At 39.9% G+C, this 144,179-nt stretch overlaps 3 protein-coding genes across 23 annotated transcripts; 2 read left to right on the top strand and 1 right to left on the bottom strand.

Moving 5' to 3' along the window:
* The first annotated feature begins 40,552 nt into the window (after positions 1 to 40,552).
* On the top strand, positions 40,553 to 45,384 carry eomesa (eomesodermin homolog a). Of its 3 annotated transcripts, none has more exons than XM_039819965.1 (7): positions 40,553 to 40,631; positions 41,733 to 42,054; positions 42,495 to 42,649; positions 43,327 to 43,448; positions 43,683 to 43,841; positions 44,034 to 44,095; positions 44,213 to 45,384. In XM_039819965.1, exons 2-7 carry the CDS (start codon positions 41,939 to 41,941, stop codon positions 44,964 to 44,966), a joined length of 1,368 nt encoding a protein of 455 aa, XP_039675899.1. In that variant the 5' UTR covers positions 40,553 to 40,631; positions 41,733 to 41,938; the 3' UTR covers positions 44,967 to 45,384. The 3 variants fall into 3 exon arrangements, with proteins under 3 accessions (XP_039675899.1, XP_039675897.1, XP_039675898.1); XM_039819963.1 differs by having other exon boundaries at positions 40,592 to 40,631; positions 41,200 to 42,054; XM_039819964.1 differs by lacking the exon at positions 40,553 to 40,631 and having other exon boundaries at positions 40,811 to 42,054; positions 44,213 to 44,931; positions 45,061 to 45,384.
* Positions 45,385 to 51,789: 6,405 nt separating this feature from the next.
* Positions 51,790 to 99,036, top strand: LOC120571188 (sodium bicarbonate cotransporter 3-like). 14 transcript variants are annotated; one of them, XM_039819953.1, is made up of 26 exons: positions 51,790 to 51,953; positions 68,632 to 68,713; positions 70,480 to 70,629; positions 72,229 to 72,367; positions 73,554 to 73,714; positions 73,932 to 74,081; positions 75,156 to 75,527; positions 79,941 to 80,056; positions 80,806 to 80,963; positions 82,607 to 82,694; positions 82,873 to 83,019; positions 83,420 to 83,526; positions 85,199 to 85,373; positions 86,362 to 86,495; positions 86,658 to 86,903; positions 88,296 to 88,401; positions 88,674 to 88,835; positions 90,165 to 90,278; positions 90,516 to 90,677; positions 91,388 to 91,639; positions 91,831 to 91,899; positions 92,159 to 92,332; positions 93,605 to 93,742; positions 94,592 to 94,716; positions 95,852 to 95,968; positions 96,611 to 99,036. In XM_039819953.1, exons 1-26 carry the CDS (start codon positions 51,912 to 51,914, stop codon positions 96,690 to 96,692), a joined length of 3,768 nt encoding a protein of 1,255 aa, XP_039675887.1. In that variant the 5' UTR covers positions 51,790 to 51,911; the 3' UTR covers positions 96,693 to 99,036. The 14 variants fall into 14 exon arrangements, with proteins under 14 accessions (XP_039675887.1, XP_039675888.1, XP_039675886.1 ...); XM_039819954.1 differs by having other exon boundaries at positions 73,932 to 74,120; positions 79,941 to 80,014; XM_039819952.1 differs by having other exon boundaries at positions 73,932 to 74,120; positions 79,941 to 80,020.
* A 2,309-nt stretch (positions 99,037 to 101,345) lies between these two features.
* LOC120571773 (homocysteine-responsive endoplasmic reticulum-resident ubiquitin-like domain member 2 protein) lies at positions 101,346 to 109,189 on the bottom strand. Of its 6 annotated transcripts, XM_039820867.1 has the most exons (10): positions 109,023 to 109,155; positions 108,185 to 108,542; positions 107,234 to 107,330; positions 106,895 to 106,972; positions 105,173 to 105,286; positions 104,867 to 105,000; positions 104,287 to 104,400; positions 103,912 to 104,202; positions 103,545 to 103,653; positions 101,346 to 102,508 (listed from the first exon to the last, which is right to left on the bottom strand). In XM_039820867.1, exons 2-10 carry the CDS (start codon positions 108,202 to 108,204, stop codon positions 102,341 to 102,343), a joined length of 1,125 nt encoding a protein of 374 aa, XP_039676801.1. In that variant the 5' UTR covers positions 108,205 to 108,542; positions 109,023 to 109,155; the 3' UTR covers positions 101,346 to 102,340. The 6 variants fall into 6 exon arrangements, with proteins under 6 accessions (XP_039676801.1, XP_039676797.1, XP_039676796.1 ...); XM_039820863.1 differs by lacking the exon at positions 107,234 to 107,330 and having other exon boundaries at positions 109,095 to 109,189; XM_039820862.1 differs by lacking the exon at positions 107,234 to 107,330.
* Between the last annotated feature and the right edge of the window lie 34,990 nt (positions 109,190 to 144,179).

The following is a 144,179-nucleotide window of genomic DNA, read 5'->3' as shown; positions in this document are numbered from 1 at the left end:
CTTACCATTCCACATCTTAAAGCTGGGACTTATTGTCTCAGCAGGTGTTAAGGGATTTGGTTTGTCTTATGTTTTGAGGAGACCTTACTCCCTGTTAGCCCTTTGCTCTGCAGGGCTGCAGGGTTCACTGAAGCAAAGAGATGACATCTTCCCTTTCCACAGAGAGCACCATGTCTCTCTCCAGAACCTCGTAGAGGAGACACAGTGCAGACACACACACACACACACACACACACACACACACACACACACACACACACACACACACACACACACACACACACACACACACACACACACACACAACACACACACACATACATAAGTCCCTAGCCACACACTTTCTGACCCCTCCACCTCGAGTCCTTCTCCTTGTACACCCTGCTTCCCCCGCCTTCTCCTCCTTGTGCCCTCTGAGGAGAGGAGCTGTATTGAGCGGGAGCTTGAAACCATACTTGTATTGTCAAAGGACTTGCCGGCACTTACCTCCTCTTGAACATTTAGTGCTGTCTTGCTGGGCCAGGACAGAGAATAGCACTATAGGGTCACTGATGAATTGCTATTTCTGGATAAGGGATAAACACACTGCTTTGTAGGGATTATCTCTCCAATCTGTGGTGGCAGAGCTGAGATTTTTATCCTCTGTTTGTAGAGTCCAAGGCGTGTTTATGTGTTTGAAATTGTAATGTTGTACTCTATGTATATAGGGGTCCAGTGTGTAAAGGCATGCCCATTGTATCAATCAATTATTTGAATCAATTATTTTCACTGAAAGTGCTTTTTTCAGTCATAATTGTGTATAATTACACCATCAATAAAAAGTGTCATGTTTCCTATGGATCTGATGATGTTGCTCTTAAAACTGAAATCTGTACCTTTCTACATTTTGTTTAGCTGTTGTTGAGTGAACGCCATCAACTAACCAGACAACTTCTACTCAAATATATTAATTTACCATACAAACAGAGTATACTGTTAGCCCAGATCACCGCTGCTTTTAAAGTCCCTTTTTAATACACTTGTGTTTTACTATTTACTAGTTAAAAAACTTTCATATTTGCTCTATTTGTCTTGGTTCTATCTACTTAACTTTCATTCTATGTATTACATTTTTTTTACACACTGCTGAAGCTGAAGCTGCTAAACAGATTTTTATTGTACTCTGAGCACAATGACAATAAAGATCTATCTATATAATAATTACTGACTCAAAAAGTACTAAAGTTAACAAGATTAAATGATACACCTAAATTAGATTTATAGATTAAATAGATTTATTTTGTCAGTTCTAATCATGCAGCTATCATATGCTTATTATTTAACTCTTAATCCCTTTGGTGGGTCACTTTAATACATTTTTATTCAAAATGCTGAATCGTCATGATGAAATTTAAATGCCATTTTTGTAGAAACTTTTAAAAAATCACAAAAAATATGTTTTCATTTTGTAATTTGCCTTTGATTCAATGTTTCACTATCTTACTAAACAAAATGTCTTGGCTGTCCACATTTAATCATGATGACAAAATATATAGTAATATGTAAAAATAAAAGAAAAAAGGAAAAAAAAGTAATATCTAGATTTACAGTACATATCTACTTAAGTAGAAAATAGTACAATATTTAAAACAAAAACAGAATAGAAAGAAAAAAAATATTATTTTATTTTGGTTTTCAGTGTTTGCAAAAGTTTAGTTTTTTCTTCTGCTAAAATCTCAAAATGAAATTCATATGTGGACTAAGATAAGACTAGTAACCTATGAGAGCTTGGACGTGTGTGAGACGCCCTAAACAGCTGTCACTGTGCATGTGTGTATGTCATGCATGTGTGTGAGCACATGTGGTTGTCTGTGCATTTTAATAATAAGGTGTTGACTCTGCCCTCTAAGGCTCACCTGTGGGGATTCCCAATAGTGTGTGTTCGGACCTGCGTTCATGTATGTGTGTATATTTGTGCACATACGTGTCTATGTGTGTGTGTCACTTTGGGAAGCGCAACACCTGCCAGAGGCTGTGGCTGTTTATGACAGAGGCTGTGTGAGCTGGAAAGGACATGATGGAGAATAGCCAGCTCCATACACACATACACACAAACGCACACAAAAACAAAGCACACAAAAATTGCCTGTGATCTTTATTGCAATAATTCATATTGTGCAAACACAAAATTCACACAAGCAAACACTTCTAAATGGCCAGACATCACACCTACACTGTAAAAACTATGAGAAAAACACTCCCCTTTACACACACACACACACACACACACACACACACACACACACACACACACACACACAACACACACACACACACACACACACACACGGGTAAATGTAATAACCACAGGGCCGGTGTGATCTGTGTCTCTCTCCCTAGGTCTTGCTGGCTGTGCAGGTCCCCAGCAGCTCCTATATTACAGCAGTAGGCAGGGGAGCCTGGCAGAGCATTGGCCTACAAAGTTCAATATAAACGAACAGTGGGATCTCCCAGGGACCTGGCAGGCAAAAGCTTAGCAAAGTTAAAGCCTCACCAGCCCCTCCCAGCTGCCCATGCCAATATCACAACACACATGTACAGTGCATATGGGCATACAAGCCTGCACACACTCACACAGTTGTACACACACTGACAGCCCACCTATTTCCCGTGAAAGGAGTTGAGGACCTCTGTACTTTACCAATTATAGGCCATATTTTTCATGTACTTTGAGTTCATTTGTAAATGTGTGCCATTTGGTAATCAAACGAGAAGACAAGCCATCTGAAATACACAAGTAAGAGACAATGACATATGATTTATTATTAAACCCTTGTGTGATCCTCACATTGAAACCAAAGCAGAATAAGATACAGAGCACAACACATTCATTCTAATTAACTTTTTTGGATTCTTTTTTAACTCCATCTTCTGATAAGGATCATGTGTAATGATTGAAAGAACAGCTATAGAATAATCCTTGTGGCAACATTTTAGGCTTCCCTACATAACCAGTGTGCAATTATCAATAATTGGTCAAGCATACAGCAGAAAAAGGGAAATAAGTTAGGTGGAGAATTATTTATTTCAATATTTTGACAGCAGTGTCCATTGTAACCTAAATCATACTTCTCTTTTGACAATATAACTTAATGACAAAGCAATTTTCATTGTAGGATTCATGAGAAGAAATCACTTCCTTTGCCGGTTGACTCTGTAAAAAGAAAGTGAAAGAAAAATCCCTCCCTGCCTCTATTTTACCCTCCTCCTCTCCTGCTCCCCATGCTCTCAGCCTTCTCTCTGTCTGCTTCACAGGGTTGCTACCCTCTTCAGATGGCTGTGGACGCAATAATGACCCAACAGATGGGTTTATTAGAGGGCGGTTAAGGCAGCCAGCGGGTGGTTTGCTCAGGGGGAACCAAGAGCCGAAGCACCAGGAGCTCTGGGTGAAAAGGAGACTGACAGAAAGCAAGTGACTCTGCCTCTCTCTTCAGTTGTTGATCCAATAGGCAGAATCTCTTCCTCATAATGATCTCGGCCTTTAGGACTGGTGGCTAGTTGTCCTTGTGTGTGTTTTTGTGTCACACCCACGCATATGTGCACTCTTCCTTATGTAATGCATCCACGCTTTGCATTTGTACATTTCCGTACATATGCCTCCCCCTGAAGCATGTGCATGCCTTTTGACATGCAAATGAGATTGAGCTGGCTTTGTTAGCTACCTGTGTGTTAATGCTTGTTTAAGATGTCATCTGTCTCTTTTTGCCTCCCCATTCAGTGGGGCGGGTGGCATGCTTTGTGCCTCCAGCCCCACGTGTCAAAGGAGGTTCTTCAAACCCTCGTTAGTGTCCTAGTGTGTGTGTGTGTGTGTGTACTCTCCTGGAGCATGTCTCTAGATCACGAGACAATATGGGCCACATCAGATCATACGGAGACCTTATTATTCCCTTTGCACTTCTAGGTCTCTCCAACACTTGTTAGCTTTATATTGATCAATAGGCACTCAGTAGAGCTGATTTAGCAAATAAAGGCAAAGAGTGGGACATTAACTCAGGCATATGGATGGAATTCAGCCATCAATGTAACGGAAATTAATAAATTAGTCTCTAATTACTTGATTTAAAGATCAGAGGTTTTCCTTCCATCGTTTTGCGTTAATTTTAATAATGTTAAAAAGTTGTATTTCTTAATTCACGATTCAAATACTGTTAACAAAATTCTTAAATTGCTGCCCTCTCTGATTGCCATGCATAGAAAGAAATGAAAGGTAGAATAGGAGAATTCAAACAAAGGTATAGCATATAATTAAAAAGAACAAGAAAGTAATTAGTATAATTGCACCAAAACTGTTAATTACCCTAAGCCTGATGGGCACCAGAAATGCAAATTTGTGTACTCCAAATTATAACAGTGGTGCAAATATGTACTTTAACCCAGCTGTGCAGTACAAATATGTACATCCAACCATCCATTAGCTATACCCTGCTTATCCTTGAGGGTCGCGGGGGGGTTGGAGCCAATCCCAGCGGACATTGGGCGTGTGGCGGGGTACGCCCAGTACAGGTCACCAGTCAATCACAGGGCTGACACATAGACGGCTATAGACCTTTTTCACGGCAGACATGTTGACGTGTCATAGTAGGAAAAGCACAGGTGTATTCAAAACCATTACTGATGGCTGCATTCCACTTAGGAGAGGCCCTGGTATTGTGCATGCTGACTCACTGAAATAGCTTACTGGGACACTTGATGGAACTGAGCCATCGTTAAGATTATCAATTTCAGCTGTGCTTTTCCTACTATGACAAGTCAAAAAATCTGCTGTGAAAAAGGTCCATTATGTTTGTTTGCCACGACTAATTAACCTAACCTGCGTATCTTTGGACTGTGCGAGGAAACCGGAGAAAACCTGCGCTGACACAGGGAGAATGTTCAAACTCCACACAGAAAGGACCCGGACCCCAGGCCCTTCGGCAGTGCTACGGTAACCCTCATCAGAAATAAAATTCACACTTACTCAGTTCAATGCACTCAGGGGTTTTATTGCTACAGCATTACTTGGTCTGGCTAATATTAGCTGATGCAAACTTTAGAGAGATTTTGCTGTGTTACTGAGTCAGTTTGCTGACTATTCTCTACTTGTGCTACAGTTACACTACGTTTTAGCGTTTACAATTTTGCTGTATTTACTGCTTTTGGCCACAGTGGCTGCTGTTCAGCAAAAGTGACATCAGTTCACTTTGAGTTTTTTTTATCTTTACATTCAAAGCACTCTAAGTTCTGCTTTCAGCATACATTTGGGTTCTTTGTGCTAATACATACCTGCACTAAACTTCAGATCTTATATTAATTAATTATTATTATAAACATTTTTATTTGTATAGCTATTTTGAACTTTGGAAAAGTGTCGTAAAAATAGGGGTGTTGACATTATACAGCATTTAGAGCATTTCAATTTTTGTCCTTGTTTATCAAAAAAAATCATAATCACACCATCAACAGTCAAAGGGATTATGCGATTGCTACTGCATGCTCAGGCGACATACAGAGGAATCTCCTCAGAGGATATTACGCTGCTTAGAGACCACTCATCTGAGGAGTGTAAGGCACAGTCACCTGGAGGGAGAAATCAAATGCTTGTTAGGGCGCGGTGGAGGGCCCTTCACGGTCTCTCACCTCTGAAAGCTCAGCCCAGGATCCCCATAACCCCACCCGGATGCTGGTGAACCCCCTCTCCTGTATCCTCCTCCCCTCTCCCCCTCTTCAAAGGTCATCCAATCCTGGTCACCGCCCCACTCCACCCCCAAAACCATGGAGAGAAACCTGATGAAGGGTAGGAACATTGGGCTTTTAGAACCTTTTCCTCTCTAGGGGTATCTATCTCCTTTGTTGTCTCACTACAGCAATATACAGTATACTACACCTTCACTCTCCATCTATCGTTTGTGGAGACTATGCCCCTATAGTCACTCTTTATATAAGGACTGAAGAGTCTATTTGACAACTATATAGTTACTAATTACTTACAGATTCAGATTTTTATTTTATGTATAAAATACACATCAGTTTATAAAATATGAGGCCTTTTTGTATTCAAGCATCCAAACAGTAAGTAAATCCGTTTTGCACCTTAACTCTAGGATGTCGCAGCTACAATATTAAAATGCTACTTACACATTAATGCATGGTTATGAATAATCAAGTAATTACTACTGAACCGTGTTAACATGGTGTACTGTTACCTTTATAAATGATATTTTGTTTTTCGTATTCGTGGGACATAATGACATATTTATACTTTTCTTTTTCGTTTGTGCGACTTTGAATATTGAGTGAGACTGTGTGAAAGTGTGGTAAAAAAATGACGCACTCCCTGGACATTCAGTCACAAAAAACTTGTTTTAGTTCCCGACTGACATAGTGATCCTTGGCTACTAGTTGATTTCTAAATGAGGTATATAAAGCCCCAAAATGTCTAATGTATTTAGCACAAAAAATAAACACTATTACAAGTAAACAAATTAAAATGTTTACTTTTATTTGTGAAATAAATGTAGTGGAGTAAAAAATACAATATTTCCCTCTGAAATGTAATAGCATAAATGAAGGGAAATTCTCAATTAAAGTACCTCAAAATTGTACTTAAGTACATTACCAGGCTAACTACAGCAACAGAAATGTCGTCCTCTGCATATGGCAAAACACACCTTCATGACCTACACAAAAGGCAGCTTTTTGATGTCTGTGGTTTTTGTGATTTGTCTGAATCTTTTTTTTACAATCTCACAAGGAAGGAATCAAAAAATGAAAATGAGAAAAAGACACTTCCCTGTTATTATTATTTGTTTTAGATTCTTTTTTAGGCTTTTTATTCTTATAGGACAGAGGGAGACATGAAAGGGGAGAGAGTGGGGGAATGACATGGAGCAAAGGGCCGTAGGTCAGAGTTGAACACACGGCCTCTGCGTCAAGGAGTAAACCTCTATATATGGGCACACGCTTTAACAGGTGAGCTACCCAGGCGCCACACTCGCTTGTTCTGCCCAAAATGGTTAGACTACCCCCCCTTGAGCAAAGAGACAAAACACAAAAAGTCCACCCCCATTTTGCTGACCCCACCCCCAATACTTCTTATTTGGTCCCAAAGTAAATTCTGAATTTTGATCTTGTAATGGATTCGTTTTTTGTACTATTCTTACTTAAAAAATAACTTCTCCCATTAATGCACACATGAACACACACACACACACACATACAGGCACACACATGCACACACACACACACACACACACACACACACACACACACACACACACACACACACACACACACACACACACACACACACACACATTCATGCATCAAAAACAATACACCTTATGGGCACCCCTGCACAGACACAATTCACCCATGTCTGTAATCCTCCTAATCTGTCACCATGACCCAGGGTAATGCCATGTCACCACAAGTGTTTGGCTTCGCTTTCAACTCAGCCATGTTGACACCCCACGTCTCCTCAGAAACTCTCCCTGAATCTGGCTGCAGCCCTCTGGCCTCCTCCTACCCCCCCCCCCCATGACACTGCAGCTCCTTCTGCCCTGTCTCAAGCAGCTACCATCGTCTCAGCCCCAGCTTGGCCTGGAGCCGACACCGCGGTACACAGCAACCCTGATTCAGGTGGCATAAATATAGCCCGGCCTGACACTGAGTAGACACTACATGCACCTGAGATGTAAACAAACTTAAACATAAAAAAGCCAAGGCCCCCAGCCTACAGCATTGCTCACAAAGCTTACGATATCCACCCGTGACAAAAGACGATGCCAGAATCTCTTGCATCTCACTTTCTTTGCATGACATGGGCGTTTGCACCGAGCTCAAATTGGCATGACAGTGTGACCCCCGACCCTTTTTTCTGCTTGTCCCCACATCCCATCCCCTCACATCCCTGCTCTCCTTCCTTTCCTTGTCCCCTCATAATCCATGTCATCTTCCCCCCCTCCCCCCCTACACCCCTTACTCTCACCCACACCCCTGCTCTTCCCTTCTCTCAATGACAATATCCTGATAATGGTGGCCTTTGTTTTTTTTGGCCCGGGCGCCTGGATTTGTCAGGACGCATTTCCTGCCCGCAGACTGAGGGGGCTGCTGCTGCGTGGCAATCTGGGCTCACTTCTCAGGCAGCTAAACCCTTTGACACTGTGCTTTTTAATTAAAATTACATTATGATTAATCAGGCAGAAGGAGGGGCCCTCCCCCTCACTTGCACTCCCTCCACCTCCTCCTCTCTCCTCCTGCCCAGTTTCCAGGCAGGTTTGATTACAACCTGTGACGGACGTTCCTCACTGCCAAGCCGCTAAAGATGTGCTGGCAGATGCAGCGGCCTGGCCAGCTTGTCAAGCCCCGGGGTTGCAAGCAGCCAGGGAGAGAGGGACAGAGAGACAGAGGAAGGGAGAGAGGAGGGGGAAAAAAGAACAGAAGGAGCAGCGATAGAAAGAATATGGCAAGGAGGACGAGTGTAAAGAAAGACCAGGTATGTGACAAGAGAGGGAAATCAGGAGAAAAGAGAAGTCAGGAGCGACAAGCAGAGACTTAAAATCTTCCAGACACTCCAGAGACTGTGACAAGCCTTCAGTGAGACTAACAGGCAGGCAGGCAGGCAGGCAGAGCTCCTGTATGGCCGTATTGATCTGGAGAGCTCCTTTGGCACATACACTCACTCCCAGAACAGTGGAGGAGACAGGAAGACATGAATCGTGGAATCATTTCTCCCTACAGCTGTACAAGGTGCCTGGATACAAGAGCCAATACTTAACTCCAGTGTCTAGGCTGGTACTCTGGGTCCTGTATATCACAGGTGGAGTGGTAGCATGTAACCTGGAGCTGTGTGTATGTGTGTGTGCTCACGTGTTTGCTTACTCAGGCTGAAATAGTCATGTTAGAAATATGTAGAGACATAAAAAACAAAAGGCACAGCCAATGAAAAGCATGTCAATGAGAGAGCACAGCAGGCACGAAGACAGAAACACTCTGGGCATCTGAGTACTGTCGTGTTACATGAGAAATGCTACAGTATCTTATTTATTCTCATCATTTTTCTTTTATTGTTTGACAGTGGGACACCCTTACAATCTAATAAAAAAACATTTTTAAATGAAAAATCCAATGTTTTCTTTCTGTTCTCTCCTGTTCTTAATTCATAAGATGAGCTGTTTTACACTCACTGCAAATCAGGTCAAATGCCTGTTTGCACATCACATACACTGCCATGACCCTGCATGATCTACAGTAGCCGTGAAAGAAATGTCATTTTGCGGCCATGTCTCAAGAAATAGATGTGTATTTAGATGTGTATTTAGAATGAAAAAGTATTACAAAATTCATTGCATTTTCTAGATAATTATCTTTTTTTTAATTTCTATTTTATATTCAAATTCACTTTCCTTTTCTTGGGCATGTCTCTCTGCATAGCTCTCACCCATTCAGCCCCCCGAGCTGAAACAGGCCTGTATTGAGTGTCCTGTGGCCACATTGACAGGCAGTATTAAAAGCCAGTAGGTGGTCTTTCACTGTCACTGGGCAGAAGCCCCTCGTCACAGCACATTAATTACACACTCTCACTAGCTCAAACAAGCCTCGCCTGTTCATGCATGGAGATGGATTAAGAATTGAGTGTTGTTTATAATCCAGAATTTACTCCTTGCTCTTGTCCTCGTGTTGCTATGACTGAGATTTTGTTAAGAACATGCAGTGATAATGATAACAAAGGGAAGTGAGCAGCCACTATTTTAAAATGTGGGTTGCATCAACTTCAGTGGACATGATGATGGTTCTTGACGAGTGGGCTGGAAAGAGTGTACAATCTGGTTGCATTTGCCAATTTTCTATTAACTCTATAAATACCCGTGTTGTGGCTGCTGCGAGTGAAATAAAATGTCAGTGAGTTTTTTTCTGTCAATCCATCCGTGATGTCGCTCCCTACTCCATGTGCACACATGTATGCACAAATATTGGTGTGTGTACCTACCTGTACATGTACATAGATGTATAGTTTGTGCTTGCATGTCTATATATTGAGTGCAGGTAGTTGCATGTAGGAGTGAACATTCATGTGTGCATGTATGGATTGTCACAGGGTCCAGGACCATTGCCTTTTTCCCTCTGACCTGACCCAGCCATGAACCCTGTTGCCCTTACGATCTATACGTATCATTTACCCAATGCCCTCCCTGTCGTCTCGCCTAATGCACGGAGGCGTGAAACACCTCGTAATGCTCAATCACAGCGGGGCACAGCATGCTAGGAGCCATCCAGAGTGACAGCACAGGGCCAGGGAGGCGGCTGGCTGAGGGACGAAATACCACATCGCCCTCAGGGAAAGGAAGAGAGGGAGGGGTGAAAAGGCTGAGGGGCTAGAGGGGTTTGGAGGCAGGCGGATGGGGTGGGGGGTGGGGGGGTGTCAGGGGTTAAGTTGGTCCGGGACCACATCCACAACATGCTTGACATTTGAAAATGCTGTTCTGGTTCTGGTTCTCTTCGCTCACTTTATGTTGGCAAACATCAAAATTGCACATGGCTGCTTTAGTATCATCTCTTATAGACTCAAGTTGAGGGGATAGACATTTTTGACAAACATAGCAAGAACTTTGCTTGGTCCCAGCAGGCTTTTTTCTGTCACCTCTCACACTTTTGTTTCAACATAACTGAAAACAGAATTCAGCTGCCCTGAATGACATCTTTCTTTTTTGTTGTCTGACATGTGCTCAAGCATAAAATATTGATTGATCACTGGTGCTACATGCCAACCAAGATAATTCCTGCTTTGGGGCCCTGACAGCATAAACGTAAAAATGCAGTGGCCATGCCTGTAATGCCTGATCAGCTATATTGATACACAGAACGAATGATCACAGGCAGACAAACAACAACCCTAAGATGCTGTGTGTTGCATCTTAAGGTTGTTAACGTTGTTGCAGATATCTTGACCATCCCCCCATTCATACTACAGCATGGGATAAGCACTTTTACATTTATCCTGTCTGGATGTCAGTTTAGAAATTCTCTGTTTTTGGGGATTGTAAAAAGAGGCCCAGTATTTACCTGCATTCATGTGAACATGACCTGGTTGCTGAAGAAGTCTTGGACGGGCATAGTGAAATTTTGCTGTAAAGCAAGTGTAGTGCTGGGATTTGCAAGTGAAAAACATTAAAGGAAAGAGAAGATGAGAAGGAGGAGGGAGGGAGAAAAAAAGATGGAGAGAGAGAGAGATGCAACAGACGGAAGTCACACTTGTGAAGTTGGAGGTGTGAAGGAAAAAGATGATCATGTTTAAAGGCAGCTTTTTGGACTGCTGTTTTAAAACCCATCAATGTGTTGCTTAACTCTTTCTGTTCTTAAGCAGCAGACCTGTTTTTTTACACTTTACCAACAAACTTTGGTGCAATTATTGAAAAATACGACAAATTGTTGTTGTTGAATAGGTGCTGTTGATGTTAGAGTAGAACTGTATTAATAGTTTGGTGTGAGAATTATTATTAAAAGTCATCATTAATATTAAATGCAAAAACATCAAACATTGAATTTCTATGGCCCAATTTTTTAAATATTATTTTAGCAAATGCTAATAATGTGTATACACTAAACACGAGACACCTCAACAATCATTCGAGACACATTTTTCTGACTCACTGGCACCTCCTCTACTTGTAAAAACCTAACTAGCCAGCATCTGAAGGATTTTACACATACATACATAAGCCTCAGAAAGTGTGAGACACTGATGTTGGCAAAGGGATCTGATGCACTGACAATAAAACTGCTTTTGCTCAAAGTCAGCACAATTTTTTTGATAAAATAAACAAGAGGAGAGATCTGCTTCCACCCTGGCAAAGCCTCCCTTGTCCTTGCCCGTGCCCTGTGGACTCATGCCCAGGACCTGGGCCTCTCCCAGGCCAAGCTGCCCAATGGTCCAGTTAATCATATGCAGCGCCACGAGGAAGCTTATGCTGCCCTATGCCAGTTTATGCCTCCATAACTGCAGGGTGTCGAGGCCAGAACCGCAGCGAGAGGGGGGCCTGACAGACTGGCTTGGCATCGGAGGCCTTGGCTTGGATTTGAAGATGAGTGGACCCCTCAGAACCTGACCTGGTACCCCTCTGCCCCCTCCCTGTGTTCCTCCCAATGTCCAGGTCCTGCTGTGGGACCACTGACCCTGCTGACTGTGTGGACAGGGACCCTGCTGACCGACACAAACAATGACATTACTGCCTCTCAGCAGGGAGACAAAAACTCTGAAGGGCAGTGTGTGGGTTTATGTGAGTCAAGCATGTGTACGTGTGTCACTTCAGAAAGGAAAGAATGCATCAGGATGTCTATAAATCCACTGCCAGACCCTGCTATCCCCTATACTTTGACTCTTTTGAGAAAATATACCAATTCCTATTTTGGATACAATGCATGACCAGCCATTTTTAAGGCAATAGCCATTCAATATATTTGCATTCTGTAGTTTTAGTCCAGCCCAGTCTCACGACAGTTTGTGAAATAGTCACGTAATTTAATCTATAGATTTGTGTACATGGACATGTTTATCTCCTTTTTTTCGTAATGGTCAGCACGTTTTTTTAAACTAATGTATTTCAATGGGAAGCATCTCTTGTGATCACAGCAGGATTCATTAAGAGCGACCACGGTAGCGAGTAGTATGAAAGCCCAAAAATCTACATAGGGAGGTTGGTTGAGGTGGTGGATAGGTCAAACAACACAGGACCTTCACCCAGGAGACCGGGGATCGTGTCCCGCGTGTCACGTTTCCTAAACCCAACCGTCACTTTCTTCTTTTACTAAACCCAACTGTCCTGTTCTTCTTTTCCTAAACCCAACCGTCTTGTTGTTGTTCCGCTTGTCATGGAAACGTAAGCCCACCCAAGACCTATTCCTTAACTTAAGGGGCTGTGTTCATTTCACGGAATTCTGTGAGATCAGGTTGTAAAAAACATGCCAACCATCACAAAAAAAAAAAAAACGTGCTGACCATCACAAAAAAAATTAGATAAACGTGTCCGTGTACACGAATCAATAGATTAAATTACGTGAACATTCCACGAACTGCCATGAGATTGGGTTGTTTAGTCATACCCACACATAAGAAATTCATAGTAAAAAAAGCATGGATAAATGAACTTACAGAGGATAAAAGCTGGTTTCAAGTAATAAGTTCAGTATTATTGTCGCTGACAACATTGCTCACTGTAATCTTTTTATTTATTTAAACAATGTGATGATTATCCCTCTCAGCCCTCTGCTTATTTGACTGCGCTGTAAACATGATACACAAGATGCTCATTTTCTGTTTCCTCTTCCAACAGAAAAGGCCTATAGACTGTATGATACGCTGACCCTAGTGGCAGAAACGTCTGTTCAAACTGATCTCTGGGATCGATTGTAGTAAAACGCCATCAGTAACCTCAGGTGTCACCAAATCAACCAGGACTGTGTTCATTTAAATATGTTTAAATGTTATGTGAATATCTGTGGTGTGATTCAGTGTTAACACAATTAACAACAGCGTGCCGACTTTGCTAGCGGCTACTTAGGCACAACAGTGCTTTGAGCTAATTTCAGCATGCTAAAATGGTCACAAAGACAATGCTAACATGCCGATTGTAAGCAGGTATAATCTTTACAATGTTCAACATTTTAATATAGTGTGTTCGCATACTAGCTAACTGTTAATTGATTAGCACTAAACTCAAAGTGTAACCAAGGCCGATGGGAATTTCGACAGTTTTGCAGGTGTTTGGTCATAAAATAAAAAGTTTTGGACGAATTTCAATTTTGTTCTGATAATCACCAAAGTTATTACAATTCATCAACAGAGGAGCATGAATGTGTGTCAAAACCACAAATACCAACCTGACAGTGGCGCTAGAGGAAAAGTCCGGAGATCTCCAAAGTCAGACGGAAATGTCTGAGGATAATTAATGTTTGCATAAACTTTCATGACAATGGATGAACCAGTTGTTCAGTCCGTACCAAAGGGCAGGAGCGAAGGACTGACATATATGTATATGTTATCATCCCAGGAGCCACACTGGTAGCATGGCTAAAAATGAACACAAATCACAGTTTACATTAATCTATGCAACAAGCAGCCATTAAATGGGACCCTGATGTCTGCGAAGAATTTTTTTGGGAGTATGCCAAATCAAACTAACTATCCCTGCCCACTCACACATACAAACTACTTGTACACATGCTTTTAATCTATGTGCAGTTATTTGATTTAATCGTATAATTTTATCAGTGTGAGAGGAGAAACAAAGAAGTCTCAAGGTTGCGCTTGTAATTTGTGTATATGTCCATGATTTGTTTTACAACCAATGTGTAAAAGTACATAATAGAACTTACATTAATGCATGCATGATGTAGTGGAAATAAAAGGTGTATATAAATAAAAGCATGAGTACATTTTATCTGTGTGTTCATGTGTTTTGCATCAATGAGCACCGCCACAAAAGAGCAGCGTGGATTGACAGCGTAGTGGAGCTGGCCTCTGGCCGACTGCGACCTTTGACAAGCCTCTGTCACTTCTCACCTCTGCAAGACGAGCTCTGTCATACCAACGCACACGACATCACATGCTCCTCTCCCGCATCCTACCGTCTCTTCGATTAAAAGCTTAATGGATGTTTTAGTACTCTGCCACTTTGATGACAGCATGCTAATCTGCCACTGTTGCATCGCTGAGAAGCTGAAGGAAGGGAGGAGGAGGAGGAGGAGGAGGAGGAGATATCTTACAGGTTAGGAGGGGGCACTGACAGTATAATCATGGTGAGACACTGCAGCGTGAGGATTTTTTTTTTCAGTTTTCACACGCGCCAGACCCAAAGGGGTGGTCCTGGTCAGGGCATCTAGCCGGAGAGCCTAGTCTCACCTCCCTGACATGGAAGCCACCCTGGCTGTCACTTTGCATCTCTGACGCCTAGAGAGGGAGACCATGAGCAGCCTGACAGGGGCAGCGGAAGGTGAGGACCCAAAATGCTTGAGACACACTTGGCTCTGAGCCAAACTCAGCTCCTTCTTTACATTGTACAACCCTCTCCCCTTACTGACACTTCAGAGTGTCTAACTTTTATACTTTATGATCTTTCTAACCTTTACAGTTTGGGAATCAAATCTGAAAGGATCTTAATGACCTATTTGTTTCTCTCCTGAGATCTAATCAGGCTTTGTGACTCTATGACAAGTGAGAGAGGGTTCACTGCATTTGGAATATATCAGACAAATGCCACCAGAGCTAAATATGATCAAAATGGATTCTACGCAAAATGTTATTGAAATAAATTCATATTCACAGTGCACACTTTTAACTGCACTGGATTACTGTGTTGCCGGGCATGTTGCCAGGGGACACCCCTCAACCTCGCAAAAATAAATGTTCAAGTAAAAGGAAAAAATTAGACTGGTTAACAAATGCTGCATCCACGGCAATGTGTGAACATTCATTGTGAGTATTATGGAAAGTTTTCACTGACCACTGTTGATTGATTACTATCGTCCCCCTCAGACACAACCTCCGGTAGGAAAGGTGCTGAGGGTGCTGCAACAACCCCCCCACCCCCAGGTGGGTGAGATATATTATGTGTATTGTTTTATTTTTGGTCCAACAGTCTGGGGACGGGACTGTGTATGGTTCTAGTGTCAAACCCACAACAAAACCCTGTTATTGGCACCCAAAAGTACTTGATTGGCAACATGTATAGACAGACTAAGATAGACTTATCAGAAATCATATGGAAAAAAAAACAGAAGTGTAGGTATGTCACACTACACTAAGAAGAAAAAAACACAAAGAAAACCCTTGTGACTTTGGAGTAACCCCTCAGGACTGACAGATGTGACACAATGACTAATGTTTTGATACTGTGTGGGCATTGCAAAGCGAACAAGGGATTCCACATCTCTTGCAAAACAATCCGAATGCCGTAATTGCGTCAGAAAACAGTTTCGGTGGTCTTTGAGGTTTCGATTTAATTGTTCTCTTCTGAACTGATCACATTTTGGGGATTGTTAAGGGATAGAATAGTATGTACAGAAAACACAAAACATTGCAACAACTCTTGCAATTAACATAAAACAGGAGAAAATAACATATGTATAATACAACATGTAATTAGAAACCATCAGGTAGAAGAAAGCTAAAACAAATATTAGCTTGCGATGTATGATTTTTTTTCCCCAAATGATTTCTCAGTATTTTCTTTAGAATTCCCCCCTTTTCTGTACGAAAAGCAACTTGTTTCGCACATGTTACATCATGATGATTGATTGATTGATTTATTAGACAGTAACAGAAATAAATGCATAACAAGATGCCAACACAGTGACATTGTACATTTATCAGAACTGTCGAGGATAACACAAGAAAGTTACAAACTTATTTCCATTGTGGTCCTTGATGATCATCATCATCTGTGAACAAAATTATTGGTTTGAGAAAAAAAAAAGTGACTGTTGGTCAGTCAGGTGCTCACAGTAAGAGAAATCAAAACATAAAGTAAAAATCAACACTCTGATACCCTGATACTGCAGATATCATCACTTGGTGCATTTTAGGTGAACAATATAAGGCCATTTAATGTGATGTGTTAATGCTTTCTGTGTTATTTTGTTTTAAGAAAAATAAATTCTGTTCTACAGAACAATTTTTGATAACTCTTAGAGAACCAGCTCAAACTTGTTTATTCCAGTTGTGGTTTTACGAGTGAAGGCGGACCAACGGTAACAGTGGCAGCGTAGTAAAAACAAGAAAACCTGACTTTTTCCAGACACTTCACAAAGCAAACCATCGTGGTATTCGTAGTCCATTTTTTGTTTTTTTATTTAAACTTTATTTAACCAGGTTAGTCTCATTGAGATATAAAATCTCTTTTTCAAGAGAGACCTATCTTTCTCTCCTCTGTCATGGAGTTTTTTCACATATGTGATACTTAAAACATCCTGTAAATTACTTTGGTATTAAAAACACCATTAACATTGTGCTGGGGCTTGACATTGTGATGGTATTCAGGGCCCAAATCAGGATTGAGAACATTGTATCATGGGTAGGAAGAGGCAGTTAACGTTGGTAAAGCATGTGTTGAGTTTCCAAGCCTCAGTGAAGTTTGCCGTGATTTTCCTTTGATACATGTTATGACTGGGCGTCCTTGAAGTGACTAGATATGTCCTTTATAAGTACCATCAATCTATATCTGTACATTTGCAGGTTACGCATACCCATATGTGACTCATACTTGTATTGTGACTTCTTGTGTTGTATTGCATTTTATTGTGAAGCACTTTGTGATTTTTATCTGTGAAAGGTGCTATACAAATAAACTTTACTTACTTACTTACTTACTTACTTACTCATATAGTATGTGACTCTATTGATTATGTTCTAGTTAAATTACATATCGTTAAGCTTTGTTTTTATTTTGAACAAAAAATAACAATAAAATCAAATATAAAAACACAATGAGTGCGTAGCAACACACCAAAAGGAAAAACAATATATATAAAGTGTTACAAATAATATGTTCAATCTGTCGGAAAAGGAGCGGGATGAAGCCGAAGCTTGTTATTTTTACCACCCCTCATTTAACTGTAAATAATTCCTGTATATATTACATATTTTGTATAGCAAGATAACAAATATACACAAAAACATCATTTTAAACACATAGCAAACATAAAGTGGCATCTAAAAACACATGCAAGGGAAGGTTAAGAATCATGGTTAAAGGAATCCAAAGTTGTGTGTTGCTGGAAGACAGGGAATGAACTGTGATCTCACACTTTACATTCGACCAACCACCCCAAACTCCAACCTAACAAGTTTTGCAGTTCACGCCTTTTCTATCTAGAGTGGTCGGTGAGTATTCAAACAACTGCAAGAGGTTGCTTATCAGGCAGCAACAAGTCCTCCAAATGAAACAAAATATGTTGCTTGTCCATGCTCCCCGGAACAACACACATGAGCGTACAACTGTTTTCTGATCTGCTGTGGTTTGGTTAGGTTTAATCAAAAACTACTTGATTATGGTTTTGGTTAAAATTGCTACTTCATTAAGGTTAGGGGACCTTTGTCACGGTTACAATGATAAACACTTGGTTACGATTAGAACAATGGCAGTCATGATTAAACAAAACCATTGGCTGCTGGTTGTACTAATGCTGTTGTTTTTCTGGAGAGGAAAAAAAAGCTTTGATCCATCCATCCCCCCATCCATCCATTTATCCATCCAGTCAAAAACACTTTATCACATTCATTCATACATCTGCACCCTTCTATTCCTGATCCCATCATTCTGCGTTGCACAGTTGAACTTGTGCCCCCTGCCTTCTTGTTGACCTCCTCGGTAGAGTGCTGTGAACCCACCACTGCCCCCCTCCATCCATCCACTCCTCCTCCTCCTCCTTCTCCACCTCCTTCCCTTGTTCCAGCTCTTTCAGCGCGGCAGACTGCCGATCCCGCCTGGCCGCCCCTTGCCGTCTCACAGAAGTGCGAAAATAAGATGGCATTGGATCTATTAACACATTGGGCTGAGTGTTAGTGAGGGGGCCCCAGCCGAGACCACTCTCCCAAGGTTTACCGACCGCCATTCTGCCCCTGCTCTGGCCGGGGGCAAGCTGGAAGGTTGTGGAGAAGGGGGTGGGGGGAGGGGGAGCAATTAGACATATCTGAGAGCCATAGCAGAGGTAACGAAGAGGTAGCAGTAGAGCTTGAGTGTTCTGTACGTGGGCATGCTGACACTTGTCCTCTTGAAATATCACCTTTTCGTCAACAGCACTCATGTCAGTTGATGGATTGATTGGAGCAATGATTGATAGCTACATGTCAGGACTTGCGTGGTCTGACAAAAGAGAAGCTCCGCACTCAATGACAATCCTGAAAAAGTGAATCTGATGTTGTTATAATTTAAAAAATAAATAAATAAATAAAAGGAACTGGTTATTGGATATTTGTATTCACTGCAAGGTGATCTGGAGTGTGTTTTGCATGGGTGTGTGTCAGGGTGCATTTGCATGCCTGTGTTCATACGAGAGTGCGTGTCATTCACTTCCATCCGTGTGTGTTCGCATTCACGCATGTGCAAAATCTTCCCAACCAGTCAGCATATTTTCTATTCATGAAGGTAAAACATAAACTGCCACATAAACTGCCATTTCTCAAATAACCTTGTTCCAATGTTATGATGACTTTACATGTGCTCGCATCCACAGGATTTCACTCCTGAACTTGTTGGCACGTCGAGATGTAATGTGTGTCTGTCTCCGAGTGTCTCTACCTCGGTGCGATTACACGCCCACAGATCTACCAGCTCCATCACAACAGCAACAAAAAATAAATAAATAAACCTCACAACTTTTTGTCACACTTCAATCACATAACATTAACCGACCGCATGTCAGGAATTAATAGACGGTGTTTGCTGCTATTTTTTGGACTTTTTTAGCAAATGATGAATGAATATGGTCACAGACACAATTGTAAGACAAAAAGATCTAGCAACGTGGTTTATATGTTCATTTTTCATCATTTACAGGATTACCATGTAACATTATTGTCTTTTCTGTTCCTCGTCTTGGCAGTGGAAGCAAATTCCACCATCGCCCCTCTGCTGTACAGCATGTGGCCCTCCCTCAGAGGGGCTGGTTACCAAGCAGATTAGACAAGATATTTACAGGTGTGAAAAGATGCATTCTTCTAATACAGTGTGAAATTCTTCTGTTAAGTGCGCTCTTTCCAATAAGCCTGTTCACAATGGGATGAGAGAGAGGAAAAGAGAGAGAGAGAGAATTCAAGAAGCGAGTTGTCTTGTTTTTTGGCTCTGTATTTTAAAAGGAGCTGAGGCGTAGCTGAGCGCAAGTCTTAAGAAAAAGTGATAAAATATACAGTGAGAAAAGCTTTCAAAGTGTCAGGAAATTAAAGCGGAGTGCAGCAGCAGGGCGGGGGACGCGGGTGGGGGGTTGGTTGTCGGGTGGTGGTGGTAGAGCAGTGTTCAAGATGACTGCAATCTGCTTATGTGACTCCAAAGAGGAGTTGTCCTCAGCGGCCTCAGACTTTTTTCTGCGTTGTGACATCATATCAGCTGGACGATGTTTTGTAGGTTAATAATTGTTGCTGGTGTTTCTGATACAATCTGCAACTTGTTTTGGAATGATGCTGGGAGGCTACAGCAAGTCGCCTAGTGTGATCCTGCAAGCTCTTACCTTTTGAAGTAAAGACAGTAAAGAGGAGCAGTAGGAGGAGGAGCAGGAATTCAGTCTGTCCAAAAGTTAGCGGAAGGGAAGAGGATGGGAGGTTGAAAGAGATGGATTTGGATTTGGGTGAAAGCAAGGGAGTGGGGGGAAGGGGGTAGGATGGGGCGTAGGAGTGTTGTGACCACACGCCCTCACCCGTAGAGCATGGCTTGGAGCCCAGACAAGTCTACACTGGGCCTGCCCGCCTCGCTATGGAAAGAGGGTCATTCTGTACAGGAGTCAGGAACAGCAGCGCGGGGATCAAAACGCTGCAGTGCCAACTCTCCACCCTGTGAAAAACAAACAAACGATCCTAGCTGGTAAATTCCTTTGACCAGCATTTGAATTAATGAGTCTCAAGGTAGAGAATGTAACACAAAGTGTACAGGTGATTTTTAGGGCAAAATATATTATTCATTACAAACACTGAAAAAGAAGTGTGGGAAAGAATTATTAGAATTGTTGGGGCTTTGTAAATTATAGAGTGTGGTCTAGACCTACTCTATCTGTAAAGTGTCTCGAGATAACTCTTGTTATGAAATACTATAAATAAAATTGAATTGAATTGAATTGAAAAGATCAAATCATGTCATTAAATCATGTCATTAAATCTTGCAATAATTATACATCAATGATATTAACCGAAATATTGACAAAATAAGTATGATATAAAATGGTTGCCTTTAAAAAAAAAACATTCAGCACCTACTTAGTTTTTTTTAATTTTCTTAAATGAAAAAAAACACTCTGTCCTCTGTCCTCTTCTCCATTCCTACCAACAACTGTGAGATTTTACCATAAAACGTTGTGCACTAAAGCTTCTTTTGATGGCTCGCTAAATAAAACACTGGGTCCTCTTTTATCCATTTCTGTCAGTTGTATTTGCACTATGTACGGCCGGCAGTCTCTCTTTCTGCAGCCCTCTCCCAAAATTTGAAGCGGTGACACACGGCTTGGCCGAGCAATGGGGCAGAGAAACCCCCTAATTAATGGATGTAATCTTGCAGCTTTCAACCAGCTTTACATTTCTTTTAATGAAAGGATTAACGCAGTGCATTAAGATGTATTTAACCTCCAGCACTAGCTCTGTTTCAATAAGTATTAAACAGGCCATTAAATGAAGTGGGGGGCTCAATTAAAGCAGACAAAGGCCAATGTGCTGAATGTGGAGTGAGGGGTGGATCCAGGGTTTGCTGTTCGCATTTAGCATCTGCCAAAACAGCTCATGGTGAGCTGGAAGAGAAAGAGAACTGACGTGATGCAGCCTGCAGATGTACAGACACAGAGTGCTGAAGGCCCAGCCTGGGCGACAAAGAATATAGAGGTTTCCGAAAATATACATTAAACAAGAAAAAAAAGCTATAGCCTTTATGCAAATAATTGACCTTTTAACCAATCAATTATTTGCATAATAATGCGTTCAGCTTGCACGCTAGGGTGACATTGTTTTAAAAAGATGTATGTAGTCTACCCACATTAGAATCTGAAGCCAAATCTCAGAAATCTATTTTCTAAGTTGTTGATTTTACAAAACAATCAACCGCCACCATGTTAGCCATGCCAGAGCCCCTGCTGAACAATGATGGTATTGTTCACTTGGAAAAGAAAACTGGCGTGGGCTGCTGCATTTATCAATTTTCCCTTTCTGTTTTTCGCCCACTTCTTGTTTGTCATGGCATGGCGAAGGCCCATTTTGGGCCCAGCAGGTTGTCCTGTGCGCATGGCATCACCTAAAATTAGTTCAAGTCAGCGGTGGCGTTTTTTACAGCTTTGCCACTGCGGATGTTTGCAGATCCAAAAAAAAAAAAAAAACAGCTTTGTCTCACTCGCTTTTCATGTTTGTGACAAGCCTTGTTTTCTCTGCTGTTGTTTTTTCTTCAGTGGAAAAACATTAAATTGAAATATTAAAGTATGACAACTTATACAAATGCCTCGGTTGTAAATAAATCAAACATCAAAAGTCAATCGCCATATTCAGTCTATACATCGAAGAAAATACAAATTAGGAAATCGAGTCGAAGGTACTGAATTGTTAAACTCCTCAACATAACAGACATGACAGCCTTGTCATGCACTTAAGTGTTAATTAGTTTTCAGATTCTCTGCTCCCTCCCCATCTATCTTTCTATCATGAGTGTATTGAGAGTGACGTGTCTCAGGAGTTAAATACATTCCCCATCGTATATCATTAGCCCCCTCCTGCTGCAGGACGTGGCGGAACAGCTTTTCTCGGGTTGTCTTCCATTGAGATGATTAGCCTCAAACTATATTTCAAAAGTGTTTGTCAGGGCGCGGGATCCGGTAAACAGATGGATTTGCTCACGGAGGAACAGACTGAACATGGTGCGCCTTAAACGAGCACTAGGAAACCGTGGCACAAACCTTCAGTCCATATTAACCCAGCATTTATGGTAGCCTGCAGGCGCATATTATGGTGCCCTTCCTGTCGCTAGAGAAAATGAGACTGACAACTAGCAGTGAGAGTGAATTACAAGCTTGGTAGCACAGAAGAAAATGAACATGCCCTTTGAGAATAATTTCCATACTTCTAAGCTAGTGGTAAACATGTGAAAGGAAACGGAGGAAAAGGAAAAGGAGCTCTAACAGCCCAGTAAGTGTACACATAAAAAAAAAAAGAATTACCTTCAATGATCGTCACACAGTCTCACCGTCATTTGCACTTTGTGGCAAAAGAGGTTCTTATATATATATATATATCACCAAGGTAAACAAGCACAATTATGTGAACTACAACTGTTGTGCATAATTATATCAACGAGAGGTGTTATTTACCTGCATGTGATGCACTGATTGCTTTCTTTTAATTTGCAAACTCAAGGTAGCAGCGACCCGGGGTAAGATTGTTGCCATGGAGAGGAGGTTACTTTTTTATTTTACTGTTAAAAAATCCATTAATTGGTATCACTGAGCTCTTTTCATTCTTGATCATTCTCATGTCTACTAAAACTGAAACAGTGTGATGTTTTAGTAATGTTTTTCCTCTCTTATTATTTCTTTTCATTTGGAAGTTGTTTTCAGATTTAGAATTTTTGACGTCAATGTTTTTTATTGAATCTAATCAGTATGTGACAGACGCAGACATTTTTATGTACATTGAGGCTTTGAATGCGATTGAAATGTAATGATGACTAGAGAACTCTATTCGAGTTTGGATTGAGTAAAAAACTTTCCTAAAGTTTATTTCATGCAGTTCATGTCAAACACATTCAGGATTGTACCCTTAATGCCTGACCGAGGCTTGCCTCAGATAAGCTCTAAAGTCTCTATGAAAGGTCACTCTTTGGATCTGCATTGCAAAGGGTGCTGCCCACCGCTGCAGTGAAAGGCCGGATGGAATGATATACGAGGGGGTTTGGAAATGAAGGGCATCAAAAATGTATCCTCCATGTGTCTTCCCATTTGAACTAGCAGCAAGCTCCTGGGTAGACATCACAGAATTGTTGTTTAATGTATATTGTTGAACCTTTGCGGTTGGATTTCCACCACTTTCTTCGATTATTACACAGCTTAGGTGTTGCCTGACACACAGTGATAATTACAATGACAATTTTTATTTCTGAAAGAGCACAACAACTCCATGTGACAGAAAAGAGAAATTGTGTTGTAAAGTTGGCCGACATACCAGTAACTACAATACTCTGTATCTCACTCTGTTAACATGTCAACAAAGTGCATGGCTTCACAAAACAGACAGCGTTGTAACGTGAACACGTGTGTGATGCGGCTACCAGCGCCAGTTGTTTAGCCCTTAAAGTGATGGTTCGGAGTAATTCACCCTAGGGTCCTTTGCACCATGACCTCGAGCCAAACACCCCCCCAGAAGCTTTTTTCACCTGGGTCTAACATTGGGAGAGTTAGCGTAGAGTAGCGTTAGCCGCTGAATAGCTTAGCGCAGAGGCTAATGGATCCGAAGTGTCTCTTAACATTACCCCACTAATAATGCCCGAAATGATACCAAAGGTCTACACTAGTATATATAGGTTATGCACTCATAAAACGATGGATTGTAAAGTTTGTAAGTACACCAGAAGTTTATGTAAATAACACTTGCCTGCTGGCTTCTGCTCTCTGCTGTTGTTGTTGCTGCTGTAAGACGAGTGCTTAGGGACATCTACAAATTACAACACCGAAAAGAGATGCAACAAAAACATTTTTTAATTTAACTTATTTTTTAAAGTAAGTGCTGTAGTATAACTAGCAGGAGACAAGTAATAATGGAGGTAAGTTTGGAGACATTACCTTATTTAATCATTAAATTAATAAATATTTTGTTGCATCTCTTTTGGGTGTTGTAATTTGTAGATGTCCCTAAGCACTCTTACTGCCCGGTAGTAACAGCAGCAGCAGCAGCAGAGCAGAAGCCAGCAGGCAAGTGTTATTTACATAAACTCTGGTGTACTTACAAACTTTACAATCCATCGTTTTATGAGTGCATAACCTATATATACTAGTGTAGACCTTTGGTATCATTTCGGGCATTATTAGTGGGGTAATGTTAAGAGACCACTTCGGATCCATTAGCCTCTGCGCTAAGCTATTCAGCGGCTAACGCTACTCTACGCTAACTCTCCCAATGTTAGACCCAGGTGAAAAAAGCTTCTGGGGGGGTGTTTGGCTCGAGGTCATGGTGCAAAGGACCCTAGGGTGAAATTACTCCGAACCATCACTTTAATCAATACGTGCTTTTAGGGGCCATGGTAGTAACGTTAGAGTTTAGCCAGAAAAAGTTAACGTCATGCGCTGATGCATACAGATTCATTCTATGACAACAACCGAATAGGTACACACTCGTCACCATCTAACGTTATATCAATCGATCCAACACAACATGATCAACATACGGACCAGCACCACAAAGGCAGGATGATAAAATGTGTTTTCACTCACCAAGGCTGAGGGCTCTCTAAGAGAAAGGCGACGCGGCGGTTCTTCCTCTGGGCAAACTTGACTTATTTTGTAAGCTAACCACTCTGCGTTAAACCGCGGTTACTTTTACCAGCAGTTTGAGTGATGACAAAATCCCGAGGTTGGTGGACACCAAGGCGTTTTAATTCCAGTTTCTCCTCCAAAGGGTTCAAACCTGTGCTTGAGTATAAAATCCACTTCGATCATTTTTCAAGTTAGCTTAAGACGATAACACAATCTCCCCTCTTCGCTCTTCTGTTGGTGCCGCGTCAGACAGCCAATCATATCTGAGATTTGAAATTACGCTGTGGTGGGGCTACGGGCAGTCAGCCCCACTGGCAATCAAATTTGTGTGATCTACATCAAACACACTAACTCTCTGAGCATGTGTATTAATAATTTCCCGCGGACAATGCACATTGCATTGTGTGAGAGGAGCTAACCCCACTCTGACACATTCAGGCTGCCGTAGTCTACTGCGAACATGGGAGAACGCAGTCTGAAGCTGCATGGCAGAATGTGAAATAAAATCCTATCACAGATCATATGCATTATAGATTATGAAGATGTTATATTCATAGAAGACAATAAATTATAGATGATAATTATCTTGAATTAATTAAAAATAACATAACATTTGTTTGCATTTCTTTCTGTTGACAAAAGGTGGGGCTGTGCCCCGCCTGCCCCTAATGACCAGTCGCCACTGCGTATTCGTGTAAATGTAGCCTTAGAAGTTTGGTTTGAAGGGGTTCGGAGAATCACTCGAGATGGAGTGTATTCAGGCTTTAACAGAGTTAGCTGGGGAAGTGCCAAGACTGGCAAATACCACTCCTGCTGTGTTCTTTGCACCCTGGTCGCAGCTCTCAGAGGTATTCCCAGCCTGTTGAGCCTGTGAGGGAAAGAGTGAGGATCAAATGAGAAGAGAAGGATGAGAGAGAGAACATATGAAAGTTGGAGAGAGTGGGTAAGTGGGAGAGAGAGGGGAGTTCTGGAAGTGTAAAACAAAGAGATGAGTAATGAGGTGAGACACACTTTGTGTAATGTTGCCTGCCGTAAGATCACAGCTTAGCACAGGTCTGAAATTAGCTCCTTCTCTCCTTCCTTGAAAATTGTCATTAAGTCATATGATTGTGTAAACTCCTTCGGCAGAGTGTGTGTGTCAGAAAGCTCTTCTTCTGGCCACACACACTTAAATATATTTTGAATGTGGGGACATGTTTGAGATTGTTGTTATTTCCTTCAGTTTCCTAATACTCTTGGTTACACATTCCAACATGAAATGAAACAGTTCGTCATTGTAGTTGAGCTGCAAGTACAGTGACAAGGACACGATCCCTCACCGGCTTCCCTCCAGCAACCACTGCCAATTGTGTTCTTTGGCAAGCACGGCGGAGCCAGTGGTACCGCTAGCTGGAACTGAACCCCGGCCTTTTTTTTGCCACCCTTGCACCTTGTTTAGAGCACATTTATGTTAATATCTACATCCATATAGCATATCCATAGCCATATTATTAGCTAACAGACACACTAGATGTTAATCAATTACAATTTGGGATGAGTACTTATTTAACCATGTGTGAAATAGGCCAGAGCCACCCAGTGATTTTAATTATTACATACACAGAGGTTTGGTCATCAAGGGGGAATGTAGAGCTCTAATAAGTTACAAGACACAATAAGTTGTTCCTGTAATAATTTTTCATGAAGGAAACAGGAAACAAAACAAGCAATATCAGACATGCGTAATGTACATAGTAGATTTGTACGTACAGTGAAATAGAAAATCTAGTAACTCAGTGCAAAAGAGTAAAAGAGGAATTCACAACGCTACAGTCTTCCTTTATAAAGTTCTATGAACTCCATCAAAGCTGCCTGGCTTCCCATTGTGTCACTGTGCTGAACTGTAACAAAGTTGAAATTGCCCAAGCCAAGACTGGAGGCCTCAGCTGTGGCTGAGTGGAGCCAACGCATGGTGAAGGCCTTTACTGGGGTGACGAGAGCAGAGAGCAGGGAGCCAGTGCATGTTAGCTTGCTTGAGCGTTTGGTAAAAGTGCAGACAGCTTGGGAGGTGCTAATGAATGCCGGGCATTGCTAACCGTACTGTACCCAGGCTTCGGGCGCAGCCTGGCAGCCTCCTGTCCCTCCTGCCCGTGCGAAATGTGAAAGATCAACCGGTTGGAGGGAGCAGACGGGAGCAAACACACACACACTTACTTGAGTGCACACACACTTGTTCAAATGCACACACACACACAGCGTGCATGAGTACATAAGTACACACATCACTATGCATACACGTACAGACATACACAGACCCCCACAGACAAAAATCCATGCACACACAGAATCACGGAAACACAGCCACACAGACAAACGCACCCACACTCCGGCACAAACACACTCAGGCCTGGCTCAGTACGGTATCACATCATGAGGGCTCCAGCCAGGCCAAGCCATGAGGCCTCAGCTGAGATGATTCAAGACTCCCCGCTGTGTCCTCACTCAACCAGCCAGGTGGAGCCCCACACCAGAATGACAGCAGAACTCCAACACTCCACGCTACAGCCTCTAAATGTGGAAATTAATTTGTGTTTGTGAATTTGTGCTAATCAAAGTAAGTGGTTGTATGGGGAATGTATATTTTTAAGACAAATATTTGTAGTTTGTAATCTTAAGACACAAATGAAGTTACTTTATTTTGTATCTAAATACTAGTAAAAATCTTCACATAAAATGTGTTGCAAACAATTGGCGCACTTTCAATCTACCCATCAACCAAATAGAAAAATAATTAACAAAAGCATAATGAAGTATATCAGTACTTGAATAAATTAATTTATAAAGGTTTTATAAATAAGAGGCAGCTGAAGTTGCTATTAGGTTCTGAAGATGTTTCATGGCTTCTGAAACAAATATGTTAACTTATTAATTTAATAAGTTCCACCTCTCCCACAACCTGGATGATCCCGGATCTCCATATTTCGATCAGCAACTCATACATTCTGCATTTGGAAAAAGAAATCTCAACTAATTATTATTATTATTACTAATTATAAATATATGATGTACGTCTGCTGTGTCTCTGCCAGTAAGGTTTTCTGTAGATCATTTTTGTTCAGGTCTTAATAATATAAAAGATAATAATAAAAGAAATAAGTAAAATGAAAGTGCCAGAATACTTTCAGAAAGTAACCAAAAACTTTAAAAAGTGAACTGCTGAGTTACTTCTTACCCCAACAGGACTCGTATTACAAATATGTTACCAAGTGTCACCAGCGACAAAGGAGAAGCTTCTCTATTGATGCTTCAATCATGAAACCACTTCACAATAACATTAACTTTACTTTAGGACCAGATTCTCACAAATTTGTTTCTGAAGCTGATAATTATTTTAATTCTGTATCACATGTTTTTTTTTTTTTATATTTGATAGACATACTTAAATCAGACTAAAAAAAAATACTTTATTTTTCAAAAACATGATAAGCAATCAAATTTAAAAAGCAAAATGATTTTCATTTCTGAAATAAATAGAACTGGATAGAACTGGATACAGGATAAGTATCATTTTTTTGGTTAATGAGAATTAACCAAAAAAACATAATTTAGAATGCATTTCACAAATTTGAGCACCAATTTATGCCAACATTTCTACTGTAGTGTAGACAAGACATGTGGGGTTGTACTGCAGCCTTTCCGTTTTCTGTTGTGGTTAAAGAGAGCTGTCCTTACATGAGAGTACTGTTAAAAGGAAAAGCTACATTTGAGAAAAAGGTGAGGAGGTGGACCAAATTTGATCCTAGCGGAGAAGTTAAAAATAAAGAGCCTAAAGAGCTATGTGTTAAGTAGTAGAAACGCACCTCCTGTGGTGACCCCCGCTCTAAAGGGGATCACAGTGAAAGCTGTGAACTCACATCACTAATACATCCTGATAATGGAGAGATCAGCAGATATGTAAGTACATGGGGAGTTTTGTTCCTGTTTTGACAACCTGGCAGGAAGGCTCTGCTCTATTCTACACATTGTCTCTGTGAATTATACCCAGCTGTATAAGATGAATCATACCTGCCATTTTTTACTAATGAATATTCATAATTCACTGTTTTGCACATAGCTCATCTAAATAGAAATGGATGGTTGTGGATTTCAGTATCACAGTTAATAATAATCTATGTCCCACCATCTGTAGTGTCCTCTCATATTGATACAAATGGATGGATTGATGGGTTTTTTTAAACTTTTTATTCAGTGTGAAAAAAAACCACATAATGTAAGTGCACAGGCAGTATTGAATATGTATGTAACACCCTTTACAGCAGGTCATTGAATTTATTATGTTGCAAATATTACTGCATCAAATATTACTGCTTAATATTAAAATCTTGCTCCCACCTGACTTTGAGGTACAAAATGTAATGCCTCTGATTTTCCTCCTCAACTTTCTTCTTCACAGTAACAGGCATTCATGAGTAAGTTGAGTCTCATTAAATTCTCTTTGCGAGTTGTCTGGAGATGTATCTATTCATTAGCTTCAAAAGGGTGTCATGTGTATGAATTATGCTAACAGGATCTAATTAGCAGATGCAAATGAGGTTAGTCAAAATTGTACTGAAAAGACAGAAGAAAGGCTCCATGGGATAGTTGGAGCTCGACAGCTCACCAACCGCCCCCACGCTGGGCACCAAATGTGATGGTTCGCCCCTGCTGCTGCTCTATACAGGAGGCAGGACTGAACCATAAACACCAACGTGGGGAGGACAGCTGTTCAGAGGTGTTCTTATCAAAATCAGTACTTTGATTTTGATAAAAACATGTACAGTACAGTCATGTGTTTTATTTCAAAACACTAAAATCGAGCTCAGACTGCTAAATTACTGATTCATAGGCTATTATGTTAATATCACGTCATCACTGTGGATGAATTTCTACTCACACTGCTCTGTTTGGAGCCAAAAGTTAGCCCACCAACTCCTCACACCTCCCCTCCTCCTGAACACACACACACACACACACACACACACACACACACACACACACACACACACACACACACACACACACACACACACACACACACACACACACACACACAGACATGCATCCCCCTCCCTGTCCCACAAGAAACAAGTTACACAACCAGCTGATGGAACTCCAGAATCCGGCGTGAAGAGGACTCACTTATAGCAGCCGCCTACAAGCTCCTGCCATTCTGACATCAGTGGCCCCAGACTGTGGAAAAGCTGGCAGGACTCAGGGAGCATGCCTTCTGGCCTCGGCAGAGAGGAAGGCCAGCAGGCTACAGCATTACACACATACAGTGTACACACACACACAAACACACACACACACACACACACACACACACACACACACACACACACACACTTTATCCTGCAGTAGGAGTCATTGCTAAGCTAGCTCACATGCATGCAGGGTTAGAGGAGGGGGGGGGGGGGAACCAACGAGTGACCCTGTTTATGACAGGAATCAGAAAGCTACAAAGAGCAGAGAGTGGATCGCTGTTAATTGGCATGAGTCGGTTTATGCCTGCCTACCCTTGTGTTGAACCCCAAGTCATGTCGACCCTGCCAAGACTAGCAGAATGTCACGAGTGAGCAATGCAAACTAGGATGGGTTTCAGCTCAGGTTAAACTACCATATGCCAGGTTGACTGGAAGTGTGTATCTTATCTCATCTTAGATAAAACTGGGATGGCAAGTCACAAGATGGTAAAACAAAACAAATGAGGGGTGCCCTTGTGGCTAAGCTGTTTCGGTGCCGACTGTGAACCGCAACGTCCCCAGTTCGTGTCCCGCTGGGGGGCCTTTGTTGCAGCTCTCTTCCCTAATTTACTGTCATCTACTGTCCACTTGGCAATTAAGGCATACAGTGCCTTACAAAAAAGCTGACAGATACTGTAGATTATTTGAGAAAACTTGTATATGAAAATATTGGTCAATTTTATATATTTATTTTGTGCTTCACACTGTTTTAAAAAATGTATCCTGATGAGAAACACCTTGCCAATTTGTACGTATACAAGCAGGTTAAATTGTTGTTATGAATTGAGGTAATAAGAGTGTGGCGTGTGTAGTGTGTGCTCCACTGTTGCCTCTCCTACAGGGAGTTTGGAGCCAGTAAAAGGATCTGTCAGCGGGATGGACACAAATTCAAAGTCTGACCACCTGCCACAAATTCCTGAGTGACTGATGAAGTTTCAGTGTGCCAGCACATTGTCTGAATTGGAGGGAACATATTAAATAACATCAAAAGGTAGTTCAGTTACACCAAAATGCAAATCAGTTCAGTTAGCGCAACGATCAATATTTCAGATGCAAACAGTAACTCTACTGCTGGACTCTGCCTATAACTCTCTATCACAAAAGGAGAAAAAGCACAGATGTAAATAATAAAATTCCATTTAGCTGCTTCGGTTTCAGGGTCCTGGTATTGTGCATGGTGGCTCACTGTCACGCTGTAACAGCTTACTGGGACACTTAAATAGAAGGAGCCATAATTAACGTTATAGCTAACACCAGTGCTTTTATGACAAGTCACAATGTCCGCTGTGAAAAGGGCCTATTGAGCTGTACAGGAAAATGATGAAATGTTAAATTATCATTTTATGGAAAGTATCATTGCCTTTTTCTTCACAGCATGAATAATAATCTAATACTGTAATAAAGGGGTGGATATTAATGTAGGTTTCAATACAAAACAAATGTATTCATACTGCAAGAGATCAAGGCTCACTAAAGTCACAGAAGGTCAAAGTCTATATATCTATTTATATGCAAACAATATCAAAGTGAAAGCTTGTGGACAGAAAACATTTGAATGTGTAACTGTTGAATATGGCAAAGAGTTTGCTTTTCCATAGATGGCCATCAGCACTGACACTTGACCAGGGGCTCTAGTAGCAGGGCAGCGGCCATGCTCATAATGAGTAACATTTACACTTATTATCTGACACGTGTCGGAAATACACTACACTACTGTCACTACATTTGGGACCTTAAAAATACAACTCCTTCTAAGTGATTTTGAATTAGATTAAGTAAAATCCAGTTGAGAAAGTGAAAGAGAAAATAGCTTTACGGTGGTGTGAGACCACCCACTCACATCCTCTGTAGCTCTGGGTGACTCACTAACTACTGCTAACCACACAGGTGAGAAAAACCCTGGTTTTGGCCCTAACACTTACATAGATCGCTTCTAAAGACAAAATCAAAAATGGCGAAGTTCTCATGTGTTCTACACTGATTTTCCCCCCTTTCCCCATGTTCTCTGTAGCCCAGAAATATCTGTTTTTACATTGAGATTCTTGTATTTAGGCTTATTGGTGTAAGGTTAAAAAGGCTACACCAGGCCTTTAATGTATGTTCATGCAACTGTTATTGTTCTTTACATGGACATCCCCTTGATATTTCTGACATCTAACAATCAACAACTACATAGGCAACAAGCAAAACTAAAAAGCCTAACAATCAACATAATTAATTGCAATTTCACAAGACGTGAAAACAAAGCAAAAGCAGTTTTCTTCCTTGTTCATTTTGACTGCAGCAGATCCCCTGTCTTCACACCTCCCACATTGGTTTAACGTGTTGCATTGTCCCCCACACAGCTATTCACTTACACACACACACACACACACACACACACACACACACACACACACACACACACACACACACACACACACACACACACACACACACACACACACACACACACACACACAGGCACACGGCACACGGCAGAAACACATAGAGACCCACACACACACTCACACAGCTATACGAAGACCACATCAGCCTGGGGCTCCCCTTTTGTCTGCCTCTGCACAAAAGGTGTGATCGCTCATTGTGCTGGTGAGGAGGTGGGGAACATTCTTTAACCAGGGGTGGAAGGTATTAGCCTGGCGTGTCCTCCTCTGCCAAATCATATTTTGAATTGAAGGTTGGCAGTCATTGGGGATCCCCCGATGCATCCATCATAGCTGTGAAGGACAGTTAGGTTTTCACCAAGCAAACGTGGCACCGTCTTGGGTTTATGTTTTCCTCCTCCCTTCTTTCCAAAAATGAAGACTCTAAAACTAAGCAAAAATTCAGTGAAACTAATTCTGAGTTCACTTACTTTGTTAAAGGAATAGTTTGACATTTTGGGAAATACACTAATTCGCTTTCTTGCCAAGAGTTAGATGAGAAGATCGATACCACTCCTCAGTGCCTGTGTCACAAATATGTTGCCTGAGCCAGCAGCTGGTGAGCACAATTGGAACCAGGGGGAAACAGCTAGCCATGCCGTAGAGATTTAACAAAATGGATATATTGTACCTTTGGATAGAGCCAGGCAGGCTGTTATCCCCTGTTTCCAGTCTTTCTGCCAAGCTAAGCTAAGTGGCTGCTGACTCAAGCTACAGCCTACTTAAAGTACAGCCATGAGAGTCTCATCAAAGTATATACATGTATTTCCCAAAATGTCAAATCATACCTTTAATATGGAGCTAAATAACACTTTGTCAAACAATACTGTGAGACATGGGACTGGCATTATTAATTTCCATAAATCACTGTGAGCATCTGTTTTCCGTTTGAAAATCAACTTGTGTCCCCTCTCTCTCATTGGGTCAAAGAGTTGAATCATGAAATATTTGCAAACCAAGTAAATAACACCTCACTTTTGAATTGTTTGAAGTAGACTACAGTGTATTCAACTCCGTCAGACACCACAACATTATTCATTTCATACTGTGTGCGTAAACACATGACAGAAAAGTCTGAATTTCGGAACCATTCTGTCTGGACCATTAATACTGGCTATGGGTCCAGCCTCTCTCGGCTGGTCTGTTCTATCAAGGTCCACAACCATCAGATGAACCTCGAAACAAGTGCTCCCCTGTCAGACAGAATGTTTGGTCCACATGCCTAGACCTCCACCATATCTGACCCGCCAGCACAGAAGGACCCACAAACACTCGACAGACGATCATGAGGAACAAATACAGGCAGGCTCCTTCCCTCCACCATGTGACTTGGATTTGCATGCGTTTGTAATTTCTTATCACTGACACCCACTCCTCCACATCCACATATACACTTGTCAAATATGACACCTCTACCCACAAGGAAGAGACAAGGTTATCAACCCTCCTCTAGACAGCCTAAACTGTAAACTTTTTTTTTTTTTTTGCAAGCCACACACGAGTGGGCCTTCCCTGAAACGTAAGCATCTGCTTTGGTCTCATTCTTCAGGCAGGATGGCCTTCATGCTTAGTCCTTTGCATCTATCCCCTGCTCTCCAGTCAGAGAAGGAGACCAAACCATGGACCAATTCCATAATATGTGGGAGTCCCTGCTGTTTCAGTAGCTGCCAGGCAGGCAGCCTCTTCCCTCTCCCTTTGGAGCGTTTGGCTCCATAACCATGGGAGTCCATCTGATACGGTCCCCCCATCTGACTAGCAGCTCTCTTCCCCAGGCCCAGACGGCTGGAGGGACAGAGCCGACGAAGGGGCCGCAGATTGTTGTAGACCATTTACATGTAAATACAGAGACCAGGCCTGGGTCTGCGTTCAATATTGAAGGTGTCCCCTGCACTGAGGTCCCTCTGTGTGTGCATATATGAGCGTGTGTGCATACACGCAAGTGTATATGTTTGTGTGTGAGCATGCGTGTGCATGTGTGTGTGTTTTCATGTATGTGCATGGCATGATCCAGTACATCTAAATTATACAGCTGCCAAATTGCTGCAAGTGTTTTAATACAAAGCATTCTGTGGTCTCTAATTATATCTAATGGCTGCTGGATGCATTTCTCCAGAGCAAAAATAGGAGCCGTTTCAGTGAATAATTCGGCATTTTATCCAATTAGTTTAATATCTAATTGCACAAGGCAATGCAAAATAATAATAATATTGACTTAAATGTGTCCAGTATTCAGATAAATGAGGCCTTAAAGGGGGCTATGAAGATGTTTTTTTTGTTTGACAGAGTGGGGCATCTGAGGGTCTTCTAGCACTATGAATGTAGTCCCTTCTCCCCAGAGGAGACTGAAGATGCCGCGGCAACATCACTGTTTCACCAGGGGGGTCAACCTTAAACCATTAATCATGTCTACATAACCCCCCTCCCACTAGCATATGCCTCTGGCTGGTAGACAGTAAGTCAGTTAGGGCTTTCCTCTGTGTCGCTCTAGAAGCTTTCATACCGGGAGAGAGAAGTGTTAAAACTCTACATTCTCACTTCTGACTCACTGATTTAACCACATTGAGGCAGGAGCAGCAGCAGAATACTCCTGTGGTGTAAATCTGTTCGTGATCCCTGTCCGGAAAAAAAAAAGAAGAAAAAAAAAAAAAATAAGATAGGTAAGAGGAGAAAACAAATAAAGAGTCCTTCTGAAATGCAGTTTCTGAGTCAGGGTTAGCAATGTGATAAAAGCCCAGCTTGTTTGGCAGTAATAGTGCTATGGGAAAGGATGGAGAACCAGGGGTGAGCAGGGTTGGGTCGCTGTGTCTTGGTTGGTTGACGACCTCAAGTGTGGGATCGTGTCTCCCCCTCCCCACCGCAGCTCCCTCCAACTCTCCTCGGCCAAGAGAGTGCGCCTGTTAGAGAGGGCATGTTATCTTGGAGGCTTTATGCCGAGTCGATACAACTCTGCCACCCTCCCTTACACCTCACGTTCCAGGGAACACATATATCCAGTCTACGCTGTCAAACTTTTAGCACCTGCTATTTTGCTTTGGTCCCTTATGTCACTTCGGGCCGGGAGAAGTGGGTCAACAAAGGTTGATGCTAAAATGGGGATGAGGGTGAGACTCGGGCCATCGGATTACCATCCACTTTTGGCGTCGTCAGCTTCGTGTTCTGCTCATGACGACACAGTGAGGGAAAGTAAAAGGGTGGATGTGTCAAAAATCAGTTCAGTGATCTGCTTACCCAATTCAAAGAAAATAAATCTTAAGTAACACCCTGCTACAGCAGGTAATTACTTTTTTTAGTGTATTATTTTTTTAATTCCAAAAATTAAAGATTAAACAGAGATTATGTGCATTTACTTTTTCCATTTTCTAAAACATCTGGAAAACATTACTAGACTTGGAGACTTTAAAACTGCTGTAAGCATGGCAGTACCTGGAGATAATGTATTTATGAGAGAGGATAAAAAGTCAAATAAGAAGAGTGCAGATACATGAAACTCCTGCTTCCATACTGTGTAGCTGCTGCTTTCCCCACAGGCTCTAGGTGACACTTTCTATAATGCAGTAATCCAAAAATCATGTTATCATGCCTTGGGGAATCAAATACAGTGAGTGCAGCTTCAATCCTATTTCCTGAATGCAGTCTGTACACCTTATTTGTCTAAGATTTGTCTTAACACAGTGGATTATCATTGCCACCCTGAAAACCTGTGCATCACAAAAGCATTGGGCTTACATATCCCTAGATACATTTCTGCAATAATCCACCCCTCCTTCCACGGGCCAGACACACAAAACAGGCAAACAAACACATGCACACATGCATGCATGCAGCAACATGCTGACATTGAGACTTATCTGTTGATATGACGCAAAGCAGCATCCGATGGTTTTATGCAATCTGGCGTACTTTAATGTATTTTGAGGAATTCAAACGTGCTCCATATATAGAGAGAATTCCCGCGGGTCTCACTCACTGACTGGTTGCAGATGGGGAAGATTCCCATTTCATGATAATTTGCTCTGCTAGAATGACATCTGAAATAGCCTACATCAAATCAAACATGAATATACTTTACATATTCTAATGTTCTTCGAGTATAGGTTAAAAAAAACACATTATGACAAAAATGTGAAGCTCATATTTTATACAAATACATTTTGTCCAGGCAAGAGGGAAAACCGTGAGCTGTTTAAATCATGACGGAAATGCAGGAGACAAGGAAATAAGAAAGAGTTATTGATGAAAGCAATATGTACCCAAATGGAAATTCATGAAAGCTGTCACCTTCGTATCTTTGAAGACAGCAGCATGTCTGTAACATAAGCTTTCCTTGTGTAAAGGCTACTGCTTTGATTAAATGTTAGCAATCCCCACACACTGGAAAATATACTGAGGGACATCTTTTATAAACTTGTGAAATAAATTCTTTCCAATAAAAATGCTCTTGAGGATGATGATTTGCGGAGGAGCGCAGCGCTGGCATGGTGCACATTGCACTCGGTTCTTTTCCCAGCACCCCTCCCTCCAGGGGTCTCGGTGGCGAGGATCTCTAATGAGACTTGCGTTATTAATCCTTGCAATGGGGTACATGAATTCACTCCCGAGCAAAGGCTTCAGCAGCCACCTTGGCCCATAAAACCTGGAATGTATTCCTTTCATGTGCTCTGTTGATGATCTATTCTGACAACAATATGGTAAGACTTCCCTTCCCCTGTCGCGCGGGCCCTGGCCCGGGGCCAAGGAGGGTCATCTCAGACACACTTGGACTTTTATAGGTGGTCAAGAAACATGCTGACAGGTCACAAGTGGGAGCTCCTTTATGAGTGGAACCTAAACATCCACCTCATTTGGAATTAGTTTATTTATAGGTGGCCTGTAAATCACATTTATCTTGTTTTCTAGCTTTCAAATGGCAACTGAGTCTTTGGGGTCATTTTGAAAAACCAACCTACTTTAGACCAAGGCCATTAAAACAACAGCATTGACTTTGTTTTTACCAAGATTTTCTCTCAATGGGCTTGTAATCATCTGTGAAACGTAGCCGTAAAGTTGCGAAATAAGTCATGCAAAGAAAATTTCACTTGACTTGTATCTTAATGAGATTGTAAAGGCTCACAGAGGCTAGGCCTGTGCAGGTGGAGTGAAAGCCAAATGTTCCTCAAAAACAATACTTTCCGTTAACATCATTAATCAGTAATTTGCTGATCATACAAGGGCCCATTAAATAAGAAAAGCTATATGGTAGGATTGCACTAATGAGGTGTTGACAGCTCGGGTGTGAAATGCTCGACTTTGGTTCTAATACAGATGCAGCTTCCTTTGAACTATAGATTTACCCTCTAACTAATTAATGACAGCCTGTAGCAACACTGAGTCAAGAGAGCAGCACCTCTGATGTGTGTTTGTGTGTATGAGAGAGAGAGAGAGAGAGAGAGAGAGAGAGAGAGAGGGGAGAGAGAGAGGGAGAGAGAGAGAGGACATAAGCAGATAGACAGATTGACAAAAAGTATATTATGTTTAATCCTGGATCAAGTTCACAGGCCCATGCTGATCCTCATAATGCATATTTCCTGTGCTTGTTAATTTTGCCTTTTGCATCCAAGCATATTCACTCAGAGCCTTTGGGATTCATAGAAAATGGGCATTCACGACAGTAGTTGCATAATTTTGCTAAAATGGAATTAGAGTAACCCTATTTCACAAAACCACAGAAGAGGCTCTGGTGGAATCATCTTACTATCTTCCCTGAGGAATTCTGCGTCTGCTACAGAGAGCAGAAAGGAGACGATTTGGTGAAAATCAAGATTTGGTTATGCTGCAGATAAGTGAGAATCTCTGTTGAGAGACAGGTCAAAATAAATAATAGAATTGCTTTTGAGTCATTTGAAAAATGCTTGATCTCTATTGTCAAATGTTTGGCGTTCCCGTCTCTGTGCAGCAGTCTGGGAAGGGTCTTGGTTTTGATTGACAGATTGTGTGCTGTATGCATGTAGCTCTGGTCCCCTGATGGCCCAATAGCCAGCTCTACTGTCCCATTTATGACACGAGCCAATCTGCCTCCAGCCGAGATTCTCCCTCAGCTTTTCACAGATCTGTATCCCCATTTTCCCCAAATTCATCTCACTCCCTCCAGCTTACTTTAAGACTCACACATTGCACAAACTGCCCAAACACACACACACACACACACAGACACTCACACACAGACACTCACACACACACACACACACGCACACACACACACACACACATGCAAACACAGGCACAAGCTGAGTTCACGGCAGATGAAGATGATGTAAAGTGAGATACAAGCGGAAAAAGTGAGAGCAGTTGACGGCCTGCATGCATCTCTCTTACAGTGTTGACTTACTTTAATATTTAACCAACATGGGAAAGTTACCCAGTTATCCTGATCGGTCACTAGAGAGCGCTGTCCCCGTGTCACTGCTGACAAAACCCTTTATTATTGGTTCTGGGGGCCGTATGAGCGACGTTTGTTGTGCGACATGTTTCTTTGATTAGTTCTGGTTTCGGGAGCTTTCGATTTTTCTCACTCGCTCCTTCAGTTTGTGTATGTGTGTGTGTGTGTGTGTGTGTGTGTGTGTGTGTGTGTGTGTGTGTGTGTGTGTGTGTGTGTGTGTGTGTGTATGTGTGTGTGTGTGTGTGTGTGTGTGTGTGTGTGTGTGTGTGTGTGTGTGCAGTCGGACAGACACATGGACAATTCTAAATGGCTTTATATTCAGTAAATAGCCTATGTTTTATTTCTATTCATTTCTTTTTTAAATTAAGCTATTACCCCACCACTATAAGTATGTTCCTTTAATTGTTATTTTCATCGCTTCTTCGGTATGCATGCAGACTTGTGCAGCCTTAGTGCATCCTTTCCATTGGAATTTCAGTGGCTTGAGTTATAACAGAGATTTGCCACCATTTAAACACGGTAGTTCACCTTTTTAACCACTCCGTCAGCCTACTTTAAATGCAAAAAAAAGAAAAACAGAAAATAACATTTTTCGTCTGCTTTCAGAAAGCTATATAGCCTATTATTATGAAATTGCATTCAAATATTCCAAATCTACTGAACCTAATTTGAACGGTGTAGCCTAATATTTTTTTATTATAAGGTAAATTAAATTAGTGTTATCGATCAATCAATCAATCAATTTTTTTCCGAATATCTAATTACTTAATTTTAATATTATCACTTATATGGTCATTGATAAAAGATGCTTTTTGTTCCGTGTCAATTAGTGACCAATTTAACAATAATTCAAAGGTTGGTTTAAAAAACACAAACTCCGAAAATAATAAGAAAAAAGAAAATCAAGGCGTTCTATTTCTTTTTGATATTTTTACAGTTTTTGAGTGGAAATGAAGCCCCAGGAACAAAAATGTAGCCTATTTATGACCTGAGAAAAGGAGAAGGAAAGCAAGTCTGCAGTACTCGACTTTTTTTTTCTTAAGCAGAGACAAATAAAATATAGCCTACAACCTAGTCTATATATTTTCAAAGGCATATTTTTTTTCATATCAGATATTCCTTTTCAGTCAGTTTTGACGGTGGATAGCTTCATTGGAGCCAATACTGAAAACCTGGAAGTGGAAGAGGCGACGGAGGCCAATTATAGGAAATAAGATGCACATGTGATTTTTTTTTTTTTTTTAAGTGTTAGAGGGTTTGCAGGGGGAAATGTCTCGGTGTTTGCTGCAGTTCATCGAGGATAAGTCTTCTTAGGTGAGGGAGTGGAAGTAATCTGACAAGCCATATCTGAATGTGTATTTTGATAAATGTGATGACTTGCAGCCGAAGCTGAAAGTTTAGAGGTGATTGTGCGTGCGCGTTGGGGAATGCAGGACTGGTGAAGTGCGATTCATTTTGTTCATTTCAGGCTCTGGGTTAAATGTGAAGAAGTACTACTTGTCGTTTTAGCCTCTTAGAAATTATGTTTCACTCATATTTGACAATAAACTGAAATGGTTTGCACTTAAATATATGAAATAGCGGATGTGTGCTGCGTGGAGGGATTGGCACTTTGGTAAAGTCTATACCCGGGATATAAGAGCAAAAATAAACTTAACAACACTCATGAAAGATTTTCCCTTGATTTTATTTCAACCAGACGCTTTCTAATTGAATTAGAGTAGTGCGATCATTGGCTGTGGAGAGGGCTGGTGCCCCCGCATGCTTCTCCAAAAGCTCCTCCCCTCACGCTTACAATCACTTGGGTGTGTGGAGAACTACATCTTATAAGAGCCGCTGAACATCTCATGTCCAGCCCATAATCTGATCTGAAAATCCGTAGGTGAGGAGAAGGTTTAACCTCCTTCCATCATTCGTAAGGGAGGGAGGCGTGCAGAGACCGAAACACAGGGCGCCGGTGGTTTTGTCGCCTCCTTGGCTGAGATTCACTCTCTGGAACTCTAGAAACTCTAAACAAGATCTAAACAATGCAGTTAGAGAACATCCTTCCCAGCGCCAGCATCAATTTGCCCAAGACCTTTTACAATCTTTCCTCGTCGGACAGTGCCAACAACAGCCCGAGGCCAGCATCGCAGCTTGACTATCAAGAAGTCGACCGGACAGAATCAGATTCTAGCAGCGCTCCTAAGAAATACCTGAGCGCGGTGGGAAACGGGATGCTGGGTGAGGGAGAGGAGGACACTTTCACTAAAGCTGGGCCCGATGGGAGGAAAGGCTCCCCGGTGCTCGGCGAGGACGAGTTGACGAGCGGTCGGCGTTACAACATAGACGAACTTGGCTCTGACAGATACTTCATCTCGTCTTCCCAAGCGAGTTCCGACATGGCAAGTCCCTGTTCTCTCTTTCCCTACGCAGGACAGACCGGGTCGGTGTACACCGGGTCCAGCAGCTCCAGGTACCCGGCTTCACTTCATTACGGATCAGTCCTGCCTCCAACAGGCTTCTCCTCCTCGTCAGTGTGCACCGGTCGGAGCCAGTTTAGCAGCGGAGGGTACCAGTTCAGCCAGGGTCCGGGCTGTTTGTACCCCTCCTATCCCGGGACGGGGACGGGTATTGGCTCCATGTCTCTGCCGGGGTCTGCCGCCGGAGCCAGAGCGCAGGTCTATCTGTGCAACCGGCCTCTCTGGTTGAAATTCCACCGGCACCAGACCGAGATGATCATCACTAAACAGGGCAGGTAAGCAGATGCGCAGCCGGAGGCTCGAAAGGCCCAGTAACACACGGCAGTCATGTGCAGAATGCAAAATTCGTTTTTATATTTCCAATTGGCTTGTAAAGACTTTTTCTCAAGATACTGACTTTTTTTTTTTTTTTTTTTATAGGCCACGTTTTACGCATGAACAACATTTACGCACACGATCCATATCTTCTTTTTTACGCATCTTTTTGTTTTTGTTTTTACTTTAAATTGCAAGATTTCGTTTCTAGTAAATTGTAAATGCGCAATGACACAACAGGCTAAACATGACAATAATTACATTTATATTTATTTCAAATTCCATATTGGTAAAGCATTCTGCCAAATGCCACACTGAAACGCCAAAGTTTAGTTTAAAATGTTATAATGGTTTATGAGCACAGCTGTTAATTATTCCTGTTTTCCTTTTTTATTTCCAGACGGATGTTCCCATTCCTCAGTTTCAACATCACTGGACTCAACCTCACGGCCCATTACAATGTCTTTGTAGAAGTTGTTTTGGCTGACCCGAATCACTGGCGCTTTCAGGGAGGAAAGTGGGTCACTTGTGGAAAAGCAGACAATAATATGCAAGGTGAGTTAGAAAATGAACACAAATCAGTAGATTATTTTTTTTTTTTAATAAAAAGCCCTCTTAGAAAAAAAATAATAATGCAGCAATGTTGCATTTAGTCCTAACAGCCTGCTGGTCTGGGTGTTAAAGTTTAAGATTGGAAATATAGACAGTTTTTACTTTTAAATTGTAGCAACATGTTTTGACAGAATTGCGATTTTGAGTCTTTACTGCAATTCTTTTTCTTTTTTTATTTGGACTGTCCTCTTGGGGAACCAATTGAAGTGTGAAATTGTTGGGTCAAATATGCCTTTTTCAAATGACTTGTAATCTAAAGAGTCATAGCCTTAAATACATTCATAAATTATTCATTTGATAATTTTATAATTAGATAAAATAATTTGAAGGAAAAGAAGCATCTTTCTGCTTCTTTTAAAACCAAACAAAAAATGTATTTCAATAAATTTCACTAGACCTCCTCTAATCTATCAATTCATTTGTTTTCATTAAAATTATATATACAATTATGTATTTTAATTTAATTTTGCTAATATTTCCCCCCCAAAGCCTTAAAATTATTAAAATAAAATGATTGGATGCATTGAAAAAAAATGTCAGGATATGAATTAGACAACATAGTTTGCACAGACACAAGCTCTCTACTTTTCTGTTTGTCAAACCTGTTATTTCAATTTTAGGTAACAAAATGTATGTTCATCCTGAATCTCCAAACACTGGGGCTCACTGGATGAGGCAAGAAATCTCTTTTGGCAAGTTGAAGCTGACTAACAACAAAGGGGCCAACAACAACAACACACAGGTTGGTTATTGATTTCTGAAATGCTCAAATTCACCATTTCCCAAGCGGACCAGCGTTGTCAATATTGTTTCTGATTTGTAATTTACTGAAACTAATGAGTTGGATATTGTAACTTTTGAGTGTGATTGCCATGTTTTTAAAGAATTTTATTTTTGATAAAGAATACAAATACATTTATGCAGCCTGTTTTTGAAATCTCCAGCGTTGTACTTATGACACCTTTCTCCTCTGCAGATGATAGTCTTGCAGTCGCTTCATAAATACCAACCGCGACTGCACATTGTGGAAGTGACAGAAGACGGAGTGGAGGACATGAGCAACGAAGCCAGAACTCAAACCTTCACCTTCTCTGAGAACCAGTTTATAGCCGTCACTGCTTACCAGAACACAGACGTAAGCATTTAAAGAATAGTTTTTGTTTGATTTAGAATTTATTTAGACATGACTAATTTGAATTATCTTATCTTGAATTGCACAAACTAAAAATATCATTCTTTTATTATTGCTTTTTAGTCACACAGTGCATTTGTTTGCCTTAAGATGCACATTATTTATGCTTTTTCTTTTCTTTTTTTCTGGTTTCAGATCACACAGCTGAAGATAGATCACAACCCATTTGCGAAAGGCTTCCGGGACAACTATGACTCGTAAGTGTATGGCACTTTTAAGCAATGTGGTTGATCTGTTTGATGCATGTCCGGGACCCTGCGTTTTCTTCGGCAACACATTTTATTTTTTTGTTCTCTCTCCCTTTTGTTAAACAGGATGTACACAGCCCCAGACAGTGACAGGTTGACTCCGTCCCCTACAGACTCTCCTCGCTCCACCCAAATTGTGCCTGGGGCCCGCTACGCCATGCAGCCTTTCTTTCAGGACCAGTTTGTCAACAACCTGCCTCAGAACCGCTTCTACACCGGTGAACGGGCCGTTCCTCAAACCAACAGCCTTCTCTCCCCACAGAGTGAGGACGTCAGCGCTGCTGCCTCTGCCCAGCGCTGGTTCGTCCCCCCTGTCCAGCAGCCAGGCTCCAACAAGCTGGATCTGTCCTATGAGAATGACTATTCCACCAGTAGCCTGCTGTCCTACGGCATCAAGCCCCTCTCCCTGCAGACATCCCACGCCCTCAGCTACTACCCAGACTCAGCCTTTGCCTCCATGGCAGCAGGCTGGGGCACCAGAAGCTCCTACCAGCGCAAAATGACCACGGGCCTACCCTGGTCCCCTCGTCCAAGCCCACCAGCCTTCGCAGAGGACCAGCTGGGGGCTACTAAAGACAAGCTACCCGAGGAGAACGTGGCGCCAGCCTCTACCTGGATCGAGACGTCCCACTCACTGAAATCGGTGGACTCTAGCGATTCTGGTGTGTACTCCGTGGTGTGCAAGAGGCGCAGGATGTCCCCTGGGGGCTCAAGCACAGAGAACTCTCCAACCATCAAGTGTGAGGACTTGACTACGGAAGAGTACAACAAGGACAACCCAAAAGGCATGGGTTATTATGCATTCTACACAAGCCCCTAAGACTGTATTTATTGAAACTGAATATAATTCTTTTGTTTATTACTGAGTGCTCTCTCCATTCCTTGTTAATGTCTTTTTTCTCTTCTCTCTAAAGGTGCCAAAGCTTAGTGTTCCCCCAAGCAAGCTGCACAAGGTTATTTTCCCAGGCCAGCCCCTCTCACATACCTGAGCAGAAACATGCATAGTGATCGTTGTTTTTGAAAAAGCATGTCCCTTTTTATTCATTTATTTTTTACAACTTTTATTTTTTACAAATGTGATATATATTTTTTTTTTTTTTTCCCTGCGTATTTAAGTCATTTTCGTTGTACAGTATTCGTGCACTTTAGAATGTGATGTATCTTGTACAAATTGTCTTCATGGCGGTGTTATTCAATGGATAATAAAACAGCTTTTCACAAAGCACTGTCCAAATGTCTTTCTCTGTTTTTATTTATATATTATGGCCATGGGACATTAAGACAGGGCATTGGCAGAAAATAATCTTCCTTGATCGGCTGTAAAATATAAATCTACACATGCATTTTAAAATGTACGATAGCTGCTGATACTAAACTGAAATAATTGGATCTGATACCCTGTCAGTTACATCTAAATAAAATGTGTGTTATACAGTGAATGTGAGTATGAATAGGGGGGACCTATGACCCTACTTTATTTTATGGCTTGTTATAGAGCCCATGAATTTGGGCCTCTTATAGTAGCGATTGCTGCCAACAGGTTGACATTGCAACAAGTGGTATAAAATCTACCTGGCATCTGAATAAAACAATGGCTTCAAAGGTGGTAGTGGGGCAATAAAACATAGCCAGTTTTATCTTGTTTTGTAATCAAAATGAGGTATTTCTAAATAGCCTATTCAATAATGATTTCTTCTGTAAGCAATGTGAGACTAACTGCAGATCAGAAAGGGAATTCATTTCTAGTTATGTTGCAAATTACATTTCCATAAGCTAAGTATATTGTCCGTTTTCACTAATAAAGCATATTTAGTCTAAAATTGAACAAACTATTTTCAAATGCTTAGACTTATCAGGTATCATAAATACAAATAATCACACGCACAGTAAACAACAGAACATGATAAGGGCATGGGATGGCATAAAGTCTGAAAGCCCATTTCTTTTTTAAGGCAACAGTCAGTAAGTGCTTAGTTTTTTCATGTTCTCTTGCTCATGGAAACAAAGGATAAATTCTCAGAGCCTAAGGTTTTTATCCACAAATGAGCTGAGCAATCCTTTCAAACTACAAATAAGTGCAACAAGGTAACAACACAGCTCACAATTCAAGTGCACAAAGTGTGATTTAAATATGAGATTTACATGTCTTACATGAATCACAACATAGACTCAATAAGGTTTTTTTAACACATTTTGTCATTTACCTAAGTAATGCAACTGCATGCGAGGCATGTGTACTTAGAAAAAATATAAACAGGCTAAATGGTAAAATGGTCCATCAACCATCCAACTAAGGGCAATGTACAGCTCAACGCTTCTATTTATACGCCTCTCCAAAAGTGGAAAGATAAGTCATAATATTCACACAGAGACTACTTGGCTCATGTTTTCAGCACCTGTTTTTCTTCGGTGAAAATATATCAAATCCTCCGCCATAAGCATCCCAATTTGAATTGATTTACATACTCGGATTCTAATTAATTCTGTTGTCAGACTCCTTGACAAAGTGAGGAGTCTGACTAACTCCAATTAACACCTCCTAACAAGGTAGAGTGCTTGATTGCCCTGGCCTCTCAGGAAAGCTGTAAGAAAAAGGCTCTTAGGGGGGTTCGGGTCTGGAGAATATAAATGTTTGCACTTGTGCCTGTCAGCAAATTGTATTTTAGAGCATCTGATGATGTTTTTCTTTTCCTTTTCATGTTGTCTTGACCTCTGCTCATCAGTGGTTGTGAAGGTAAGGAATAGCTGTTAAGACCCAAAGTAACTTTTTGGGTCCTCTTATGTCAACACAATTGTGATGCTTTGTATTGACCTAAGAATTTGCAGGGGAAATTGTAATACCTATTTCACATCAGTCCTTGGAAATACTGCAGTTTAACTTCCAATAAACCTACGATTGCTGGAATTTGTCTTTCCACACGGATCTCACACACAACAAACCAAAACACATACGCTTTAACGGTGCAACCGCTGTCACTAAAAGTGCATCATCCTCCTGTTCAAATGCTTTGTCAAATGCATGTTGGCATTGATATTGGACAACGACAGCATTACTATCTAAACTACAAGTATTGTCCTCAGTCTCCACTGCAGCTCTGTAAACATCCTCTTATTATTATTTATTTGATGAATGTTCCACAGCTCAATAACAGATGATTTATGGGAGCTTCCGACACCTGCAAAAAAACCAGCAACGAGTCGATAGATTGTGTCTTTGTCAACCATTCATGCAAGAAGTACAGTAATCAATAGACACCTCAACAGCATGCTACCACAAATTCAGACCATGTTGACTTGTGTGCATTGGAATAAGACCTGAAGAATTGACTATGGTGCTATACTACTAGTGTTAACATTACTAGCTACAATCTCAGTAACTGACTGAGTTTTGCTGTAGTGTCAGTAATACAAAGGCCTAGGAGGACCCACCAGTGGTTTATAGAATTTATAGTGTATTAGTTCAACTTCTTCTTGTTTCATGTGTGTGAACAGTCGCGTGTCTGTGCCCTTCCCTCAGGCGGTCCATTGGTGACCATGTTGAGAGTTCATGTAAGAAGGGCAAAGGAGGCTATGGAGACATTGTACCCAAGGAGGGCTGACATCTAAACAGAGATGAAGCCCTGAGGCTGTTTCCTCACCTTCAGTCACACACTATTACTGCTCTCACTGACTAAATGCAGCCACAGGCAGATGTGTGTCTGGGTCAAGATTTTTTAGACGCCCCTTTTAAAAAGTAACCTACAGACAAGCAAGAGTGAGACGGTGGCGGTTACGTGTCCTCTTCACACTACATTTCCCCTTTTGATGTGTTGATAAATGTCACTTCTGTTAAATGGTTATCAAGCCAGTTAGAATTACTGTAGAATTGTTCCTCAGGGACGCCTGAGTCTCATATGGCTACTCTGTTGTTTTGTGATGCATTCACTCATGATCTAGTTAATCACTTTTATTTTACAAAGACTTTCTTAAATATCTTGAGGTTAATGTCATTAGTCAACATGAGTCAGATCCAGTGTCTTTAATTGTAAAAAACAATGGACACTGCATGCACACACAGGCCCACACCAAAGCCAGTAACCAGATCCAGTGTAATATATTATATTGTATAGCTATTAAGCCCAACCCAATAATACATTTACTGTAGATATCTTCTGGCACATTATGTAATATTCAGTTTTATGTATAATGAACATATGTTCTTTGTATTGTTAGTGGAGGTCATGGGCTTTGACAGTCCTAATGATGCTGACAAAGGCTCTCCTTTTAGCTCACCCCAGGTGTCTATGTACACAACAATGCTTTATTTGGTCTCACTGCCGGCTTTGGATCTGGTTAATCAGCAGTAAATGGGAGGGGGGGACTACAGTACGGGTGTAATGCTCACAGGTCTGCTGGAGTGAGACCCTGGTGTGAGATGAGTCTCAAGTTAGCAGGGCCACAACTGTTTGGAGAGGGGCGTTGAGTGTTGGCAGAAAGCACGGAGGTGAGAGGAACTGGAGGCGCGGAAGGGCCTTGTGTCGGTGCCCTCAGACAGCGCGCAGGCAAGGCCCTTGCTCACTGGTGCATGGATAATGTTGGAGAGAGTATCCCGCGGCTAAGCTGCACTTAACAGCACATTGATTTCAAACCCCTGCGTTCCCTCTGGAGGGCAGTGGGACGCACCTCAACAGGCCGGACCCCCCCCCCTCTTTTCCCCTTCCCACCTTCCCCTTCTGACCACCACCACCATTTACCATCAACCCAACCTACCCCTCCCACCATCTACCCATCCTTGAGTCGATTTGGGTACACCATGCTGGTCACTGGTCTCTACTACCCCCTCCTCTTAGTGTCCCGGAGGAGTTGAACAGGATTCAGGGGCACTAAGACTCCCCCAAGACCCTAGTCTTGAGAGCAATGTTTTGGGTAAGGCGTGCAGAGGCAGCCACATGGAAAAGATCTGTGGTCAAAATCAATGCATTGGCACTTTGATGGAGAGCTCCAACAGAATTGGGAATTTTACATTGTCTTCTTTCTCTCCTGGCACCGTCACAAGGCCTCACCACTGGAGAAAAAACATAATTTACTAAACCTTCTGGGAAAGAGGGACTCATAATTTCTACAGCTTCTGGGACAAAACATGACACAGTCAATATTCATTTGGCGGCTGGCGCCTGACATGTTACTCTCTCCAACCTGTCGCCTCTTGCTGCTCAAAGCTTAATAAAAAATATCTGTGCAACCTTGATTCTATAAGTTCTGTAGCCTTTACTTCTGGATATTACATTTGACATTAAGAGACAAGGGTTGTAGTTCTTCCACTACAGTAAGTTCAGTACATCTACACTCTTCCTACTGGTTTTTTTCTCTCTCTAAAGCTTTAAATGAGAAAACTTTCTTTCTCATCATCCCCACACCTTGCAGTCTGCATCTCTTTACGTGAGTCCCAGCACAGGTGGATGTCAGTGTGGTGTTTCTTCCACTTGTCTAACTTCTGACTCATCTCCCAGCTGCATTATGCAGATGCATGTTTCAGGAGCAGTACACAGCACTCTTCTTTGTGCGCTAATGGGCTCTCAGCATCTTTAAGACTTGGGGTACAATTAAGAGGTGATAGTTTGATCTCCCACCTCGCAGTTCTATTTCTGAGCTGCCGCGTGATTATGCCGGAGGTTGATTGGTGGGTGAGGAGCGGGCTCTATTTAGAGGAAAACACCCATCTTCTGAAAGAACAGACTACTTTTGCTGTTTGAACCTGCCTGATTTCTATTCTAATTGTACTCCATTGCAATACAATGTATGACATGATCACAAAGTGATTTTGAAATAATGCTAGACTAAGAATGTTCACTGTAATTATGGCATAAGTTATCTTCCTATTTATTTTTTTTAAGTATGTGCTAAACTCCATAGCTCTGGAAGAAAGGTTGTCCTACAGTTACTTCCTTGGCTAGGTCATTAAAGGTAATTTCAAAGCCCAAGAGCATTCCATCATGTATCCACAATTTAACCTACCAAAATTTAAACCAAGGCTCAAAATGCATTCTTATATCTAAATCTTTGTTTGTGATCCATCAAGCATTTTTTGATGGTTTAAAAAGTCAGTTCGATGTCTAGGGTGATTTCACTTGATCAATTATGTAGCCTAAAAGACAAGAAATAAAAGAGAACTGAAAGTATTACCTCTAACGAGTGAATTAAATATGTTCATTTCTGGCAGCCAACGGCTGTGTTACGTGAGAGAAATGGTTGATACAGCATTGCCATCTGCTGGTGAAAATTAATTATTACACAGTATCAAATTATAATACATGATAAGCTATGATGGTCTTATGGAAGATGAATGATAAGCCTATGTCAAGAGAGTGTAGGATAATAACAAGGATGTAGTTTCAAATTTGTGCAAAAACGTTGTATTATATACTGATAATCAGGTTACTGAACCAACATAATCCCCACAGATGAAAAGATAGACAATGATAGTTGACCTCCGACTTCAAGACAAAGATTTAGCTTTTAGTCATATTCAATTTTTTTAGCCCATACCGATGTTAATTACCAATTACCAAGTATTACCAATATCCAAGGATGTGCAGGCATAGGCCATGTTATTATTTGTTACAATAAGCGGCCACATCTACGGTAAACCCATACATTTTAGTAAGCCTATATACATTTATTTTATGTAGATTTAAAAATCTAGTGTGTGAATGCTTAACCATTATCAAACTTAATACAAAATTATTCTCATATCTCCTGTCATCAAACATTTGTGATTTCATTATATTTAAAGTGAACAACTTTAGGTCACAATAAACATCTTTATAATACTAATACTATTGATTATTAAAGACTAATAAAGGCTCAAATCGAGGTCTATTTTGACTGTATACATTACAGGTATATCGTATATAAATAGTAAGTATTGTATTGTATATAAATAGGCTACATTAAATTTTGTGTTTGTCAACTGTTTGTCACAAACGAGAATAAAAGTATTATTTCACTGTGTAAATACTGCTAGTGTAACCAAAATAGACTAACTCTCAAAATAAACTCTAACATCATCAAAATAGCTTACATTTGGTTGTTGTCTTAGCCCTTCTCAGTTTGGGACAGAACATTATCCATTGTTTTTGGTGGTGGCTATTTTGGTTAACATTTCCATCCCATACTTTGCCTTCAAGTAGCTTTAAAGTAATATATATGTATATATGTATGTATGTGTGTTATATATATATATATATATATATATATATATATATATATATATATATATATATATATATATATATATGATGAGTAATCTGTTTCTGTAGCTGCTTGTTCTAGTCTTCATTCAGGCTTTATTGTTGTTATAAATCATCATTTTCATATCGGGTTAGTTTAGATACAAAACCTTAAGTTAAGTTGTATGTATTTCAACAATTCTGTACAATTTACATTTGAAATGATTAGAAGCACTAGCCGTCGCAGCAGGTTTAACGAAGCTAAAAAAAAAATCATAACAAAAAAAGCTCGCTGGGGACATTGAAGCGACAAGGAAAATAGCCCCCGCCCTCATCGTTACGTATTTGGATTTGATTGGCTGTGAACGCCGGGTATTGAAAGTGAATTGGCAATCAATCACTGTCAATCATTTTAGAGGCGTTTCCTTATCGTGCAGTTAGGGAAAGCACACAGGACAGCCAGTCTTTACAGTTCACACAAGTGTCACCCGGTCTCTCTATATCAACTGTTAAAAATAAAAGAGCTAACGGTGGACAGAAGACCGGCTGCAGGTGAAATGGACGAACCTTCGGAACAAATGAGGCCCCTTTTGAGAACAGTAAGTACCCGCCCATCAGTTAACCGTTAGCTACCATCACATTTGTGTGGCTCTTTGTCCGTGTTTGCCCCTTGTTTGCCAAGCAGTCGCAGAAGTACAAGTGATGCTTGGGAGTCAGATTTAGTGAGGCACCATCCGGCGGCTGCTATTGTTAGCCGGCTTTTTAATTCTGACACGTGGCGTGTGTACAAGTTGTGTTAAGGTCTCTCGTTAAAGCAAAAGCGTTCATTCAAACATATGTTTTATAGAAATGTGTTTCCCTGCCTAGATTTTTCTTTAGCTAGTTCATCTTCACTCTTTTTCAGAACGATAACGTTAGCCGGGCACTAGCGGAGTCAAGCCTGTTCAGTGACGTTATTTGCGTTATTAACGTTATTAACCGTGAATGAATAGATTTCCCGTTCGCTGTTTGTCTACGCACTTTAATAAACTACAACGTAAGTTACACATAACTAAATATAGCTAAGCATTTGGTGTTGCTTGAGTAAATCTGACAATAGTTTATAACACCTTCCCCTCACCTTCTTCAACAGGTCCACCCGTCCATTACTTGATAATGTGTCCCAGCTAGTCAGTTGATAAGATCTGCTGGTACATTTACAGAAATAAAAGGCTAATTTGCATGTCAAATGCACCCAAAATAGATCAGCCTACTTGTAAGACATTTCCAAGTCAGGAAATGCTGCTAATTTTATTGTGGAAGCATTGTGCCACTAAAGAGGAAAAATAGTCGAAACTGGAAAAGAAATTGTTATGCACAATATCAGACACGTGAGGTGTAGCTAGGTTACATCTACCAAACTCTTCAATGTGATATTTAAAGTGAGTTGTGGGTGAGACTAGACCCACATCCTGTCTGTTGGGTGTAACTTTACAGTCACAGATGGGATGATGAGCATCAAACATACAGCAGTGTTAACAAGCCCAAAAAAGAAACTGGTTTCAGTCAGAGCTAAGTTTAAAATGCCTGCTGACTGTCTGACATCAATGCTGGTGTAGGGTTGACCACTACTCTCTCTCTCTCTCTGTGTGTGTGTGTGTGTGTGTGTGTGTGTGTGTGTGGAAACTTGACCCCTATCTTCCCAATGAAAATGAGTTACTGGATAGCTGTGTACTTCTTCCCCAGGCATGGCAGTCAATGCATTCACTGTGACACATGACCCTCAAGGCAAACATTCAACTCCTTGATGCCAAATAAAGTCTCTGGGCTCCTTAACTATTGACCCATCAAAATGTACATCCCAAAGTACATACCATTGTTAACCTTTGAGTGGGATATTTAGCTAGTGTGTGCAAACACAGAAGTAACTTGTTATTGTGTATATGTTTGTTGGTTGTCACTTAGAAAGTGAAACATTGCTGTCCTTGTTGGCCTAAGAAATGGTCTTGAACAATGAGAATCTCAAACTGCAACTAAATAGTTAGCATTTATAGTTTGGCACAGACTTCTGTTCATTTGTTCATTTAAAACAAGTGTTTTAGAGTCATAACAAAAATGAACACATGCCATGTAATGTCATTGAGTTGTGGTGTTTGTTGTTCTGCTGCCTTTATGCCACCGAATATCATAATAGGCTGTGTTTGTGGCATTTAGAGAAGGCTACTTAGAGAGCTTTGTGACCTGTATCAGCCTCAGTGTTGGAGATGAACATCTTTCTCCGCTTGTGTTTTGCTTGTTACTTTAACCTTTACTCTGAGTGATTAGTGGCCAAAGATTAGGCCCTATTGGTACCACAGTCTATTCTAATGGCTCATCTGGTTTCACATGTATACTGGAAAGATGGGTTGGCATTGGAACGGCTGAGGATCTTAAGACGCTGTAAGAAAAACAGAAAGGTTATAATAGCTGTTTTATAGTTTGGACCACCAGGTGTACCTTAAATGATTCCTTTTCTTTGCATTTGGTCCATGTGTCGTACTTTGCTTAATAAATACACACTTTCTGTCACCGACGCCCTGAACTGTGTTTATATTGACTATACTAATTTGGCTCTGCAGTGTGAGCTTTCATTGGCTTTTACTTCAGGTGTTTGTGAGCTTGCCAGGAGATGAGAGATTTCTGTGTCCTGCTGTTCCACTAGTGAAAAAGGGTTTTATCCGGCCGGTAGGCTCTATGACCTGGACTATTATTGGCTCAGCACTTACTGCCAGGGTTAGTGAGTGTTTTATGAAGGTTACTCACTTTACGACATTGCTTTGAATGGGTAATTACACAGTATAAGGCTATTTACCAGTCTGATGTTGCTGTGTTCTGTTCAGCTATACTATTAAGATAATACAATAACAAAAAAAATCCTACCATAACCAGCTATAGGCTAATCGGTGTACACAACAGAGAGCCTGTTTGTTTATATTGTACCCAATCTATTTTCTGCGAGAATGTAATGCACTTTTAGAAAGTAGGATGCGATTAAACAGATTGAACAGGCCACAAGCTTTTAAGTGCTTTTTGGAGGCAATGATTAATAAAATCCATTACATAAATTGGAAATTGACACTGCTAGTATTGTCCTGTTGTTCATTTCTGACTCAAAGAAAGAGTTGTATATGATTTCGAGATTCTTTTGCTCGTCCACTTGGAGACAAAATAGTTACCAAGCTCTTCTAACTTCTCTGTGCCTCATCTTGACACAATTTAATGCATTTACGCGTTTGAGCTGCTCTGTAGATTAGAAAGAAGCCGTGGAGGTATGGGAGAGTGTCTTTCATTTCTTCATAACAATGTCGTAAAGGTAATTTTTATAAATGTAAAAGACAGAACAGCAGATCAACGGACCCAGGATATCCAGGATTGTACTAATCTACATGGTATTATGCATTGGTCTACCATGTGCACGAAGAGGATTTGAAAGCTCATCCAATTACAGGAAAACTTAAAAAACCTTCATCAACCGCATTATGCTGCTAAGTGTGGTCTGAGTCTTGATGGTTGCATGGTTTTCTGTTGGGTAGTGATATAACCTGGGATGGACCTAGGATCTGAGACATTAATCTTTGTTCCCTAAGCCTCTTTCTTGTGTGTAAACACTGGGAGGTGCACACGCAACCCTGCACTAAAAAGATCTTTCTGTCTTATGAGAAGCGGATATTATAGGTGGCTTTATGTATGAATGGATATGTTTAGAGCTGAAGCAATAAGTCAATTAATCGATGAGTTGATTGACAAAAAAAAATAAGAATGCAACTATTTGGATAATTCATTAATCATTTTAGTCATTTTCAAGCAAAAATGTTCCATTCTCTTAGTACAGCTTCTAAAATGTGAGGATTTGCTGCTTTTTCTGTCTATGATACTAAGCTAAATTCTTAGGTTTTGGACTGTTGATCGGCAAAACAAGCAGTATGATGTCATCATCACACTTGGCTTCAAGAAATTGTGATGGCCATTTTTTTTTACTTTTTATGTTGAACAAACTCGTTCCTAGACCAAAAAGTTCCCCCCAGTCTATGACGACCAGCTATTTACCCCACCTTTGAGTGTGGCTGTTTGGAACAGCTATGAACTCTTCTCATTTCTGACTTGGTTCAACAAAACATTGTTGTTTTTTAGCATAACCTGGCCCTTCCTCTGTGTATCACTGTTTTTTGGTTTGCATTAATAATTACTGCATATTATTGAAGTAATAAGAGCTGGGAATGCATTTGCTTTGGGGGCAACATGTTTTTTTCAATTTCTTCATCTTTTGGAACCCTTATACCAGGGGTCATCAACTACTATTTTCAAGGGCCAGAATTTTTCTAAGCAGACACTCTGGGGGCCAGACTTTCAAATAAAGAAAATAAAATGTATTTATACCTAATAAGCCTATCCTTGTTTGATATTTTCACTTTCTTACTAAATTAATGCTATATTTATTTACATGTATTAGTGTGAACAGACTCCTAAAAAAACATGAAAAATCCATAATGATAACTAGGCTACTTAACTAGAACATGATCCCAGACTACGAGGCAGTTCACTGCGGCGTGATAATTAAAGTGTGTGATTACGGAAACGCAGTTGTAGTATGCAGTCCCCTGATTGGTGGAAAAAGATTGCAAGAAGAAAGGCCTGTTGTCAGGTAAAAATGTCACCGTCAAAGAGCCTAAAGCAAAAAGTTGACGTGGAAAACCGCAGCTTTAATGAAGAATGGACTGATAAGTACACATTCGTTTTGCCGACTTTCAGTAACGCTAAACCTGTATGCCTCATTTGCAGTTAAATGATCGCTGTTGCAAAAGAACACAACCATAGGCATCATCATCAAGAATGAAGAACGTATATTGAAAGTATTGCCTTTTACTCACAACGGTTTTATTGTAGCCTACTTACAGTAACGACCGTAGCGTTAGTTGTCATCTGCGCCAGCGGTCGCTGATAATCCTCTCTGTATCGTTCCAAGTTAACTACATGTGCTGTATGTTGTAACACACATAGTCTACCTCTTGGCGCTGCTGTGTGTGAAGCACGGACATCTGCGTTCAGAATCCCGTCTGTCTTCCAAAATGCAACAGTTGTATCCAAATGAATTGTGCTTGAAGCTGCATGGCATTTTGTGTGCTTTACCTGGCTGTAGTCCAGTGTGACTCGGCTCGACTCGGCCGCGGTGCCCCGTCCTCCTTTTTCCATTGCAGATTTAGTACCGCCTCATGCCTGAGGCGAGCGTGGCTGGTCGTCATAGCGACGCTGCAGGAAACTGCCGTAACCTAACGCAACACAAACACAGAACGTCGAAGGTGTGTTGTTTTTGATTCTCGGCATGTGGCTGTTGCCACAGCCAGAAGAAAAATTTAGTTTCAAAAGAAGCTGGAGGCAGCAAAAAAAACACCGCTGGCTAAACTATTTAAAAATGGTGGTTTTGTTCAGGACCCCCTCGTCTTTCGCTAGCAATGACGACACAGTGATTTGTGACGATTCTCTCTGACCAATCAGTAGTCCGCAGGTTTCACGTCACCTTGTGGTATCGTCTCAGCTCGCTTGTAACCTGGTACTAAAAAAAATACTACCTTTTAGCAGGTACCAGGGACTTTTTTTCATAATGGAAAACCAAAAAAGGCGAGTAGAGTTGAGGCGAGTCGAGCAGGTACCATGTAATGGAAAAACGCCATTAGATCCGCAATAGCGAAACCAATCGGGCAACTGTATGTGAATAAAGATGCAAATACAGGAGGCTGGGTGTGCTATCTCCTTGTGGAATGTTACCTGCTGTGAATGCTCAAAAAGCTAAATACCAGAACCCACTTTTTCCTCTTCGCATTTTCTGAATTCTGCGGGCCGGACTGAAAGCTTTGGCAGGCCGGATGTGGCCCGCGGGCCGCCAGTTTGTTACCTCATATGTTAAATGCCATTTCAACTAAGATTACAGACGTACTTTACAAAATAATATAGGACACAGTACCAAATGTTATAGAAAACCATCAAATGAAAACTGAGATGCAGGCTATATTTTTATATAATGCTGCACAACTGTTAAATATATTGTAATTTTAATGTAAACCTACTGTAGCTGACCACAAAGAACCATGAACAAAAAATGTAAATGTTTGCCTGTGGCAAAACCTGAATTTAATTAGAAATTTCTACAGACTGGATCCAGTTTTTCATTAACAATTCTACAAATATGACTCTTCTCTTGTTTTTCTCTTCTCCTCTGGATGCGTGTGGTCGTCGATGGCATGCCAGTGCATTGGATGTAACGTACAGTACAGCTTTGTACCACAGGCATACTAATATTTCACATCTTTACAGTACTGTAAAGATCTCTTATTGTGACTAACTAAAATTGAACCCTAACCTTAACTTGGGCAGCTCTTGCAAACACCAGTAGTTTATAATGGTTGTTCTGGGCAGCTCTGTGTATATATTTAATGCTAGGGATATGAGTTATAAGTTATTCATATGTATTGCTTTGACACATACTGTATTCTTAATTATACAGTTTGCCAGTATACAATTCTGTAAAAAGTTGTTAAAAGAGGATCTAAGTCATTTATCAAGAAAAAAATGCAGAACGTTGGATGGTTCAAGCTTCTCAAATGTGAGGATTTGCTGCTTTTCCTGGTCTTACATTACTATAAACTGTATAATTTGGGGGTTTGGACTGTTAGTCTGGGGAATAAAAGCTATTTAAGACATCACCCTGGGCTCTGAGTACTTGTAATGCCTTGATGGTTTTGTGGTTAGTCTACTCGGAACTGACTGGCGCTGTTACGGATCATCCAAAGGGTATCTCTGGACTGGACTGAGATCCAATTTTCCAATTAAAAAAGGTTTAATACTTAGGTTTCAGGAATACCAGTATGTTCTTTTTGACCTACTGATGTAAGAATTCTTGATGTGGACAGAAAACAAATGAGCCATAGTTCTTTGTAAAATTACAGGTTGTTGAAAGACGTGCGACCTTCAGGATATAAGGATTGTGAATGTCAAAGTCAAAGGCTCAGAGGCATTTGGAATCTCAATGAATACACAGCTATCTGTCCTTTTTCAATTCATTGCACCCTCTGGGGAATGCCAAGCTCACACGTGTGCTTGTTTCCATTTATCAGTGTTGGGGGTGGGTCCTTATTTTTGACCTGAATACCTCAGCGGGTGACCATTTGAATGTCCTCCAAATGTGTGTGTATGTCCACCGTGTGGTGGTTTGTATGTGTGCGTTTTTAAACTCTTGGCTGGGCAAATGAAATATTCATGGTGGCATGGTGGGATTGGCTGCTGAGCAAAGAGCGGGCTGACAGGGTAGAGCAGAGCAATGTGTATTCAGAAGCAGCTCGCTCCCTCTCTCTCCTCTCTGTATAAAAAGATGAGCGGAGGAAGAGGGAACAGACGAGTGCGACAGTGTCTCTGTTAGCACTTAGCTCACGCACACCTTCTACAACAGAGATAGCCATAAGTCAGAAGGAACTGGCTAATATTCCTGCTGCCTTTGCTTTGTGGATGTTTTAGTTTAAATGGACGGACAGAATGAAGGGGAGCATGTGCTTACGGTACGTGTGTGTGTGTGTGTGTGTGTGTGTGTGTGTGTGTGTGTGTGTGTGTGTGTGTGTGTGTGTGTGTGTGTGTGTGTGTGTGTGTGTGTGTGTGTGTGTGTGTGTGTGTGTGTGTCGGACTGTCATGTTCTACACTTGAACAGGATCCAGTGGCTCTGTATGCAGCGTTATTGGTGTGTTTGCGTTTTATATTGGTTTGTCCTCTTGTGTTCATCTACAGTAGATTGGAGTGTCGTGGTCTGTACTCATGAATGTAGCAGGTGGTCAGTACAAAGAAGCTGATGCCTCATCGGACATGTCTCTTGAAATGGAAACGTTTCCTTTCTACTCTTTAATCGCTTCAAAGAGCAGGAGTGAGAGGAAACCGACAGAGACGGTTATGGCTGCTTGAACGAGCGGGACAAGGAGAACAGGAGTGAAGATAAAGGAGAGATGAGGAGCGTTAGGGAGAGGAGGGTGAAAAATGGGTCTGCCGAGGTAGCTGAATGCAAACAAGGTGCATGCTGTCAATAGAGATGACGGTTATTGACTGAAGTGAAATTAAATGAAATACTTTTTTTTCCATTCAGTCTAGCTAAAATGACAAAGTGCAAAATATGTGCATGATCAGAGTAAGAGCAACGTGCAAAGGGGGTCTGTTAAAATCAGGAGGAAAATATTTGTGAGGCAGACAGAGGGGATGGTTTCCATCTTTGTGTCTGTATGAATGTTTGTCTGCAAAGTCTGTGCATGTTTGGGAGTATTGATTACATCCAATGAAGACTGATTAGTATCTATTTGTTTTCCAATGTTTCTGCTGAATGAAATTTCTTACCAGATGTTTAAACTATAGGTTAATATAGTTTAAACTATCTATATATATATATACATATATATATATGTGTGTGTGTGTGTATATATATATATATATATATATATATATATAATTAAACTACATCTTTGCGCAGGAGACATTAGATACAGGACACAAGCTTCTGACTGCCTCTGCCTTCTTAGTTTTGCCCTGTGTGTGAGGCTCCAGGGAGGTAAATAATTGAAAGAGAGAGTCAGCAAAATATAGCTGTCTGATCAAATTATATAATTATCATCTCTGTGTTTATGTTCATTCCCCAGCACCTGCTAAGCACCATGGATGTTTGTGCCTTCCTGAAAAGACTTTTGCAAATTATGTAATACATGTGCATATACGTAATGTACATAATTTCGTTAGCAGCCATCTATAATCTCTCAAACGTCTGTTTCTATTATCTTTCTGTTTTCAGACATAATTTAATTTGTTACACAATTTAACATTAATTGGCAGTAAATATATGTCAATATTCTCATCCGTAGTGTGCAATTGTGCATTTTGGCAGTATGAGACCGAGAGATATTCATTCTTCACAAGGGACAGGTCTCTCACTATGTAACACGTCCCCTACGTCAGTCTCTATCGATTGGATCCGGTCCCAGTGAAGCAAGGCTGGCAAGAAACTGAGATTAGAGGGAACCAGGCCTCTTGGCTGGTTGGGTGGCTGGCTGTTCAATTTACTGTCTGGTTGGCTGACAAGGTGTTTGGCTGCTGTGTGGTTACATTACTCCCACACAAACATACTAACAGAAGTGAGGTTAACCTCAGGGTTGGTCCGATGGATGATGCCTATCGGCGATGGCCGACAGCCTTGGTGATGTCACGACAGACATCGTGATGCCTTCCGTCCACACCAACACGGGGGCGCTGGTTTGCCTGGCAGCTGATGGCATTCATTGCGTGCTATTTTTACAGTCTATGGAACACACTAATTTCTGGCAAAAAAACGTCACGATTGGTAACATGACATATTTTGCACGTTGTGTAACCCTTTTATATCAACAATGTCTTCAGCTTGAGAGGTTAACGTCATTTCACGCTCATGCCCTCAACGACTCTTTCTTTGCCCTCGGCTCCACTTTCGCTCATTTCTTCTCCCTTTTCCAACTTCACCTTCTCCCCCCCCTACCTAAACCTGAACCTTAACCCAAACTATGGATGGGGGCACTACGCATTTCAACAGAAGGGAAACACTATTCGATGGGGGAACACACTTCCAAGCCTCAAAAGCCAGACTCTGGCAGTTGTGTTTTGGGTAAATATGTCTAAAGCTTATCATGGTTATCGACCTGAATTTCATCGTGATCCCATTGTTTTATCGCCCCCAGCCCTAGTTTAAATGTTTAAATAACAGAATTAATGTTTAAGTATTCTTTTTTATACCGTGGTATCGACTTTGATTTTGAGTATCATGTACTTTTTGTGGTTTCTGTACCAACTACTAGCTTTTTGGTATTGTAACATCCCTTCTTGTAATTGTGGAAAGGCAGATTTGGACACAACAACCTGAACTGTTGAGTGTTAATTCAACTCTGTGGTAATTACTAGGGGTGTTACGGTTCACAAAACCCACGGTTCGGTTCGTATCACGGTTTTAGGGTCACGGTTTTCGGTTCTGTACGGTCACGGTTTTCGGTTCTGTACGGTTCTTGTTATTTTTTCTTTTAATCTTTAACACTCCAGAAATATACTTCAGCATATGATATATAGCTTAATTATCCACAATGTAGGATACAGTATTAAATAATTATATAGTTATGTCATGTAATCATGCACAAACTGAATTTGACTTGACTTTAAGCACATTATTGGGACCATCTCTGAGGAAAGCTAGGTGAGATTTTGATACAGCAAGAGGGAAGACATTGATGATTTCAACAAGCTTTTCATTTATTTGACAAAAAAAGGAGAATGTGTATTGCCATCTACAGGAACTTATGTGCCTTTTTAGCACATGAAGATTGAAATATTACAGAATATCAATTGAAATAACTTGCATTTATCAAACTGCCAACTTCAGTGTAGCTCTTACAAAAATGTATCCTTTAAAAGAAAAAGAGAGGAACTCTTAAAGCTCCGTCTTTTGAATAAGTCAGAATACGTTAAACATAAAAACAGTTTACATTGTTAGTTAATGTCCTATCCTATCCTGTCCTGGGCTGGGACACAGTCATACGGTTTGATAAAGTTCTTATTGGACTAATCATTGCACTTACAATAACGAGCGTAGTGGTCAGGTCCTCCTGTACGTCTCATCTCCGTTTTTTCCTGCATCCACCGTGTGTGTTTGTGTGTGTGCGAGCGTCAGTCGTGGGGAGAACTAAGCAGCCCCGTCCGCTACAGAGACCCGACAGGATCTAAACTGCAGCCGCTTCAGCGACTAGACTGAAAAAACGTTACAATACATTGATGTTAAAAAGAATACAGGTTGGTAGGACAGCCTGAAATGTTTTGCACGGTATTTTGCTGTACGTTTTGTTGGTAACTTGTCCACACCTCTTCTTTCGCGCAAAAGGGAAACACAGCTGTCTGAGGTCACATACGTGCACCTGACGGGCACGAGGCTACATTGCGCATGCGTCGAACCGTGCAGCACACACACGCTCCGAAACGAGACAAGCGGACCGAGCGGTTCGGATGTTTTTTCATGAACCGTACCACCCCTAGTAATTACTGAGGCTGTATTTGCATTATGGTGTAAGTTATTGTAAAACATAAAATATTTGATACAACACAACAAACTCTAGCCCCAACAAATGTCATGGAGTTAGACATTATGTTCATATCTTAATGACAAACACCTCTATATACATCTTGAACTTGTCCATTTAATGTTCTTTGGTCATTCTTGTATATACAGTAGTTCAATTGTTAGTTGAAATGGAGTGTTTTCTTTGCTATTGGATGGACACATGGTAAGCCTTGTGTTTACGCTTAAAGGTTCATGTGAATCATACATCCCCACCCCTGCATAAGACCCAACACGGTGGTGATTTTACCATGTAAGCTGCTGTTAACAGCCAGAGGAAATCCTCATACACTGACACACTTTCAGTAATGATTTTGCCAGCCCTTCATGGACACAGCATAGAAACTATTGTAGATGGTGGAACATTTTGTATATATATATATATATATATATATATATATATATATATATATATATATTTATTTATTTATTTATTTTAAATTAATATTAATGAATTCAATTGTACTATCGAGCACACGTCTCTTTATTAGCAGCGTTTTTAATTATTGAGCGAGTCTTTGTCTCTGATGAGCAGTCATACAAAGACTTTTTCCCCAGTATTAGCCAGCCACATTATATTTTGAATTTAGAATGCTGAAAGTTTTGAAACAGAACAAAACAAAACATAACAATTGAACAAATAAAAGAGCAACTGGGGTCATTTTGGCCCACTTGGTACCATTTAATCTTTTCAAAATCGTATTGGACTTCATATTGATGTTTGCTGACTGATCTGGTTGGGTGCATATAAGAGTAGTTATACACACACACACACACACACACACACACTAGGGCTGCTCGATTATGGGGAAAAATATAATCACGATTATTTCGGTCAATATTGAAATCATGATAATTTAACATGATTGCTCGTTGACTTCTGGAAAGATGTTGCAATTATTGAACTTACAAAACAGTGGAAAAAGATTTTAAATAAATCATTTCCGTAATACTTTTCCTATTGAAACTTTATTTTTTCATTCAGAACACAAAAGAGAAAATAAGAGTTTACTTGCCAAACGTAATGAGCTAAATAATTGTTTTTCTCGATTATTCTGTTTTTGTGATCATTGGGAGCCGAAATCATAATCACGATTACATTTTGATTAATTGCACAGCCCTACCACACACACACACACACACACACACACACACACACACACACACACACACACACACACACACACACACACACAGATTTGACCACATTTCATTGCCACATGGCACCCGTGTGAGAAAGAATAGAGGATGAGGGGCAGGATTGAAGACCAGAAAGATGAGGAATTATGAATAGGGACACTTTTTATGGTTTGATTGTGTTGGCACTTGGCAATTGCTGTTGTTGCCTACCTCACTTTGATTGTTATTTTGAATCCACTCTCAACTTGTGCTTCGTGCACATTTTCCCCCTGTAAAATGTATTGAGCAAAGCCAGACAGGGCTTATCCCGCACCAGACTCCATGCATGCTTTCCGTTCTTCTGAACTCAGACTAGAGGTGATGTTATGTTCCCTGGTGACATTGAGGGTCTTCTGATCAGAATCCCCCACCGTGCTAGACATCTGTTTTGTCAGTGGTAGGTGGAGCAGAATGTGACACATCCCATGAGTAATATTTCCGTCGTGTGGCTGCACACGTCTCAGTGGACACTGACAGGCCAGGAAACACTGTGCTTACATTTACACCTACAGAGTTTTCTGGATTAAGTTTGTACCATAGTTACATTTTATTTCCATCTATTTTTCTATCTTGATCCCTCTCTGGCATTTATTGTGCAGTCTAATTACTGTTGTATTGAGCCAGATTTACTTAAAAAATTTGACCTGCAGCTTTGCTTATCACTCATTAGTTTCAGACAGGTTTGGTTGCATATTTAAAACAAACAGTATAGCATCATAATGGTCATTACTAGACATAAATGATCTCTCTGGATCCACACAGGAAAGACAACAGTGCTAGGAACATATAGTCTGGCTTTCTTTACTGTGTAGATATAGCCAGAGACACATCTGCCTTCTGTCAACATCATCTATTGATGTCACTATATGGCAGCTTTTTTTACTCACCTGGCAATCCTTCTGCCCTCCCCGATGCTCCTGTAGCCCAACAACGCTCTGTGCTTTGTAGCCATAATGGCCAATTGCCTCCCTGGCCTGGGTACTGTGGGTGATAGACTAGGGGTTTATTTTGATCAAAGCTATGTGACAGGTTGCATCATGTGTTCTTAAATTGTACCAAGCAATGTGAGGTCGAGGGCACAACAAACTTGTAACATGTGCATACTTCACTAAACCGGCACGACGACAACACGCAGAGAATACATGATAATGGTACATAAACATTACATAATATTACTGTGCGTGTTTGGGGTGGGATAGGGGGACAATAATGACTGTAGATTTTTATGACTTTATGTATCTGTATTACGTGTTGTATTGTAAATACTTTTTTTATTATTTTTACTATTTTAATTGTGTGCCATTTACCTTCCCAGGGACTACGGGTGGAAATTAGCAATTTGCTACAACCTGGCACAAGACATCTATTAATGTTTTTGTGCACTGTCCCTGTTCAAATAAATAAATTACAATTATAACTGGTGTTTATACAGTAAAACTAACAGATTTGACTGGAAGTGGTATTTTAAGAAGCTTAAAGAATAAGACGATACCCATGAAGTAGGAATAGTTTACAACAGCTTTGTGCGCTCTGCTTGTAAACATTGGTTCATGTGATTCCAGCAGAATGGGGAATTAGAACTGTGGCCAGTAGCCAAACTTTGTTCAAAAACCTGCTCCATAAATTAATTTAAATGTGGTTTCAGAGGTCTTGTTATATTTAAAATAAAAAAAGTGTTTTTTTTACACATCCTTTTTAATCTTTTTGTTTATCTTTGTTTTAAATATACAGTAAGTTAAAAAAGTTTGTTTAAAAAGTACATTACGCCACACTGCAATACAGAAATCAAGTACAAATGTTTGTACGTACTCTCGAAATGTGTCAGCTAGATAGACAAAAATGTTAGCTTTCTGTCCTAACGATTGCAGCTGAACATCCAGTGAACCTCCCCATGACCATGAGGAACGAGTCCAGTTTTAGTCACCCTTGGACAGTTTTACTCGCCCTTGGTGTGCTTTGGGGTAAAGAACTCCAGTTACTAGAGATTCATTTCTTGCTGCTCTTCTCCCTGCATCTGAATTATTACTGCTCCTCATCAAGGCACTGTCAGAGAGCAACACGGCTCATTATCATGCAAATCCACTAGCAACTGAGAAACACACACACACAGGCTTACAAGTGCACACACAGACACAATCACAGATGGCATCATTCATCGTACGTGGCGTTCTAGGACAATGATTATGGTAATATATGTGTGGAAATCTGAATGCCATTGAAGACATATTCATAGTAGTAAGCCAGTAATGAAACAGGGAAAGCAGGAGATAGACTAGAGTATGTGTTTTCTATAATTAATGTAACTTCAGTGTGGACGGGTGGTGACTGGCACGTTGGGGCTAAAACACACCCACGTATTGCGTATCTTTTCAGCATGTGGCTGTCATCGTCACCTTTTTGTTTCCACACTCTCCTGCTTGGCAGCAGTGCCTCTCTGTGATTGGTTGAAGGGACTGAAAGGATTATCCAATTGTGGATTGTGTTGCACCAAAGTACACAACACGCGGCAGGAGAACAGCACATTTGTAGTTGTTGAGATGTGGCGTTTGATCATGTTATATGGCATATGTAAAAGACTGAATGTTGGATATTTTAAAAATTCTTATCTTTGATTACTTTGGGCTCAGTTGAAATACACAGAAAAATATAACAGTATACTGTATCTGTCCCAACCTGTTATTAAAACATAAGCTGTCAAAAAAAAAAAAACTGGACTAAGAGAAACTGTAAGATAGGATCCTAATATCACCTGTCACAAAGCTATATTATACCCCTAATTCAGGCCCATCTTATCAGCAGGCCTGTCAGAGCCACCGTTAGCTCACTGCCACCCTGTGGTGTTTATAGACCCTATATGAATGTGTGTCTAAAATAAGCTATTCCTTCCTGGTCACAATACATCATCATACCTAGTTGAAAGACACACTGACCATGGAGCCAAGCTGGCCTGACTGACTTCTATTGATTTCTCTCTATGTGGTCTCTCTTTGTGGTCTTAAGCCCAGTTCAGACCAAGGTTTGGTGATGAGACGAGTTAAAACTTTCAAATACTTGCAACTGTCTGTCACGTTCTTAAACACCAATTAGACGCCATCTCCTTGGCAACGACTCGTTGTACTTCTGGTCTAACTTCCGACTTTCAGGCTTTTTTGTAGCTGGACATATAATTTGTTGTGTCTAAATATGAATGTTGAGACGGGCCAGTTCAGACCACTGCAACCTTTCCCTGCGACGTTCTAAGATGGTTTCGTCTTGACACGAATCTTTGGTCTCGACTGGCCTTTAGAGAACAGCTGGGAGTATTAAGGGTATTAGAGGTGTGAAATTCAAATTTCCTGCATTGTGTGTGTGTGTGTGTGTGTGTTTGTTTGGGTTGGGGGAGGGTCATTATATTTTTATTTTTTCTGTGGTTGTGGCCTGGGGTGACATCAGTATCTGTATGCTGGTGGTAGACCCACAGTGACTTCTCCTAGCACATTTAGTTCTGTTTTGGCCACCCATGCAGCAGTAATTGGAGACGGTGTCACCGTGGCTGCCTTAAATGTTTTGGCACTTAAGGGTAGGGAGTCAGGGGCTCACTATTAACAAGGTTGGTAATTGGACCAAACCGGGTTTGGGTTGAAAAGGGTTCATGGTTTTCGTCTCTGTGTGATTCAGTGTTGTCTTACACTTCAGTTCCGATTTTCAAACTGAGCAAGGTTGGGTTTGGGTTTGAAGGTTATGGTTAGGATTGGGCTAAATTAATCTTAAATGTTGAGGTTGAGCATGTGTGCTGATGGTTAAGGCTGCATTTTGGGGCTGGGGGATGAGTGTGTTTTTCTGTGTGTTTGGGTGTTGTAATTATTGTTTCAAGACATTATAATTTAATAAAGAATATTACTAATATGCACCTTTGCTGCTATGCATCCTGTAAGCTTTATGTCTCCTCGAGTTGGATCTTTCCATCTCCTGATGTTTCCATGACACTGATATCAGGCTAATTATTCTCACTAAGGTCATATTAATCTCTTTTTTTAATGTGTGTAGCCAGCCTCTTGATGTTGCTATGAAACTCTGCCTTTTATGGCATGGGCCATAACAATGAATATGTTTTCCAATACAGACTAATTAGTTTGTGAAAAAATAGCACATATATAAACCCCCATAAAGTTCCAATGATACCTTGTGGCATTATACAGTACTTCAAGTTATTAAGAAAACCATCAGAGGTTAATCTGCTTGATAAGCTATGCTGTTATCACATCTTTTTGTCGGAGTATGTAATTGTGTTTGGGGCTACATTTCAAACAAGAGATGAATTATCACAGACTGCTTATCATTAAGAACACTTAATTATATTTTCTTTTAGATCATAGTCTGAGCTGTTTCTCTTGACTGCCAATGTTTAAGTGGTGTGGAAATTGGCTGTCGGTGTTGGCCATCTGCAAAACCAAAGTACTTGATTTACTCCAACACATAAACCCAGAGCTATGGAGTGATTTGGTATGGGTAGAAAATAAAAATGAAAAACAAATAGGATATTTGGAGTGTTAGAGGAAATGTAAGGATCTCCATGCAAGTCTTATCACAGCCAAGCCAATCTTCCAAAATGTAGCCTTTGGAGCGTTATTTATCCTTTCAACAAGCTTGCATCGTGGTTGGTCCCAATGAATTAGGTTGTCTAGTTTATACCTGTATCTTCACTCATCTAACGCAGAGCCTGCTACGGCCTCTGAAACACACCCGGGCCTGCTGGCGTTGTAAAGTTAAATTGTATATAAAGTTAGATAAACCAGTAAAAAATCAAGGTGAAAATTGGAATAAAAAAATCTATTTGTATATGATACTAATGTATCTTTTTATATTTCTTCACTGTCTTGCTCTCTCTCTCTCTCTCTCTCTCTCTCTCTCTCTCTCTCTCTCTCTCTCTCTCTCTCTCCTGTCATTCTCAGGGTCTAGATGAGGAGGCACTAGTTGACCATGGGAAGACCAGCTTCACCACTCACACAAACTATGAATCGGAAGATTTGGAAAGTAAGTTTAATGCCAATCATCCTAAAAGATTTTTCTTCTATGTGCTTTTTTAATTGATGGAAAGGGTAGGTTCCTAAGCCAGCACATAAAGTGGCTTGCTTGCCAGTTAGCAAGATTGTGTTGCCTTTTCTATTTCTATTAAACAAATGCCTACATTTTATTTTCATTCGTCACTTGCTGCTGATCACTTTAAGTGTAACACACCAGGCTAAGTAAACTTGAGACACTTGGGATATTGTTGCTTTTGAGATTTTGTAGTAGGGCTGGGGTGGGGAATTATTAGATATTATCGCATACTGACTTTCAGTACAATCACAATAATCACAATCCCAGTTAAAGGATTCCAAGCGAAATGTAATTGAAAACTAACACAATGAGTTGTTGAAGTTAGCGGTTTACATGTGTGAAGAATGTTTAGGTTTTCTTCTCTCTATATGTGCTATATTATGATGTACATGGATAGGGAAACTATTTTTTATAGACCATGTGATTTGATGAATATCATAAAATAATTGATAAGATCAGATAATAAAGTGTCAATGCTGTTCACACACAAGTAGCAGCACCACAAATGTTATTACCACCACAATATCTCCCTCAGGTGTTTGCTGCCCCCCCCCCCCCTGCAGCACATTACACTTCATATCCTCCATCCTCTCTTCAAGAATATCTCCATTTATCCTATTCTCTCCTTTTTGTGACATCCCTGGAGGCCTCTGCTTTTTGTCCAGCTTTCTGTAACCTTTTTTTCACCTGTCTTTTCTCGCTCTTCCCCCTTTCTCCATCTCTGTTTCTCTTCATCTGTTCAGCTCATGTGTATGTCATGTGTAGGTTGCCTTTCTTCTGAGTGTTGCATCTTGGTTTCATTTCTCCTGGGTTCCCTCTCAAATCAAAGAGAGATGACTCATCTGTGAAAAATGAGTATTGGCAGAGAGTGTAGGGCGAAAATAGGGCGTTTGCATTTCAGAACACAGTTCCTGTGTGGCAGTAACAATAATGAGGGGAAGTATATAAAATATTTGGGAGAAAGCAGAGGGTTGAAAAAGTGAAATGCCGTACTCTGGTTTCCTTCAAGTAGATTATCTAGAACACTCAAATGAAATGGAAAGAAGTTCTCTGTCTTCTGTCTCAAATGTTAGTGCGTCTGTCTTTCCAGTTGTAAACGACTGTGACTGTCTTACTGTTCTTGTATGCTTAGATTGTTAGTTTTATAATGTAGCCTTGGATTTTGAAATTGAATTTAGTCCATTGCATTTAGAATTCCATTTATATTATTGTGGTCCTTCTGGGAAGAATCTGACATAGCACTTCCTTTGTCAGTGTGTTAGCTTTACTTGCTAGCAGAGGCAGAAATCTGCTGTGTGTGATGGGCAAGAAATAGACAGGAGATGTCAAGTTCAACATGTTTTACAGCAGAAAACTGCCCATCATATTTTACAATGTTATAAATGGAACATGTTGTAGACATATATATCTTTTATATATTTATCTGAAGTACATACAATGTGAAAACAAAATGGATGTACTTTATTTCAAATAACATGACTTTTTCTCTTTACCACCTTATTAGTCAGTTTGTATCAATACTTCATATCTAACTGAAATGTGAACTATGTGTCTCTTCCTTCTTTTGTGCTATTTTACCCTGTATTATGTTTACAAAATGCTTTCCTGTTTTTTCCTCATTTTATTCTTTTTCCAATTTTTGTAAAAGTCGGTGTACCGGAAATGTGTCTGAATTGGTATTGTACTTTTCTTTACCCAAGGCCACAGAGCAGTGTACGTAGGCGTCCATGTTCCTCTTGGAAGGGAGAGCAAACGGAGGCATCGCCACCGAGGACACAAACACCACCGAAAGAAGAAAGAGAGAGACTCTGAGGAGGGGAAGGAAGATGGCAGGGATTCCCCCACTTATGGTTGGAAACACTCATCCTAAATATCTTAATGCCCACATTTACTACCAACCCCCACACTGTTCTTTTTTTTTCAGTTTCTCTAAATCCTTCTTTCTACTGCATTTCTATCACACAGTACTCTACCTTGCCATTAATGTCTACTTTTAGAGCCTTCAACTTTGTTTATTTATACGGTTAATGGTTATGAATAAAACATCTCAGCTCTAAAAGGCATTAAAGGCCACTGGGAACCAGCATCTGACACTGATTGAAGGCTATGACATTTTAAGCATGTGTGCATGCGTTTCTGTGAGAAATTGCTGCATCACCTCAACTGCCAGACTTGTAAGCAACCACACAATGCATTGAACTATATGAGGGGTTATCAAGTCCTTTATGACAGCAACACCAAAAAAAAATCATGTTAAGCACCAACTGAGGGCACACAGCGTCACTTTATACGACGGATATTCTGAAACACTTTGCCCATCTACACAGTTTTACCTAATTGTTGTGCCTAAAAATTTCATCACATATCCCACTTGAGGAGACACACACAAACATACACAGGTGTGGCGTAACGGTAAGCAGCAGCAACATCAATATAAAGTGTACTCAACTTGTGCACTACAACACCGTGTACCCATGTGTAAACAGAAAATATTTTTGCTGCTAGTCATTCCATTTCTGCCTCCCTGTGGTGTTTAGTCTTGTAATCTGCCATATATATTTCCGTTTTCTCTCTGGTTCCAGATGTCCTGATATCTGCCTTCTAATTCAATCAGACCCAAAAATAAATTTGCTGAAGAACATTCAGGTTTTCATTATGCTCTCTTGCACACTTCCTCATCATCATGCCTGCAGATGTATTCCTTCTCTTGTAGTATAATGAAAAGCAGTTACAGTGATGTACTGGGCTCACTGTACCCTACCCCAAAAAGCATTGTCCCCAGCTTCAGAAGGCATTAGTGCAGTTTTCCTTGCCATCAACACACACATTCTCAAACAGATCCCAAAGAATGTTATGTTAATCTCTGCTTCTATGAGACATTTTCTCCGTCATGCTCTATAGCTGAACTCGCATAATAGTACGGTACTACAGGGGAAACTCAGGGGGAAATGTGTTTGAGATTAAGACATCCCCTTAAAGGTGCCCTGTGGAGTTTTCTCGTAAATGGACAAGTTATGTGTGAATTCAGCATTACACATTAAAACGCATTGTATGTATCCTTGAAGTCTAAAAAACAAACTACATTTCCTTCCTCATAAAACATTTTGGAACACGCATCATTTACACCTGTGTTTATTAGCTTGCAGTCTTCTTCATTCCTGCCTTTGCTGGCACATTGCTGCATTTCTTGGCAAATTACAGCCACCTCCAGATTAGTGAGAAAAGTGTAAAACCGTTGGCAGGACTGTGTATGACGTCACCTGTGTGCACGTGCAAGTGCGAACAAACTCAGCAGGAACCCACTCATAAAAACCTGCTCCATAGAGCTACTCTAGGTCAAAAACTCCACAGGTTAACTTTTACAACACTAATAATGCCTGGAGAATTTTACTGTTATTATTGTAAACATTGTACATCTGACTTTTGGCCTTTACCCACTCTTTGTGCAGACACACCATCCCAGCGGGTCCAGTTTATTTTAGGTACAGAGGACGATGACCTCGAGCACGTCTCCCATGACCTCTTCACCGAGCTGGACGAGCTCTCCTTCAGAGACGGCAATGCCAGTGAATGGAAGGAGACTGCCAGGTCAGAAAGCAACTTAAGGGGCAAACAGCATGATGAAAACCACATGAAGACTCCAAAGATCTGTTGTTGTTGTTGTTGTTGTTGTTGTTTTTTAACAGATATTAGTTGACAGGATTTTTAATGCATCTGTGTTATAGTTTTGTAGCATACATTAATCATGGAATAACATCATTAGGAGTTAACTGGAAACCCTGATTAGGTATTGTGATCATGGCTTAGTCACAACTATTAGCCTTAGTGGGTACGTTATAGTACATGTGTATATTACTGTGAAAATTGCTTATACTATGAATAAGTCAGTCTCATTTGGAGATCTGAAGAGACTGAGGGCGTTTTCACACATGAAAGTCCGAACCAAGGTCCGGACCAAGGTTTATGTTTTTGTTACATTGTATACATTTGATCCGGTAAGTTTTGGTTTCACACTGCAGTTTTGCAAGCGCACTAAAGGTATATATATATATATATATATATATATATATATATATATATATATATATACTGCTGCGGCTCTTTTTGTTTTGTTGTGATGTTGAGAAGCAAGACACAGGAACTTTCTTTCTGGAGCATTTATTCAGAGACAAACGGAAACCTACACTGTACATTTACTACTACTTAACAAATAAACTGCTGATGTATTAACTGCTCTGATAGCCGACAGCTGTCGGCTCTGAGCGCATTCACCGTCACTCTCTCTCACTAAGCACCGAGCTATTCCTGAGCTTCTCCGGTCTTAACACAAGGAGAGCCTGCCAGAGCTTCTTGTATTTGGTCCGAAAGTCCGAACCATCCAAAAAATGCTTTCACACTATAAACGAACCGGACCATGGACCGAGACCACCTCTTTTTATCGGACCAAAATTTTGTCTTTTGATCCAGACCGTGGTCCGGGGGAGGTTTCACACCTGTAATTTTGGTTCGGATCAAACTAAAAAGTCAGAAAGTCCGGACCAAATAAGGTATGTGTGAAAATGCCCATAGACTAGGCTCATACTCAGCCTCAGGTCAAAAATGTCAACAGGGTTATTTTACTGAGAACTAAATTGTAAAATGTAAATTCTTTGTTCCCTCACTGATAAAACTTGAATTATAATGCAGCTAATTTTTTTTTTGTTAATTATAATTTGTGGATTCAAGTAAACCATTTGCGTCTGTGTGTGTTTGTGCTCTTTGTGTTCATCTACAGATGGTTGAAGTTTGAAGAGGATGTGGAAGACGGTGGGGAGAGGTGGAGTAAGCCCTATGTGGCTACATTGTCACTACACAGCTTATTTGAACTGCGCAGCTGCATACTCAACGGCACAGTCATGCTTGATATGAGGGCCAACAGCATCGAGGAAATTGCAGGTAAATTTTTCAATACTCATTGAAATCACTTTTTAAGATACGTGACCTACTGTATTCATGCCATCTTATTGTATTTTTTATGTAGCACTGTGGTGAAAAGTATGAGATAAAAAAAGGAAATAACTATTCATTACTCTAGTAATATCGTTTTGAATAGCCTGTACATAATTTCAGTTTTTTCCTACTGTGTTTATGTCCCTGCCTTTGTACGATTTAGGCATGCTGATAGACAGCATGGTGGCATCAGGCCAGCTGAAGGAGGATTTGCGTGAAAAGGTGCGGGAAGCCATGCTGAAGAAACACCACCACCAGAATGAGAGAAAACTCAGCAATCGCATCCCTCTGGTGCGCTCGATTGCTGACATAGGCAAGAAACATTCAGACCCACTCTTACTTGAACGAAACGGTGAGATCCTACGACGCACTCGTATTTCTTTTTCCTCCATATTTTCCACCACTGGGGAACAGTTCCTAAAAATCCACTATTCAAATCCCTCAATGCCATCGTAGAAGGTAAAAGTGAGTCAAATTTAGAGAACGATCTATATTGAAGCAGTCAGCCACTTTATTGAAAAAGAAATCTGGGTGCGACTGACTGTGCTAACCTGTATGGCTGGCCTGGCTTGGGGTTTTGAATTAATGATTGTATTCACTCCGTAGGGTGACACTCAGGAAATATTGCTTCACATGCAACCGGAGTCAGCATTGTGTGTGTTTTTGACTGGGCATGGCTGCAGTAGTGTTGATGTATGGTGTGCATTTTAAGATCTTGGGTGCCAGCTTGATGTTTTAAATATGAAAGAAATATCATATGCTCCACTTCTGTGCCTATGGTTTTTGTTGGGCTTGCATTTCCATATCATTCACTTTAAAATGCAAATGTGAAAGGTCAAAATGATATATGTCACATTGATGGTTGGTGATGGTAATAGTTGTATTGTGAAAGTCGATGTCTTGTGCCAAATGAGTGTGTGCACTGTGTAGGATTTATGACTGGTCTGCTGTGGTAGAGCACATGTTTGCTTACAATGCACCAACATTGTGCTAACTAATCCTCTCCTGCATGCAAGCCTCTCTGAAGAGTTTTGCCTTACCTCCAACATGTTGAACGGTTGGTTTGTTTGGAGTTGAATGAGTTGGAGTTGTTTGGCCCTTGCAGACCCTCCTACACGCATCACTGAATCATTCTTAGTGTCTTCTGCACACAACCATGCTTTCCGCTCATGTTTATGCAAGCACGGATATCTCTAACTACACCTCTGCCCTGCTCTTGCTGCCCACCCCTTCTTGCTGTGTCTCCTCCAGATACCACCCCTGTGATGTACACCTACTTCATGTGTTTTTCCTCTGCTCCATCCCTTATTCCTTTTCCTTCTTCTCCTTTCCCCCCTTTTCTCTCTCCCTTCTCCTCTCCCCTTGTTGCCATTGTCTCTTCTGTTAGGAGAGGGCCTGTCCTCTTCACGTCTCTCTCTCTACAAGCCAGGGTCCGCCTCCTCTGTCTCCAACCTCTCCCAGAGACGAGAGTCCAGAGTCTCCATCCTGTTCAACCATCTCCTGCCCTCCTCTTCCTCCAACACTGGGCAAGCCCCAGGCCCCCAACTCCTCACCACCCCTCAAAATACCCCCGCTGCCTTCCGGCACTCCTCCCAAACCCTTGGTGCAGACCTCGGCCCTCGAGGCATCCCTGAAGTGGTGGTATCCCCTCCTGAGGATGACGACCCACCAAACTCTGCAGAAGAAGAGGGAGCATCACCTGAGCTCAGCCGGCGAGCATCCTCGGCATCCCAGGGCTTCGAGCTGCTGCCCTTAGAAGGCAAATATCTGTGTAGCCTGCCAGTGTGAGTCACGGCTTGAACAGAGAACACTAGCACTAGCATGAAAGCTCTGCTCCCTGTTAACTTCCAACCCTGCGGCCATCTCATCAATAACCCACAGCAAGGCTCACTTGCTAAGGCGCTCTTCCTACTGTATTTATCCACAACGTTTTTGACACCACTCTCTTCTCAGCCTCATGATTTCTGCTTCTCTCCCTTCCTATCTATTCCCCTCACCCATTCTTTCCTACTAATATCTCTCATTCTTGCTACTCTCTAAACTCTTTATACTTCTTTTTACAATTCAAACTTCTCTCTTTCTCCTTACACATTTTCAAGACATTCCTCAGCATCTATGCCTTGCTTGGCCTTGTCCCCATTCACACCTCCTTCGTTGTGGTTTCATGGCTGCTTTCCATCCTTTTTTGGTCTGTCTTTCTCCCAAACTGCATCATGTGTCCTGTTATGTTGCCACACTATCTTCCCCCATCTTTCTTCTCAATTCATGTGTTTACGTAAGACCTGTTAGAAGGGATGTCCCGAACATGTTTAATTTTACATGTTGCCACTGATCAGTCTAAGTCATTTAATATTGGGTATCTGCTAATACTATTATATGTTTTATTCAGCTACTTTATACAGTTACACAGTAAAAACTATATTAAAATCAGAAAAGCCAATCCAGATAGGTAAAACAGCTCGATATCTTCACCCAGGAAAATGTAACTTGCATCAGTGGTTGTGTCAATTCTTTCATTCATTCAAACCTTTATTTAACCAGGAAAAAACTCCTTGAGATTACAAATCTCTTTTACAAGAGGGTCCTGGCAAGTGGCAGCAGCTTGGTTTCAATAAATACAAAGACAATAACGAAATAAAAACATAGACACACTTTCACTCATCATATTCAAACACCAATGTCATCATAAAGAAATGTGAATATGGATCTGTTGTGACGCAAAGCTACAGGATTTGCAGAGCATGTCTATATTCCTAAAATAAACACAATATGAAGATTAAAATGCACTTGAGGTCCAATATGGTGCACCTGCAAGATGTTACCTAGCTTCTTTTTTTTAACCCAAAGCTGCTCTGCTTTTACTTGCACAAATTCTCTTTATTAGTGTGGATACCACTAACTGGAACTACTGGCTGCTGTTTATCTTCACGCTGCTCTGCTGTTCACTCACAACATTGGATTTGGAATAAGTTCCTTTTGTTCAAGCAGAGTGCACTGGGGCCTTTTTGATAGGTTTCATATTTAGAGCACAGTTTCTCAATAAAGGATTAAATAAAGAACAATTGATTGGGTTTTGAATCGCTGACACCAATCAATGTCTCAGATACAGATCCTGCAGATAGGCTCGGGACATCCCTAGCTGTTAAGTCCTTATCTTTTTGTTATGCTGTATGACGCAGAAACTGACATACAGTACTACACTTTTTATCCCCGGGTGACCATCCCATTTTGGACACTCACAGATATAAATGTCATGCAACTTTGCTTGTCCCCTTGCATCTGTTGGCGCCCATGCTCTTCCTCTTCATCAATTCCTAAGTATAAACATTCTTTTACCCGAATAAGAATAGTGAGGTTGAAGGTGAGGGTAGCGGGTGCCAGCAGCATGGCTAAATATAAGCCCGAGACCAGGGTGGGTGTATAGGTACTGCATGTACTTTCATACTGGCACCGACAGTGACTTTTTGTTCTTCCCAAACGAAGCCTTGTCAGTTTATTATTAGACTGTTTGCGTTTCTGTGCGTGCGTCTGTGTGTTTCTCCATCTGGGAATGGCTCCATTTCAAAGTATGGGTCATTAGAACCAGCAATGACTTGGTGGGAGCTGAATCTGAAAGGTTGGGGTGGTCTTATTATAGCTGAAGAGCTTCTGTAATTGTACCCTCTTCTAGGAAAATGCACAGTATTTCCAAAGAAGCAAGTGTCCTGACAACAGTGTGTGGGTTAGGTTATTATTCAGAGGGGGGTTTCAAGCTTCAGTTTAATAACACTGTAAGTTGTAAAAACTGCTGTGTTGTACGATGTTGACTTAAAATAGCTAAACCGTCTGACTGTGTATTGAACAGAGATATAGTGTTATACAGTAAAATGCCCTTAATGTGTCATTTAGAGTAATTTGTCTATATGAGTCTGTTGAGAATAGCCTGGTTTACAGGTTAATAATAAGGAGTAACAAAATAATTCTAGTTGATGCAATGATTTATATGTTCTTGCAGTTTTGTAATATATTGTAATGGTATTGAGTTGACTGCAGGCTATTAATACATACACATGCCATGGATCCATTGAGTATGAAGTCATGGGTGAAATACATGTACACAGGGCATGTGGAGAATCACTGGTACACTTGCATCATGTTATTCTAGACCCTATTTGAGAGCTTTTCAAATGTTAAGCATTTTTATTTGTCAGTTTTATGAAACATAGGCCATGTTAAAATAGAATAATGGCCGCATCTAGACTCATGGCAACCTAGTGTCATTACATAATCCCTGTATGTGTGTCTCTGTACAATATAATGTAAATTGTGGTAAGAACTAGATTTCCAGCAGAAGAACAAGCTTAATATATACATCTGTACAACTACTATAACGATACAATACAATTTAATATCATCTTTTCCCCTTTATCAGAAAAGTCCCAGGTCTACCAGCTTTACGTATTTTCAGTTATGTTACTGTTTTGCATATGAATGAGGTAGCGCTATGACGCCACTGTTTAAAAGGCTAGTATGGGGCAGCATTCCAGGGCTTAGCCTTTCTGAATGAAGTGTGTTGGCGAACGCAACCTAAACTAATCCCTCCCTTATTCCAAGAGGCTTTGTCAGGTATGTGAGCAATCATGCTCCTGTTCAGCAGTCACAGCTGCCCAGCATCCACTGGGGTTACTTCAGGGTACAGTTCAAGGGTATGGATCACTGGCCAAACCACATGTTGGTAGAAATGGCACATTTTAATTTTGATTTATTGTAGGTGAGAATGTGGCTTAAGACCTTTTTATAAATGTATTTTGTTTGACGTTGGCTTGATTACCTTCTGATGGCGAAATGAGAAATGTGTCGACGTAGATGTGAAAAATGAGAGAAAAAAACCTGGTAAAAGAAGTGTTACTTCAGAATTTCAGAGGATAGTATGCAAATGCTATCCTTTGATTCAAATACACGACTCCCTCATTTCATATTCCCACTCTCATGTCACCTCAAGTGCTAGCGTTTCCTGTATCTGGTATGGCTCAAATCTCATAAGCAATGTTGAAGTGTGTGCAGCCAATTATGCACAGAAATACCTAAGCTTCAACACTTAAAGGTGCTGAAGTCTGAGGAAGGTGAACTGTCAGGCACATTAAACACATCCCCTCGCATTTAACTCACAGCTGACATGAATTTAAGCAAAGCAGGACTGATTTAGCACCAAGTAATGAGCTTAACAGACGAGGAGCAAATAGGAACGGTGCTTTGTGAAAAATAGTCTTCCCTGTGGAGAGACATCACAGTGTTACAGCTCTGTACCAAACACATCTAATAATGGTTGTAGTGAAAGAAATCCTTTCACTTGCAGCCAAAAATGTGAAATGTTGATCTGCAAATTTAAATGCTACTGTTTCAATATGTTAAATATTTTTTTAGCTACTTGTGTGTATTATAAGCTTGATTTTGTTCATCTTGTATTTCAATTAGCCATTGATCATTGTAGAACAGCGGATCCCAACTCTTGTGTTTGGGACCGCCATTACTGTGAGTTTAAGTTTAGCAACCTAATAGATAATGATGATCTAGACCTGGAGTGGCTCAGGAACTATCATTTAATAGAATATCTCAGAGCTGATATGCTAACCTACGAAGTTGAAAAATATACTGGTGACATTCTGGAGCTTACACAAGCGGCCGCAAAAAAAAAGGCCACTTAGCTAATGAGGATAAGTGACTGCAAATCATTGATCCAGTGGTTAATTTCTCTGTTGAAAGTGCCAAAACAAAATGCAAATATCACACAAACCGTTTTATTTACCCTGTAGCATTGCATCATGATCTTGTGTGGGCAGCAATGTGACTTCAGGATTTTGTATTTTGTTTGCCAAGAGCTCACCTCTGATCAAAAATTAGGTTAATGGAGGTGAAATTTGTTGTTTGTTGTTTGATGAGCCCATGCCATAAAGTAGTGGTCTATCACAGATAAATAAAAAACAATTCCAGTTCCTTAAAATTACAAACCGAGTAGAGAGAAAAATGTAAGACAAATGGCATTTAATAAATAGCAATTAATAATGAAATCAGAAATGGCATTTCATGGCGAAACCACATGTAAATCTTGACCAGTCTTTGCTTTCCAAGTACTTACACAGTGTCCATCACCACTTTATCTCTCGTGCCCTTCTTCTCCCCCTGTCCCTCCTAGGTTCAACGGTGTCTCCGAACTCTGTCCCAAACAACCTGGATGGCAGCAAAGCAGTGGAGAGGAGACCATCCAAAGTAGGGGTCAGTAGAGAAAGCAGCAGTGTCGACTTCAGCAAGGTAACCTAACCACAGTACTGAGCACAGAAACAGTTCATCTTGGTGGAAGGGCCCAGGAGTTCATCAGTGTCTTTCTTGAGTTTCTGGACTTCCACAGACATTTAAGTGGTCTGTGTTGAAAACTGCCTGCATGAGAATACCCAACATACCCATACCCAGCCATTTTCTCCTGGGCTCAGTAAGAGGCATTTTCATTTCTTCACCTGTAATGGGCTAAGAATTGGTCAACAAAGTAAAAGTCTCCCTCGCATGGCCTCCATTTATCCTACCATGTTGTACCTCATCCATTAAATAAAATGGCAGGCCGCCATGAGTAGCTATCATTATAAAACCATCCATTATGACTGCCAAAAAATAAGGTGCAGTGTTTATATGAGTCAGAGGATACAAAAGGGGTATGAAGGCACATTATATTACACTACACAGAGATAAAGAAATTGTTGCAATGCTCAGGTCTATATTTAACATTGCACATAAGAAGTATTTATTCAGAAACCTGGTAAGAAATGCTTCACAGCCACTATCTTTGCTCAGTACTATGTAGTCGTTTATGTAGCTACTAACTGGAGTTATCTTTCATTCGTTATCATAGTATCCAAACGACCTGCTGCCACCCTTACATTCCCACTTCTTCATCTCCGTTTGCATGTGTGTCCGTTTAAACTAGTCCCTCATTCTTTCTCTCTGTTTATAATTAGTATGTGTTTGTTTATCTGATTCTTTAATTTAATGTGTTCTGTTGGTCTCAGGTGGACATGAATTTCATGAAAAAGATTCCTCCAGGTGCTGAAGCTTCCAACGTACTGGTGGGAGAAGTGGACTTCCTGGAGAAGCCCATAACTGCCTTTGTACGACTGTCCCCTGCAGTCCTTATCACAGGCCTCACAGAGGTGCCTGTGCCCACGAGGTACAATAATTTGGAATTGAATGATGTCATGATAAGGAGTTTTATTCCAAAACATTTATATTGGATTAAAAAGTTATACTCTGGCAGCAACTTAAGCAAACTGACAAAGTCATTTGTAAAAGCCCTATTCACATGGGACTAATATAACCTGGGGATTTACTGTGGTTCTCACTACAGTGTCTGTTTTCCATGTCTGTAATCTCTACAGTAACAAGACTTAAGAGTCAGTAGCCACGCAAGTAGTCCTGTGAGGGTCTAATGCTCATTACACAACTGACTTAATATAGTGGCTTTGGAAAATAGACACTTTTGGTTTTGTTTAATACTTTACAAATGTTTTTTTGTGTGCATATATTGGGGTAAAATCAACTCCAAAAATTTGGCCTCAGCATGGTACATGAGCACTGCAGATGGTTTCACTTTATTCCGCTGATCAACAATGGTGGTAACACACAAAGAAACGTAGCAATGTGTCAGCAAAGGCAGGGAACAAGATGTCTAGCTAGCTGACATGGATGTCAACAATGTAGTTATCAAAATCTTTGGTAACACTTTACCTGACAGTATTGACATAACCGTGACATGACACTGTCATAACTATGACATGAAACTGTCAAGAACGTGTCATAAACCTTATAAACAAGTCATAAATGTTTATGACTTCTGTCATTAAGTGTCATTCGGTTTTTGTCATGACAAGTTTACATTGTTTTGGTTGTCTTGATTATGACAAGTTGACATTAATCAAAGTAACATTACCAGAAGTTGTCTTGGTCATGAAAAGTTGACATTAAATTTGTCTTGATTTTGACAAGTTGACATTAATCAAAGTGACATTACCAGAAGTTGTCTTGGTCATGACAAGTTGACATTAAATTAGTTTGGGATGTCTTTGTAATGACAACTTGACATTAAACAGGATGACATTATCAGAGGATGTCTTTGTCATGACGACATAAACAGAAAATCCACCTCTTTTTGTATTCATGACATGTTAAAATCATGATTATTAAAATTAGATGTGCAAGGTTAGAGACCAATTCTAGCATTTGGTCAGATAGATGTGTGACAGGATATTTCACAAAACTGGCGGTCATGACACTATTATGACAGTGTTATGGATAGATTCTTAGACCTAAGTAAAGTGGTACCAAACTAATTTAATGTCAACTTGTCATGACCAAGACAACTTCTGGTAATGTCACTTTGATTAATGTCAACTTGTCATAATCAAGACAACCCAAACAATGTCAACTTGTCATGACAAAAACCGAATGACACTTAATGACAGAAGTCATAAACGTTTATGACTTGTTTATAAGGTTTATGACACATTCATGACAGTGTCATGTCATAGTTATGACAGTGTCATGTCACGATTATGTTGATACTGTCAAGTAAATTTTTTTAAAATTGACTTTGCTAAAGTTTTATGAGGAAGGGAATGCATATTTAACATGTTTATTATCCTCAAGGATACCCAAAATGCAATTTAGTGAGAAACAATGAATGTTGATTGGTGATTTAACTGTTGACAAGAAAACTCCACAGGGTACCTTTTTTAAGTGAACTTGTACTGTTGTGATTAGTATTGAGATCAGTGTAATTCATGGTGCATTCATGATTATTTGTCTTGTTCAAAGGTTTCTTTTCCTGCTTTTGGGTCCTCGTGGCAAAGGGCCCCAGTACCATGAGATTGGCAGATCCATGGCCACATTAATGACAGATGAGGTGAGAGAAACACAGAGAGATCCTTTTTGTAACTTATTTCAGTTTCGAAAGCTTCTAAAACTGTATCAAAGTATAATCTGGTTCAGTTTGTTTGTTTGTTTTATGTAAGATGCATGTTGGGATTGTGTTTTTTTTTTATTGTAGAGACATTTAATAACTCCTAATAATCATTACGTAGATTTTCCATGATGTGGCATACAAGGCCAAAGACAGAACAGATCTCCTCTCGGGAATAGACGAGTTCCTTGATCAAGTGACTGTTCTGCCTCCTGGAGAATGGGACCCCACAATCCGGATTGAGCCCCCCAAGAATGTCCCATCTCAGGTTAGAGATTCTCTCTGTCAAAGATTGTTTAATGTGTACTTAGTGAATAATGCAGACAAAGGTGTGTGTCTTACCGACATGAATATCAAATGCCATGTACAACAAACATTGAGAAATTTGCCTGGGAGGTGCTGGTGCAGAGATCATTAACCAGCTGCATACTAACTGATAACCAGCATACTAACACACTACACAATAGACCTCACGTACTATATTTTAGTCTGGTCTCACAAACTGCAATGTTTATATTGACTTCTCGATATGTGTATCTCTGTATATCACTCTTTACTTCCAATCACACTGAGAGGGCCCCACTATGTATTTAAAGCATCATGACAGCAAAGGAATTGATATGCATATTGTATGTATATGTAATGTATTTAAATCCTTTGACCTGCAGATGAAGAGGAAGAGACCGTCCCAACCCAACGGCACTGCATCTCCAGCTGGAGAGCTGGAAAAAGATGAGGACCACCACGCAGGGCCTGAGCTGCAGAGGACCGGGAGGTGAGTTTAGCACCTTTTCTGGGAACACCATTGAGTTCAAATGATTATTGGAACATACTCACTCCAGGAATCTCTATTAATATCACTTAGTGTTAGCAAATATATTGATAAAGAAGTATTTGATAATTAAAGTGTGTCCCAGTTGAATTCACAGCTTTATAAACACAAGTAGGCACGTTTAATATATCATGTTGATTATGTTGAGACAAGTGCTTCTTGTTAACAAGAGCTGCAGAAGAAAACTCATCTAAGGGACTAAGGACCTCATTGTATCCTCTTTTGTTACAGAGACTTATTTGTGGTTACACTAGTTAGAATGTCCTTGCTGCAAACACTCTAAAATGAAAATGAGATAAATTAAAAGACATTATCAAAAGTGTTTTCACAGTATGTGATCTGTAAGCCAGTGTTTAGTAAAACTTTTGCAATTTTTTTTAAAATGCCAATATATAGGATGTAAAATTGTATAAACTCAACACCACTATGTGTTTTGGCTGATACATCTACTGTACTCTGTGAACTCGGATGCTGACATTTATGAATAACTCATGCTGGGTCTCTGGAGCCCGGGCCACACAGCAAGAGAGAGAATGTGTTTATTTGAAACCTCACACAGACACGCACTCTGCACACATACACATCAGTTGCAAAGGCACTGTATTATTTACAGATTCACTCTGCTTTTCACTGCTACTATAAAAGGCTCATGCTATGAGGGAGTTCTGGGGGTCAGAGGAGTATAAGAAAGTATAAGAGGCTAATGTAAGGAAAGCTATCAGAAACAGGGGCTGTGTAGAAGAGACAGCAGGGGTTGTGGAAGCAGGCAATTGAGGTTATTCCAGAGGTGTGGGGGAAAAGAAAATGAAAGACCTCACAGCAGAGCAATTGGACAGGACCTGGTGTCAGAGGAAAGACAGGAAGAAATACAAGGTGAGAAATGAAATCTCTCAAAGTAAAGGGTTAGACACAAAAGAGGAGAAGGCAGCGAGATCCCAGTGCTATCTAGGTTTTGGGGTTGAATATCATAAAAATGCATATTCACAAGCCTCAGCACTTGGCAGTGTTAATGCCTTCTCCAATGCAATTAGTGTTCAAGCAAACACTCTTACCAATTAACTGTGTAAAATGGCCTCAACAACTAGTAAATAATCATGATTGCTAAATTACAGTTTGGATCACATTGAATTAAGAATCAAATAATTTAAATAATTCCAACTATTATAAGAACGACAGGAAGATTGTGTTTAATAAACACATAATAAGAATGGCAATTTACAGTTAGTTAGTTAGTGGTAAGAGACCAGCAGAACCACTTTGGTTAAATGGCTGCAAACATTTATCATTTTTATTATTCACTAAGCACAGTTACCTGTTACCTACACTATTTTTATTTTATTGGATTTCTGAAATAATCTCAGAGGAATTGATAGATGGTTAACTGCCTCATATTAATAGCGTTTAAATTAAGTGTCTCACTGAAATATTATTAATTATTTTATGTTATTATATAATATTATTGTGCGCTCCTACTAGAAAATTAATTAAAAGGTGTGAATGTGTAACTGTGTGAATGTGATCAGGGTGTTCCTGAAAATGAGAGCATTGCTCTCCGTGTACACCCCCCTTGAATAAATAAAGGTGGGGAAAAAAAACTACCTCTCTCCTCTTGCAGGATATTTGGAGGTCTGGTCCTGGACATCAAGCGGAAGTTGCCGTTTTACTGGAGTGACATCAGAGACTCCCTCAGTCTGCAGTGTCTAGCCTCCGTCTTGTTTCTCTACTGTGCCTGCATGTCCCCTGTCATCACATTTGGAGGTCTGCTTGGGGAGGCAACAAAAGGCAACATAGTGAGTCTGAAAGCTTGGCACTTAAAAGTCAATACTTGTGCTTTTCATGAACCCAGTGGAAATCAAACCCCTACCCCAGGTTATCTAAGTGACATGTTGTACCAAATGAGGTATACAGAACCTAGAACAATTTGGCTAGCATATTTGAATATATCATTTAATTTTGAGGAAACCTCAAGTTCCCCAGAATCCTTAAAGTTAAGTCAAAGAAGTCTTCTGATTTTAAATAACTAAAGATGTTTTCCTCAACCACTGTGGGAAACACAAATGCTTTCTCACACATTGCCATTTAACATGTTACACCCATGTTTATGTACGCACATACAGTCAATGATGTAGGGGTTAAATGCAGATAGAAGCAGTCATATTTACAGGAGCTACTGTTAATCAAGGGCAAAACACATTTTCTGACTACCCTATTTTACCTTTTTTGTAAAGCAGCTGATTTAGTGTGTCAAGAAAAGTCACCATAATTTTTTCACCTACTTCACCTTGCTATTACATATTCATATAGGTGGATATATTTCACTCTGAGGTCTTTATTCAGTGTTCAGAATAGCATATGATGATTATTCAGCCTCCCATGCAATAATCTGTTATCACACTGCAAGCTGTATAGTCTCTCTCTCTCTCTCTCTCTCTCTCTCCTTTTTACCCAGATGTCCTTACTAGGACAGGGACTGTTGGCATAGGCACAGACTGTGTGCTGGTGTGTGTGATGCGTCTAAGTAAACTCAGCAGGCGAGAATTACACACAGATATGACTTCGGACAATTCGGCAGGGTGGAAACTTTAAAACAGTTTGTCTAGCCTGTCAGCCAAGAATGTCTGTTTAATCAAAACTCTCTGTGTTTTGGTCGGCGGTCTCTTCTTCACCACTTTCTTTTCTCCTTCAGTCTTTCCCACTCTATCCTCCTTTGGGTGGTTTCACCTCCCACATCCTCCCTTTCTCACTCCCTCACTCCCTCCCTCTCCTATGTGTCTACAGAGTGCCATAGAGTCTCTGTTTGGGGCCTCACTGACAGGAGTGGCATACTCCCTCTTTGCAGGCCAGCCCCTCACTATTCTTGGCAGCACGGGCCCTGTTTTAGTGTTTGAGAAGATCCTCTTCAGGTTCTGCACGTACGTTCAAGCATGCTTTTGTAGTTACATGATACTTAGTCAAAATACCGATGAGACTAAATAGTCTGCATAGTATGGATTCCAAAAGTCTACATGGCTCTAATGTGCATGTGTATACCTGTATCCATTCTCCTCCATGTCACCTTTGTCCATCTTTCCCAGTGACTATGGCCTGTCCTACCTGTCGCTGCGGACCAGCATTGGTCTGTGGACAGCCTTCCTGTGTCTGGTCCTGGTGGCCACAGATGCTAGCTCCTTGGTCTGCTACATAACCCGATTCACAGAGGAGGCCTTCGCTTCGCTTATCTGCATCATCTTCATCTACGAGGCTCTAGAGAAGCTCTTTCACCTTGGAGAACACTACCCTGTCAACACGCACAACAACTTGGACAATCTTACCCTGTATTCGTGAGTAGTGAGATTTAAGTTACTTTCATATTTGAGTTTCATATTATTATCTTTTCTTGTCAATCTCTTGTTTAAAGCTATAGTGCGTAGTTTCTGTCTCCTCCATGAGGAATTTTAAGTAATGACAACAACACTGTCGGCGCGTCCACATGATACATTGATTGCTCTGCTGATACGGTAGATCTCAGACATTCTGACAGACACAGAGCTCCGTTTGGGTCTCTGAATGAGACAAAGTTTAGGGAAGTGGCTGTACGCTGCTATACATTGGAGGTGGAAAACCGAAACTACGGCAGAAATACACACGGAGCACAAACGCGACACATCTGCCGCAGCATGCCCACAGCAAAGCGCGTCCATTATAAACCTGAAGCTGCACAGACCACGGATCACGCACGCGCCCCCCACCCCTCCCCCACTCAGTTGCTAGTAGCCACCATGGTAGCCACAGAGGACACGGAGGATTAAAAAAACACGATGGACTCTTCAGAAGAGGTAATTATTTTCACTCGAGCTTCTGTGCTGGAAAGTCACCGGACGACACAATCTTCTGAACATAGCCATACTGAGAAATACAAAGAGAGTTGTGTGGAGCTGATAGGTTCATTAATATCAAAAAGTTACGCACTAAAGCTTTGAAGTGTTAGTGGAATAAACTATGAAACTCCTAGAAAACTAATATTTTATTAGATAAGATTGAACTTTATTTATCCTGAGGGAAGTTTTTGTGCAGTGGGGCACTGTCCACTCTCTGTCAACTTCCTGGTATTAATATGCATTCATACATTGGTATTCTTACAATATGTGTGTACAGTTGTTTAGCTGTTCAAATTACTACCTGTATAAAAGTGTAGGTGTCAGCCTGTATTAGGAATGTATGTTAAATATGTAATTTGTCCTCTTATAGGCAGACTAATAAACAGACCAAGAAACGTCTGTTTTCGTGTAACCTCGGAAGTGATTTATCTGTTCAACTATGTTCAGTATATGTATATACAGTTTAATTATGAATATTTATTCATTTAGTAATGCATTGTATCTATTAAATTATAAAAAATTTTAAAGATGATAATTTCTACTGTTTCAGAATTAGAGCTAACGTGTCAATTTTCTAATACACTCTTCAGGTCAGGATGTCATGTTAAGTGCCAAAGGTTGCATAAAGTAGTGTACTATCCACATAAGTACTATCCCATTATGAGCACACTGCTCTTTGTAGTGGTTTGATCTGTTCCCAGTACATGGCTTCCCTTAGAGCTAAAAGGAAAATTACCCCCTTGCAAAATAACACATTTAAAAATAACTGATGTTTTTAATTGACTTGAGCCAAACTCTTTTTCACCTCAAGATAAGCATATGTACTTTGCTCAGCATTTGTTGTCTTGTCCCCAGGTGTCAGTGCTCTCCACCAGTCAATGCCTCAGATCAGCTCATGCAGGAGTGGAACCGGACAGGATACAGCCCAGACTCTATCCAATGGAGCAACCTCAATGTTTCGGTGAGACCAGCACACAGTGATCTCCAGTGTGATGTGTAGGAATCACACCCACACTCGCATGTCTATGATGTGTTGTGCAAACAGACATCATCAGCCAAAATCACATACATACAGATTAAGTCAGACACATTAAGACTAATGCAACAACAGCAACCACTACTAGAGCTAGGATTAGCCTGCAAAAGAACTGCTACCAATACTGCTCTCAGTACTGGAACAGCTTATCAACATTTTGTATTACAATACTAACCTAATACTACTTTTTTCTCTAGATGTGTAAAACACTCCGTGGGGAGTTTGTGGGTACTGCCTGCGGTCATCATGGGCCCTACATCCCAGATGTTCTCTTCTGGTCCATCATCCTCTTCTTCACCACCTTCTTTCTGTCTTCCTTTTTTAAGCAGTTCAAGACCGAGAGATATTTTCCCACCAGGGTGAGATGTTTGCTAGATTTGTTATGTGCACTCTTGTTATACTACTCCTAACACCACAAACGTGGCTTTGAACTTCAAAGTACAATACCATTTTATATCACACAAAAACAAACAAAACAAAATAATAAACTCACATTTGAACAGGGTGTTCTTTCTACATCTCTGTGCATGCAATAGTGTGTAGATCTAGCTTAAAGCTATAGTGCGTAGTTTCTGTCGCCCCTATGAGGAATTGTAAGTAATGACAACAAAACTGTCGGCGCGTCCACATGATACAAGCCTTCCGTGATCTCGCACCGGCCCCACCCCTCCGCCACGCAGTTGATAGTAGCCAAGGAGGACACAGCGGATTGAAAAAACATGATGGACTCTTCAGAAGAGGTAATTATCTTCTCTTGAGTTTCTGCGCGCGAAAGTCGCCGGACAACACAGTCTTCTGAACATAGCCAGACTGAGAAATACAGAGAGAGTTGTGTGAAGCTGATAGTCTTAATTAGCTTTGTAGCAACTCATTTGGCAATGGCTTGAATGTAACGGACGTTCATTAATATCTAAAAGTTATGCACTAAGGGCCCTATTTTAACGATCTAAGCACATGGGGTGAAGCGCCTGGCGCAGGTGCGTTTAGGGCGTGTCCAGATCCACTTTTGGGCGTAACATGCAATAAACCAATCGGAGTGTCATCTCCCATTCCCTTTAAAAGCCAGGCGCGTTTGTACCTTGGCGCATTGCTATTATTCTTTATATCTATATTATTCTGCTGCCTCAAGATAGCAATACGCCAAGAATTCATCTGAACACACCTCCCCATTAGATAGTCCTCCATGGGCGCAAAGATGGGCACAGGTGTATTTGCTATTTAAACGACGTGGGCACTGGACGGGAAATTGACAACTGCGTTGGTCTTAAACTAGCAAAGACACTTCGGGCTTTGCGCTGCGCCGGGTGCAAGATAGGGCTTTAAAGCTTCTCACGCTATGTAAATGTTTACATTGGTTCAGTCATTAGTATGCAGTATCAGTCTCGTGTACAGAAAGAAAAGGTCTTCTTGCATCCTCTCACACAGTCCCAGCTAGCCTGTTATCACTTGGTGTTCTGTGCAGGCAGGCGCTGGTCTGAATTGTCATGCTTTTACTGTTAACATGAATGTAGTTATTACTTTGGTGGATCTCAACAGTGACCTAAATTAAAAGACTGTGGTTGTATTGGAGTAGCTTCTATTTATTATTTTTTTCTGTGTGTATATGTAGAAGAAAATAGCATGCATGTTCAGCTGCAATTCCTAAATAAGTCAATTAAAAACAACTGTGTTGCTTATGTGTTGGGTAGGTGCGGTCCACTATCAGCGACTTTGCTGTGTTTATAACCATCATGATCATGGTGTTGGTGGACTATCTAATGGGGATCCCCTCGCCTAAACTTAATGTCCCTGACCGCTTTGAGGTAGGTATCTATTCCAGCATGTATGTCTATCTTTATGCATGATTGTTCAAATGACAAGGTGATATCGCACATAATTACTTCCTCTGTAAGGACATTCTTATGTCAGCAAAGGTCTAAATGCAGTACCTTTTATAAAAAAAAATAATAATAATAATGTTCACATCATCATTTATTCTCAAAAAAATCATGTTATGCCTAATATACTAAATGCAGCCCATCCCTGACTATTCCCTGCAGCCAACTTCAAAGAACAGAGGCTGGCTGATGGACCCGTTAGGAGAAAATCCCTGGTGGACACTGCTGGTGGCAGCACTTCCTGCCCTGCTCTGCACCATCCTCATCTTTATGGACCAGCAGATCACTGCAGTCATCATCAACCGCAAGGAGCACAAGCTCCAGGTCAGACCGGCCTTTGGAGGTTTACTTTTGGCAGTGTTATATCCTTAGAGTTACACATAGGTTTTCTGAATTGACAGTATCCTAGATAGTCTTTTCTATCTTTGTCGTTGGTGTCTATCCCTTCTTTAATATCTAGCAGTTTCATAAAAATTCCAAATAATTTTAATGTGGTATTTTGAATTTATGTTGATGTTTAAACAAATGTATTAATTCACCAAATGTACTATATAATTCATTTCAATTTTCTTTTTACTTTGGTACTTATTTGTGCCGCCTCCAGCATTTTCTATCTGAATTCTCCCTTCTTTGCTCCCTTTACACCTCTCTATTCCTCTGTAGCTCTCATTCATTTCTCTCCCTTTCTGTCATCCTTAATTATGGTTGAAGACATCAGATTTCTCTTGTCTGTCCTTCTCATCTCACAAAAATGCTTCAACTATAATCTCTTTCACCTTTTTCTTAGGTATTTTTATGCCTCTGGGTTCCACAGTGCTACTATTTTTAAAAATGTATTTAATTCACCTTGAAAATTCGTAGAGCAAACATTTGAAACTCAGTATTCCAAGTATGGATGAGCAAATTACAGTTTTTAGAGAGTATGCTCCTGAATCTTGTTTTCTGTAATTCTATTTTTACTTAAGGATTACATTTGCAGAAACAAACCCTCTGGCTCTCCAACTCACTTGCTGTCTCCCTGTTTTTTCTTACAGAAAGGCTGTGGCTATCACCTGGATTTGCTGATAGTGGCAGTAATGCTGGGCGTGTGCTCCATTATGGGCCTGCCATGGTTTGTGGCTGCTACCGTCCTCTCCATCTCCCACGTTAACAGCCTGAAGGTGGAGTCTGGCTGCTCCGCTCCAGGAGAGCAACCCAAGTTTTTGGGCATCAGGGAGCAGCGGGTCACTGGATTCATGATCTTTGTCCTCATGGGTTGTTCTGTTTTCATGACATCGGCGCTCAAGGTGAGATTCTGTAATAATACTGGCCTCTCATTTTGAATCGCCAAAAATGAGAAGTTCATCTAAGTATTGAACATGCTAAAGTGGTAATGTGTTAAACGTGTTTTCACTAAATGCCATGTTCCATGAGCCGTTTCTTTCCTGAACTGCAGTTGAATCATTTACACTGGGGTTATGCTTTGTGCTCTTTACAGTTCATTCCTATGCCAGTCCTATATGGAGTCTTTCTCTACATGGGTGTCTCTTCCCTCAAAGGCATTCAAGTAAGACTCTATTCTGCTGGTCTTTGAATCTAATATGCCTTTTTTCTTAACACAACAGCAGTCATAAGCTGTCTGTGAAGATACTTTTTTTTTTCCTGTGTAGTTCCAAACCTTTGATCGTAATTCAGATTCCTTAAATGCTTTTGTTAAATGTGTTCCCTCTTCTGAAATATGTATAGAATTTTCTCTCCCTCGTCTTTCCAGTATTTTTCATTAGCATTTCTTATCTCCCTCACCGAGCCTCTCATTTTCTTTGTAGTTCTTTGACAGAATCAAGCTGTTCGGCATGCCTTCCAAGCACCAGCCTGATCTGATCTATCTGCGCTATGTGCCGCTGTGGAAGGTCCATATCTTCACCCTGGTGCAGCTCACCTGTTTGGTGCTGCTCTGGGTCATCAAGGCCTCTTCAGCAGCTGTTGTATTCCCCATGATGGTAATGACTTCAAACGTCGATGACTGTCACACATTTAGTCACTTCACATAAGTTCACGATAAGTTAAAGATACAAATTCAGCCTCACCAATTTAAAGCTACGCTGCACAACTATTTTATATTAATGAACGTCCATCACATTCAAGCCATTTCCAAATCAGTTACAAAGCTAATTAAGCCTATCAGCTCCACAAAACTCTGTATTTATCAGTATGGCTATGTTTACAAAATGGTGGTAGTCCGACGACTTTCGCGCGCAAAAGCTCGAGTGAAGATAATTACTATATCTGAAGAGTCCATGTTTTTTTAATCCTCAGTGTCCTCCTTTAACTACTAGCAACTGCGTGGGGGATGCGTGGGGGTGGTGCGAGATCACGGAAGGCTTGTGTCATGTGGATGCAACGACAGTGTTGTTGTCATTACTTAGAATTTCTCATGGGATAGACAGAAACTACGCACTATAGCTTTAAGATTTACAACTGTTAACTATCACAACACAGTAGAGTGTGTGTCCAGAAGTAATAGGATTAAATAAAGTTTCTAATATAACCATGATACATAATTGATGTTCTTTGTGGTGCCAGATGAAATGAAGATATTAAATGTTTTTCTCAGTGTAATAGATGTGTTTATGCATTGTCCGTCAGTCCTTCTCATTCTTGTGAACACGATATCTCTGGGCACAAATGTCCACTCGGACTCAAGAATGAACTGACTAGATTTTGGAGGTCAAAGCTCAAGCTTTTTGGCCATAACTCAAGAATGAATACGCTAATTATGACAAAATGTCACAAATGGCTGAATTGGTGACACTAATCTTGAAACTGTGGTGATTGTATAGATCATCTTTCAGGGTACCCGCAGGGTCTTAAAAGTCTTAAAGTCTTAATTTAACTTAAAGAATCCTGGGGGTACCCTGTTCTTTGCTGCTCGGTTGAAGATGTGTGTGTAGTGTTTACGTTTCGGCAAAAAATACACTTAATACCTTTTTATTAAATTCAAAGTCCTAAATATTAGATTACATATTATGTAAATCTGGACAGACATTGATGTAAATTGTATACTAACTGCAAAAAAAACATACATACGTATACAGTATGTAGTATGGAATTGGAACGCGGCTATAGTTTATTTGAGGAACAATGCCACCGGTTGGCGGAGGATTACAACCGCAAGACGGTAATTGTAGTTTTATTCCATTTTGTTTTATATTTTATTTATATTTTGTGATCTTGAATCTGTGATAATAAATCCCTTGTCTACGTGTCTCCAGGTTCTGGCGCTGGTCTTTATTCGAAAGCTACTAGACTTTTTCTTCACAAAGAGAGAGCTGAGCTGGCTAGATGACTTGATACCAGAAAGCAAGAAGAAGAAAGAGGACGACAAGAAGAAGAAAGAACGAGAAAAGCTGGTAAAACTCATCTCATGTTATTGACTTGTTGTTGTTTTTTGTAGTGAAATGAAGTCAAACTGTAATTAAAGCAGAACGATTAGAGAAGTTTAGTTTTTGCTAAATGTTCAAATTTACAATACAACAATATTGCTGTGATTAGCTTTGTACTTTATGTATTTGTGTGCTAGATCAGTAAATGTTCAACAATACTGTAGTACCTTTTGCACTTGCAGTCCCACGATGAATTGACAAAAATATGATAATATTACAACAACATCAAAATCCTCCATTTCTCCCAGAGTTACAGTAAACAAAGCTTCACAAATCATGTGCTCGATACAGTCACTTGTCATTGTGACAATTCTACGATACAAGTGGTGGGTCTGGGAGCATAAATCGTGGAGGTAATCACATTGCTATTACATCTTAAACAGATTTGGAAATGGCCAGAGTTGCAATACCCCAGAGATAATCTGTAATCTGGACACTATACAGCAGTGGTTCCTGCCGGGCCCCTCTTTTGTAGATACAAATATTGTTAAACCTTGCCTTGTTAGCAGCCCCTTCCCCCTGTTATAACTGTGGGCCCCCCAGTTTGGGAACCACTGCTTTAGAGGTATAATAAAGGCCATGCAAGCATTGCTATGTAAAGGAGAAGGAAACATAAACTTTTGAATACGATTTTAATGCATAACTAGAGGAGACTCACAGCAGCCAATTTTAGTATGTGTGAACATAAAGCCAAGTAATCTCGTAAAACCCAACCTAAAGAGTTAAAAATGGCATGATTAAGAAGATGAAAATGGCAGTTACCCCATACCAGTGTTTTACCTGCCTCACTGCAGTCACAGCCATTTTGTGATTTAGGCCTCCAATGCTGTTTTCAATCAGGAAGAAGAGACCAGACTGCACGAAGAGGAGGCGTTGGCACTGAAGGACAGCTTTGACGGCTTGGACCGGCTCAAAATCCCGGTGAAAGCACTTTCAGGGAGGTGAGTGGTGCAGCCCATAAAGCACACTTTGATGCCCAGTTCTGGGATGAAAAGCAGAATTTTATTTCAACTGCTTAGTGAGGCATCAAGTGTATTCTTTTTTGAATTATACAGTCGATCTCATCTTTTATGATTATATTTTCTTTTTTTAATGGTCTGACTTTTATGAGGCAGCTAAATGATGAAAATGCATTTTTATGATGTCTGAAAATTCTTTACAGACTACTATGTAAATAGTTCCCAAAAGAATTTCCTAATCCATAATACATAAATAAATAAATAAATGCCTTAACGGCTGAAGACCAGTCCGGAAACCTGAAGGAAAAATGTAGATCATAGTAAATAAAAAACTGGAGCTGTAAGCACATTTTCTGATTCATCATGATGTCATGTACAAATGGTAATTCTGACACTGGTAGTCAGCTGTGTGTTATTATGTCCATCTTGAACAGATCATACAGAATAGGACTAGTGACCCACAGCCTCCCAATGGAAGAAGAGGTAGCAGGGTTGTGTGTCTGATGGAAAACATCTGACCCACATGGCTGCGTTCTAACCCTCCTCACTGATAGACAGTTAGCGCATGGCCAAAACTGTCGGTCCTCTGCTATTTAAAAAAGAGAAACACTGGCTTTAAAACACACCGCTTTGTGTGTTCTTGTGTTCTTTTTATTATTATTTTGAGGGTAATACAGTCTGTGGCCAAACATTTGTCTTGTTGAAATAATCCTATCATTGTCTAACTAACTAATAATGTGTACACAATAAATTTTTGACTCCGATGCAAAAGGCCCACATTTCTTGATACATGGTAACATGGAACATACTGTGTGTGGCCTGTCTGGTCAGTCATTTTGTGCTTTTTAATTTGTTTTAATCTTTTTTTAATTATATGCATGTTTGTGTCTGCTTGTTTGAACTGTCTGCACTGAACCACTCTCGCTGATTTGATGTCTACATGCCCGTCTTCTCTTTGTGTGTGTGTGTGTGTGTGTGTGTGTGTGTGTGTGTGTGTGTGTGTGTGTGTGTGTTGTGTGTGTGTGCGTGTGTGTGTGTTCAGTATGTGTGCGTGTGTGTGTGCGTGCATGTGTGTGTGTGTGTGTGTGTGTGTGCGTGCATGCATTTTGGCATGTAGTTCTGATTCTGACCCCTTGGTTGTAAATATCTCTGATGAAACGGACAAAACCGCAGCGTGGACAGCCGTGAACTCGAGTGCAGAGTCATGTGTCCCACCTGTCAAGCGTAGTGAAAGGTAGCTATGCCATCTCCTGGAGTTTTCCAGAGCCCCTCCCCTCCCAACTGCATCACTTTAATATGATGATATATAATATATAATATAATGTTGACTAAAACTAATTTACTCTGTTAGGGACTACTGAATGTTATGACTCTGCAAGGTTATTTTCATACTGTAGTGAAATAAACCGAGGCTTATTGCTACCTGGAGAGTAGGAGATCAAGTCAAGTCAATTTTATTTATATAGCCCAATATCACAGATTTGCACAGCATAAACACCAGTATGATTTCTAAAGCAGAATTGAGGTCCATGGAAAATTCTGTCTTCTTGAGTGTGACTCCTTAAGCTGTTCATTTGAGTATGTTGGCAGGAATACTTTTAAACTTTACTAGGAAATACATACAAACCTTAACACAAGTTGACATTTAATCTAGAATTGCCTCAGTTAGGAGCTGCGTATTTTAACAGTCTTCACATAAGCTCCGTCATCAACAGTGTTTACTGTAGGTGGTACAATCCTGTTCTAAGAGCACTGGTAATTGAACACTATCACTCCTCCTGACAAAATCTCACATTTGCAGTTGCTCCCCACCCACATTACCAGCATAAATTTGCATAAACCACCTAATATTGTGTGTGTCTTTCTTCATTAACAGCCAGGAGAAGGTGGCCTGCGTTAGAGTCGACGTCAGCCCAGAAACACCAGGAGGGGGTTCTACTACCGAGTCCTTCCTGTGATAAACCGAGGCCCTCCTCCCCTCTTGCTACCTTCCCCCACACAACACTTTACCCTGCTGACGAGCACCATCATAGTGGTAAAGGGGGCATAGAACTGGAGCAGCACAACCTGCCTGCAAAGTTCCCTTCTTTGGGGCAGCAGGCGAGCTCCCCCAGGGCTGTGAGTCCTACTCCACACTTCACAAGTCCTGAAGTGTGCGGCATATGTACAAATGGCTGCCAAAATGCACTGTAGAGCGCACATCTCAGAGGAATGAAGGATTTCTGCTGTTAATGCCCACCAACGCTCACTGTTTAGGAATTCTCTCAATGTCACAATGTGTCACGCATTAAAACCACAGATGCCAAAGGAAGGGGCCTCACCGGTGAGGATCTTGGATTGTGTGTTTTAATTTTACTGTTATTGTTTTAGCTGATCACAGTACTGGACATGTGATGTCCTTTGTAGCTCATACACCATGAGTTGCACTGCACTGTTTGTTTCCATGTATTTTAGGTTGGCTTAAGACCTTTCACCTAACTACACCAGCTTCACAACTTACTGTATTTGATTAAAGCCATTCAGGTACTATCCGTGCCAGCTGATTATATTTCATAATTTGTATGGCACCGTAAATGACACAAATCAAAACAGAGGTGCATTCAGATACAGTAGATACTACTACTACTACTACTACACCACACTACTACATATATCGTTGTAGAATCTGCTTATGAATTCTCTCTCCTGTCTGCAGGGGAACACTCAGTATTGATATTGCTGTTCATAAGTTGGTCAGTTGTTTTAACTGTAAACCTCAATGTTTTATTTTGTATTTGATCTTATCTTAAATATCATTAAGTATGTATGTATTTATAGTGTGTTCTTTTAATTTAAAACATTTAGAAAAAATGAGGCCATATGAAGTCTGTACTGTACAGTAAGCACTTTGCCATTATAGTTTCTTACCTAAAAATGGAATATAGTGTGTTAATAAAAAGGTTACTTCTCCTCCCACCGTATCTATAGAGCGGTTGTTCAAGTGTTAGTTAAACAACTCAGGAATCGTGACTGATTTCTGACTGTGGTCACTTGATATTTCTTGTCACAAGGCAGTGATAATTAGATGTCAACTGTATGTCCTTACATCTCTGGCATCACCACTATTTTAATAAATGATGTAAATCATATAATATAGTAAGTTGCAAGGTAAAACAAAAAAAAAAAAAGAAAATATTCGTGACCCAGTTAGATGCACCGGTTTTTATACGGTCTGTGTTGTTGTCGTTGGTAATAGTGTGTATGTCTGTATGGTGTAAAGATAATTTGGTATGTTTAGCGTTTCATGTCATTTTATGCATAATCTTTCTTCTTCTTCAGTTCTTGTTTCGCTAAAGTGCGGTCCTGTTTTAGCAATAAGTATTCCATACTGTGCAATGTATGGACTCATGAACCTAGCTAATATCCAGGCAAAGAATAATTGGTGAAATGATTTCTGTGTCTGTTTCATCGGCTCTGTCTGTGTGTAGCTAGTGACTATACGGGCAATAGCTTACGTGCCTTGTTAAAGCTCTTTATGTGCAAGTCTTGTACTGATAATTTAAGTATTCAGAACAGATATACAGGAACACGGTGATGGCACACAAATGCCAAAGATGGACCATCAATACTATACAAGAGTAAAGTAGTACACGGCTCATTTGCAGAGGCTTATGTCTGTTGTAGTGTTATTCCACGTCTGTGTGAACGTCGTAGCCTGAGCCACCGACTCAAACGATGTAACTCGATTTATCTTCCATTTACAAATGTTACTCTTAAAACTGTGTGTGTGTGTGTGTGTGTGTGTGTGTGTTCTACTCTCAGCTCTTGTATCTGCTCACATTTAAAAGCTCTTTTATCGATATTGAGGTACTGTTTTTTTTCAGTGAATGTCAAATGTATTGTACCGTAAACATCAAAAATGATTTTGGTGACATTTTGCCAACCAACTATTTTCTAAAAAGCTTAGATTTTAATTAAGTCACAAGTATTTCCCAAGTTATTTCTTTACACATATGGACCATTTGATATAAAACGTATGAGTTGTCGATCGGTGGAATCATCACAATAAAGTGAACATCCACCAACCAACTTATAATTTAACAATGTTTATTTTGATGAAAAAATAACCTATTTTCACATGACATTAGTTTCAACATATATATATTTATTAGCTTAAAGAGGTGATTCAACCATGTAAAGAACAAAAGTGTGAATATTTTACACTCCATCACGTAGTAAAGCATCAGTGAAGCACATAGCATTCTGTTGTTAGCTTGAATGATGACCTATTGGTGCAAAGCAATAAAAGTGAATACATGGTGATTTTCTTCTGTCTTTATTTAAAACCACACTGTGAGCTGTATGGGAGATGATGCTCATACTTGAGCTTTGACTGTAGTTTTGTGAAAAATAAGTATATCTTGGAGTGGACAGTGTTTTTCTTTGCATGGTTCTTTTTTTGTTACTCCAAAGTCATGTCTATAATTACTTACAGCTCATTAGCGAGGCTCCTAGTTTAGCTTATCACAGATATATCAGTATTGTTATGATACACTGAAATACAGAAATGCCAAAGATAAAAAAAAAAAGTTGAGGTTATTTAGAAACTATGTTTACATTGCAGAGGGAGCACTTAAGTTAAAGGTTTATTTTTTAACTGTAAAATGCCCTGCTCAAACATATCTTGGTCACAATTATAAAGGAGACCTTATATAATTTTAAATAATAATCTTAGTTTTCGTTATCAGATCTTTTAAAGTCTTAAATAGTGATATTGGTATATGCTCTAAAAACATCCAGGCAGAAGGTGGCAGCAGAGATCTGTCCTACACACCACACGCCACGAAGGGGGCGAAAGGGGGCTTTGCTCCCTCAGTTGTATTGTCTGCCCCCTTGTTTCAACATCATACATCCATAAAACGTACAAACTGAAACACAGCAATACGATTACTATTAGGCTACAAGTTCTACTTGGCGTCTACATCACATAAGGGCTTTCAACTACTAACAATAGCGAGCCATATTTGACAGAGAGACGTCCTCTCACTTCATCAATAAGTATATGACTTTACCCCTTGAAAAAAACGCTGTGCTGACCACAGCTGGTAGCCTAGCAACGTGTATTGTTTACATGTCTTTTGACAGAAGCTAGTAGCCTGCTTTTTATATACTGTCTATGGTAGCCTGACAAGCCTAGATTTCTAGGCTAAGAAGCTACAGCAAGCTAGCTAGATGTGGACATGAGTGATGATTTCTTGACTTCATGACGTTTACCATCGCGGTTAAGGAAAACTGGTTAGTGAAGGACATAGGAGGTAATTTTTGGACTTTTTGACCGCAGCCGTTTGGTTTTGTAGGGAACCTGTTGGGGCGGGAAACTTGCAACTAACCCTGAGCAGAGGTCTAGCTAATCAGCCAGAGCAGAGTGATAGAGAAAGACATATCTCTATGGCTCTGAGCCAGAGTAAGTGAAAACACCTGTGTGGATGTGCGGGGTCTTTAAACATATGATAATTACAGACAAAAGATGAATTCACATAATAAGTATCAATGCTATTAAAACCTTTCAGTCTAGATATGGGGAGGCCTCGGTTTGACAATGTAGCTTTAGAGAGTAAAAGCAAGAAATTAATTTTTGCATGAGTGTAATTCAGCTTAAATGTCCTTAAATGTTTATTATACCTGTGCAAACATTGATTATGACTGTTGTAATTATACCTACCTAATTTGTTTAAAGCTTTTGACTGCTCATTGTTTTTGAGCAGCATGTGCTCTGATCTAGAGGCAGCACTGGCTTCAGCCCCATGCATCCAGACCTGAGCTTGCACAGTAGAGCTAAAGGTTATCTGATTACATAAGGTAATCCATTTAACAACATTAAATATTTGAATATTTTCATAACGCTTTTCTGTGGCCCAGTACAGTTAAGTCAGTAGTTGTGCTCATGTACTTTGTAACTACTTTGCTTTAGTGACAATGGGAGAAAAACAAAGTGTTGTTACCCACATGACCACATTACCATGAATGAAGGTCTAAAGGTCCTATGACATGCTGCTTCTTGAATGCTTTTGTATAGACCTTAGTGGTCCCCTAATACTGTATCTGAAGTCTCTTTTATATAGACCTTAGTGGTCCCCTAATACTGTATCTGAAGTCTCTTTTATATAGACCTTAGTGGTCCCCTAATACTGTATCTGAAGTCTCTTTCCCGAAATTCAGCCTTGGTGCAGAATTACAGCCACTAGAGCCAGTCCCACAATGAGCTTTCCTTAAGACATGCCATGTCTGTAGCTTTAAATGCTATTGAAGATGAGAGAGGGGGGGCAAGGTGGAGGGTGTGGGTGTGGCCTTGGCCAGCTGCCATGCTTCGCTCATTTGCAAGCCATAATGTCTCTCTCTCTCTCTCATGGGCGGGCCACATTCTCTGGGTCCTTAAAGCAGAGAAAGGGGAGGTAACCTTTCCCCTTATAACATCATATAGGGAAGATCCCAGATCGGCCCATCTGAGCTTTCATTTTCTCAAAGGCAGAGCAGGATACCCAGGGCTCGGTTTACACCTATCTCTATTTCTAGCCACTGGGGGACCATAGGCAGGCTGGGGGAACACATATTAATGTTAAAAAACCTCAAAGTGACATTTTTATGCCATGGGACCTTTTAATAAACACGATTATTATGGTATACATGTTAAAGATACAGCAGTAGCCATTTTCACACACTCAAGAGGTGTAGCTTTGTCCTATTCCTACATGAACTCTGAATTGTGGCAGTGCTTTATTCAACAATAAAACATTTGAAAGTGTCTCGTCTCCGCTCAATGCCACATGACTTAAATCCCAACAACAACAACAACTGTCCTGTTTGATATTCCATTAATTCTGGAAGATTAATTCTTCTAATTCTCTCAGTTCTTTCAGGCTGTCAGATAATTAGTGGTACATTGTTTCACTAGTAAAAATCATACTTCTGTAGCCAACATCACTCTGAGATACACTTCAACACAGTACACAATGTGTTCAGACACATTTTACGAGCTTTCAGGCCCAAATCACTAAATTATCACAGACGCTGCATGATTCAGGATTATTCTCCGAAGTTTAGCTTTTGGACTGAAGTGGCCCTTACTAAAATAAAATGGTCTTGTTTAGATACAACCACCATTACAAAAAAGCATAACAACTCAAACAAAAATAACAAATATTGCAGCTTCTCACAAATGAAAAAGAGATTCAGGTTGTTAAAAACAAGAAGTGCCGTCGGTAATTTCCTTTATAAATATGCCGTCTGTCCCAATTTTAAAAATTACAGAATGCATTGACAGACACTTATTATTTTGACTATGTTTATGAGGCATCCCTACCAATCCTTGTATATAGCATTTAAACTAATCTTCGTGTCATTGGACAATTCAAAATGTTTTTCTTTGTGTAGACAAAAAAACAAAAACTCCATAAAGTGACCACTTTTTGGGTTAAATCAGTCATTTGTGTTTTGGCTCAGAGTCTTACATATGTAGTAAAGTACACTATTGGGAAACTACAACACTGTACTGCCAACAGAAAACAGTTTCCCTAAGCAGGTAGGATACTCGTCTTCTTAAGAATGTGCCCCTGTGGCGGCTCGTGGTTCAGTTAGCAGCGTTTGGCGGTCCCTCTGGGATGAGTGACATGAAGAAGGTTATGATGAACGACCACGTGGAGGACAGGAAGCCTGTGTGGGGGGCGCTGTTTGGATCCTCTGCTCCTTCCTCTCCACTTTCCCCATCATCGTCCGAGCCGTCATCCATCAATCCTTCCTATACAGGATACAGTCAAATTTATAGGAGGACAATCAGGTAAGCTACAGCATGTTTACAGTAACATGCAGTGCACTCATTACACATATTTGACTGTGAAATGCGATATCCACTATGATCATCTGCGTTCACTTAGGAACTTTTAACTTTTAGAGAGCTGTTTGGAGACTTTCTGCTGTTTTTTGACAATAATCCCTGATGTGACTGCAGAGCCTCATTCAACTCAAAACTTTGAGGAGCTCAGTGGGACAGAGAGGCTGAGTGGACTGGTTATATTGTGCTCAAGTTGAACCTGGGGCAAACCGAGGAGGACTGCAGTGCCTCGCAGAATGACGTTCAGACAGGTTAGTACAAAAAAGAAATCATTGACAAATGTAACTTTCTCCAGATGAGAACTTCAACTACCTCTGCCTAGCAGCGTTGTGTTTGTGTGTGTGTTACGCAGTGTGTAAAAACTGTGCAGTCTCTCTTTTTCCTTAAGTGTGTTTGTGGCAGCAGCCGCTGTGGAGTTTATGTTTATACATCTCTGTGTTGGCTACCTTGGTGATGTTTTGTTCTGCTGTTGACTGAATGTCAGGCAATTTAATTACTGTGGCTTAATAATGGTTGTTGCACCTACCGTGCTGTTTATTTATTTATATATAAAAAAAAAATGTTTTCAGTTAATCTATTTATCATTTAGGTTATAAAATGTCAGAAAATAGCCCATCACAATTTACCATAGCCTATGGGGGCATCTTTAAACTGCCTTTTTTTGACAGACATTCTAAAACACAAAGTTATTAAATCTACAATGATATAATCCTCACCTTGAGAAACTGAGACCAGCAAATGTTTGGCGTTTGTTCTTAATAAATTGTTTAAACGATTAATGGATTATGAAAATAGTGGGTGATATTCCAACCCTACTTGTCACTTTTACTCAGCTATTCAGTGCATCTGCGTTGTATTTGTAACCACGATGGGTTATAAATAGAAATCCCTTTAGCCCTGGGTGATGTTTTTGGTAAAACTGAGATGGATGAAAGGAAGCTACCATTTCCTGTAAGTCGTGGTTTTGTAGCTCTCCCTCCATATCGTCCTGATTGGCTCTGTCTCCAGGGAGTTCATTCTCCAGGTTGAAGGGAAACCAGCCGGCCTGATGCCTGCAGTGACCGAAAAAACAAACTTTTTAGATCCTGCCAATAACAATATCATTAACCATTCATTATTAATTATACGTTTGCGTAATATATGTGTTCTAACTTGTGCCAGGAATACCAAATTTGAATTTCTTGTTTAACATAACTGTTTGATGTAGTTGCGGTCAGACAAGAACCTCTATCATTATGGGAGGTGGATGGCATGATGTACAATATTAACCAAAAGCCCAAAATACCAAGTCAATATACAGCAGGACTCACAGGTAAAGCACTAGCATGGCCATCATCACCATGACAAACCGGCTGAAGGAGGAGTAGAAGTAGACTATACTGAGTAGGATCGCAGCACGTGAAAATGTGTACACCCAGTCCAGCCAATCCCGGTTCAGTTCCTCCTCGTTCATGATCTCCCCTCCCTGGGCGTTCATCTGGACTTCCTGGTTGCCACGGCCCCGATCCGCCTGAGGTCGCTGGTTCAGAGGGTCGGGCCGGTTAGAGTGAGTCGAGGGCTGGTCTGGCCTGAGGTGTTGAGAGGAGGCAGCCAGTAACTGACTGAAGAGGCACAGAAAGGATAAAAGCACAGTTGGCTGCCTGGATAGAGGCCTGGTAAACATTCAGAAACATGAAGGGACTTACTAATGCATGTAGTATTGCCGGGCATACAACTGCTGCCACCACATTAGTGTCATGGGGTTGTAATAGGCGGGCATGTTTGGGAGAGGAGTTGACTGTGGGGAGTACTGATTCCAGCTGAAAATAGAGACATTGCGTTACAAAAACATTTGACCTGTGTCAACCAGGATTATAATCAGGAAACAGGCCAAATAGTAACTTAACATGAACCACAAATGTCAAAGAGGCTGAGATGGACAGAAAATGTTAATTTACTAAACTAATTCTTTCAACCCGATAGCAGCTCTGTATTACTAGAACCTCTTTCAGACGTGGAATACAGAACAGCTTGCTTTATAAACTGATGGAAGTGATAGCTTCTTGACTTCTCATTCAGACATGTGTCTTTTATGTGAATATTTACTTTTATGTTCTTGAGGCTTTCTTGAGACATTTCAGGACTTTTCTTGCTCGTGTGATATTTGGCATCTAAATTATCTATGTTCTAAAAATCCTTAGTTGCTGCAGTAAGTCAGCTTACTCAAATACTCTTTAACCCTGCACTGCAGCAGCTAGTTAAGTATTCACCAGTCCCAAAGCTTACCTGTGTACCATAAATTGTGGATACATCTGGTGGTAAGGGAAGGGTCCAGATCGCTGTCTGAGTCCATCACTGCTCTCTCCTGTAGATGACTGGCTATGTTGACCAGTGGAAGGACTAGTAGAGTTTTGAAGGGGCTGTAACCAGAAGATAAATTCCAGGTTTATGGTTCCTCTTAAAGGAAAGGCAAGTGACGAATCTCAAATCCTCAAGGAGGTGTAAATTAAAGCAGTGAGAGCTGGATGATGAAAGGAAATGTGCTGATGATGAAATGAATGTAAAGGTGTGAGGAGCACGTGGGTGACACACCGTGGGACCGACTAAGTTCTCCTGAGGCTTGTTACTGCGGCTGCAGGGGGGCTTCGGCGAGCTGGGAGGGGTTCGTGAGGCGCACACCAGATGGAGCATATGGTACTCATCCTGCTGTAGATGCAAATACAGCTCATTAGTAAACAAAGTCCAAGTAAGGCATGTTCAAAGAAAAAAAAAGGATAAACTTCTGAACTTTGTGGGTGTAAAGTGCATCATTTAAGCAATTCAGAACACTAACACTATTCATATTATCTGCGTAATATTGGTAAATGCTATACTGCTGAGTATAACATGCCCAATTGATTTTCTCAGTAAATATATACACTACCGGTCAAAGGTTTGGGGTCACTTAGACATTTTCATTCCACTCCATTATAGACAGAATACCAGCTGATCTGAGTGGGTGTCTGATCTTTAACGCAATATCTACCTTGTCCATTATCAGCAACCATTCATCCAATGTTCCAAAGGCAAATTCTGTTTACTAATCTGATATCATTTTAAAAGGCTAACTGAGAAAACATTGGAGAACCCTTTTGCAATAATGTAAGCACATAATGTAATCTGAAAACTGCTGCCCTGGTTAAAAAAATGCAACTGATCTCAGATGGTATTCTGTCTATAATGGAGTGGAATGGAAATTTCTAAGTGACCCCAAACTTTTGACCGGTAGTGTACAACCTGAGATAATGCATTACTTTAATAGTGAATACTGCTGTAATACTTAGTAGTGGATAGCATGTTTGCATCTTTCTGTCTATTTGTCAAATACAAAGCCCATTTTAATGTTGCAGATGGCTGCCTTTATAGCAACATGGTATGTAGATATGCCAAGTTTTAATCTGTCAGGTATGTGTTCCAAATTTAATACATTTGATCCATCAAAACATTTCAAAAACAAGAAAAATATTCAAACAATGCATAAGGCCCAAAAACAGTGCAACCCCTATGTAACTGAACATCTCATTCCTAAAACATAGCTCCTAGTATGCTGCTATAACAGCCTCCACTCTTCTGGGAAGGCTTTACACAACCTTGCTGCAGGGATTTTCTCCCTTCAGCCACAAGAGCATTAGTGAGGTCAGCCAGTGCCGTTGGGCGTAAAGGCCAGGCTCACAGTCCATGTTGCAGTTTTATTGGTGTTTGATGGGGTTGAGGTCAGAGCTCTGTGCAGGCCTGTCAAGTTACTCCTCCTGACCAAGCTGGAAAAAAAATTCTTTATAGACCGCACGTTGTGCACAGGGACTTTGTCATGTTAAAACAGGAAAAGGGACTTTCATAAATTGTTGCCACCAAGTTGGAAAAACACTACTGTCTAAAATGTCATTGTATCAGATTGTATAAGATTTCTCTTAACTGAAACTACGGGACCTAGCACAAACCATGAGATACTTACAGTATGCAGTTGGTGAAAGCAGAGAATCAAGCAGCTTGTGTGCTTCTTGTTAGCTTTAGAATTATTCAACCAATGTTTTGGGTTCAGTTTGTTTGTCTACAGGATTACAGAAAAAGTACAAGCCCGATTCTCCTAAAACTTGGTGAAAGGGGCCAATGAACAACCCATTACATTTTAGAGAAGATCTGAATCACGGAGCAGATACATAAATTATTTTTTACTTTCGTTAACAATGTAAGATAGGGTAGGGTATAGCGTTGGTGGAGTTCTGTGTTCTCTGAGTCACTCTTATAAATATGAAATCCAACACATAGGGAGCCTACCTTTCTGAGCACATCTTTTAAGGTAAAGTGATCCAAAAGCAGCTTCCCAGAATACACCAGCCTCTGGTCTTTGGAGCTCTAGAAATCCAAAATTATTAAGATAATGGGATCACCGGAGATAACTGTATATTAGCTAAATGTACAGAATATAGTTAATTTAATTGTATATGCCCTGTATAAACATTGACAAAAACAACAATAAGCAGTAAAATAGCAAACTGAAATAGTGAGTGAGTGAGTGAGTGAGTGAGTGAGTGAGTGAGTGAGTGAGTGAGTGAGTGAGTGAATGAGATTATAATAACCTCATTTGACATAAATGGGTTTTAACAGTGGATTAACCTGGCAGTGCAACAAGGTCAGGTGTGTCCTCTTAAAGCCTGCATTCACTGTACGACCATTCAGGAATTTAAATTGCCTATTTCCAATCCTGGCCCACCTGCAATGGAGAACCGTTTATTCTGGGTTCAAGATGACTCACCGTTAAATATGCCACAGTTAATGTCCACTAAAAAAGATTAAGTGGAGCACTTATTTTTTTTACTCCACAGCTTTAGGGAGGAGTTTGTCCCTTTGGGTGTACAATGTTTGTGTCAAAACAAGTCCCAGGAAAGAATGGAAAAGAAGTAAAGTCACACTAGCAGCACAATACAGCAGGAATCTAAATGCCTTCCTTTCATTGTGATGTCAAATCTACAGACGCCAAGGCTCTTACAGCTACTATGACTCTGGAAATCAAACGTCTTTCACTTTAGAGCATAGATCAAGGTTAATGGTCGGTCACTTGTGTGATAATTCAACAGTAATTTGAATCACAGTATGTGTAAAAGGATTCAAATAGCAATCTGAACATGTTGGCAGTGTTAGTCCTGGACTCAAATACAGTTAAAAGTCTACAATACCAGCCAAATCCATTTCTTCTACACTATTTCTGAATGGAACTGTACATCTGACATTCAACAACAGGCAACAATGTTTGATCTTATCTTATACAACTCACTTCTTGGGTTTAAATTCTACCAACATCATACATACCACTATCACACGCAGGGACCCACCTGACTATGCATAAGTTACTGATGTTAACAGTTTGTGTCCGGCTGGAAACACTTTTTACTTGTTTATGTCACCAGTTTCACTCACTTGATGTTTCTTGCCACACTATGCTGTCGAACTACCCAATAAAGGCAAAAAACAACACACAGGATACAACTCAGCTATGACAGAGTAAAGTAATTGGCATTAATACATTGTTAATGTTCTCATCTCAGCAGATTTAAGTGGAGTACTCACTGGTTTGCATGGGTATACATCTGACAGGTGTGCTTTAAGTTTCTTCACAGTCCAATTCTGGCAACAGTTGATGGTCTGGTCATCGTACATCTGGTTGGGTGCCCTGATGACAAGGGTAACTGCAGGACTGTCCACAACACCTTGCTCCATGGCTAAAAAACATTTGTCTCCAGTGGTGAACAAAAAAAAAAAAGATCTGGACTGCCCTGTTAGAGGTACTGGCTACAGTCCTCCTAAAAGTTTTATCCTGACATCAGAGCGAAGCTTTAATATTATTATAAAGTCTGATAATGCTAATGTGCAGCTGCAAGGTGTTTCCTGTAATTGTGTACAGACGGCTCACTAGAACTGCTGGAACCTAAGGTCAGAAAGGGGACATGAGATTAGCGTGATCCCAATAACAGTAGGCAGATTTATTACAGTTATTGAGTTATTTGTGCTATTGTCATGCAAGCAGAAATTTGGCATTATGTTTCAATAATATTTCAGAAATAAGTAACTGTTACTTGTTTGAATGCTACTCTGACACATTTAACAAGACAAAAGTGTAATGACTAGTGTTAGACTGTTATAACGAGCTCGTACAGATAACGTTATAGAGGCGTAACGCCATGTATGGACATGGACTTATAATAACATTTAACCCTAACCCTAGCCCTGGTTAGGAATATTTAACAACTGGCTAAGCTAACGTTAGCCTCCCTCGGTTTTCTGCTATTAATGTCAGTCAACTCAAGCCGGAAAAGTTGTTAGCATACTTAGCTAGCCAAATTAAAACGATCCTTTTTTATAAACGTGTTCGTCTCACACAGAGGAGTGACATATCATTTTTGCCTACCTTGTTTACCCCCAGTGACCGAAATGCAAAGCCTACTTCTATCTAAGCTATATGTATCCAAGCCATGACTACCTGGGTGTTGGTCTTCTTCGTTGCACTTCTTCTTCTTCGGTTGATTGTTTAACGGCGGATGCAGACTAACTTGGCGCACTATCGCCACCCTCCAGATAAATTGTGCATGATCATCACTATTCTTCGTTACACTTCAGGATGTTGTCGACATTTAATGTTTATGGTGCGTTACCGCCACCCATTGGTAGACGTGTGAGTTATTCTTCTTCCTTTTATTCAAGGAATTAATTCATTTATTTTATGAATTCCCAAGTGGAAATTACATATTTTTTACACTCTGTTGTTACATATTACACCCAGGCCCGAAATACACAAACAGGCGAGGTGAGGCGCCCCGAAAAACCATGTCCCTACGGACTGAGCTGCACTGTTACCCTCTGTGCTGTCACCCCCATATTTGGCATAGCCTAGCCTACTTACGGCGTATCGCTGTTGCGTATTCACATACTGCGTGTGCGAGTGTGTATATTTCTCCAGTTGCTCCCAGGTTCCTAAACAGTTTCCTCCTTTAACGAGAGGACTTTTTTTTGCAGTGGACTAGTAGCCTACATGCTTCAGACGTGTGAGTTCAACAGACATGATGATAAAATCCAGTGTCGGCTTTATATCTTTATATACAGTACAATGGCCATGATTAAATATAAGGAATAAGCAAATAAAGTAATAAATAGAAACATTCTTATTTATATAAATTGGATGGAAAAAATATTAGCCACTTTTTCTTGTTACAACGCTACACAATTCATCAGAGCCACAAACTACAGCATCGAAAATAACCATAAATTGAATCAACACCTCTCTAAAACAAAAACTCAACTCAACATTACACTTTCATAGGTAACATTTATTGCGGGACTGTATTAAATAAATTATGTATCTGTAGCCTACCAAATAAAGTGGCAGCTAAGTTTATTCTTATATAGACATTTTTTTCTGAATCTATTCACGTGATTATGGCCTTAAATCAAGGAAAATATTGGAAACAATAAAATCACGAGAATATGAATCAACTGCACAAAGATTGAATCACTGACTGAACAAACAAGTGACTGATTAGTGCTGTGATGGGCCCATGGGCTAAGGTCTGCAGTTGAAGCAGTCTTGCATTGCCGTATCTCCACAGCTCTGTGATTCAATTTGACTGGCATCTGGTGGTGGCACAGCATAACACCCTGCCTCACTCTTAGTTCCCTATCTGATTTTATAAAACACACAAAATCTTTGGTCTGCTTGGGCAATTTTATGTTTTTGTTGTGTCCCCCATTTCAAGATGATAACTAGTACTCAATCATCACTGTACGCATCAAGGCAAATGATAACATCTGTTGTACAATAAATGGACAGAGATCTTTTTTCTATGTGCTCACTAAAGTCTGGAATGACATTCCACAGCACATCAGAACCTTAACGTCAATAACATCATTTAAATTAACATTTGTTCGCTATTTAATGGAGAGGTTTACCTGCGACCATTAAGTCAGCTTTATGGCTTTGCCCTGTTGCTCATTCTCCTGGTCTGTGTGTTTGTGACTGTTTTTGTCTAGGAGTTTTTGTTGTGTATATGGTATTTATGTTCTGCAGAGCAGGAACCTGCTGAAAATCAGTTTTACACTGAGTCAGGCCCGATTGTTTTTAATCTTTTCCTGTTTAATAAATAAAAAATGAAAAAATCAAATACAAGTCCCATAATTGGAAAGCAGTAAGCATTATACTTTAGTATATCAACAGGCAAGTGACGTGAGAAAAATAAGTAACTTTTCACACATTCAAAACACTAAATGATGCCAGTCATTGGTGGTATGTAGTGAAAATACCATTACAGTTTTTTTCGATTGCTAAACGACAGTGGGCACAACTGGAGTCACATGTGCAAAACTCAAACTACAGTCTGCACTACCTACAGTCACCTGAGCTAAACAGTTCACATCACCTGCAAAACTCATTCAAAGCAACACAACTCTTAACACAAGTCTCAAACAGTATGCACAGGCCTCACTGAGATAACACACACTGTCACTCAGAACACACTGAGAGTAAAAACACTAGCATCAAACACCAATACAGAAATTACAAACTTTCTCATCTTTACAGTTTGAACAATTTGAGTGATTTGACACTACTCAACAGTTTATTTAAGGAAAAAATATAGATTGTATAGCATACCAATTTTTACATAAGGTAAACAAGAAGGAATGAAAATCATCAGTTTTCTTCAATAAAGTATTTTGTCTCTAGTAATTTATGGAATTACTGGGGGGAAAAAACTAAAGGTAACATAACAGTACCAACGAATAGTGTGACTAATCCTGCCTCTCTCCAGCATCATGTGGCAAGTTCATCACATTGGATGTATGCATTATCTCTAAATACAAATTACTGTAATGTGGTGTTTCTATTGCTTTCACCTCCATTACTTTCTGAAAAACAGTAAGAACACAGTTTTACTATTGTAAAGATATAGTGTTTTTCACTTTTTTTTATAGCTGCGTACATAACCTCAGACATCTTACCTGGACATATTGGTATCTTTGCTCTTTTACCGGTTTCTCTCAAACAGTATAGTGTAGAATTGTTTCATTCTTATTTGGTGTTTGTATACAAAAAAGACTTTCTGAGCTTTCTCTGTATAAATACCATATATGTTCACTAACTAGTCTAAAACAAGACACCTGCTTAGGCTTTCAGCTAAAATTGCAATCAGCAGTGTTTGATAGGCACCAGACTGAAATCTATTCTGTTTTGAATGTGTGGTTTACAGTTTTGACAGCAGTGTGTTAGCATTTGAACAAAGTGCTGTAGATCTACAGTGTTGTGCACGTTGTGGTTAAACTCATGGAATAAGTGTGTAGAGTTTTGAAAACTGTGTTCAAGCAATGAAAAATGAACTAGAGTTTGGTCCACATGAACTGCTGCTGTGCAGACTGTAGTTAGAGTTTTGCACATGTGACTCCAGTTGTGCCCACTGTCGTTTAGCAATCGAAAAAAACTGTAACTGACATGGGTAATGTAAATACAGATATATATATACTTTACTGATTTACTGTACAGATGTGACCTTACAAATTTAATTAACACTTCTTATCAGCCATGGCATTAGTATGGAGAGTGTACAACTGAACTAAATGTATAATATTCAATGTTTCATTACAATGTATTTTTTTTTTCGATTGCTAAACGACAGTAGGCACAACTGGAGTCACATGTGCAAAACTCTAATCACAGTCTGCACAGCAGCAGTTCATGTGGACCAGACTCTAGTTCGTTTTTCCTTGCTTGAACACAGTTTTCAAAACTCTACACACTTATCCCATGACTTTAACCACAATGTGCACAATACTGTAGATTTACAGCACTTTGTTCAAATGCTAACACACTGCTGTCAAAACTGTTAATTCAGAACAGAATAGATTCCAGTCTGGTGCCTATCAAACACTGCTGATTGCAATTTTAGCTGAAAGCCTAAGCAGGTGTCTAGTTTTAGACCAGTTAGTGAACATATATGGTATTTATACAGAGAAAGCTCAGAAAGCCTTTTTTGTATACAAACACCAAATACAGTTTTTTTGATTGCTAAACGACAGTGGGCACAACTGGAGTCACATGTGCAAAACTCTAACTACAGTCTGCACAGCAGCAGTTCATGTGGACCAAACTCTAGTTCATTTTTCATTGCTTGAACACAGTTTTCAAAACTCGACACACTTATCCCATGACTTTAACCACAACGTGCACAACACTGTAGATTTACAGCACTTTGTTCAAATGCTAACACACTGCTGTCAAAACTGTAAACCACACATTCAAAACAGAATAGATTTCAGTCTGGTGCCTATCAAACACTGCTGAATGCAATTTTAGCTGAAAGCCTAAGCAAGTGTCTTATTTTAGACTAGTTAGTGAACATATATGGTATTTATACAGAGAAAGCTCAGAAAGTCTTTTTTTGTATACAAACACCAAATAAGAATGAAACAATTATACACTTTATTGTTTGAGAGAAAAAGGTAAAAGAGCAAAGATACCAATATGTCCAGGTAAGATGTCTGAGGTTATATACACAGCTATAAAAAAGTGAAAAACACTGTATCTTTACTATAGTAAAACTGCGTTCTTACTGTTTTTCAGAAAGTAATGGAGGTGAAAGCAATGGAAACACCACATTCATTAGTATTTAGAGATGATGCAGACATCCAATGTGATGAAGAAAACTTGCCACATGATGCTGGAGAGAGGCAGGATTAGTCACTATTCTTTGGTACTGTTACGTATGTACCTTTAGTTTTTTTTCCCCAGTAATTCCATAAATTACTAGAGACAAAATACTTTATTGAAGAAAACTGCTGATTTTCATTCCTTCTTGTTTACCTTATGTAAAAATTGGTAGGCTATACAATCTATATTTTTTCCTTAAATAAACTGTTGAGTAGTGTAAAGTCACTCAAATTGTTCAAACTGTAAAGATGAAAAAGTTAGTAATCTCTGTATTGGTGTTTGATGCTAGTGTTTTTACTCTCAGTGTGTTCTGAGTGACAGTGTGTGTTATCTCACTGAGGACTGTTCATAGTGTTTGGCTGCACTGAGCCTGTTTTGAGACATGTGTTAAGAGTTGTGTTGCTTTGAATGAGTTTTGCAGGTGATGTGAACTGTTTAGCTCAGGTGACTGTTGGTAGTGCAGACTGTAGATTGCGTTTTGCACATGTGACTCCAGTTGTGCCCACTGTCGTTTAGCAATCGGAAAAAACTGTAAAGTTAGATAAATACAAGCAAACTAAAATGATCAAGCCTAGGGAGAACATGACGTTTTACATTTAAACAACATAACCTAAATTTACTTATTGTAACCTTTAATGAAAAACTGAGAATAAATTAATAAATAAGTTTTCAATCTGCTCTGAAAATTGGTTAACCTACAGAAAAAAAACTTCCAGACTATTTCCTGAGTAGACAAGAGCATGGCATTACTGTGTGTGTGTGTGTGTGTTATATGATTTGACCTATTTTTAGACCACTTCTTGGCCCAGATTTCCTTCAGGTGCTGTAGTTTCCTAGCACAGTCCAAAAACAGGCAGGTGAGGTGAATTGAAAAATTTTCGCCCATTGTGCGCTGTGATTGGTTACTACCTCACTCGACCCTGCAAAGGATGAAGCAGAAGATGGATGAATGGATTATGCTGCGTTCCATTTACCTCGGAAGTCTGAGGTCGGAACTTGGAATAACGTCACACCCGAGTTGACCGCGTTCCAGTTCCAGTGCTAACAACAAATTGTTAGCATTATGTGGTATTTTGCGCGATCAAACACCATAGCAACTTTTCCACGGATAGAAGACTGACAGTACTGTGTGGACGACTGATTTAACGAGACACAAATGAGACAGAAGAGCTAAAAACAGTATATACATTAGGGCTGGGTAATATATCAATATTATATCGATATCGTGATATGAGGCTATAGATATCATCTTAGATTTTGGATATCGTAATATTGTGATATGACTGTGTTGTCTTTTCCTGGTTTTAAAGGCTGCATTACAGTAAAGTGATGTACTTTTCTGAACTTACCACACTGTTCTACTATTTTAGTATTTGCCTTTTTCCCACTTAGACATGATGTCCACATTACTGATGATTATTTATCTAAGTGTGAATATATTTTGTTAAAGCACCAATGTCAACCCTAGAATATCACCGCAATATTGATATCGAGGTATTTGGTCAAGAATATCGTGATATCTGATTTTCTCCATATCGCCCAGCCCTAATATACATACAGCTTTCACTGCTGTTGATGCTCGGAGCAGCCATGTTGGATTGTGATGTCGGGGTTGGTGGTTGAGGTTCTCCCGACTTTCAGAGTCAGAAATCCGACTTTGAGGGGTGTTGACATTTCTACGGAAGCGTATTACATTCACCATAGAAAAAAAATGTAGACACCTTATCTCGTAATTACGAGATCCTGATCTCGTAATTTTGAGAAAAGATCTCGTAATTATGAGATAATTTTAAACACATGGAAGGCAGCATATCTAGCTAGCTGTCAGTAGGCCACAGCTCATTGATCAACTGTACCACCGAGAGGTAACATTAAATTCAGCTGGGTTAAGTTAGCGTGATACCTCTTGTGTAACTTCATAGATAGTATTGGTTAATGGACATATCTGTTCAACTGATCCTGCAGAAACACTACGTCCAACAGATCAGAATGGGCTTTCCGCCGGAACAACCGCAAAGTCCTGAGGTGCCTGTGCAAAGTCGACAAACTGATAACAATCCCATCTATAGTACTTAAAGACATTAGCGTGTGACCAGCAGAGGGTGTCTAGGTATATGACCATGGTGTATGTTTGTATTAAGGGAGACAAAGAAGAGGAGCTACAAGCTAGGTTTTGGTGATGATGTTGGTTCGTACATTAAAGTTTGAGCACAAGCTCATTGTGGATTAAAAACCATGTCTCATCTTTAAGACACAAACAACACATGATAGGCCTATTTGCTTCCATGGCATAAGCTAGCCTGAAAGCTTCACCCAAGAGAGCTGTTTTCTGTTGTTGTGCAAATGCATTTATCTCATAATTGCGAGATCTTTTCTCATAATTGCGAGATCTTTTCTCATGATTACAAGAACTTTTCTCAAAATTACGAGATCCTGATCTCGTAATTACGAGTTTACAAACTACAAGGTTTGTGAGGCTCTCCTGACTTTCCGAATCGGAAATCCAACTTTAGGGGGCGTTCCAGTTGAAATTTTCGACAGGCAACATGGGAATTCTGACTTCCCAGTTCAACCGGAATGCACCATAACTAGAGCACTGGAATCTGGGGCAGTTTCTTTGTGCTCCCTTAGCCAGTGATTTTCCTTTTTATAATATTTTTTCAAATATCTTTTGGCGCTCTCTTGAAGCTTGCTCTTTAAAATCATATTTGCAAATAGTTGTTTTCTCATTATCCCTGAGTTACACAACCACATCAGAACCTCCTGAATCTCATCAGGAGGGGGAAGCACTTTCCATGTGAAGTCCATCAATCATGTTTGTTTCACTATGTTAACACATGACGGATCACTCTCTCTCAGAGGATGCAACGTGTTTACAAGGTGATGTAAATCATTGAAAGGCTACGCATGCCATCTTTAATGGTGGTTTTTTTCTCCCTGTGTGTGTATCCATTTATTACCCTGCTTCACAAAGGACTGTTTTTCACACCATGCCTCAATTTAGCAGTGGATGATTTTGTAATATGGGACACCTCCAACCTGCTGACACTGTTTGTGAGATGTTAAAGGGTTGATATTAGGCCAGCATTAACCTAAATTATGAAGTAATTTCCCACCCCTACAGAAAATTATGTTAATAACATGCATCATCTGATACACGGTGTGATACAGGAGATGGTTCTTCCCCCCCCATTGGTTGTGTCACTGTTGCTGCTGTTGTCGTTGTGTTTATTCTTGGCCTGTTCAATGGGCTCTTGCTGCAGCCCCACTACCCTTATTGTATTTTAATAAAACGTGAATGGAGCTCAGTTGGGTACACGAATAAAGATTTGTTTGTTTTTGCATTAGTAGAGGATGTAAAAGAACATTGCAGATCAATGTTTCTCAGTGATTGTTCCTGATTTTATTTCAGTGATCCCCTGACAATGATTGCATCTTAGGCCTATATAAATAAACATTTATTTATTTATTTACTCTGAACAACTGAACTGATTTATTTTACTCCCTCCATTTAGGATTCATGTAACTGATGTATGAACAGTTAATGAATGATTGACAATATAATAAAGTACAGTTGTTGTTGTTGGTTTAATATAAAATGTCCTTATATTTCATATTCATAATGTAATAAATAAATATATGTATGTAGAAACCACCCTGAACACCATAGGATCCACCTAGCAACCATTTAAAAATGATATAGCAACCACCCAGAGCACCCAAGCATCTGTTACTGTACAAGCAACTGCCCCGAACCCTATAGGAACCGCCAAGGCCTAGCAACTACTTAGAAAGGTCATAGCAACCACACGGAACACCCAACTTCTGCCTTTTGATTTTGGATGATGGGTAATCATCAATGTTAGCATACTGTACCAGCATATTTTCTTACTACAGCGAAGAATTGTGAGGGAAATGATCTTTCCTTAACATTGTTCTTCCATTTCTCTCATCCTTGTAAAATGTCAGCCTATTTTCATAACCCTCAGAGAGCTTCCTGTGGTTATACTGACAAAAAAGGATGCCACTTTATCGAGGTCACCCCATATGTCATGCCACTCTTTCTTAAAGGGGTTTTCCATCTGCAGAAAGAAAATGCAATTTAAAAGAAAATATGTTAGGGGCAAATTCCCTTTTAACATGAAGCTGCACTTGCTTACACAAGTTTTTCACAACTACACAATCAGGCTGGGCAAAATTGAATGATAGGAAGTACCCTCAGTGGCCATTAGGAGGCATGGCAATGTCTATAGATAACACTGAGCTGGGATCATTTCTTCTTTCTGCAATACGAGAAATAAGTCAAAGCAAATGAAAAGCTGTTAATTTTTCAACAATTCTGTGAAAGTAAATTTGCTGTTGAACTGAACAGATTCAGAGGAGGGCTCTGTTCATAATGAGTGTCCTCATTAGTGAGTCACTAGTCTGAAAACGTCACTAGCTGGAGGAATCTGGAGGACACAGATTTTAATTAAGCAGTTACAACTACAGTAGGTCTGTAATGCATTTTAATTTTCTGTTTGTTGAATTGCACTCATATTCCATCCATCCGTCCATAAACTACTGCCAAACTTTCACGTAGAGCAATTACTAGTTTATCTGTATTTCATGATGTTGCAATGTTTAGTCAATGTTAAGTGTATTTATTGTGCTGTGGAAATGCTGGTAATGACTCATTTCAGTAACGTTAGAAATGCTGGAAACTAGCCTCGCTGGGTACTGGTCAGTCTATACTACGCAAATATGTGCATCAATTAGCCATTTTAGTTGTAATGTGTAATTAATGACCTTCTAATAAGACATAACTGGGAAACGATGGATATCCCTTTAGATTACGGTACAGTTCTGTTGTAATTTGTTACAAATTACCTTTTAATAAGAATTAACAGCGGGAAATAGCGACATATCTCACTTTAGTTTACAGTAAATTCTATTGTAATTTGTTACAAATTACATTCTAATAAGATATATCAGTGGGAAATAATGACAGATCACACTTTAGTTTATAGTACAGTTCTGTTCTTATGTGTCCCTAATTATGCATTAATAAGGATATAACTAGGAAATAAAGATGCAATGTCCTGGTAGCTTCCACAGCCTATATGTGTTTGAATAGTAATAAAGCATTACATGTTCTGATGTCTTAACTGGTATAGGAGTATAGCGTCGATGAAGCATGTATTAATAGTATATTTATATAATGTATGTACCACTTACAAACTCCACAGGACACCGGAGAGTATCCAGGCATGAGCGACTGTGTGAAGTAGACCGTGACGTGGTTTGACATTATCACTAGTTTTCTTCACTATGACACTAAAACGCTCTGCCCGATATTTGGTTTCTAATCTGATATATTAGTGTCTAAGTATAGTACATTTGGGGTTTTAATACAGCAATATATGCAGTTTCTAGTTACAGCATACATATGGCGTCTTTGTTTTCTGTCTAATTAAGACCACATCATTTCTAGTTTTGGTCTAATTTGATACAAAGAAAGGCTTATTACGTCTTATTTATGTACCGTAAACTAAAGCTCAACCATTTAAACTAGGTCCTCTTCTTGCTATTTGTTTCAAGGCCTTTCCACTTTCTACACTTTAAGTATTTACTCATGCCATAACAGATTAAATGAGTAAACCAGTAAAGTTTGCTTAGGCAGAAGCTTTGGTTAAAGTTTCTGCCAAGGTCAAATATTTCATTTATCCTTTGACAAATGATGTACAGTACTGTATGACAGAGATCTATATTGACTGTGTTGTAAATGAGATGCTCAAGGAAACTTGCTTGTTTGTCACTTTCGTACGACTTCAAGGTCTGTCTGTTCTGGGCTTCACCTCTGGTGTAGGTATTTAAACAGCAGTACACAGAGAGCTACTCTTGCTTATTATGATGCCATTAGGATGTTACAGTGTGTGCTAAGATTTCTAGTGCCAGTCAGCGAAGCTTAAATGTATTTGTACATTTTGTGAATGGATGGCGCTCGCAAGTTTTATTTAATGAACTCATGTTTATTTATGGTTTATTTTTTATTAATTGAGCTTGATGTTTCACTGCTGTGAACCATGAAGTAAAGTAAATTGAATTTCATTCAGTCAGTTTATTTACTCATGACATGATATGAAACTTAGCTATTGCTTATGATTTGATTTCAAATCAAAAATTAAATTGAAGTGCCCATATTATGCTCATTTTCAGGTTCATAATTGTATTTTGAAGTTGTACCAGAATAGGTTTACATGGTTTAATTTTCAAAAAACACCATATTTTTGTTGTACTGCACATTGCTGCAGCTTCTCTTTTGACCCTGTGTGTTGAGCTCTCTGTTTTAGCTACAGAGTGAGGCATCTCACTTCTATCCCATCTTTGTTGGGAGTCGCACATGCGCGGTAGCTAGGTAAGGACAACTAGCTAGAAGCTAGCGCTGCTAGCTGTTAGCCACATCGTTTTCAATGGCAAAACACTGCTACAACACTATAGAACTACTTACATGTCCCTCGTCTGCAGGTATTCCACGCAAAGTTGGAGGTGCGCCCTTGTTTAGATGAAGTCTCCCTGCTAATCCTGCCTTGTACTGACCAAAGTTGGAGAAACAGGTCGCTGATGTGGTATTAGCTAAAGTGGTTAGCACACACCAAATGTTTCGGCCGATGACGTAGACGGCCCTGCAGATTTTGAACACCTCACCCGGAGACTGAAGGCAGGATACATTCAGAAACCCATATCTCACTCAAAACAGCATGTATGTTTTTTTTTTCAAAGTTTGTATGCGTATGGAAGCACCAGAGACACAAAATAACACCCCAAATCCCAGAAAAAGCGATGTTTTCATAATATGGGCACTTTAAAAAAGCATTGACAAAGCCTTTGGGCATATTTGGAATGTTTTTCAAATGTTTTAGCTTTATTGCTGTCTTGACCTTTTCCCCCTTTGAAATATCATTCGTCACAATAACAAAAAAGAAAGCAGTTATCTGTTGGCCAATACTGTCAGTTTGTATTTCCATTTGTATTGTGCTGAATATATTCTAAAGCCCTTGTGCCCCACGGTGTAATTCATGCTGGTTGTCTGCAATTAGTGAGTCACTGGTGTGGAAAAAGTCACCGGTTGAGGCTGGAGGAGGCTTTAACTGCATGCCTAAACTCCCGTTTTGACTGTGTTAAAGATCATGTCAAGTGTGTTTAAACCCTTAATTATGCCATAATGATAAGTAGAGCTCCTTCACTGTTTGGGGCCATTATCGGAATATTATGCCGCCTCAATAGCTCACTGTATAATTTGTTTTCTTTATATATATATATATATATATATATATATACAGTACATACTCACATACTGTATATGGCTTTGTAATAGCACAAACACACACAAATGTAATTAACAGCACACTGACAAAATCATTCAAATGAAATAACATGCAACCTAATTCATAATGCTGTCAAAGTATTATTGTACAAGTACAGCTGCTTATGAGTCATAAACTCACACTTTTCTACAAACCTGTTGCTTACACTGGGTGGCAGTATGCATTCATTTTTACACTAAAACTAAGAGGCTAATTAACACATATGACACATTTCAACAACTATATTTCCATGCTCACATTTGAAAAATGCAAATACATCAAGTGCATGACATTCTTGTCCACGGAGAACCATGACACTTGTGACTTGTGACAATTCTTCTGGCAAGCTGTCTATTAAAAAGTGCAGTATAGCTTTATACACATGCATGCACAAATCCTAATTTGGCATCAGAAAATGGATGCATCGCTGTCATTTCCAAAGAATAGACATATTGCTCAGTCTTAAATTGATGTTCCTGTGACACTGACTGCGTTTAATGTATCTCTTGTAACAGCTGGCTTAACCTTGTGTACTTCGATCCACTCTGCAGCCCCTTGCAGTCCTACAGTTTAAACTCTCAGTTGATGCTTTTACGCTGTAATGGGGCCATTGATTAATTGGAGTAAAATTTGAAGATTACCCTCAGCATTTCATTGTGCGTCAATAGCTAAGTGTATCAAAGTGAAAAACGTTTCTTTTTGAGCTACATGACTGTCTTATGCATACATGTCTAGTCAGTCTATAAGACAGCAGTCCCCATGGAAACAGGTTTCCTATCTGTGGGAGCTCCAAACAGATTTCCTGATAGAGAGTGGGGAGAGGAAGGGGAAAAAAGAGAGGGAGAGAGGAAAATACTAAATAAATACATAATGCTGTTATAATAGTTCTTGTTTCACCTGGCTGTGTATCTTATGACTCACCTGCCAACTAGGCATGAGCTGGGATACGATTCTGATGATAACCTTCAGCAAAAATATCACGGTTTCACGGTATTGCGGTATTGCAATTACAGTCTGTGTAAAAAACAATTTTTTTCCCCATTGAACACAATGAATTTTATTTTGAAACACACTGCGCACAGGCAGGGAGACGGATTACTAAACTGCAGTTTCCCTCCTTGACCACTCATAAAAAGCTCATACCTTAGGAACGGTATGACGGAAAATGTTAATGGTTCTGTATATCTTGAAACTGGTAACTGACCCTACTGCCAACATCACGCAACTGAGGTATTTTCTGTTAGCGCTACAACCATTACACCTTAAGTTTTCCGCATGCGCCAGCAAGAAGCCATCAGATAACAAGAATGACTCAGTCCTTTCTCTATATGTAAGTGCTCTTTTTGTCTGCAGGAAGGAAACATTTACAAATTAGGCAAGGTCAATTGCATGCTATTTGGCTAAAGAAATTCTTTCCACTAGTGCTGAAAATGTGAAGATGTGAAGGTAAATTGCCCATGAAGTCACAGAAATGGTATTTGTCTCCTCTTTCATCTTGGGATGGCTCGTTAGGTCACATCACAGGCATGATGACCCAGTGCCATGCCTCCAAAAAGGGACTATCATTGATGCGTCATGGGTCTATGAAACATTGGCTTTTGTTAGTTTTATTTCTGGCAAGCTCCTAATGGTCCCATACAAACCATGAATAGTGTACTCAGTAGACACTGGGCGTGCACTATTCAGACAGAAACATCTTGACAGAGACATTGTAATCAGAAATGGTTCCCTACGTGGGTAAATTATTAGTTACACCAACTATAAATAGTTCCTTGAATCCACTCCCAAGCATTAACGATAATCACTGGTGGTGTGCAGCCAGTAGCTCATTGTTAAGAAATGTGTTTAGAAGAAACTGTGATCTAAAAACAGATCCCGCGATTGCTGGAAATAGTACTTTTGGAAATCAACACACACAAAAAAGAACTACTTGCATCACCAGACGGTTTGTAAGAAAAAAAAAAAGAAAACATAAAGTAGGTGTCTTATTTAAATTTAGCACAGGAAACACAGATGACTATCGTTTTATATAACCTCAAGCAAAGAGAGGTCAGATTGAAAGGTTTTCCAGCTCAAAACAATATTAATTTAGATATTTGCAGAATTGTCAGTGATGTTGACAAGGATACTTTAAGGATATTGGGTGGAAAATCAGTGACAGTTCAGCCCACTAAAATACAAAAGATTTTCTGTTCTTCCTGATAACTTTTGTTTTACCACCCACTTAAGAACAACAACAGTAAAACTGACAAACTTAATGATGGCATTATTCAAGATTAATTTTGAAGGGTGATCATAAAGTAACTAAACTAGAAATACCTTCTTCTTTTTTTAAATGTATTCAATTTGAATAATCAGTAATACTGCACATCTCAGGCACACGATGTGGACATTTTACTTGAACACAGTTTCAGCAGATGTGACTATATGGTTAGTTTAGCATAGAGAGCATTGGCAAATGAGTGTTACAGGTTATTTACAGGTTATTTTGGGGGTGACTTTTCCTGATCACTTGATTTGCATACATATTTTTGTGAACATAACATGTTCCTTAGTTTAAAGGGCAATTTGTTTGAACTAATTGGTTTTACGGTGCAATCAGGGTCTCTGGATGTAATCATAAGCATGGCCAATGTAAAATAGCTTTTTCTTTTCATCGCTCATTAGTCCTCAGCAGGAAGCACACACCAACACCCAGACATTACAACAATTGCTTGGCCACTTGTGGTGGACTTGGCAATGATTCTGGAAAATACTATATAGGAAGCTAAAGGATGTAAATCATAGCCAGAGATCTTAATGGAATTCTAAAGCTTTACTTTCATTGCATCATTAAAAAAGCCCTTTTTTATTCTAACTTTTCAATTCAAAAATTACTTAAAATTTATCTACACCTTTTAAATGAAACAGCAAGTAACCGGTGATCAAATATGTTAAGGTCTATGTCTTAAAAAAGGTGTCATGATTATCCAAGGGTTGTCATGAGCTGCAGTTTTTGTATATTATAACTACATTCTGTGTTAAATGTTGTTATCCTCCAGTTTGATTCAATGAATGATATTATGCTAATAAACGTGGTTTCTGTCATCCCCATCCCACTGAAAGGCAAAAATAAAATTAAGCGTTAAGAGTTAAGTGTGTTGTGTGAGGCATGACCTCTCATCTTAGTCCTCCTCCTTTTTAATAGCCAAGAAACAAAATATGCATGGAGGTACAGACTCAGACAGGTCAGCACTGTCAATGGGCTTGGCTACTCATTCAGAAAAAAAAACCTGCAGCTGCATTTATATACTATTGAAAACAGACTCTGTGTCTTTAATTGTATTGTCGATCAATACTGGTATTGGGATAATGGGTGCAAGGCCTGTACAATGAGCAAGTCAAGCGGAAAGCTGCACTTAAGTGAAAGTGCTGTGCAATGCTCAAAGTGTGTTGTATTGAACAAGTTGCCATTGGAGGACGAGTTTCCATAGCTACAGGTTCATCCAAATGCAGGACACATGTATTCTAACTCCACTTGCCACTTGAAAGAGGGTTCAAGCAGGTTGAATTGATGCACTCTGCAGAATCACAAATGGCACCATTAAGTTCAATTAGCAGGCATCTGGATAGTTAGCTCTAACGGTCTTTTATTCTACAGACTACCACTGTCTATCTGAAAGTTAACTACATGCTATATAACTGACTTACCTGTAGGTCAATACTTGGAGGGTTGCCTGGTTTCAGACCTGCTGGACGCACCTCCAATTATTTCAGCAAATCTGCAAATCTGATTATCTGATTACTTGGGGATGAGGGGTGCAGGCAAATAAAGGTGATGGCATGCAATTTAAATATTCCACATGTGAACAACATTCATATATCTCTTGGTTTTGAGTAAAAAAAAAGCTTTTTAAAAAAAACATAATTTGTGAGAATTTCTATATCAAAATATCTCCATTGTCTTCCTGAAAAAATTTTCAAATATTTGAATGTTAATAGGGCTATGGATATATGCAGCATTGCAAATAAGAAATACTGTAAAGCATAATGGCTTGTGAACAGAGGAACACTTTAAATTACACATTTATTTTTAACAGGGTGATGGACCCGGTTTGTTTCGTTCACCAGCGATTAGCATACCGCCCCATGAATGACTCTTTTGGTTCTGTATTTTTTTAAATACAGAATCCTTCCCTAGTTATATAGTTCAGAGGATATTATAGACGCAAGACAGCTGACAGAAGGGCGAGACTCAGAGAAAAGGTTGCAATTACAAATCTGTCTGCTACATTAGCACTACGGAGAGCACTATGGATTTATCAATACACAGCACAGTTGGGCTACTGATATTTCAGAGCTATGGTCGGGTATTAGATTCTAACTTGCACAAATCTCAGTCAGATAAAGGATCAATGAGTCAGGCAGACTAGACTGCCATATTTAACTAAACACCCCTTTGCTCCTTCACTCTCTCTGCTACTAGGGGATGGGGGGCGGCATTTTACTAACAAGGGGGATGGAGTCCCCCCCTCATCTCCCTACTGCTGATACCTCTTAAGTTGCTAGGTAAAAAGCACTTTGTGCCGCTCCTAGTTGTTTGCAAAAGTAGACTACTCAGCCTAGTTACAGTACACAACCTTTCTTCTTATTATTACATATCCTGAATGCAATGGCACAGTCAGAACCTGCCAGGACAGCATTTCAACAGATGTGGAAACATTAAGAAGAGGCTTTTCTCTCGATTGTCATATGACCTGTAATGATCCTGCATCACCTGACCTTGACATGGCGCTTTAACCTCTCCCTCCTTGCAGCCATTGCAGTCAGTGCAGCCCCCAGTGCCCTACTGCTCCAGCCTTCCTCTAGGGTCTAAGCCACCCGACAGCAGCCACTAGAGCTTGTCAGTATCAGAGTGATACATTCAGCTCCGTTCTCTCTTCTCCCCTCAAGGGCAGCCAACTTCCTGTTGCTGGGCTACACTAATTGCAGCATTAGTATTCTGTATTGAGCTGCTGCCGGAAGCTGAGGCTCCACCAGACACCGATGGCTAGTGTAAGCCATTGTAATTACAATACCACAACAACCCTCTGTACTCTTTGTCTGACTTTCTCAAACTAATGTAGCTTCAGTTTTGACTGCATTCATATTGCTTTCCCATTTCTTATCATGACATTTCAGTTAAAGAGGTACATGGACTCTACTGTGTTTCTTGTTGCCCTCTTTAGACCACATATATATAGGAGTTGTGCTTTCTGATGCAATACCTCCTGTTGATCTTGCAAGTCATACAAAATTATTAAATGTATGTTTGCAAAGTGCCACTAAAGAAATAGTAATTTAGTGTGTGCAGCAGGACATAGCTGTACCATCTGCAATATGAAATCAGGTACAGTTTTAGATATTGAGTTTATTCAAAACGATCAATTATCAGTTCTGCATCGTTTTCCCTTTTGTTACATTAACTTGCATTTACATTTTGTATTATCATCCTATATCATAAACTTGTTTGCAGTCACATTCTGTGTTTGCGCATCTTATGGTATTAATTGTCCATTTAATGCCCTGCTGCCTTCACAGCTCCCACTCTTCTTGTCAAATTAATTTAATTTATTCAGAGAAAAGACATCACCACAGCAACAGGGCTATCACAAGCTCAGGGTTCCTCCATATGTTGGGCTCAGTTACCGTGACAACATGTTTCATGGTGAAGTTCCAGCACAGAGGAGCTCCCTGTATCCTGATCAAGAATACTCATAATAAAATGCAAAAAAGAAAAGGGTTTTTATGTCAAAAAATATTTTTCTGAATTTGGTGTTTACTTCCGGCAGCAATCTGCTGTGTCAAATAGAGCATGCATGTGCTTCTGCAGAGTGGTGTTTGTATGCACATGCCATGCACTTGAGGGGGCAGCATGCAGAGGCGTGGGCGGTCATTCAACATATCAGAGTTGTTGGTGTTCACTCAGTGACGCAGAAGATCTCTTGCAGCCTGCGTTTCTCCCTGACCTGGCCATAGGCAGTTGGAGGATTTATGTCATGGTGAGAGTGAGGTATTTATCAGACATAAACGAGCCTTGTTTATTTCATAACTTGCACACGTTATGTGCACAGAATCCTTGTTGTATCTAAATTTGTTCCAGTAGATACTTTGATTACAAATGATTACACTTTCATAATTTTAATCAATCAATCAATCAATCAATCATTCATAGGTACAATTACAGTGTAATCCCATGGATGAAAATGGAAGGAAGCTTCATTAATCCAGCAGAGCATGGCTTTCACTTCCTGCTGTTCACTTGCCTTTCTGTCTCACCAAGCATACCTTTTTTTTCAGGGTTATGTGCGTCATAAGACCTGTGTGAGGCTAAGCTCTCTGCAGTAACATTCTCGCCTCAATCAGGTGGAGTTACCAGGTTCTTATGACTTAGTCATATTCTGCATCTCAGTGTGAATGAAAGACGCAGACTGATATGAAATATTTACAGGTGAAAAACATACATTCTGTAATATATATACAAACACATATATATATATATTCTGAAAGAGAACCATAACAAGTATTCCATCAACACTTGGAGGCAACTGCAAAATTATTTTTTTATGTTATGAGGAGCAGAGGAGCATTTCTGTGGCATGTTTAGTGCTCAGAGTGTGCAATCAATTACAGTGCCTGGCAAATCCATTCAAAGCGACGTGGTTTATAACAACATAAACATGCCGTGATTTGCAAAGCATTGATGGTAACTTAGCATCAATGTTCTAAAAAACGCATGTTATGGTTATGTAGGAAAATCTTAACCCAACAGAAGGCTTATGGAAGATGTTAAAGGTGTAGGTCTGTAGTAGCTTATTGACACAGGCCAAGCTCTCTAAAAAGGTAAAACTCTCTAAAAAAAATCTCAAAAGAAAGAACAAAAAAAAAGAACACATCAGGAAAAACAACTCAAAGTGAGACTATGAAATCATACCTATCGCTTTAGGTACATTTTGTCTTCAGGAAATAAATAAGGTCCATATTATTAAAACTGAACTTTCAAGTCCAAACTTTTGTCACCATTTGTTGTTTTATTGCATAAAGTAACTGAATTACTTCAAAGCTTCAAAATGTCTATGTTTCTGCGTTTCCTGTGGGAGAAGGATCACACTGCAAACACTGAAAGAACTGCTCTGACTCTGATTTGACAAAAAGGATTTGTGGTTCTCACATGTCAGTTGTTGCCCTCTGCAAAGGTGCCATGACATTACCTGAAAAATTGAAAATCCACCAGTTGCCTCAAGCATATGATCATCACACAACCTGGCAGAGTGCCAAACACACGTACACATCCTTGGCCACTGGAGATTTTCCCATCATCTGGACAGACACACTCGCTCTGTAAACACCACCACGCCTGTTTTCTCAGCTCTCAGTCAGTGACTGCAGAAATGCAAAGATGAGAAAAGTATTGGTGCAATCGCAGACAGGTGGTATAGATCAATTCAGAGACGATGTAATGAATACAAAACTTAATGATCCCCACTTCCTGCAGAGTGAGTAATAAATGAAGTCTTACTGACATCATTTTGTGAGTTTCATTGATCACCTCTCGGTGTAGATTTCATAAAGTTGTGTTTAAATTCCCCCTGCATTTGAGAATTCAATAAATCTTTCATTTTGTTTCACTGTCTTTGTCGTTCCCTCTCTCTTATAACCATCAGTGTTCAATGATGTCTGTTTCCTTTTAAATCTGTTTAAGTGCTGTCATTCATATTGTCAATGTGTTTAAAAACTGCAATCAGCCCTTTCTCTCTCTCTGTGCTGTATATGTGCGTGATTGTGCATGCGTACATGGTTAATTTGTGTCTGACTAGGAATGGAAAGGGTCTGGGAGAAATTGTTGAGGCTAGTCTGGGTTTCTTTTTTTTTTCTTTTTTACTTCAGTGACGTCAGCGACATTAAAAGGAGACAGCAACCACAGAAAATTAGCACCTACAGCAATCATTTTCTTGGTATCAGCTCACTTAGGCAATTAGAATGAAGTGATAAATGCTTAGACCAGACCTTTAGAAGAAATGAACATAAGGCTTTTCCGGACATCAACACCTTTGGGTGACTTTCCTTTGGTTAAAGGATTTCCTGTATGCAAGGTAGTACCCTGCTGTTCGTCTTTGTCAGATACAGAAGGCATTTCACCAGCATCTCTGCTTCCAGATCAAGCCCCTGACTTGTTGCACATTATTTGAAACTAAACTATTTGAAATAAGCATGTTTGTCCATGCTTGTTTTGTTCAAATGCATTTAATAGCAAACAAGGTATTGCCTGTGAGTCAGTCTTAGCAGAAAACTTGAATTGCACTGCAAGACTCACACTCACTGTAAACATGCAGTTATGCTCCCATTTGCAAGAATGTGGTCAATTTAAAGTTGTAATTCTTAAGATTTAAATCCTGGTTCATTTGGTGACACCTGTGGCAAACACACTCCTTGAGCAGCTTCTTAAAACATCAACTGGTATTTACAGTGTGGCCAAACAAACTCACATAGTTTTAATAAAGAAGTCAATCTGATTTCATGCTGCACATGGTGCAAGGATAGTACAGTTAGTTACCTTGCTAAGAAGTTGGAACCTTGGAATCCTTTTTGTTCCATTACTCACTTGCAAAAATTTACAAAATGCTTAAATATTATATGATATTTTTGATGAACAATGACAGTTATTGCTAACCTTTAATTTTCTGTGACTGCATCACAATAAAAGCCACCCCATGTTTCACCACTTGAATGTTTTTAATGTAAAGCATGACTAAATACAGCTCTTTGCTCTGTAGGATAAGAAACAGGAAACAGTGAGACTGATATTGATGAATACCTCGTTTTAATCCAGAGTGGGAATGGTGGACTCCGCCACAAATATCAAAAACTAATACTGTATAGAGAGAGGTAATTACTTAATCTAAATACACTGAAGAGTATTGCTGAAGAAATGCAAACCACAAATCATATCAAAAACAGTGTGTGATTTCATGAACATCTTAGAAATCATGACTTAGTAAGAGTAAGAAAGATTTCAATCCACTGCTGCCTTTTTGTTCCCCTATGTTGTTGTTTCACTGCTAAATTTGCAAACACTGCTGCTAATCCTGCTGCACATAGTCAGCTCATCATGACACTTCAGAAGAGATCCCTTTATTTTTTTAAATGAATTTTTCTACAGTATGAACAAAGGCTAAAGTAATTACAAGTTCGAGAGTGTGGAGGGCAGACATTTTAAAATAGAAATACATTTGCATGAATGTCACATTGCTATACACATAATACACAATTATAGTGTATGTGAAGGTAAAAGTACTTATTGCAAGTACATAATTATTTAATAGAACATGCATGCGCTAGTTTGTGCATCAGCAGATATTTTCTATATATCTAAAAGATGTGTCATTATTCATTCTTTCCGGTTTGGAAATATTTGCTGAAAAGAGCCTTAGGCTCCATTGGAAATGAAAGCCGCATGGAAGCTCATTGCATTCTTCTGTATGTCACTGAACAGCAGTGATTCAGGGCAAACTCAAAAATCTGACTCAGATCTTTTATTACCCATGTAACAATTTGCAACAACGACCTGTCACATTCACACAGTTCCACATTCATACCTGGAAGCTGCCCAGTACAACCACAGTCTGATCTGCTGGCCACTGAGCAGCTCCACTGGAGCGGTTGGAGGTTGTCGGTCTGGGGATTGAACCGACGTCCTCTCGGTCACAAGCTCGCTTCTCTAACCTTTAGGCCACCACTGCACCTATATCCCCCCTCTGCCTGAGACGCTCTTTTGGAGCGCCTGTCTCTTTCAACCCCTTCCAAAACAATTCCTAAGCTGTGCTGGAAATCGTTCCCTATCACGGAAATAGTGCACTATATAGTGTGTTCATTTTTTAGTGGTGTTCGAATTCTCTCTCCACTATAAAATTCCAACAATGCACTGCTAATTTGAGTCTACATATCCTACATGTTACTTGCGTATACCACAATGAAACGCGGACGTGTTTTCCTTGAGGAGAAGAAGAAGAAAAGTCACCGCGAAAACTGAAAAGGAAAAATGGAGCGGGCTTTTGTTCCTAAACAGTGTAAATGTAACATGCAACATATAAACAACCTTTTACTATTCTCCTGAGTTCTGTTTGTTTCAGGGACGCATTAGAAGTATTTTAGTTTCGGTTTGTTTACATGATGCGTGCTGGGCGCGCCTGCCTCCGTCCCACAAACAACGGGTGCATCTCTTGACGCAAGTCACGCAACAATGTGTTTTCAGTGATTGTCCGAAATCTTTGGTCGTTTAGTCGTTCCCTAAATAGTTCACTATTTAATAAACACTAGTGAATAGTAAGTGAGTGAATGAGGGACTGGTTTCGAACACAGCTATACTCTGCTCTGATTGGTCAGCGTTTCCAGATCTCTGGAGTCTCCGCATCTGTGCTCTGCTTTATCTGCCTCTCGACAGTCTGTTGCAGCCGGAGAATAAATGCGACAGAGTATACTTTTTTACCGTGAAAAATCACCAAGAAATGCTTCTAAACCAAATATTACACAACCAGACATGGTCCAGCAGGAATGTGATCCGAAATTGGGGAGAAAAATATAACTTCGGCAGACAGTTTTTACAGTTTTCCCTGGCGTTAGCATGTAGCTACATGTAGTTAGCAGTGGACAATGTAATGGAATGTAGCAGCACTTTTTTTGCCGTCATATAGGCTTCTAAACCAAAAACTACAAAACTGGACATGTTAGCAGGAATGTGATCTAAAATTGATAAAATAACAAAATCTGCAACCAAGATTACAGGTGTCCCCATAGACAGTATATAATAATGGACCAACAGATCCCGTTGCTCTGGACGGAGACCAGTGAAGGCTATTACAAGCACTTTTCCAGTGATCGCTAGCTTTACTGCCTCCAACTGAGAGAGACAACGTAAATGTGACGTGAGCAACGTGTCTGAAAGTTGTAAGTCTTCTGGTAGCTGTGCCAAGAGCAATCTCAATCATTCCCAATCTTGCAGAGACTGAGAGTGTAGGTATATGTAAGGAGATAACATAAGCACAGGCTAATTATTGCTAACTAAAATGCTAGTTAACATTAGTAATTAAACCTAAACAGCTCATGTAAGTCGAAACTGCCTGCAAGCTTATTCTGTACTATACGGTAATTCCAAATAATTGCAAATGGGTTCAATTTTAAATCTGCACAGTATGGGAAATTCGCTCAGGACCATACTGTCTACACAAACCGGCAGGTTAATGCATGCGGCTTCGGTCAAAAGGCTTCAGTGGCTCATTATGATTGCTTACAATTTTCTGAACAGACTGCCTTGATCTCCTTCCACCTGCCTTTTTATGTAACAGATAGGAAGCATCTGATGCTGTGTTGTCAAACAGCTCCTGACTGAGCAGCTCTTTTCAGCTGCTAATGGTCACTTCCGCTGTGGAGAACCAAACCTTCACATGGTGATTTGCACATCTCACTCCTCTTAACCCAGAGAATTCCTTTGCCATCTGTCTCTCAAATCTGTTTCATCAATTATACTTTTCCGTATTTTCTGTTGTATCTATAATTTTACAATGTTGGCGCTAGATGAAACGTCAAGGGATCACTTAAAGTTATTACAAATGATGAGGGGAACACAAATGTCTGAACCAAATTTCATGACAATCTATGATATTGTTGTCAATACATTTCAGTTAAAACCACAAATGTGTCTATTATGGAATTTGGCAAAAATAGATGAGTCATCATGCAATAAAGCAATAAAGTTATTCATTTAGTTGAACTATACAACAGATTCTTATTGCTATTTCCTAGAAAATGCCTGCACATGCATGTAATATATGCCAGCACTTTCCCTGTCCCTTCCTCTGTCCATTGACAGCTTTTTGCGAGAACATATCCTGGCTAATTTAGAGTACTCAGCTTGGCACATTTAAATAACTCATTGTCAGTGTTGCTGCCTGAAGGCAATCATTATCACAACAAACAGCGCAGAGCTACTGTGTTGGTTCATTTTACAACAACCTTGCTGTTTTAATCAACATTTGCTTTCTGAACTTGGGCTTGACGTCAACTTCCTTATTGGATTTCTATTTGGGTTTTAGTGGACTGATATCTGTCACTGCCAGATGCCACCTCCCCTGTCTGTTCTCACTTCCAGTGAAATAGAAACAAATACACAGAAGCCCTGAAAAATAGAAAGAAATAAACCCACAGATATTTTTGATATTGTATATGCACACAATGTATCTTATGGCTATGCTTGGCTAAAATGATAAACAGCATATATATATATATATAATGTTTTTCAGAAGGATCAAGGAAAGAAACCCTCTCTGCAAAAATACATTGGAGTAGAGACTAGTGGAACAGAAGCCTGGCTACAGATGGGGCAGGATACTATTTAATTTTCATTTATTTACTATGTTTTCTTTTTTGGAGCAAGCTCCTAAACATTGAACCAACAACACTAAGCTGTCTCTTAACACTGCTTGCCCCATAATTTCTCATGGGAACTGGAAATACATTTTACTATTCTACCTGATTACCCTATATTGGCATATTAATATGAATCTCCCCAGCTCCTTGCAAGTGCCAATTAAACCTTTAATTATGCATCGCTAGATCTCATAATGAATATGGAGGAGATAGTGATGGGAAAGGCCTGTGAGTGTGCGTCATTAGCTTTCTCTTTCTCTTTGGGTTAGATTGAGGATTTAGGAGGTTACAACCACTTGTGTACAGTTTGGATCACGGACACATGCGCCCACCTGATGGCTCTACAATAGCTGCCTACACACATTCACACACATATAAATGCACACACACATGCACCTCAGGCGTAACTGACTCATTTTTAAACATAAGAGCATGAATATACGGCGACGATATAACTTGTAGTACATCTATTGTCATTGTACAGCTTGTACAGTTGTTTTGATGTAGATTAGTTTAGTACAGCTTAAACAATTAACGTATGGAAAAGGAGACGGAAGGATTTTTATGTTATTGGCTAGGCTAACCTTTATAATCTAACCTAACCTTATATATAGGATCTGATGTCCTTCACCACTGGTGTATTAACCATTTAAAAATGTTTTGACCTGACAAAGATCTGACTGAGATTGAAACATTAATCTAAATTAATTTGTGGTTAGGAGTCAGTGTGCAGACATTACTTTTTCATCAATATTCCAGGGAAGTAGTTAGAAAAATGCATCAGTGCACATAGGGACCTTTTAGCCTATACTTTCTTTTTCTTTTTTACTGGTGTTGTTAGTTAGCTATTGCAGAAGAATGCATTAATATGCATACTATCTGCACAATCCCCATGGCTGCTTGTGTAATTGATTTAATGTTGTGATTTCTGCGGTTTTCATCAAAACTCTGCCGCTGACTACAGAAACAGGTTTACCATAGTCAATTAACACTCACTGAATCCACAAACTCAAGAAATGTCAGTGGAATTAATTTAATGAATTTCTGATGGTTATTAATTAAGGTTAACTTGAATCAAGGTGCAGTTCCTGTCTTACATGCAGTTCTACATATTAGTGGCCAGGTACAATAATACAGATAAAAGAATTCCCATTGTACACACAGTATTGCGTACAGCACGTTCAATCTCTCAGCCTTAAAGAATGTGTTTGAACTACATTAAATTACATGAGTGTCCACTGAAAAGAGGGTTTATAAACACATTAATAAAAGCAAGTCAGAAGAGGGCTTTTAGGCATGAACTCCTGCATTAATGACTTCAGTAGTTATGTGGGTGCTTTTAACATGTTGGGTTGTCTAGGCTTCACTGGAGAATCCTTTCATTAATTGCCATTTAAATTGGATGGACCCTCAAAGGTGCATTTTAATTCTAATTCTAATTTGCTGAATAATACCTCTCATTTTGTACAATATCAGGTTCAGGTAATGGATCAAATAAAGTTCAAAGTTTGAAACAAAATCAGTAAGTGATGTAGTAGTGGAAATGTTATGGTGATAAATGTGTTCACAGTAAATAAATAAATATTACATTCTCTCCTTTCCAAGGCTGTTCCAGCTCTGACTCACAAAACCTATGCAACCACTAATACGATAATAACCACTTCTCTTCCACAATGGACAATGGCACCAATTTCTCCTGCTTCTTCTGTAATTGACTATTTAGAAGGATATTGGTTCTAAAAAACTTCATGATTATGGTTACTCAGAATTGTTTGTTTTTTGCTGTGTTGTCTGTAGGGACAGCTATATCAGTCGATCATTTTCTTTTTCCTTAATTTGTACAATTCTATTCAAAGCTTTAGTTTTTTTTCAAATGTAAAAAGTCCATGGATTAAAAATTCAGAATAGGAAGAGTCATAACTGACATGATTTGCATTTTGAGGTGTCATGGCAATAGTTTAGACATCTCTTCTTAACAATGGTGTTCTGTGGGAAAAGAATCCTCTCTGGGTCGCAGAGGGATTTTTCGTTGCAATACCGCAAGTCGCCACTTGACAAAATCAGTGGAAAGGCAGAGTGCTGTTCCTTGGGGCTGAGAGGAACACACACTGGTGGGGTATTGACTCACATCATCACTGGTTGAAGTCAGGATTACACCACTGTCCTGTTTCCCACCATTGCCAAGTGTCAACTTTCCAGAAAAGCCATTTTATCACAATAGCTCCCCAAATCGGCAGATGCCATACGAGAATTCTAAGTAAGCTAGCAAAGGGCCCGGCAGGTTTTATCCCTTTGTTTAAAATTTTGTGGCTACCCTTGTTTAAATTTGGTTCACGATTGAACCTTTTAAGTGTGCCTGTAGTGAAGGACTATAAATGGGGCGCTTGGCTGGAGAAGCTCTCCGACCATGATAATTGTCTCCGCACCACGCTGTTCAGAAATGTTGCACCTCTCAATAAAAAATGTATGTATATATGACTATTGATTAATGACTATTTAATTACTTCAGTAAATTATATGTTCATTACCTTATAAGTTGATGACAAATTAATTGCATAGCAACAATAAGAAAATAAATTTGATTCTTGTTATAATAGTAATCAATCAAAAGTTTTACCAATAGAGAAAGACATTTTGTTTGTCTTTTATTAATACGTAAATAAGTTATGTTCCCAAAGCATTTGTTTTTTTTACATTCAAAAGTTGGAAAATATATTCAATACTTTGAAACAAATGAGGATTTGGATTGTTCAAACATAACAAATATAGCATTATTAATATAGACTTACAAGGACATGAAGTGGAGATGTTTAAATTCAGTATATTTCTTTGCTTGCTTTTTATTTGTTTTTGTTTCTCCTGCAGTATCTTCGTTGCAGCCAAAGATTGTTTTCTTTATTAACAATAATTTACCCAGCCAACTCACACGGAATATTTTATTAATGTGACAGAGTATGTGTTGATATTTATCATAGACTCTGACCTTGTAACTCTCTGCAACACAAACTTTAAGGTACCGTATACTGTTTGGTTTTCTCTTTATTGGCTTGTTATAGAGAACAGCAGAACAAGTTATTCGATGACGGACAAGGTTGGCTTTGTATGTATTGAGCGAAAGTTCATAGGGATTTAATGTTCTTGCTGACCACAGCATAGGCCTATAACCTGTTTTTTATGATAGTTAATTCTCTCTCCAACTCCCTTTAAATATTGACATTTCGTTATTTTCTTACATAAAACATTATAGCATAGGCCTACCTATCTAAACAATTTAATTGCTTCAAAATCATTGATTTGTACCTCATGGCCTCATCTTTTCATTAGAACAAGTCTCAGCAGGGATGTGGCAACGTGAAGCACTCTAGGTGGATATCACTCATGTCGGTTAGGTAAATACAAAGCTACCACCAGCTGGTTATTTTAGCTTAGCACAACAGTGTAAAACATGACATGTCTTTCTTTAATTCGGGGCTGTATTTATGTCTGCTTTACACACATTTCTACTTAACTAGTCCCCTTTCTCTGTAACCACTTTGACATCAGTTTAAAAGAGTTAGGTTGGGGAAGTGATCCAGGCTAGACAAAAAAAGTTTAAAAAAACTAAATAAAAAAACTAAAATAAGACATGTACAATATAGGAACTATAATTGCCATTTGTATACAGTGTATTTCTCGTATTCAGGGAATCACTATGAGTAGGCAATTGAACCTGATGCAACTGATGATTTTTTCCCACACCCCTTCTGGTTGCTGAGAGATAAAAAGCAATAATCCACTTCCCCCTCAGCCTTTGGAAACCGGAGCCAATAATGGCAAACCACTGAGGAAGGTAGTGATTCACAGTCACCCCTGACCCCCTCCCTCAACAGAGGAGAGCTCCTCTGCTGGTGGCCCACAGTGAAATGGTGAGGGAATAACGTCATACGCTGAAAAACTTAACCCTGCAGCACAACTGTGAGTTTATGCTGTCGTAGGTTGGAAAATGTGTTTATGTCTGTACGTGCGTAGATGTCTCTCTGCATGCCCATCTGTCTTTATGAGCAGGTGTTAATGCATTGTTGATCAAATTGTGTTTTAGTCGTGGTGGGGGGGAGGGGGTGTGTGTGGAAGGGATACTCTTTCTGTGCCTCAAAGTCTGTTTGTGCAAACCCAGAGTCCTCTCTGTGGGTATGTGGATGTGTGTTCCATGTGGCACATGACTCGTTAAGAATAGTTTTAACTGCACTGTATGCATTTGCATCATCGTGTACGTAAGAGCAAACTATGCCAAGCCAAGTATTTCTGTACTCTGTGTCCCCCTCCCACTTGATCTAAAAACTGCAGCGTTATTTCTATTTCAGAATTTCTCACAGTGCATTTCTTCTCTCATTACGAATTCTATGTGGTTAACAAGATTTTCATCACTAATATATATATTTTTTTTTTTATATGTGTATTTATTAATATTTTTCTCACCTCCAGTTGCCAAAAAGGCTCTGTCAACACAGGTTGTGTTCCATAATCTGAAACAAGAAACATGTGGTATCAGCCTGACTATGTATGCTAGGGGTAATGTATTCCACAAAAAGTTTTGTTCCTTTCAATTATTTCTAAGCATTCTGGTTCTGGGTTGACTCAAAAATTTCTCTCTACTCTTTCGGTCTTTGAAAATAATACGTATTCGCTTTCTTGTCAAGAGTTAGATGAGAAGATTGATGCCACTCATGTCTGTGCGTTAGTTATGGAGCAACAGCCAGGAGGTGGTTAGCTTAGCTTAGCATAATGACTGAAAGCAGGGGGGAAACAACAAGCCTGGCTCTGTCCAAAGTTTAAAAATCCACCTATAAATATCTCTACATCTACCAGATGGATTGGCACAAAATTTGGTCCAGATATGCATGTTGCCCAAACAATAAATCTTACGGACTTTGGTGATCCCCTGAGTTCTCCTCTAGCCCCACCATTTGGTTGATATTTCTGAAATGTCTTAACAACTATTAGATGAATTGCCATGAAATTTGGTACAGACATCCGTGTTTTAAATGTAATGTAAAGTTATAGTTAGCAAAGGACCGTTTACTTGCAAAAGAACAACCACATATAGTCTTTCAGTGGAGCAGATTTTAGTTGCTGTTTTGTTTAACAACTTTACTTTTGAAAAAGACTGAGCTTTAGTTTGTTGCAAAGTAACAAAAACATTAATAACAATGTGAAAGACCAGGCAACAGCACTGAATACTACACAACACATTTATTGTAAAAGCAATAAACTAAATGGCACAAACCCTTACGGGGACAATTGTACCAAAGAAATTGTTCTACCAAACTGAAACATCCCTTCCAAACTAAAAGAGTCTCTCAGACTTTGTAACGGCTAGAGCAGGCTTTAATGAGGAACACAAACAAAATAAATGCTGATTCATCCACTAAGGAACTGAGGTCATTTGATGTGTCACTTCCTCTAGTAGATGAATTCAGAGTGAATAAAAGCAATGATAAAACAGTGATACTGTACCAACCTCATCTTTGGTTCTGAAGACATAGATGAAATTAAACGCAGCAGGGCGTTTGACGCACATTTTGTTAATCATTTTTGTTAATGTTGCAATATTAGTGCATGATTCACACAACAATTGCTTTGAAGTTTGGGAGTCTTTTTGGTTAAGGACTCTGACATACCTCTGGCATAATAAAAAAAGTGCCTGGAGGAAAATGAAGAAGAAATAATTGTGCAATTTATCCTTTTCACAAACACGTCTAGGTGACAATTAAACTTTCCATGTAAGAGAAAACAGTGACACACCACAGCCATCAGCAATACATGGTGAAATTCATTGCCCTCAGTGCTATGTGAGGGCAGAAAAATGTATCCACCTCATGATTGCGGCAGCACATTTAGCTAGAGGCCATTTACCTCTGGGATGCTTCATTTCAGACTTTGAAATCAATTCATATGAATGATATAAGAGCACCTGTCAAACTTAACACAAAAGATGGGTCTGAAACTTTATTTAAACTGAAACAGTGGTGCGTTGAACACTGTTGTTTGTTGCCTGCCTGTCTTTTACATACACGCCGCTGCTGATTGATTGGGTAACACCTCTGAGATAAAACACAACGTTTCGAGTAAACATGTCATACAACCTGGAAATCGTAGCAAAATGGTGCACATGGCTTTGAGATTGAACGTGCCCCTGTTCACATTCCTAAATCACCCCTACCTACTGACACACATGCCTCTCATTCTCTTCATCGGTGTACCGCCAGCTCTTTTCCTTTTTCAAGGGAAATAGTAAAAGCAGAGAGGTTTTGACCTAAATCACATTCCACCTAAATCAAGGATTATGTAAAACAGCAACATTTTCCTTCAGGGGAGTTTGTAAAAGACCTATAAATGTATTCAAAGAAGGGAGTACTTCTGAAGTAATGAATGATTTTTGTAGCTCATTCAATGCCCAGGGTGCATGAAAACTGTTTTACCAAGCTCTGAGCACACCTTGGGGACATTTAAAATAATCAGATTTGTAGATCTAGTGCTATAGTTGCTGGTATGAAAGGGTAGAAGGCTGGAGATTTAAGTAGGTTGTTTACCCAACAACGTCTTGGTAATTAATGGCAATGTGTGCATTTTTCTCCTCTGGTACCGAGAGGACCATCCTAAAGATTCATATAAAATGCAATGGTGAGTGCATGAGCCTGCATTTGGTACAAAATGTAATGCAGCTTGATATGCAGAATCCAGTTTTTTTATGCAGTTGCATGTATGTTACACCACCATAGTCTGTTACAGTATTGCAGTCAGTCTGTATTTTTATTTTTTTTGGCCCAAGCTTTTTCAACAGATTATCAATATACACCTGTGTTCCTGTTGAGAAATTTGCCACCTGTGTTTTGACCTCCCTGCCTGCACTGCCCCTCTGGATTTGTTTGTCTGTTTGGACTACCTTCTCATACCTCTAAGTCTGTTAATTTTAACATTGCTTTAGTAAAGTCCTTTTCTCCTTTGACCAGTTCTGCCTTGGTTTGCATTTGGGTCCTCAATCCTATTGCCAGGTACACACAACTGTAACCTAAAGCCACTACTGTACTGTACATGTATATTTGAACATTTCTGACTTTGGTGCCAGTGGTACTCTCAGAACAGACACTGTAGCTGCAAGAAACATTTAAACTGGATCTGATTTCACCAAAGCTTGAATAATATTATAATATATAAGCGAGCTTAAGCACATAGTAACACAATTCAGTATATGTCTCCTGGTCAGTAAGTTCATTATTTTACATTTTTAAAGTAAATATCCTGTACAAATTCATCACATTTATCAACATAACATAATTCACATACTGTAGGCAATATCAGGGGCAATTTAGCCTTAATCCTTCTGCTATGCATTAATGTATTGGGAAAGTTTGGAGAAACCAGGAAAAACTCTTTGAGAACATGCAAACTCCACACAGAACGCTTTGAAGTATTAGAACTCAAAGCAAAGTCCTTCTTTGTTGTGAATCACAGAGCCACTACTGTATGTGCGCCTTATTAAGCAACACTATAAATAAATCAAGAAAGATTCTGCCCACAGAAAAGCAACAAGAAGAACATTTCATCCTCCACAGTCTTTAAATAGCCTCTATGTGAATCATGTTTCATTCATTAAGGATTGGGTCACTGTTTCTGTGACTGACAGGGTGACAGCAAAAAAACAGACAGATGACAAATTTGAAGGCGGTGATGGAATATTATTGAATTGAAGTTTCCTTTTTGTTCTAAGTTGATCTCACTTGATGTGTCAAAATAAACTTAGAAAAAACAAAACAAAGACAACTTGTGCTATAAAAAATAATTCAATGTAAAACTGTTGAACCTCTTACATTTCTTTAGGAGCAAACATTGCAGATTTTTAAGTTACTACAATGATTTACTAGAAGGCGATATAACAGTGTATCATATGGGGTAGACACAATCAGAGGGTAAATATGAGTAGTTTAGCATCATCATTGCAATATCCAAATAAAATGGGGTAAAACATAGTGTATTGTATGGTTTTGATAGTTAATCAGCCATCTGAGCTGCAGAGTGTTGTTGCTATGGTGCCCAGAATCATTGAAATACACCAGTGGCCACTGACCTGAAATCATTTACTGTACATGTGAAATATGACAACAACATCACATCCTTGTAACATATTGGACCTTTGCTCCTAAGAATATGTATCTTGTCATGATGAAAAAATAAGCAAGTTATTTTCTTGGCCAGGAATAAGATCCCAATAAGCAACATGCATAAGCATTATCAATCAGATCATTTTCTTTTAATTATTTCTTGATTTGCTATATGTTTGCTGCATTTAAAGGGGTGATAGAATGATTATATAGGGTATTTCACACTGTTCCTTATGGTCTCCTAATGGGGTATGTAACATTGGTTGGGCTGAAAATGGTCTGGTTGATATTTTATTGGCCCTTATGCATCCCTGTGTTTTGGCCCTATTTGTAACAAGAGCTTTTCTTCCAAATATGGTATGCTCATGAATATTTAGATGAGCTGCGTGCTGATAGGTTGAGTGAATCGCCATACACACCATACCTGTCAAGTATCCCGTTTTGGCCGGGAAAGTCCCGTATTTTACTCTTCTTTCCCGCCGTCCTCCCGTATTAGTATTTTTCCCGTAAATCTCCCGTATTTTAACCTGTATTATTAAAAAATAATAATACCCCGGGCCCCGGGAAAAACATTCCCAATCTGAGCTCTGTACCTAGCCTTGCGATAATTGCCACCTGCAGTAGCCTACTACAGGTACTGTAGGTGGCAGTTGTCGCGAGGTTAGTGTGTGAGGTCAGATGATGAGTGACAATGCAGGGAAAAAAAATGAAAAAAAAACAGAGACGGATGATGGACGCTACGACCACGACAGAGACGGTGCGCTGCCAAAACTTATGAAGGCTTTACTATGCAACGCAAGTTCAGAAAGGGTGTTTAGCATGGTACGAAAGCTTGTTACAAAGAATAGGATGACGTTAGACAACAGAACTATCTGCGCTCTACTCTCATGTAAAATTAACCACTCTGGCCCACCCCAGAAATACACTCCTTCCAAAACGATCTTAAAGAATGCAAAGTCTGCAACAAATTTGTACAATAACTCACTAAAAGAGTAAAGAAAAGTTATGTGAAATGAAAAGAAAAACTGTAAAAGAAAAGCAATATAAAATTAAAAGAATGTGTGGAATGAAAATAAAATGTAAAGACAAGCAATGTTATAAATTGTAATTGTTTTCAGCATTCTGCATCAACTGGTGATTTTAGCTTTCTTGTACACCTGTCTTAAAATGTAAGGGATACTGGAGCTTGGTTGGGGTGGTGGGACTGCTTGTGGTGGGCGCCGGAAAATTTCCCTTATTTTCAAATCCAAAACTTGACATGTATGATACACACACATTAGAGACGCGCGCTGATTGGTTGAGCGAATCGCCATACACACACATTAGAGTCGCGCGCTGATTGGTTGAGCGATTCCCCAATACACACACATTAGAGACGCGACAGAATCTCATATTCCAGACACTGCAATGTTTCGTTACCAAATTCACTTCTTAGACTTTTTTATGCGAGAAATCAACTACATAAAAGCTCAAATATGGGCTGTTTTACGAAAATTGATGGCTAATTGCAAATTTGGTAAGACGTGTCGGACTTTAGGAGCTCCACACAGTCTGACGAGAAAGCCTGCTGGGCTCCATACCCAGGGCAAAGTCACCCTTTGTGGATACTGCACTACCGCGGCTCCATGGCCGGCTGCCGGAATAACTATAATATATTTACGGTTTGAATTTCGTCAGGCCACTTATATAACATCTACCCCAATGTCCTATAAAGCTAACCGTTGTGTCCGATTTGATTTTAAGGTATTTTTATGAACTGAGGGATCTTGTTAGGAGGAGCAGCAAGCTAGCTATGTGTCCCATTGAATACAATGGGAAACGATTGCAGCTAGCTAGCTACACTTTCTGCATAACTATAATATATTTACAGTTTGAATTTCGTCACGGCATGTATATTACAGGTTCCCCAAGGTCTTGCAAAGCCTAGCTAACACTTGTCCGATTTCGGATTTCAATTGAATGCATTTTTGTGAATGTCAGAGGTCTCGTTAGGAGGAGGCTGAGACTCGCGGACAAGAGGTGTTTATTTCCCTGATTGTTTGTTTAAATAACTCAACACGCATATCCATTATAAGATTAACTGGAACCTGCGGTAAGAGATTGCGGGCGTAACAAGCTCACTGACCGTGCTCTCAGTCACTCACCGGCCGGCCATTTAGCTGGAAGAGGGGAGGGAGAACAGCACCGACCGCTGAACTCTGACACACAGTCGGACAAAATTTGCAATTAACCATACATTTTCGTAAAACGGCCCATATTTGAGCTTTACATGGTTGAATTCTCGCATAAAAAAGTTTCAGAAGTGAATTTTGTAATGGAATAGCAGAGATCTGCATGACCTAGATTCAGAAGACTACCTGATCTCAGGTCAGTTGTGTAGCCTATGTAAATGTTGGGGCATGACCGTTCTCTTAATATACCCATGGGCGTGACAAAAGGTATAAGTCCTCCTTATGTCATCTTCTAGCTTTGTTGAGATTTGCCCGTTTTCAGCAGAAGTTTCAAAATATGAGATTTTCATGGTAAAGGGGTGTCAATGGGATTTTGAGCTTCTATGTATGTCCTATTTACCCACCGAACTGTCGTTGCATTCTATCACCCCTTTAAAACTTTTTGTGTAATTGTTTTCTCTTGCGGAGTGCATCTGGCAAAGCAGACTTGATTTTAAAAATGGGTATGCTCCTCTGAGCTTCATTAACTTTTATGGCAATGACTGCATTTCATGGTCCCAAGAGGGACAGAGGATGACGCTCCACCGGTGTTCAGGATAGAAGAGGACGTCACAGACAGTCATACTCAGGGCTCTGCTTGTCAAAATTAAATGTGCAGAATAAATGAGAAACTCATAAGCAGCAACTTTGTTGCTCAGAACATGTGACTCCTCCTGAACACCTACTAATGCATGTCCCAATTTAAGAGAATAATAGCATTTCTGCAACTGTAATAGA

The sequence above is a fragment of the Perca fluviatilis genome, chromosome 13 (genome assembly GCF_010015445.1).
Source record: "Perca fluviatilis chromosome 13, GENO_Pfluv_1.0, whole genome shotgun sequence".
NCBI classification, from domain to species: domain Eukaryota; kingdom Metazoa; phylum Chordata; class Actinopteri; order Perciformes; family Percidae; genus Perca; species Perca fluviatilis.
Note: the sequence above shows the minus strand (reverse complement) of the source record. Positions and strands in the feature narration are given on the sequence as shown.

What these genes read in the sequence shown, in the direction of transcription:
- eomesa (XM_039819963.1), top strand. Translation starts at nt 41,345, where the DNA reads ATGCAGTTAGAGAACATCCTTCCCAGCGCCAGCATCAATTTGCCCAAG. An exon ending in ATCATCACTAAACAGGGCAG is followed by an intron (nt 42,055 to 42,494) that starts GTAAGCAGATGC and finishes TTTTATTTCCAG; the next exon opens with ACGGATGTTCCCATTCCTCA. An exon ending in CTGCTTACCAGAACACAGAC is followed by an intron (nt 43,842 to 44,033) that starts GTAAGCATTTAA and finishes TTCTGGTTTCAG; the next exon opens with ATCACACAGCTGAAGATAGA.
- LOC120571773 (XM_039820863.1), bottom strand. Translation starts at nt 108,334, where the DNA reads ATGGAGCAAGGTGTTGTGGACAGTCCTGCAGTTACCCTTGTCATCAGG. An exon ending in CCACAATTTATGGTACACAG is followed by an intron (nt 104,401 to 104,866) that starts GTAAGCTTTGGG and finishes CTCTATTTTCAG; the next exon opens with CTGGAATCAGTACTCCCCAC. An exon ending in ACCACGACTTACAGGAAATG is followed by an intron (nt 102,509 to 103,544) that starts GTAGCTTCCTTT and finishes TATCCTGTATAG; the next exon opens with GAAGGATTGATGGATGACGG.
- LOC120571188 (XM_039819948.1), top strand. Translation starts at nt 51,912, where the DNA reads ATGGACGAACCTTCGGAACAAATGAGGCCCCTTTTGAGAACA. An exon ending in GGAGCAACCTCAATGTTTCG is followed by an intron (nt 88,402 to 88,673) that starts GTGAGACCAGCA and finishes TTTTTTCTCTAG; the next exon opens with ATGTGTAAAACACTCCGTGG. An exon ending in ATGTCCCTGACCGCTTTGAG is followed by an intron (nt 90,279 to 90,515) that starts GTAGGTATCTAT and finishes TATTCCCTGCAG; the next exon opens with CCAACTTCAAAGAACAGAGG.